At 52.8% G+C, this 141,553-nt stretch overlaps 3 protein-coding genes across 3 annotated transcripts; 2 read left to right on the top strand and 1 right to left on the bottom strand.

Annotated features, from left to right (window-relative positions):
- Positions 1-2,479: 2,479 nt before the first annotated feature.
- LOC135893055 (zinc finger protein ZFP2-like) lies at positions 2,480-20,201 on the bottom strand. The gene is made up of 6 exons (XM_065420845.1): positions 20,119-20,201; positions 19,504-19,630; positions 16,366-17,232; positions 12,075-12,266; positions 7,884-8,000; positions 2,480-3,312 (listed from the first exon to the last, which is right to left on the bottom strand). The coding sequence occupies exons 2-6, from the start codon at positions 19,601-19,603 to the stop codon at positions 2,480-2,482; spliced, it is 2,109 nt and encodes a 702-aa protein (XP_065276917.1). The 5' UTR covers positions 19,604-19,630; positions 20,119-20,201.
- Positions 20,202-36,596: 16,395 nt separating this feature from the next.
- On the top strand, positions 36,597-37,262 carry LOC135893054 (endothelial zinc finger protein induced by tumor necrosis factor alpha-like). Its single transcript, XM_065420843.1, has one exon. The coding sequence runs from the start codon at positions 36,597-36,599 to the stop codon at positions 37,260-37,262; it is 666 nt and encodes a 221-aa protein (XP_065276915.1).
- Positions 37,263-79,391: 42,129 nt separating this feature from the next.
- On the top strand, positions 79,392-135,202 carry TRIM28 (tripartite motif containing 28). The gene is made up of 18 exons (XM_065420928.1): positions 79,392-79,614; positions 112,861-112,973; positions 115,401-115,533; positions 116,336-116,471; positions 117,776-117,892; positions 118,436-118,550; positions 119,097-119,243; positions 121,230-121,344; positions 122,230-122,357; positions 122,758-122,904; positions 131,426-131,462; positions 131,933-131,966; positions 132,161-132,374; positions 132,556-132,857; positions 133,121-133,241; positions 133,562-133,636; positions 133,954-134,088; positions 134,981-135,202. Exons 1-18 carry the CDS (start codon positions 79,392-79,394, stop codon positions 135,200-135,202), a joined length of 2,514 nt encoding a protein of 837 aa, XP_065277000.1.
- Positions 135,203-141,553: the final 6,351 nt, after the last annotated feature.

The following is a 141,553-nucleotide window of genomic DNA, read 5'->3' as shown; positions in this document are numbered from 1 at the left end:
GGCTTAAGATGACCAGTGCATCACGGGCTCTTGGCAGAGACCTCACGCGCCACCCTTTGGCACACTATTAGGTAGACGATAGACCCAGGGGATCCCTGGAAACCCCACGCGCCCCCTTATGTCCTCTGGCTGTTTGCCTCAAGGGATCTCTGGGTCACACCTCTCTTCTCTGGGTCACACCTCTCTTCTTACAGTAAGGGCAGCCACTGGCTGTTAATAAGCGTCCATTCAGAGCCTTTTTGCCTGGACAGTGTATCAGAGCCCGCATTTGCTTTGCCCATAATATGTACAATTTCCATAGGGGATTCTTGAAGTGCGATGCACCAGCCTTCCCGTTCTTCGCTCTGCTGGTGCAGTATCCCCCACGCCCACCCCCCGGTGCCTGTCCTGTCTGTTCAGATGATCAGCTGTCCGGGGCAGTTCTTCTGCTGCTCAGTGTCTGTGTGGCACACCGGGGCCCCATTCTCAGCTGGCCAGTGGGCACTACCTTAATAAACTAATTAATTAATGTTAAAAAAAGGCCTATCCTCCATGTAAATCCGGCTTAAGCTTTCAGAGTCAGACTCGGGCAGGGCGACGGCATTAGGCTACTGCCTCTCAGCAGGCAGGTGGGATTTTGCCCGCTGCCATCAGCACTGTCTCGGAGCCAGCGGTGCAGGGATGGACTTTCCTAGGGTCGCAGATCCCAAGGCCCGAAGGGACCATGGGGATCATCTAGTCTGACTTGCTGCGTAGCACAGGGCAGAGAACTGCCCCCAAGGAATCCCTGTTTGAAGTAGCGTGGATCTTTTGGGGGGCGGGGGGGAGGGGAACCATCCATCTAAAAAAGGCCAGTAATGGAGAATCCACCATCAGCCTTGCTCCCATCGTTCATCACCCTCACGGTTAAAATGTTATTTCTAGTCTGAACTGGTCTGGCTTCAACTTCCAGCCGTTGGATTGGGCTGGACCTTAGAGCCCATTATCAAATATTTGTTCCCTATAGACTGTGACCAAGTCGTCCCTCAACCTTCTCCGTGTTAAGCTCAACAGACTGAGCTCCTGGGGTCTCTCGCTATGAGGCAGGTTTTAGGATCCTTTAATCATTGTGGAGATTAAGATTTTGTCACCGTTATTTTTAGTAAAAGTCCCAGACAGGTCGCGGGCAAGAAACACAAATTCATGGAAGCCTGAAACCTGTCTGAGACTTTTACTAAAGATAACTGTGGGGGGGAGGGGTTGACTGCTGGGGGGGAGGGATTGGCAGCCTGAGTCCCACCGTGTGTGTGTGTGTGTGGGGGGGGGGGGGGGGGGGGGGGGGGGGGGGGAGAGAGAAGACAGCTCCCTCCAGGACCAGCTACAGCCATTGGGAGAATGGGGGAGGGACAGCTCCGGCCCCGGCTGCTGAGGGGGGGGAAGGAAGGGACGGCCCTGTCCCCAGTTCGTGGCGAGGTGGGACAGCCATGACCGCTGTGGGGGGACAGAGGGGGGACAGCTCCAGGCCCATCCGCTGACTGCTCTGGCTACAGCCGCTAACCACCCCAGCCGCTGACCACCTTGGCTGTGGGGCGGCAGGCAGCTCCAGCCCCCACCACTACCGCAGGGTGGGGTTGAAGCCAAAGAAGTCACAGACGTCCATTAAAATATCACGGAATCTGTGACCTCCGTGACTAAATCGTATCCTTGAATCATTCTTGTGGCTCTTCTCTGAGCCCTCTCCAATTCACCAACATCCTTCTTGAATGGTGGGCATCAGAACTGGACGTACTGGCGAGCGACGGGTGAAGAAGTCGAATTTCTTGGGTTTATTTTTCCTCTAGTTTAGTGATTTCTCCCCGAGCAGAGTCTCTGCCAGGTGTAACCACACACCCCCTCCTCCCCCCTCATACACTTTTCTCCCGTGGTTTCCACTCTGTAGGCAGCTAAGGTACCAATGAGCGCAACACAGATCCACAGCAGATACGTCCACTATGATTAAACTCCCTGCTCCGGGTTTCTCTTTGCTGGGACACGTGGAATACGTTGTGAATTCAAAAGGAATCTTTCCCCCAGGTGGACAGAATGTCTCTTTCCCCTCCCCTGCCCCTCAGGGACTCTCCGAGGTGTTACAAGCGCTGAGCTCCCCCATGTCCACGGTCACCATCCCACATGGACTCTCCAAGGTGTCACAAGCGCTGAGCTCCCCCGTATCCACGGTCACCATCCCACGTTTACTCTCCGAGGTGTCACAAGCGCTGAGCTCCCCTATCTCCGCGGTCACCATCCCACGTGGATCCTCCAAGATCTAATAAGCATTGATCTCCCACAGAAGCCCTTTGTCCACGTGTCCCCTGTGGATTCTCCCAGGTGTAATAAGCCCTGAGCTCACCTGTGTCCGAGGCGTAATAAGCGCTGCATTCCCACGGGAACCGTTTGCCCACGTGCCCGGCATGTCCTTACTCCCAGTGTGGGTCTCTAATAAGGCACGAGCAGTGCGCCAAACCCTCCCTCGGCAGGCTGCTCATAGCGGGTTGGCCGCGTGGGTCCCGTGGTGTAGGATGAGCGCCGAGCTCTGGCTGAAGCTTTTCCCGCACTGGGTGCACTTGTAGGGGCGCTCGCCGGTGTGGATGCGCTGGTGGCGGATGAGGTGGGAGCTGCGGCTGAAGCTCTTAGCGCACTGCGGGCAGCGGTAGGGCTTCTCGCCGGTGTGGATGCGCTGGTGCTCCAGCAGGCGGGAGCTCTCGCAGAAGCGCTTGCCGCACTGGGCGCACTGGAAGGGCTTCTGGCCGGTGTGGAGGCGCTGGTGCTGGATGAGGTTGGAGCTCCAGGAGAAGCGCTTGCCGCACTGCGGGCAGTGGTAGGGCTTCTCGCCCGTGTGCATGCGCTGGTGCTGCAGCAGGTTGGAGTTCTGGGTGAAGCTCTTGGCGCAGGCCCCGCACTTGTAGGGCTTCTCCCCCGTGTGGGTGCCCAAGTGGCGCATCAGGTGGGAGCTCTGGCTGAAGCCCTTGCCGCACTCCGTGCACTTGTAGGGCTTCCCCGGCGACGGGCGGGGGGCCGAGGCGCCAGCATAGGGAGGGGCCTGGCCCGGCTGGTCCTCTGCCTCGCTGCCCCAGGCCTGGCCGAGCCGCTCCACCGGGGAGTTTCCCTCCTGGCCCCCGGCCTCAGCCTCATCCCTCCAGGCTGGGCCCAGACACTCCACTTCAGAGTCCCCCTGCTGCCCCCCGGCCTCGGCCCCCCAGACTAGTTCTGGGTCCGGGCCCCGGGGATCGTTCCTGGCAGAGCCTCTCGTGGACATCCTGTGTGGCTGTGCTGCCTCTTGCCAGAGATCTCCCACCTCAGGCTCACTCCCGCCACCTGTGGAGACAAGAGAGGGGTGAGTCACTCCCCGGGCCGAGGGAGACGCCAGGGGCTGCTCATTGCAGCCGGCTGGGAATTTCTCAGGGGGACGATATTTCGACGGGCAACGCGCTTTCCTCCTGTGAGGAAGGGGGAATTTTCTGTAACAGTCCAACAGTTCTGATGCCTCGGTGCTTTGCATGGCCACCCCTGGGTGCCCCCGGGTTAAAGATCCGCTCTTGGGGCAGAGCCGGAGAAAGGCTGAAATTAACCCATATCAATGAAGGCTCTGCAAAGACCGTGGGAACCCCAGGGGCAGAGCAACTGATGCTTCTCCTCGGGAATCTCCGGCAGGCGGCATGTGGGTCCGCAGGAGCTGGATACGGAGAGGAGACTAAAAGAGCTTGGCTTGTTTACCTCAGCGAAAGAAGGCTGAGGGGAGATATGATCGCTCTTTAGCAGTACAGGAGAACCCCGTTTATCTGGTCTAATTGGGGTCAGGGCCAGATCAGATCATCAAAACTCTGGATAAACCGGAGAAAGAGAAAATATGATGCTGCAGCACCATCTAGTGGTCATAGGAGATATCACCTACTTCTGGCCCTGCAGTCTTGGTTGGTCAGTAAATGCGGCAAGTCAGTTAGGGAGGGTTGGATAAACAGAGTTCTACTGTACATCAGAGGGATAAACACCAGGGAGGGAGAGGAGTTACTTAAGTTAAGCACCAATGTGGACACAAGAACAAATGGATATAAACCGGCCATCAACAAGTTTAGGCTAGAAATTAGATGAAGCTTTCTAGCCATCGGAGTGAAGTTCTGGAGGAGTGGGGGCCAAAAATCCTAACTGGCTTCCAGACTGAGCTTGATAAGTTTATGGAGGGGATGATATGGTGACACTGCCTACAATGGCATATAGCCGATCTGTGACGGCTCGCAGCAAATATCTCCACCGGCCGGTGATGGGACACTGCATGGGGAGGGCTCTGAGTTACTACAGCAAATTTTTTCCCAAGTGTCTGGCTGGTGGGTGTTCCCCACATGCTCAGGGTCCAACTGATCACCATATTTGGGGGAGGGAAGGAATTTTTCCCTGGGTCAGATCAGCAGAGACCATGGGATGTTTTTGTCTTTCTCTGCAGCATGGGCCATGGGTCACTTGCAGGTTTAAATTAGTGTTAATGGTGGAGTCTCTGTAACTTGAAGTCGTCATGATTTGAGGACTTCCATAACTCAGAGAGAGGTTAGGGGTCTGTTACAGGAGTGGGTGGGTGAGGTTCTGTGGCCTGCAACGTGCAGGAGGGCAGACTAGATGATCATGATGATCCCTTCTGGCCTTATGGTCTATGAAAGGCATCAGGTGGCTGGAATAAGGGTGGCTTTGGGAGAGAGCCAGCAGCTCTGGGACTACCAGGGAGATGGAGAGAGATCGAGAAAGGGAATCCACAGCAGGTTGGCTGGGAGGACCACTGGCTTAGCCAGAAAGGACTACGGCTTAACCTTTAGTTCTCTATCCTACGACTTCCCGATGCTGGGTTCCAGCTGACTAATAAACCCTGCTCTGCTTTGCAAACGCTGCCAGGCGTCACTGCAAATACTCGCTGAGGTGGATGGGTCCCTGAAGGGTGTACAAGTCTCTGACCAGGAGTCTAGCTCAGCTGGACTCGTTGGGCAAAGCTCAGTGTGAAGCAGGAATGCTGGAGCTCAAAAGCTCAGTCTCAGAGGCATTGACGCCGTGTGGCCTACGTGAAGGAAGAGTGGGACCCCTGGAGGGTCCACCACACAGATGGGGTTCTTCCCAGGGGCTGTTCAAAAGCTGGGGCGTAGCACGGATCCTGCAGATCCGTCAGCCCACCCCAAATCACATTCAAAATTTTCCAGGTGGAAATTTTAATTTTGCCGACTCTTTTCAATTTTCCATTGGGAAACAGAAACAGAAGATTTTGTTCCAGGTCAGTTTGATCCAAATTGAAATATTTTGGATTGCTCAACTGGCCTGAAACAGTTAGTTGTAAATCAGTTCAGCTTTAAACAGCATTTCATGTTAAATGCATCTGTACAACAGGGCTAATAGCTCTTCCCTCCCTCACAGGATAAAAACATTAAGGACTGTGAAGCGCTTGGAGATCTACTGATGAAAAACAGCTAGGTATTATTATTATTTCCATATTGTGGTGCATTGCCTCATGGGAGTTGTGTTCCAGGTCCCCATTCTCTCATACGGGCTGGGCTCCCTGGCTGGACTACATCTCCCATTATGCAACATACTCTTCCCTCTCAGTGAGGCATGTGGTGCATCATGGGAGATGCAGTCCAGCCAGGCACCCCGGCCCATAGGCAAGAAGAGGGGCATGAGGCACATGAACTACAATTCCCATGGTGCACCATGATGAAAGTTTAATACTGAACTAACTCAAAACTAGGCTTGGCAGAATTCAATTTTTAATACGTATAATTTTAATGGATTATATCAATGATTATTTTTTAGCATTTTTTCTGATTTTTATCAATTTAAATTTTCACAGTTGTGGGAAATTGGATCAGACAATGGGGGAGGGTCAGACAATAATTATTTTATGACAGTAGATGTTGATATTCAAAAAGTTAAAGCTTGATAATCATTAAAACACAAATGGTTAATGTCCGGTCAAAATGAGCAAAGTAAATATCTTTAAATCAAACTCTGATGAGCAGCATTTTTCTTACTTTGCCTATCTGTAAATTACCATTTTTAGCAATGGAAACATTGTTTTGTGGGTTTGTGTGTGTGCACAGTGAAATCAACGTTTACCGAGAAAAACCCTTCAAAGCCGACTGAAAACAAAGCATTTTGGGGTCACCTCACTGCTCCCCAATGAAGCATTTCCATTCAGGGATAGCAAAATGTTCCACATCAAGCAAAACAGACAAACCTGAAAAATAAACATCTCACCGGTTCCTAATTGAAACTTTTTGTTCCACAGAAAAAAAAAATAAGCAACATTTCGACTTTTCACCCCGATTCAGGACTAAAACAAACGTTGAAATGTCACAATTTCCAACCAGATAGACGTTCCGATTGTCGCTCATTTTGTAACTATCGTTCTATTCTATTCAGGTCTGCATACCGTGCCTATCCCAGAATATTGGAGTCTCTTCCAGTCATGCAGTCAGCAAGGTGGCTAACATCTGTCACGTGGTCTTTGTTCTCTCCCCAGGAGGAGAAGTGTGTAGTGGCCTGGTTTGGTCTGGATACCCACCGACCCAAACATGTTGCTATGCAGTTTGAGAAGGGAGGCTTTGCACTCAGAGCGGAAGGTGGTGAGGTTTGAGATGCTTCAGTGGAGAATCATACCACTTTCATTTTGGTCTGGAGCAGAGTAGAACCCATGTGCCCTGCCGCAAGGCCCCTTTAAAAGGAGGCGGGGTCAATCCCACCTGGGCCTTTTATCTCTCTGCAGACCTGGCTGTCAGTCACGAGCTCTGGGATGTAAATCAGGCTCGGTCCATTTCCCCTTAAAGGGGCCGCTCACCCTGTGCCAGACCCAACAGCATCAAATATCACAGTGGGGTACTCTTCACAGCAGTGTGGCCTAGTGGATAAAGCACAGGACACAGGCCAGCTGGGCTCTCTCTCCAGGTCTGCACTGGGTGACCTTGTGCATGTCACTTCCACTGTCTGTGCAAAATGAGGACAATGGTACCGCCCATCTTTTGACGTGTTGCGAAAAGGGCCAATTGACTTGTTCAAGGGACCAATGGGATGAAGTGGGAATGTTCTGTGATATTTGCGTGACACCTATGCCCGCCTCCATTTCTACTTTGCATTGGTACCCAGTGGGCGTGCAAGGGTGAGCGCTGCTCTTGGTAGGTGAACTTCGCCTGGCCTCGCCTGAGGACAACGAACTGAGAGGTGAGAAAAGTCGGCTTTTGGGGGAGGCTCAATTGCCCTCACTTGGGATTGTGAAGCAGCCAGAGGAAGAGAGCCTGAAACGGAGTCCACAGGAGCGTGGCTGGCGGATTGCGCTGGCGTGGCCAGGTCGCACAATTTCTTGACCAGCATTTCTCAAACTGGGGGTCCTGACCCAAAAGGTGGTCACAAGCCTTTTGTAAGGGGGTTTGCGGTATTGCCAACCTTGCTTCTCCGCTCTCCAGCCAACCAGCTCTGAAGGCAGCAGTGGCGGCTGGCCAGGTGCCCAGCTCTGAAGGCAGCACCGCCGCCAGCAGCAGCACAGAAGTAAGGGTGGCCTGGTATGGGTGGGGTCGATAGTCATTTTTTGGGGGGGTTGTCACAGCCTGAAATATTTTCAAAGGGGGTTCCAGCAAAAAAAAAAGTTTGAGAACCCCTGGTCTTGACCTTTATGGCTCTGTGCTAACCTAAGGATTTCCCCGTGGTGGGTTGCAGGTGACCAATACACCCTGCTCTGGTGTGAAAGGCTGCCTGGTGTCGATGCAAATACTGGACAATCAAAAGAAAGCAATTCAGCTGCCCAACACTAAGCCGTGTCTGGGATTTTGTTTAGCCACTTTCAAAACCTATGGGCTTTTTAGGATCGATTCAGGATGCAACTCTTCCTTCTAAAGCCCAAACTGATTTCCCGCATTCCTCACCTGTACGGGTTCCCCTCAGGACCACCCTTTCCGTGGAGTCCTGGAGATGCGGGACACAGGGCCCTTCCCTTCGCCTCATCTGGAACAGCACGTCGTGGGGGCAGGGGGCTGGGAATCCTGTTTATGGGGGAAGGAAACAGGATCAAAGGTCAAACGAGCGCAACGAAGCCTGCTGCGTGATCTTGACTCGCCTCCTCTTTATACTGGGTGTGGGCCAACTGGGTCGGGGGGGGGGAATCCTTCCTGACACTTGCAGGTGCCTGGCTGAAGCCCTGAAGCATGAGGTTGGATTAAAGTCACTGTCTTAAGGCACAGTTGGGGGTGGTCTGAGCAGGTTGAGGGGAGGTCATGGGGGGGATCCCCGCACAGAATCCCCATTGCTGGATGGGTCAGTGGGGGAAAGGTATGGGGAGGCCACCAGGGAAGCAATATTGCTTTCCCCAGAAAGAAAGGGATGAAGAGGGGGATTCCAGGGCTAGAAGGGACCATCATGATGCCCAGCTGGAGATGAGATGAGAATATCAGAGACATCCAGCTCCTAATACCCCAGGGAAATGGGGCCTTCCCCAGGTCCACCAGGGCCTGCCCATGATCCTGTACGTCTCCCTCTCCCCAAACAGACCCTACTATGCCCGTAACATGCACGGCACCACAGTGGGTTCACTCGCCCCCAGACCCACAATATTATCACCGAGTGCTCCCCAGCCACAGTGCTCACTCAGTCTGTGTGTGTAGGCGGAGATGCTAGCCCCCTTCTACAGAGAGGGAAACTGAGGCACAGAGGGGCACAGTGGCCCCTTGCCCATGGCCACATGGCAGAGCCAGGAACGGAACCAGGAATCCTGCTCTAGCAACTAGGCCAGCTGCCCTCGGTATCTCATTGGCGCCAAGCCCGGCACTCGGGCCCTGGCAGAGCGGGGGAGGGGGGAGAGCTTGGGCAGTACAGCGGGCTCAGAGGGCTGCTTTACTTTAGGGCTGCTTATTAACTTTGACGAGAGGGAAATCAGAACTCAGGTGGGGAGGGGGGATGATGTGGTCAGTGGCAGGGAAAGCGCTGCACAGACTCCCCGGGGCTGGCTGGGTCAGTGTGTGTGTGTGGGGGGGGATGGGGGGATCCCTGCACAGACTCCCCGGGGCTGGCTGGGTCAGTGGGGAGAGGGAGTGGGGGGATCCCCGCACAGACTCCCCGGGAGGGGGGGCGATGGGGCAGTGGGAGGGAGGGGGGATCCCCGCACAGACTCCCCGGGGGCGATGGGGCAGTGGGGGGGGGATGGGGGATCCCTGCACAGACTCCCGGGGGGGGGGGGGGGATCCCAGCACAGACTCCCCGGGGCTGGCTGGGTCAGTGGGGGGGGGGGGATGGGGGGATCCCCGCACAGACTCCCCGGGAGGGGGGGCGATGGGGCAGTGGGAGGGAGGGGGGATCCCCGCACAGACTCCCCGGGAGGGGGGGCGATGGGGCAGTGGGAGGGAGGGGGGATCCCCGCACAGACTCCCGGGGGGGGAGGGGGGGATCCCCGCACAGACTCCCCGGGAGGGGGGCCGATGGGGCAGTGGGAGGGAGGGGGGGATCCCCGCACAGACTCCCCGGGAGGGGGGGCGATAGGACAGTGGGAGCGATGGGGGGATCCCCGCACAGACTCCCCGGGAGGGGGGGCGATAGGACAGTGGGAGCGATGGGGGGATCCCCGCACAGACTCCCCGGGAGGGGGGGCGATGGGACAGTGGGAGGGATGGGGGGATCCCCGCACAGACTCCCCGGGAGGGGGGGCGATGGGGCAGTGGGAGGGATGGGGGGATCCCCGCACAGACTCCCCGGGAGGGGGGGCGATGGGGCAGTGGGAGGGAGGGGGGATCCCCGCACAGACTCCCGGGGGCCGATGGGGCGGGGGGGGAATGGGGAGACTCCTGCCCACCCCCCCCCCCGCCATGCCGGGCTGCCCTCTCACCCCCCCGGGCGCTGCTCCGCGCCGCCGCCCCGGGCCCCACGCAGCCGGATGGGAGCCGTCCTGGCCCGGCTGCAGCACCAGGAAGCTCCGGTCTCAGTTGCAGCCTCTGCCCCCACCCCATGCACCGCTCTGCCCCACGGCTGCCGGCTCGCTGGTTTTAACCCGCCCCTCGCCGGGGTGCTGCGCTTGCCAACCCTCCGGGATCGGCCGGGAGGCTCCCGGCGGCTCTTGCCAGCGATCCGGGAGTCGCGGTTACGGCGGGATTTGATGCTATAAGTATCTACTGTACATGGGAAACTAATATTTATAATGAGCGTTTCAAGCTGGCAGACAAAGTACTGACACCGCCCAGCGGCTGGACCGAGACCAGGGGCTCTCAAACTTTAGTCCTGGTGACCCCACCAGACAGCAGGCCTCTGAGCGCCCCCCTTGTACATTAAAAACACTTTTGTGTCTATTTAACACCATTATACATGCTGGGGGCAAAGCGGGGTTTGGGGGGGAGGCTGACAGCTCACGACCCCCCCATGTAATAACCTCGCAACCCCCTGAGGGGTCCCGACCCCCAGTTTGAGAACCCCTGAGCTACTAGACAAATTCAGACCGGAAAGCAGGTGGAAATGTTTACCAGTGAGAGTCATGAACCATCAGAACAATTTGCCCAGGGTGGTGGTGGATTCTCCATCCCTGACAGTATTTAAATCAAGATGGGATGTTTGTTCTGAAAGATCAGCTCTAGCAAGTATCCCGGGGCAGTTCTCTGGCCTGTGGTACCCCGGAGAGCCAATGGTCCCTTCAGACCTTGGGATCTATGAAAAAAAACCAAAGTGCATCAAGCAGCCACTTGTAGCTGAGACCTTAAGGCCTCATTGCCATCTGGGGAGACACATCAGTACAACTAGCTTTTGTGGCCAGCCACTGGACTAACGATCATTTTGCGGACATTATTACTAAACAAGTGTCCAAGAGTGGTCCCAACAGTGTAGCACTTTGTGTGGAATAAAGTGTGTTTTACACAAAGAACTGATGCAAAGCCAGGTGGTATTGCTCAGGGCTTTCTCTTTAAGGGGTGCAATTCTGCTCCAAAGGTCAGAGGTCAGTCTGGATGGAAAGAAGCTTTCCCATCCCAGGAGCGTGTTAGGGATCAGAACAAAAAAGTCGAAATCTCGAGAATTTTTCCGAACTACTCATCTGAACAAATATTGGCTCTATTAGGAAGGAAACGTTTTGATTTTTTATCTCAAAACGAATGTTTTGTTTTGAAAGTTGCATTAGTTTATATTTTAAAAAATAAATAAATAAAATGAAACTGACGCAAGACAAATCATTTGTCAGAATTTGGCTTTGTGAAAAAGTTCAACATTTTTGGCACTTGTCCCAATGTGGGAGGATTTTTTTTTGGGGGGGGGGGGTAATTTCTCATTTCAAAATGACTTTCTTTAAAAAAAAAAATTTTTTATTTATTTGAAAAATGAAAAAAGGGTGAAAACGAAGCATTTCTATTGACCCGACACAAATTATTTTTGGGGGATTCTGCTTCACCCAAACTTTTAGCGCGACTTTTTTTTTTTTTTCAAAAATGTCAAAATTTTTCACAGGACAGAAACACTGTCCTCCAATCAAGCCTAGGAGGCATCCCCGATTACCCTGCACTGCCATCTGGTGCATTGTTTTGTGGGGCATTTTGCAATATATTGCGGTGTGGCTGCCATATATTGTAGGACTGGGACACCATTTCCACCAATCCCTCTGTTCCATCCCATAATCTCCTCTTTTTCATGCCATTTTTCTATCTCACTGCCAAATATGTGGCTGCCTCACAGACCAACCTTGTCCATTTTAAGGACAGGTCAAATGATCCTTTGGTATTTGCAGAAACACAGCACCTGCACAAATAGCAGGGATCTGGGTATGTTTACGCAGGGATAAAAGGCCCGCAGCATGGCCGCAACTGGCCCGGGTCAGCTGACCTGGGCTCACAGGACTCAGGCTGTGGGGCTAAAAATTGCCATATAGATAGGGTGACCAGATGTCCCGATTTTATAGGGACAGTCCAGTTTTTTGGGTCTTTTTCTTATATAGGCTCCTAGTACCCCCCACCCCCTGTCCTGATTGTTCACATTTGCTGTCTGGTCACCCTACGTATAGACAATCCAGCTGGAGCCCGAGCCTGAATGTCTACATAGCAATTTTTCAGCTGCCCTGGGCCAGCAGCAGGTTTTTTATCCCTGTGTAGATGTACCCAAGAGGACGAGCAGGTGGTAGAGAGGGTGCATGAAGCTGGCCAACTGCTGCAAGAAATCACAGACCAAGCAACTGCACTCGCTGGAGCAGGGGTTCTGTGCCTGAACACGGAGAGGCGGGATCGGCTCACGATGCACAATGGGAATAACCGGCAGCAGATCCAGTCCTTTCAGATGCTCTCTCCCCAGCCCTGCAGCGCACAGACACAGAGAGTGCATCCACACTAGGGGGGGTATGGCTGTAAGATGTAGACACACCTGAGCTAGCTTTGATTTAGCTAGCTGCGGCAGCAACCGCTTAGCCTACCTAGGACCCCAGATGGCCAGTCCTCGCTGCAGTCTGTGCTGCCACAGCATTGCTACTCCTGGTATCCGAGCCAGCAAGACCAAAGCCCACTTAGGTATGTCTACACCAGCTGCAATGTAGACACATACCCTAGGATGAGGGCTGCCCTAACTGCATAGAAATAGGTGGTGATGTCTGCCCTAGAAAGGATTGGCCAGCATGGCTATATACCAGCTAGCGGAGATGCAGCATATACCAGCTAAAGAGTGCTTTCGCCGGCTTCCTTTATATTTAAACTTGGAAGGATTCGATTCTTGTCAGTGAATGTCGATTTCACCTTGGACACAACAAAATATTTCCATCGACAACAACCAAAAACGACAGCGAGGCAAAGTAAGAAGAATGTTGCTGGAAAACTTTGTAGATTTTGGTTTAAGGTTATTTGCTTTGGACATTTTGACAGGGCATGTTGACAACTCGCCTTTTGACAGTTCTAAAGCGGCAACTTTTTGAAATCAACATCTACAGTCATTAAATCATTATAATTTTCTGCAATTGTGAACACTGAAAATCGACACAACAAAACCTTAAAACCCATCATTTTGCACAACTGTGAGAATTTAAATGGATACAAAATAAAGAAAACACTTAAAAATAAGCATTGATGTTATCTTTTGAAATGATAGATAGAAAGACAGATAAAAGAATTCTGATTAGATAACAGAATTCTGCCAAGTCAATTTACACCAGTTCCCTGAATGAAATAAGCGAAAGAACTTGCTTGCCAGTATTACTGCATCTATACTGGGGCTTTTCCTAGCATGGCAATGTCACGGGTGTGGTTTTTTCACACTCCGAATTGACATAGATATGCTGGTAAAACTTTGAAGTGTAGACCAAGCCTGAGTGACTTTGGACCCTAAGTCTGAGGCTCCTAAATCAGCTAGGCACTTGTGGAAAAACATTACGTTTATGCATGTGCTTTTCCTGACGCCTTGAGATCAGTGTGACAGATTGATCAAAGACCTGGGAAAACTTGTATGCCGAGAGATTGAAAGGATCATGATTGTTTCCCTTGGGGAACCCCCTGCTTAACGCTCTCTTTTGCTGTGCTGCCCACAGAAAATTTGACAATGGTTGGGTGGCTGGTGTGTTATGACCACTACCCAATGCTACCCAATGTTGTCTCCTTGTTCTCCCCCATCTGTCTGTCTCTATGGAGTGTCTCTTGTCTTATCCTCCCAAGTGTCACTTTTTTTTCCTGTGGTTGTACCAGCCATAGCCCAGGACTCCATTACGCTAGACACTGTACGTTATTTATTAGGTGTAGTACAGTAGCACTAGGAGGTCCAGGCATAAACTCCACTGCACCAGGCGCTGTACAAACACAGAACCAAAAGCCGACTCCAAAGAGCTTACAGGAATAGAAATAATGGCAAAGAGCCATTTTGCTTTTGAATGTCAAGTGGTTTAATGTTTCTGCAGTTATTGTTTCTGTGCATAATAAAGGTTTGAAACCATCTTTATCATAGGGTCGCTATGGCACAAGCAGGCCAGAGACACTCAACACAGCCTCTGGAATATGATAAAAGGGCTTAATGTTGCAAAGCCAAAGTTCTTAAAAACATTTGAATTGGAGCTGGGCACAGAATGGATTTTTTTGGTTCGCTGATAATGCTGGGGAAAAAAAATAAACCTAATGAATTGCAGGGTGACGCTAAAAGGAAATTTTTTGAAATTTGGATTGCAAAGTCAAAGCAAAAGTCGTTTCAGATCAACACTTCATCTGACCCGAAATTAAACATTTTATTTCAACTCTAAGCATTTTATAAAACTAAAACGGAAGGAAATTATGAGACAAAAAGTCACTTTGAAATAAAAACAAACAAATCAAAATGTTTCACTTTGCAAGTGTCAAAAGAAAATATATATTTTTTGGAAACCAGCAGAAAGTCACCAAATGTTTTGGTGCCAGCGAATCTATATTTGTCACCAATAATAATCCAGCAGAATAATTTTGCCCAGCTCCAGTCTTAACACCTTCAAGCCTCTCCAACACAAAACTTTTCCCTCTGTTGTTCCATCTGCATGAAAAGAAGTGAAAAAAGATGCAATCAAATCCCAGCCTAATGACCCTTTGTCAAACAGGGAGCCCTTTCACTGTTGCAGGGATATGACATGATCGTCGATGGGAGGAAATCATCCATAAGGCAGACTGTCCATTAAAATATGGTTATGAAAATAGTTCCACATGAAAGGCTATTTGTCTATTGTTTTTCTTTTTGAAATTTTGTTTTGTTTTGTTTTTTAAGAAAAGAACTAGAAAATACTATACTAAGGCGCTAGGTTGAAAGAGCAGAGGAACATGATGTGGTTCACAGATAATAATGGCAGTGTAGTTGGAGACTCTTGTGATTCTTACACACAAAAGGGCAGAGTTAAGGTTATCCAGAAAGCCATAACTAGCATTTCCTGCTTCAATAGGCCATTGATCTGCTCGGGAATTGGCAAAGTACAACCCTAAATTGTCATTTTAGCATTTCACGACTTGAAAGAACACTGGTAGAAAGGAGAGGTGGTGTTTCTGGTCAGCCTCAGGCAGGACATTTATATGCAGAGCTGGTGGGGAAAATGAGGGGTTTTTTGCCACAGAAAATTTAGACAAAAATGGGAGGGGAAGGGGAGAGTTTTTCCTGAAATTTTCCACAGGAAATGTCAAGCTTTTGGCAAAAAAACAAAAAACCCAAAATACAAACTCTCTTGCCTGAAAACGTAAACATTTCCCCCAAAACTTGACATATTTTTGGCCAAATCACAAAATATTTAAATTCTGAAATGCCACAATGGTACCTCACACTCATATTCTCCTCAGTCAGACTACATCTCCCATGATGCATAACAGTCTCCCCTCTTTCTAAACCACTGCAGTGCCTTATAGGAATCGCAGTTCAGGAGCCTCATTTTCCATTCTTCTCTATATGCCAGCCTCCTTGGTTCGACTACATCTCCCATGATGCATTCAGGTCACCCTGTAGATGACCTATCATGATGCCGCATGGCAGTCACATGCCCACATTGCATCATGGGAGATGTAGTCTTGATGGTTAGCCTGGCCTACAGCATGAGGCAACCAAAGCGCAACTCCCATGATTCACTGAAGTGACTCAGGAACAGGGGAGATCAGGGAGAAGTGGGGTTTTTACCCATGAAAGCTTATGCCCAAATAAATCTGTTAGTCTTTAAGGTGCCACCGAACTCCTCGTTATGTTTTTAAGGGAGATCATGGTGCATCATGGGAGATGCAGACCAACCAAGAAGCTCAGCCTAGAGTGGAGAATGAGGGCATGCAGCAATTGCACTACAACTCCCATGAGGCAGTTCAGCAGTATTTCAGAATAGAAAAATTTCAGTTTTTGGCTGATGTTTTTCCGACAAAAAAATGTAAACTTTCTGGAGGAACCAGACACATTTTATTGGATCAAAACCCCAATTTTCCAGCCGAAAAACAATTCATTAATAATGATACCTAGCACTTTTCATCAACAGATCTCAAAGCACTTTAGTATTACCTCCACTTTGCAGATGGGGAAAAAGAGGCACAGAAAGGGAAAGTGACTTGCAGCAGGGGAGAGCTAGGAATAGAACCCAGTCTCCTGAGTGCCAGTCCAGGCCAGTGCCCGCTCCTTGAGGCCAGACTGCTCTAAAGAGAGCCCACCGTGTGATATTTGGCAACACTGGGTCTGGGACAGGGTGGGCATGTCTTCATTGGAGCCCCCAGAGCGTTTGACGGACAACCAGGTCGGCGCAGCTGATGCTGGCCCCGCCTCCTCTTAAAGGGGCCAGCACGCCCTTTATTTGTATGGTCTCTATGCCGCATGTGACTGGGTCTGTCACCGGGTGAGTGGCCCCTTTAAAAGGCAACGGGCATGGCATGCGACGGACAACCAGGCTGGCACAGCTGATGCTGGCCCTTCCTCCTCTTAAAGGGACCAGCACCCCCCTTTATTTGTAGGGTCTCTGTGCTGCGTGGCTTCTCTGGTGGGTGATGAGCCCTGATCGCTGGCGGAAGCTCTTGCCGCACTCGCCGCACCGGTAGGGCTTTTCCCCCGTGTGGATCCGCCGGTGAATGGTCAGGTGGGAGCTGACGGAGAAGCCCCGGCCGCACTCGGCGCAGCGGTATGGCCGCTCCCCGGTGTGGGTCCGCTGGTGGAGGTTGAGGGTGGAGCTCTGGCTGAACCGCTTCCCGCAGTGGTGGCACTGGTAGGGCTTCTCCCCCGTGTGGGTGCGCTGGTGCTTGGCCAGGTGGGAGCTGACGGCGAAGCTCCGCCCGCACTCGGTGCACTTGTAGGGCTTCTCCCCGGTGTGGGTGCGCCGGTGCAGCACCAGGGTGGAGCTTTGGCTGAAGCTCTTCCCGCACTCGCCGCACCGGTACGGCTTCTCCCCCGTGTGGATCCGCCGGTGGATGGTCAGGTGCGAGCTGACCGAGAAGCTCTTCCCGCAGTCGGGGCACTGGTAGAATCTCTCTGCTGCCGGGACCCGTGGCTGCGGCGGCAGCTGGGCAGGGCGCACACTTTGGCCGAAACTGCCCCCACACTGGGTGCACACGGTCTGGCTCCCCCCAGGCTGGGGGAGATGCAGAGCCTGGACCCGTTGCAGGGCAGCGCTGCCCTCTTTGAGTTTCTTCAGGCCCTCGCTGTCGGCAGCTGTTTTGCTCCATGGCTTTCCCGCTGGCCTGGCTTGGCTCTGGCAGGTGGCTGCGTGGCCTGGGGCCTGGTAAACGTTCCCTTCGGATCTCATCCCTGGTAACGTCCCGTGGGACTGTGCTGTCTCTGGGCCTCCCTGCTGCAGGGCTGCGTTAATAATTCCACTATCTGCGAGGATAAAGAAAGAATCCGAACATGATTTTCCGGGCTGTTATCTCATCAGCACCTCTCCCTTCTGCTTCCTTGTTCCCCAGAATCTTAACTATAATTAAAAAAAAAAGTCTCTAGCTGCTATGGTTGCGAAGAAAACCAGGAAAATGCAAATTGAGGGCATAACCGACGCTGCCTGAGTCTGCTGAGAGCCTGAGCCTGTTGCTCTGTGAAGTGTGAATTCTCTGAACAATGGTTCTGAGAAGTGCGGGCAGAGTTTATTTTACATGTGGGGCTTGGAAGGGTAGCACCAGCTTCCCCCCATCCCACCCAATTTGCTGCCAGAGCTGGGGAGGAAAGAAGAACAACTGAGGGCATGGAAATGAACTCATTAGAATGCCGAAAAATAAACCCAGCTGCCTTAATAACCCGTCCTCAGTTGTTCTTCCATCTCGTACATGGACAGGCAGTGATGAGGGGAGGGAGCTACCGCCCAATGTGGGGTGGGATGGGTGGAAAGCCATGAGTGGCGCATCCGCCACTCCTGATTCTATGCCCCTAGGGACCATCTTTCTGTTCTGGGTTTGTACAGCGCCTAGCACAATGGGGTCCAGGGGCATTACCGGAGCTCCTAGGCGCTACCGTAATACACCTAATACATAATTTATGGCGCCTAGCACAATGGGGTCCTGAACCATGACCAGGGCTCCCAGTGTTACCGTAATACACCCAGTAAATAACAATGATAATAGTAGTTGTAATCCTCTCCTATATGCAGTACAATTGAGAGAATTCACGAGTAGAACTGGGCAAATAATGGCTTTTTCGATTCACTGGCAATTCGGAAAAATAAAAAAAAAATCAATTTCAGCTACAACCGAAAATAATTTTTTTCAAAATTTTCAGGTATTCAAAAAGTCAAATATATACACATCTATATATTGATTTGGGTGGAAGGGAATGTTTCATTTTGAGAAAATCAGAACGTGTTTTTATTTTGACCCTTTTAAACCATTTTCTCGGGGGGCGGGAAGGTAGGTTATTATATATAAAAATAAAGGAAATTTTGAAACCAACAGTCATTTCACACTGAAAAATTGAAATGCTTCGTCCAATACTCTGACTTTGGGGGGAATTTAATTTAATTTAATTTAATTTAATTTTCCGGGGAAGATGAAAGAATGTGGCAGAACTGACATGATTTGACCGAGGTCACCCAGCCGGAGAGAGCGCAATAGGTCTGCTGAGTTCCAGCCCAGTGCTCTATCCACTAGGCCACGCTGCCTAGCATTTTCTTTCTCCTGCCCCGTGAGTCTTGGCTACTTAGGCTGTGAGCTCTTGGAGGCAGAGAGCGTCTCTCAATATGTTGACGACCTCTTGAGGGTCCGTTCAGCCCTGGCCTGGTCCTGGCACCATGGGGTGCTGCGGAGTCTGTGAGTGCTAAGGTAACAATGCTATAATTTAGTTCTGGCAAAGCTGAAGAGATTGGATAGCGGACAAGTGTGTAAGTCTGCGTGGAGGAGAAGAGACGGGGTGGGAAGCAGTATGGGCTAGTGGCTAAAGCAGTGGACTGGGGTTCAGGACCCAGCTTTGCCACCGGCCTGAGGGGTGAACTTGGTAAATCATTTCATCTCTCCGTACCTCAGTGTCCCCATTTATAGCACGGGGATAAGGATACAGCTCTCCTGAGGGAAAGCGCAATACGACAGACAGATATTATGAGCAACGCCACAGCAAAATTCTTCAGACAAACCCCTTTTTTCAGCAAAAAACACAGGCCCAGGTCGCCTGAACGCCGTGTGAATTAGAGTCGAGTTTGGCAAATTGTTTCAGTCGCTCAAGAAAAAAGGGGGGGACAAATCCAAACGTTTGGATCGTTTGGATCAAAATGACTTTTCATTTCCAAATTTCCTTTGCTTTTATAAAATAGTAATTTTAAAAACAGTAAAAAATGCCTGAAATCTAAAGGAAACGTCTCGGTTTACATCAAACACAACGTTTTGTCTGACCCAAAATTTTTGTTGCAGGACGACCCCTAAGGGCTTTTTCCCCCCATTTTCCAGATCTGCCTCGTAACCAAAAACATCAGTTATTAGCTCAGCTCTAGCCGCGGCATTTCTGACCCTTCTTTCTCATCGCAGATGTGGAGGCGATTGTCTCCTTCCCTCTCGCTTGGATTCAGGGGATGGGGGAACTGACACCCCAAATCTAAGGGGGAGAACCCAGAGTTAGAGCCAATCTGGGCACATCAGAGCCTGCCCAGCCCTGAATGTCAAGGGGGATCCTTACCCCGAGAGAGGAGCGTCCCGTAGTTCTCCGGAACCATGTCCCTGTAGACGGGCCTCGGAGCGGGGTCCAGCAGAGCCCACTGGATCTCAGCAAAATACATTGGACCCGCCTCTAATGTCCCAGCGCCCTGGAACGAGAAGGGTCTGAGCTCGGGGCAACCCAGCATCCAGCCCCATGCTTCCCAGCACAGCCCTATCCCCCTCAGTCCAGCCCCACATCCTCCGGCTCAGCCCTGCCCCCTTCAGTCCAGCCCCACAACCTCCAGCTCAGCCCTGCCCCCCTCAGTCCAGCCCCAAATCTCCCCCAGCTCAGCCCTGCCCCTAACTCCAGCCCCACATCCCTACAGCTCAGCCCTGCCCCTCTAACCCCAGCCCCACATCCCTGCAGCTCTGCCCCACTCACCCCAGCTCAGCCCTGCCCCCTCACTATGTGTTGTGTCTCTACAGCGCCTAGCACACTGGGGTCCTGGGCCATCACTGGGGTACCTAGTGCTACCGTAATACCCCTAGTAAACAATGTACAGCACCCAGCACAATGGGGTCTTGGCCTGTGCCGGGGACCCGTCTCCGAGCCACGACTGCGATCGCAAACAAGAAGGCGGAGCTCTCATCTTACCTAGCGCTTTGCTTTACAGAGGGCGGCGGAGCGCCTTAGCCCGCTTGCGCAGAGGGGTAAACTGAGGCACGGAGAGGGCGGGGACCCGCGAGTCGCCGAGCTGGGGAGCAGAACCCAGGCGTCCTGCGCTAGCCGCGCCCCCCGGTGAGAATCCAGCCTGGCTGCCGGGGGGGACCTGCCCCGCCCAGCCGCCACCGCCTACCTGGGCCCGGTCCGGCAGCCCCAGCCGGCGCGGCGGAGGCCGGGTACCGGGGCGGGACGCTGCGCTGCGCTGCGCACGCCGCTGACCCGGGAAGTTCAGCCCCCGCCGGGGTGAGCGGGGAGGACGGAGCCGCGGGGCGGGCGCAGGGAGCCGGGAGCGGGGCCGGGGCAGAGGCAGAGCCGAGCGGCGCTGGGAGCCCCGGAGCTCCCGGCACAGCGCCCCCGCCCCAGCGGCCCCCAGCCCCGCACCCAGAGCCTGGATGGGCCCCACGGACCCCGAACTTCCCTCCCGCCCCACAGCCGGTCCCCCAACCCCCCACAGAGACCCCGAGCCCCACAGCCGGTCCCCCAACCCCCCTCCCGGACCCCCCACAGAGACCCCGAGCCCCACAGCCGGACCCCCAACCCCCCTCCCGGACTCCCCACAGAGACCCCGAGCCCCACAGCCGGTCCCCCAACCCCTCTCCCGGACCCCCCACAGAGACCCCGAGCCCCACACCCGGACCCCCAACACCCCTCCCGGACTCCCCTCCCGCCTCACACCCGGACCCCCAACACCCCTCCCACCCCACAGAGACTCAAACCTCCCTCCTGCCCCACACCTGGACCTCCACAGGGATCCTGAGCCCCTCTCCCACCCCACAGAGACCCCGAGACCCCTCCTGCCCCAGAGCCAGACCCCACAGAGACCCTGAACCCCCTTCCTGACCCAGACCCGGACCCCCAATGACCCTCCTGCCCCCCACATGGACCCCGAACCCCCCTCCTGCCCCACACCCAAACCCCACAGAGACCCAAACCCCCTTCCTGCCCCACACCCGGACCCCGAACCCCCCTCCCGCCCCACACCCAGACCACCACAGGGACCCTGAGCCCCCCTCCCACCTGACACCTGGACCCCCAACGCCCCTCCCACACCCCACACAGACCCCGAACCCCCCTCCTGCCCCATACCCAGGTCCAACAGAGACCCCTCCCGCCCTCCCTTCCCACACCTGGACCCCACAGAGACCCCGAACACCCTTCCCACCCCAGACACAGACCCCCACACACAGACCCCCAATGCCCCTCTCACCCCACACCCGGACCCCCCACACCCAGCCCCCCAACACACGGCCTGCCCCACACCTGGACCCCCAACAGTCCTGCTCCACACACACACCCCCACACACAGACCCCCCAACACCCCTCCCTCCCGACACCTGGACTCCCAACACCTCTCCCACCCCGCACACAGACCCCTAATGCCCCTCCTGCCCCACACCCAGACCCCAACGCCCCTCCCGCCCCACATCCAGACCCCCAGTGCTCCTCCCACCCCAACCCCGCAAACAGACCCCAAACACCTCTTCAGTCCCGCCCCACACACAAACCCCAAACACCCCTCCCGCCCCGACCGACACACACAGATCCTCAAAGCCCCTCCAGTCCCACCCTGCACACAAATCCCCAACGCCCCTCCTGTCCCACCCCACACACGGACCCCAAATGCCCCTCCAGTCCTGCCCCACACACAGACCCCCAGCACCCCTCCAGTCCTGCCCCACACACAGACTCCTGCAAGCCCCTCAAACCCCAGCCTACACATACCCCATCTACAGTTATACCAGTGGCCATGTCTACACTACAAGGCCTTTACTGGCGCAGCTACAGGCAGCATGGACCCATGGAGAGAGCGCTGGTTTGGGATGCAGAACACCTGGTTTCTCTTCCCATCTCTGGGTGACCTTAAGCAAACCGGGGGGCGGGGAGATGTCACTCTGTGCCTCAGTTTCCCCATCTATGAAATGCTAAAGATACTGCCCTCCTTGGTCAATTGTTTGGAGATCTACCCAGGAGCAGCTCAAGATAAGAACTGGGGGATTGTAAAACCATCCCATGAGCAGAACAGGCTATATTAGTAAAGCACAGGTTTGCTGGTGTCACTGCGTCTACACGAGAGCCTTTTTTGGCACAGGTCTCTCGGTCAGCGATTGTACCCCTCCTGACACAGCTGTGCTGGCAGAAATCTGTAGCGTAACCATAGCCTGTGGCTACATCAGGGATTTTCCTAGTATTGCCATGTCAGCAGAAAACACCCCCATGTCAGTAAAACGTTGACGTGTAATATAATGGCTCTTATCTAGGACTTTCCGTCACAGGCTTTAATACATTTAGCCTCACAACAGCCCTGGGAGGTGGGGAAGTGCCATTAGCCCTGTTGTACAAATGGGAAACTGAGGCACGGCGGATAGGTCAACTGACTTCGGCTCTTGGGGCTACAGTTAGCGGTGAGGACGTTCCCACTCAGTCAGGAGCCCGGGGACTGAAACCCAGCAAGGGGGATGGTCCTCAGAGCTTGGATGAGAAAGTCAAGCACAAGCCTGAGTTAGTCGACCCAGGCTCTGAGACTTGTTTTTTTGGGGTTTTTTTGCTGTGTAGATGCACCCAGAGAGGCTAAGAGTTCATCTGTGCCACAATAAAACACCCTCAGCTGGGCTGGGACAGCTGGCTGAGGCCCGCGGGGCTGTTAAATTGCAGTATAGACATCCAGGCTTGGGCCCAGGCTCTGGGACCCACCTCGCCTCGCGGGGGTCTCGGAGCCCAAATGTCTACACTGCAATTTCCCAGCCCCAAGAGCCTAAGTCAGCTGACCCCAGCGTTTGATTGCAGTGTAGATGTACCCACGGTCACGCTGGAAGTTTGTGGCATAGCAGGAAATTGAACTCACGGTTCTCTAACCAGGTTTCAGAGTAGCAGCCGTGTTAGTCTGTATCCGCAAAAAGAACAGGAGTACTTGTGGCACCTTAGAGACTAACAAATTTATCTGAGCATAAGCTTTCATGGGCGCTTCCTTTATTCTTCTGCCTTTAGGCTTGGTCTATGCTAGAAAGGGTTTGCCAATATAGCAATTCCAGCAGAGCTAACCTGGCAACTGCTCCTAGATAAGATGCAGATTCTGCAGAAATAGCTTTGTTCCCAGGAGCGGCGCCAGGGTTTTTGGCGCCCTAGGCGGGGGTCCTTCTGCGCTCCCGGTCGTCGTCGTCAATTCTGCGGGGGTGTGTGTGTGTGTGTGTCCTTCCATGCTCCCGGTCTTCGGGGCACTTCGGCGGCGGGTCCCGGAGCGAGTGAAGGACCCGCCACAGAATTGCTGCCGAAGACCCGGAGCGCGGAAGGACCCCCCGCCGCCGAATTGCCGCCAAGGGTGGCAAAATGCCGCCCCCCCAAATCCTGGTGCCCTAGGCGACCGCCTAGGTTGCCTAAATGGAAGCGCCAGCCCTGTTTGTTCCCTGAACCAAATAAGCTCTGCCAGCAAAAGGACTTTTTTACTACTACAACTGCATCTCCACTGGGGTTTTCGCTGGCAGAGCTCTTTGGGCAGGGCTAGAGCTGGGAGAATAATCGATTTTTCTGGTTTGAAAAGGGGAAAAAAATCATTTTGGGTCAGACCGAAGGTGAACATTTTTGAGATTTGGGGCAAATTCATTTAAAAAAAAAGTTCATGTCTGATTGAATTATCATTTTGCTTGACCCGAATCAAAAAGTTTCCTTTTGGGTTCCACCATTTTTCAATGTTTTTGAATTTTTGAAAGATGAAAGTAAAGGCAATTTCAAAGCAAAAAGTTGTTTTGATCTGAAATGTCAGCATGTTTTGGTTAGAAAATGTCGAAACAAAAGGTTTTATTTTTTCAATTTTTGTTGTATTTATTTTTTATTTCTTCTTATTATTTTATTATTATTCCTTAACAATTATTTATTTTATTTTAGGTATTTGTTTTAGGTATAATTAATTAGGTATTTATTTGTATTTCTTATTATCATTTTATTAATATTCTTTTATTATTATTTATTATTATTAACAGCAATTATTTATTTTAGTTTAGATATTTGTTTTAGGAATTTTTTGATGTTTTGAAAATTGTTTTTAGGGTTTTTTTTCTTTCTGATCATTTTATTATTATTACTTTTTTATTACTTTATTATTAACATTTATTTTATTGCAGGTATTTGTTTTAGATACTTCTTGATTTTTTTTAATAAATATTTTTAGTTATTTATTTTTTATTTCTTATTACCATTTTATTTTTATTACTTGATTATTTATTGTAATGCTTAACAATTATGTATTATAATTGTGATTAGGTATTTGTTTTAGATATTTGGGAGAATTCCTTTTAATTTTTGTAGGTATTTATTTTGTATTTCTTATAATTTTATTAGTATTCCTTTATTGTTTTTTAGTTATGTTATGTTAGGTATGTGTTTTAGGGTGGGTTATTTTTAATTTGTTTTTCTTTTTAGGTATTTCTTTTTTAAACGAGCAATTCGGCAACTTGAATACGAATTAGTAAAATATTTCGGAGTTGCTAAATCTGCCTTTTTCGCTGGCAAAAAACTGTCGGTCAAAAAGTTTTGACCAGCTTTATCTAGGGATCTGATTCGTTTCATACTCCTAGCCAATATAGCTGTGCTGGCAGAATGCCTAAGGGCAGGCCAGGCCTACAGCATTGGGCATATGCTGGTCCACTAGATGCATAGATTCCAGCCCAATTTACGTCAGCCATGTGAGAAGAGGGGAGATCTTGTGGACACAGGCCGGAACAACTGTGTTTTTTCCCCACCTCTACTGCAATCTTCTGGAGAGAGGTTGGGCAACTAGGTTGTTCTCCTCGTATCCAATATGTGAATTATTTTTATTTGTTATCTGTACTAATGTAGCTCTGTACATTATTTATTAGGTGTATTACGGTAGCACCTAGGAGCCAAAGTCAGTGCCCAGAACCCCGTTGTGCAAGACCACTCCTGTCCCCAAGGAGTTTATAATCCACGTGTAAGACAAGAGTACAGCTGACTGGAAAAAATTTGTCTAAACAGTTTTCCATTGGAAAATGCTGTTTTGACAAAACCAATTTTTATTTATTTATACATTTATTTGGAGAAATAGTGACAAGATTTTATTTAAAAAAATGTTGGGGGGGGGGGAACGTTTCGACAATGTGGAACCATCCTGTGTCGACATTTTGCAGGACCAAAAGATTTGATTTTTCTTGCCTCAAAAGCTACCTTTTTGTTCTGAAATTTACTTTATTTTATGTAAGAGCCTTTAAAAAAATTAAAAAGGGTCAAAATGCAAAAGAAACATTTTGACAGACCTGATTTTTTTTTTTTTTTTTTTTTTTGATTTGGGGGGAATTTAGTTGTGTGCAAAAATTGAAGTTGTTCCAATCAGGATGATCTTTCTTTCTTTCTTTCGGAAAAATTAGAATTTTTTTATGGGATGGCAAATCCATTTCTCAACCAGCTGGAGACAAGAGATGAAGAGAGACAGACAGACGGGTGAGTTCACGGAAACAACAAGATAATATTGGTCAGTGTGACAGACAGGGTCTCAACACATCAGTGGCCAAACTCTCATCAATTTTTTTAGAGGCACCATGGCAAAGCAGAGTTTTCAGGAGGGATTTGAAAGTGACTAATGAGGCAGCTTTGTGGCCTCCTCCCAAGGGGCAGGAGCCAAGGATTCTTCCTAAAAATGGGGGGAGGGGTCCATGAGGCCCCTCCTCTTCCCTCCGAGGCCCTGCCCCCCAGCCACGCCAGAAGCTGGAGCCATGGAGCAGGGAGCCCAGGCCCCTCTGCCTGCTCCCTGGACCCCCCACCCAAGGCAGGTGGAGGGTCCATGGTTCTCCACAGCTCTGGATTTTGGCCTGGCCGGGGGGCGGGGCCTTGGGGGCCGAAGAGCCACAGCCAGGCCATGGTAAGAGCCACCTGGGTAGGGACACAGGCTGGGGGCTGCTCTCGGGCCCCCCTACCTGGGCAGGTGGAGGGTCTGCAGTTCCCCACAGCTGCCCGGGCTCCCCAGGCTACTCTTATCCGGGCCAGGCTCCAACTTCCAGCCTGGCGGGGGGCAGAGCCTTTGGGAGAAGGGGGCTGGGCCCGTGGCGAAAAGTGGGAGGTCCATGGCCCGTTGGACCCCCCTGTTCCGGCGCCCCTGCCAAGGGGCAAGATGGGAGAAAGCAGGAGGGTACTTGTTCAAAAGTTTGACACTATAAAGCATCTGTCACTGTGTTTTCCAAACCTTTCATCATTCTTCTGGCTCCTTGCTGATCCCGCTCCAATTTATCCACATCCAGGGCCGAAGGACGGATGTTTCGCGTCCTAGGTGAAACTTCCACCTTGCGCGCCCCCCCCCGTCCCCGAGCCCCCGCCCTGTGGCAGCTCCCCACCCCCCACCCTGAGGCACCCCCCCCGCCCCAGCTCACCCCTGCCCCGCCTCCTCCCCGAGCACGCTGTCGCTGCTTCACTTCTCCCGCCTCCCAGGCTTGCGGCGCCTAAGCTGATTGGCGCCGCAAGCCTGGGAGGCGGGAGAAGTGAAGCAGCCACGGCGTGCTCGGGGAGGAGGCGGGGCAGGGGTGAGCTGGGGCGGGGAGTTCCCCTGCGTGCCGCCCCCCCCTTGCTGCAGGCGGCCCTGCCCGCGCTCCACTGCCCCAGCTCCCTCCGCCTAAATGCCGGCAGCGACCGGGGCGGCCGAAGATCCGGCTGCTGCGGTCGCTGCCGAAGAAAATGGCGCCCCCCAAATCCAGCGGTCGCCTAAATGGTTGCACCGGCCCTGTCCACATCCTTCCTGAACGATGGGCCCCAGAACTGGACACAGGATTCCAGCAGTGGTCACCCCAGTGCCAAATCCAGAGGGAAAAGAACCTCCTGACTCCTACTGAAATTGGCCATGTTTGTGCATCCCAGGATCGCATTAGCCCTTTGGCCACAGCGTCACACTGGGAGCTCGTGTTCAACCGATTATCCATCCCCACATGTTTCTCAGAGTCACTGCTTCCCAGGATAGAGTCCCCCATCCTGTAGGTATGGCCCGCGTTCTTTGTTCCTGGCTGTACGACTTTACGTTGGTATATTGCTGGCTTGTGTCCACCTCTCCAAGCAATCCACATTGCTGGGTATCAGTGACCTGTCCTCTCCAGTCACCCGAAATACTGCATGCAGTGCTGGTTGCCCCATTGCAGAAAAGCTCCCTTAGAGTCAGAAGAAGTGCAAAGAAGAGCAATGAAAAAATTTAGAGGGATGGAACAGCTGCCGCATGAGGAGAGATTAAAAAGATGGGGTCTGTTCAGCTTGGAAAAGAGATGACTAAGTGGGGGACACGGAGGTCTATAAAATCATGACTGGTGTGGAGAAAGGGGATAGGGAAATGTTATTTACCCCTTCACGTGACACAAGAACTGGGGGGGGGGTCACCTGATTAAATTAATAGCGGGTTTTAAACAAACAAGGAAATATTCACACAACAGTCAGTCAACCTGTGGAACTCATTGTCACATGATGTTGTGAAGCCCAAAAGTTGGGTTCAAGAAAGAATTAGATAAGTTCATGGAGGATAGGTCCATCAGTGGCTAGTAGCCAAGATGGCCAGGCTCCATCTTGTTAGGGACACCTGTGTCCCTAAACCTCCAACTGCCGAAAGCTGGGACTAGATGACAGGGCCATGGATCATTTGCATTTGCCCTGGTCTGTTCATTCCCTCTGAAGCATCTAGAACTGGCCACTGTCAAAGACAAGATACGGGGCTAGGTGGGCCATTGGTCTGACCCAATATGGCCATTCATTCCTATGTTCTTATCTTGAAACCCTGCAAGCATGCCAATCGTGTAGAGGCATCATGACAGATTCCACTTCTTGCGACCCCCCCACCACAACCCCCAAATCTTTTTTCCCAGTCACTGCTTCCCAGGAGAGAGCATCTCTAAGTATGGTCGACATTCTTTGCTCCTAAATGGATACATTTACATTTAGCCGCATTAAAACGCCTCTTGTTTGCTTGCGCCCAGTTTATCCAATTGCTCTGAGTCAGTGACCTGTCCTTTGCGTTATTTACCACTCCCCCGATTTTTGTGTCATCTGCAGACGTTACCCAGGATGATTTTATGTCTTCGCCCAGGTCACTGACAAACATGTTTAACAGCACAGGGCCGAGAACCGATCCCTGCGGGACCCCACTCACTGGAAATGCAGCCTCTTGATTCCCTGTTTACAGTTACATTTCGAGACCTAGCCGCTGTTTTTTAATTCATTCGACGTGGGTCATGTTCATTTTATAGCGTTCTAGATTGTTTATGCAGAATGTCGTGCGGGACCAAGCCAAACGCCTTGCCGAAGTCTACGTCTATTACGTCACGGTTATCCCCCAAACCCGTAATCTCATCAAACAAAGAGATCAAGTTCGTCTCTCCCAGAGGCAGATTATGGGGGACGCGTTTCTAGTTTTCGGTTCCAAACGGCGTTTTGTTTCGAAATTTTTATTTTTAAATGTTTGAAAATGCTCAGGAGCGAAACGACTTGACCCCACAGGACATTTCTCCACCTGAAGTCAAAAGGAAAAATGAATTTTTTTCCTCCCGACTTTTTGAGTCACTAAAAATGTCATATTTTTAACTTGAAATGACCCCCCTCCCTAATCGCCCCCCACACACACACTTTTGGGAATCAGCCAGGGACCGGAAACTCCATGCTGGGCCCAGCTCTGCTCGGCCCCCAGGGGGATCCGGGCGCTGCCCTTCGGCGCCTCCAGGGGCGCCCCGCGGAACCCAGGCGTCCGGGGGCTGGGGGGTGGTCTGCCTGCCGTCTGGCGGGGGAAGGGTTAACAACCATCGAGCTGGCAGGCCACTGCGGTGCAGAGCGGAGCCGGGGCTGGGGGAGGAGAGACCGAGAGATGGGCCCGGGCACCTTCCTGCGCCCAGCCCAGCGTGTGCACCGGCGGTGAGAGCGGGCGGGGGCGGCTGGGCTGCAGCTGGGGGCGGGGGGGGAGTCTGGGGGTTACAGCAGCTGGAGGGGGGCAGGGAGCTGGGATCTGCAGGAGGGGAGGGGGCTGAGGGTGAGAGCTGCAGCTGGGGAGGATGGGGGGCAGGGAGCTGGGATCTGCAGGAGGGGAGGGGGCAGGGGTGAGAGCTGCGGATGGGGGGCAGGGAGCTGGGATTTGCAGGAGGGGAGGGGGCTGGGGTGAGAGCTGCAGCTGGGGAGGATGGGGGGCAGGGAGCTGGGATCTGCAGGAGGGGAGGGGGCTGGGGTGAGAGCTACGGATGGGGGGCAGGGAGCTGGGATTTGCAGGAGGGGAGGGGGCTGGGGGGGAGAGCTGCAGCTGGGGAGGATGGGGGGCAGGGAGCTGGGATTTGCAGGAGGGGAGGGGGCTGGGGGGGAGAGCTGCAGCTGGGGAGGATGGGGGGCAGGGAGCTGGGATTTGCAGGAGGGGAGGGGGCTGAGGGTGAGAGCTGCAACTGGGGAGGATGGGGGAAGAGGGGCTGCAGAGATGGGGATGAAACTGGTGCTGGGGAGAGGAGGGGGGCCGGCGGCTGGGGCTGAGAAGGGGCAGGGAGCTGCTGCCAGGGAGGGACACTGAGGGGCTGGGATCTGGGGGAGACGGAGGTGGGAGCTGGTAGCTGGTGGTGGAGAGGCTGGGATCTGGGGATGGGGGATCTGGGGATGGAAAAGGGGCTGCAGGGAGGGGGCTGGGAACTGGGGTGGAGGGAAGGGGGGAGCTGGGTTTGGGAACTGGAGGTGGCGGGGGGCTGGGATCTGGGGGTGGGGAGGGGAGGAGAGGAGGATGGAGAAAAGGAGTCTGAGGGTGGAGGTGAGAGGGGACTGGGAGAAGGAGAGGGGCCAGCCAGCAGCTCTCAAAGCTCTTTACTGAGGAGCTCAGTATCATTATCCCCATTTTACAGATGGGGAAACTGACGCACAGAGTGGGGCTGTGACTGGCCCCGGTCACCCAGCAGGCCAGTAGCAAAGAACCCAAAGATCTCCTGAGTTCCAGCCCAGTGCTCTATCCATTAGCGCCCCCCCCCCCCTCGCAGTTCCCTCAAACAAGCAAAACACACAAATGGGAGCTGAGATTTTTTTTTTAAGTGTTTAAAATAAACTAATGAAAGCCGAGCTTCTCCCATAATCTCCAGCAGAGCTAGGGAAGTGGTATTGCCGTTCTACAAGGCACTGGTGAGCCCTCAGCAGGAATTCTGTGCGCGGTTTTGGTCTCTCATGTTTAAGAAGGATGAATTCAGGCTGGAACAGGTGCAGAGAAGGGCTACTAGGATGATCCGAGGAATGGAAAACGCACCTTACAAGGGGAGATTTTATGAGCTTGGCTTGTTTAGCCTGGCCAAAAGAAGGCTGAGGGGAGATATGATTGCTCTCTGTAAATACATCAGAGGGATAAACACCAGGGAAGGAGAGGAGTAGTTTAAATCAAGCACCAATGTGGACACAAGACCAAATGGATGTAAACTGGCCATGAACAGGTTTAGGCTTGAAATTAGATGAAGGTTTCTAGCCATCGGAGGAGTGAAGTTCTGGAACAACCTCCCAAGGGGGGAGCAGTGGGGGCAAAAAACCCAACTGGCTTCAAGACTGAACTTGATAAGTTTATAGAGGGGTGGTATGATGGGACTGCCTACAATGGCACGTAGCTGATCTGTGACTGCTAGTAGCAAGTATCTCCAGCGCCCGATGATGGGGCACTAGATGGGTCGGGCTCTGACTTACTACAGAGAATCCGTTCCCAGGTGTCTTGCCCACATGCTCAGGGTCTAACTGATCGGCGTATTTGGGGGCAGGAAGGAAGTTTCCCCAGGGTCAGATTGGCAGAGACCCTGGGGGGAGGGGGTTCGCCTTCCTCTGCAGCATGGGGCACAGGTCACTTGCAGGTTTAAACTAGTGTAAATTGTGGAGTCTCTGTAACGTGAAGTCTTTAAATCATGATTTGAGGACTTCAGTAACTCAGCCAGAGGTTAGGGGTCTGTTACAGGAGTGGCTGGGTGAGGTTCTGTGACCTGCGTTGTGCAGGAGGTCAGACTAGATGATCATGATGGTCCCTTCTGACCTTAAAGTCTGTGAGACTCTGGGAGCTGTCAAACTAACATGCTATTTTTTTTTAAGGGATTAAAAGTTTGGTTGATAAAGGTAATAGTGTTGACGTAATAGACTTAGACTTCTGCAAAGCGTTTGGCTTGGTGCTGCAGGACATTTTGATTAAAGAACTAGAACGATATAAATTTCATGTGGCCCACATTAAATGGATTAAAAACTGGCTAACTGATAGGTCTCAAAAATGTAACTGTAAATGGAGAATCATCATTTGGGGGGATGCATGTCCAGGGGGTCCTGCAGGGATCGGTTCTTGGCCCTACGCTATTTAAGATCTTTATCAATGACCTGGAACAAAACATAAAATCATCATGGATAAAGTTTGTAGATGACCCCAAAATTGGAGGAGTGGTAAATAATGAAGAGGACAGGTCACTGACAGTGTTCTCTCTAATTTTTCCCACCCCTGTGTGGAATGAATTTTGTTATGTGCACCAATATGGAGGTGAGGTGTGACACATCACCTCCATATCGGTGCGCATAACAAAATTCATGTGGCGGGGGTGGGGCTGAGGGGTTCGGAGTGTGGGAGGGGGCTCAGGGCTGGGGCAGAGGGTTTGGGGTGCAGGGGAGGTGAGAGCTCCGGCTAGGGATACGGGCTCTGGGGTGGGGCTGGAGATGAAGGGTTTGGGGTGCAGGAGGGGGCTGGGGGGTGAGGCCAAGGAGTTCGGATTGTGGGAGGGGGCTCTGGGGTGGGGCAGAGGGTTAGGGTGTGGGAGGTGGAGGGGATGATGGCTCTGGGGTGGGGCCAGGGCTTTGGGGTGCAGGCTACTCTGGGGCTACGGGCAGCTCTCTCTCCCTGCAGCAACATCTGGGCTGGGCGGGAGAGGCGCCTCTCCCTGCTGCGGCAGGTCCGGGCTGGGGCTGGGTTGGGGCCGGGGGGAGGGGCAGGTCCGGGGCTGGGTTGGGGTGGGGGAGAGGGAACTTAGGTCACTGATATAGAGCAATCTGGATTGCTTGGGAAACTGGTCTCAAGCAAACAATATGCATTTTAGTACAGCTAAATTTAAAGTGTATCTGTCTAGGAACACAGACTGCAGGCCATACTTACAGGGTAGGGGACTCAACCCGGGGGAGCAGGAACTCCGAAAAAGATTTGGGGGTTGTGGTGGTTAATCAGCTGAACATGCGTTCCCAGTGCGACGCGGTGGCCAAAAGAGCTAATGTGATCCCGGTCAACGGGGGAATCTCAGAGGTTATTTCACCTCTGTATTTGGCACTGGTGGGACCGCTGCTGGGATCCTGTGTCCAGTTCTGGTGCCCACAGTGAAGAAGGATGTTGATAAATTGGAGAGGGGTCTGAGAAGACTGAAGGATGAGAAAACCTGCCTCATTGTGATAGACTCAAAGAACTCAATCTAGTTAGCTTAACAAAGTGAAGATTAAGGGGTGACTTCATCCCAGTCTATAAGTACCTACAGGGCAGAGTAAGCTGGTATGCCCCGGTACGGCGTACCGGCAAGAGCCAGTGCGCCGTATCGGGGTGGATCGGCTTCCCCTGGCGGCAATTTAAAGGGCCTGGGGCTCCCAGCAGCGGCTGGAGCCCTGGGCCCTTTAAATTGCCGCCAGAGTCCTGCTGCCGGAGCCCTGGGGAAGCGGCGGCGGGGCTCGGGCGGCGATTTAAAGGGCCCGGGGTGCCTGCCGCAGCTACCACCCCGGGCCCTTTAAATCGTCCCCGGAGCCCTGGAGTAGCGGCGGCAGGGCTCCGGAGGCTATTTAAAGGATCTGGGGCTGCGGCAGCCGCTACCGCTTGGGCCCTTAAAATAGCCGCTGGAGACCTGCCGCCACCTCCCCAGGGCTCCGGCAACAGGGCTCCGGGGACAATTTAAAGGGCCCGGGGTGGTAGTGGCAGCCGGAGCCCCGGGCCTTTTAAATCACTGCCCAAGCCCCCAGCTGCTGCTGCTACCCTGGGGCTCCTGCAGCGTGGCTCGGGGCTCCCACTGCCACTACTCTCCAGGGCCTTTTAAATCGCCACCCGAGCCCCGCTGCTGGAGCCCTGGGGTAGCGGCGGCGGGGCTCTGGCGGTGATTTAAAGGACCAGGGGCTTCCGGCTGCCGCTACTGCAGCGGAGCCCCGGGCCCTTTAAAGCTCTGCCAGAGGCCGGGGCCCCTTCCGATGGTGATTTAATGGGCCCGGGGCTCCGCTGCGGTAGCAGCAGCTGGAGCCCTGGGCCCTTTAAATCACACCTGGGGCTCCCAGCCGCCTCTGCAGCTGGTAGCTCCGGGGGTGATTTAAAGGGCCCGGGGCTCCCAGCTGCTGCTACCACAGCCCCAGCTCCGGGCCCTTTAAATCCTGATGTAAAGCGCCCAGGGATGTAAAGGTCCCGCCTCTTCAGGTAGAGGCCACGCCCCTCCTAAGGACTCCGGAGTATGGTAAGTCCTTTAAGTTACTTTCACCCCTGCTACAGGGGGAACAAATATTTAAGGATGAGCTCTTCAGTCTAGCAGAGAAAGGTCTAACATGACCCAATGGCTGGGAGTTGAAGCTACACAAATCCAGACTGTAAATAACATGCAAAATTTTAACACCGATGGAAATTGGAATGACTTACTGAGGGTCCTGGTGGATTTTCCATCACTGACCATTTTTAAATCAAGAGCGGATGTTTTTCTAAAAGCTCTGCTCTAGTTCAAAGAGGAATTAATTCAGGGAAGTGCTGTGGCCTGTCCAAGCTAGAGCAGGGCAGAAGTTTTAGCACAAAACCTTTTTTCCGGAAAAAAAAGTCAATTCACTGACAGATTTTGCAAATTAGCTCGGGTTCCCCAAATTGTTCATTTTGGGGGAAATCAAAACCTTAAAAAAATCCAGAGAAAATCAAAGCATTTACAATTGTTTTGGTTCAAAGTGGCTTTTTGTCTAAAAATTTCCTTCCCTTTTAGTTTTTCTTAATTCAAAATTATTTGAAAAGGGTCAAAATCGTCTCCTCTGACTCATAGTTCATAGAATCGTAGGCCTGGCAGGGACCTCGAGAGGTCATCTAGTCCAATCCCCTGCACTCACGGCAGGACTAAGTATTATCTAGAGCATCCCTGACAGGGGTTTGTCTAACCTGCTCTTAAAAATCCCCAATGATGGAGATTCCGCCACCTCCCTACACAAGTTATTCCAGTGCTTAACCACCCTGACAGTTAGGAAGTTTTTCCTAATGGCCAACCTAAACACCCCTTGCTGCAGTTTAAGCCCATTGCTTCTTGTCCTATCATCAGAGGTTAAGAACAAATTTTCTCCCTCCTCCTTGTAACATGCTTTTATGTACTTGAAAACTGTTATCATGTCCCCGCTCAGTCTTCTCTTTTCCAGACTAAACAAACCCAATTTTTTCAGTCTTCCTCACAGGTCATGTTTTCTAGACCTCTAATCATTTTTGTTGCTCTTCTCTGGACTTTCTCCAATTTGTCCACATCTTTCCTGAAATGTGGTGCCCAGAACTGGACACAATACTCCAGTTGAGGCCTAATCTACGCGAAGTAGAGCGGAAGTATTACTTCTCGTGTCTTGCTCACAACACTCCTGCTAATAATAAGACTCAACGCGAAACTTTTTGTCCAACTTTACGATTTTACAAACTTTCATTTTTGCACTGACCAGAAACTCTCTTTTTCCCACCCAACTTTTCAAAATTGCCAGTTAATCAAAAACTCCATTATTTGCCCCTGTTCTAGTCCCATCCCATCCCTAGATAGCTCTAGATTGGCTGGATCCCTGAAGCAGAGAGTGTAGAACCGTCCCAGGAGCTGTCACGGAACACCTGACCTTACCCTAATGCTTTCCCTCAGTAGGATTTTCTGTTGTGAGCTCCTGGGGATGTGACCACAATCGGGCCTGGAGGAAAGGACAACACCAGAGAGGAATCAGGTGAGCGGGGAGTTAGACAGGCTGGGAACCCTGCAGGAGAGCACGGGAGTCCCAGCAAAGCCGCCCAGAGCCCCTCTAGCAGGTAACTAGACTTCGGTGACATTTTTTGAGTGGAATGTTTTTTTCAGCAAAAACTGCAGATTCAGTGAGGCCAAAAATGCTTCCTGAATTCATGTCTGATTCACCAAATTGTTGGTCGCGGGGGGGAGAATAAACAACAAAAATTCCCCCAAAGTCCAAAGTTTCCTTATGACATTTTCTATATGAATTGCCGGCTGAAACGACTTTCCGGTTAGGATCGGCCTTCGATTTTATTTTTAAAAGGCAAATGCATTTTTTTTTTTAAATCTTGAAATCGACTCAAAATGTTTTGGGTCGACTGAAAGATTTCCCTTGACCCAAAACAATTATTGTTTCAACTTTAAGATTCACCAACATTTAAAAAAAAATCATTTTGGGGTTGATGTGTTTTTCTCCAGTTTTTTTGGAATTGCCAGTCAACCGAAGAGTCGCCTATTCACACAGCTGATTGTCACGGTGGGAATGTGGGGGGTGCTGGTTCCCGTGCTGTCACCCACCCGAGCATTCCTCCCCCGTGGGGATCCATGTCTTACCAACCCCACTGCCCCTGGTCCTTAACCCCACCGGGCCTTTCCCTGGAGGAGTTGATGCCAAAGCAGGCCTGGGCCCCTCCACTAGAGGAAGGCTGGGGGTGTCTCCTTCTGAGCCCCATTGCTGTCTTGGGGGCCTGCCTCTCAGTTTCACCAATGGCAGCACTATATGGCCTGGGCATAAATGAGAATCCGTGTCTACAGCCTGGGTGTGGATGGTCATGCCTAGTGGTCGGAGCTGGAGTCAGGAACCCGGGGTCAAGCCCAGGGCCGGAGACAGAGACAGAAACCGGGCAAGGAGCAGACCAGAGCAGGACAGGAAGAAGGCTGGGGCAGGAGCACCCATAGTGGCGAGCATAAGCGTTAAGCTGCCTCCCCCTCAGCCAGTCAGGCCGGCCGGCTACCGAGCAGTTCTGCTGGCACTCGGATGTACTCATGAGTCAGTACTCGTGATTCCAGGCTCAGCTGCCGGCGCTTGGTTCTATATTAATAATAATGCCCAGTGCTTTCCATCCATAGAGCTCACAGCCCTTGACGATGGAGCTCGGTAGTGTAACCCCATTGCACAAGTGGGGAAACTGAGGCACGGGGCGGGATGGTCGCCCAAGAGGCCAGAGCCGGGAATAGAAGCCAAGTGCCCTGAGTTCTGGTGCTCTATCCGCTAGGCCACGCTGCCTCTCACCAGAAATGGGGAGGCTTGGGGAGCATGCCCCTCCCCCCATAGAGCAACTCACGACTGGATTCTCTGTCCTCACAGGGAGCAGGGAAGAAGGAGGGGGATCCCCGGAGCTGCCTGGGAGGAGCCAAAGGGAACAGTCCTGGTAGCGAAGCCGGGCTGCAGGCAGGCTTGTTGAAGGATTGGCTGCACACATAACCCCAGGCTGCTGGAGCACCCCGTCGGCCACGCCCATGGGTGAGAAGGCCAACACGTGCCCGTACTGCGGGAAGGGCTTCCGGCGCAGCTCCCACCTGACCCGGCACCTGGGCACCCACTCAGGCGGAGAGCAGCGCCCCTATGCCTGCAGCCACCGCGGCAAGGGCCCGGCCCTGACTCCGCCGCCGGCGGGCGAGCGCCCCTACGCCTGCACCCACTGCGGGAAAGCCTTTGGGCGCAGCGCCCACCTGGCCCGGCACCAGGAGACCCACTCCGGCGAACGCCCCTACAAGTGCACCTACTGCGGGAAAGCCTTCGGGCGCAACGCCCACTTGACCCGGCACCACGGCACCCACACCGGCGAGCGCCCCTACCAGTGCGGTATCTGTGGCAGGGCCTTCACCCGCGACGCCCACCTGACCCGGCACCAGCTCGTCCACACCGGCGAGAAGCCCTTCCAGTGCGGCGTCTGCGGCAAAGCCTTCACCCGCAGCGCCCACCTGGCCCGGCACCAGGGCATCCACACGGGCGAGAAGCCCTTCGAGTGTGGGGTCTGCGGCAAAGGCTTCACCCGCGATGCCCACCTGGCCCGGCACCGGGCCACTCACACCGGCGAGCGCCCCTACAAGTGCGCCGACTGTGGGAAGGGCTTCGGAGCCACCTCCCACCTCCTCCGCCACCAGAGGACCCACCAGGAGTAGCTGCCCTGGCGTGGAGCGTGGGAACCAAGGGGCAGTGGTTCCCACACCCCTGGCGCCCTCCTCCATCATGGGAGGAGAGGGCATGGGAATCGGGGCACCAGTTCCCGCGCTGCCACCCTCTGGGGCGTCCCTCCCACATGGGAATCAGGGTGGCAACAGTTCCCGCGCTGCCACCCTCTGGGGCGTCCCTCCCACATGGGGAACTGAGGGGGTGCCAGCTGTCATGCCCACTCCTTTCCCATGGGAGGGTGTGGGACTCAGGGGGGTGCCAGCTCCTATGCCACTTCTGCCCAGAGTGCACCATCCTCTGGGGAGGGTGTGGGAACCAAGGGGGCACCACTTCCCGTGCTGCCACCCACTGGGGTGCTCGTCCCCCAGAGGGAGAGCTGGTGCCCCTGCTTACACACACTGACATGCTCCTACTCCCCTGGGCTGGGCGTGGGAATCGAGGGGGGCAGCTGCAACGACCGTACAGGAGGATCTGGCCCAGAGTTGGGCTCCAGGCATCCTTGGGGCGTGGATGTTAACGCGGGCTGCCTGGGGAGCGCACGGAATCACCGGCCCCGTGGCCAGTCTGCCCTGCGAAGGGACGACGATCCAGCCGTATCTAAAACCTCGTCCAGACAGGGAGATTGACTGAAACAGCAGCCGCAGGTGGACGTGCTTTTCCGAGGGAAAAAGAACTCTATCCCGGGACAATCGCTCTGCCCCCAAAGCGACGCCCTTGCCCAGCCCCGGCGACAGGCCCAGATGCCTTCTGCTCTGCCAGGCTGGTCACAGGCGCTAGCCCCCTCAGCCCTTGCCAGGCTTGGCCTCATCCCTTCCCAGCAGGCCCCAGGGCACTGGTCCTCAAAGGGGCAGGCCAGCCTGGTCCAGGGAGTCCAGAATAGCTCTGTTAGACGGCACTAGCCAGTGTGGAGTAGTTAGTCTGGAACAGCCAGGCCGGGCCACTTCCTTCAGTGTAGACATGGTGTGAGAGCGCACAGGCAGCGTGCCAAGACAAGAGCAGCGGGGGGGGTCTGTCCGTGGGTGGGTGTGAGAAACCTCCGTGTGTGTGTGTGTGTGTGTGTGTGAGAGAGAGAGAGAAACCCTGTGTGTGTGAGAAGCCTCCTCGTGTGTGTGTGTGAGAAACCTTGTGTGTCCCTGTGTGTGTGAGAAGCCTCCTCGTGTGTGTGTGTGTGTGTGTGTGTGAGAAACCTCTCGCATGTCAGAAACCTCCTTGTGTGTCTGTGTGTGTGAGAAACCTCTGCTCGTGTGTGTGTGTGTGTGTGTGTGTGTGTGTGTGTGTGTGTGTGAGAAACCTCCTCGTGTGTGTGAATGTGAGAAAAACCTGTGTCCGTGTGTGTGTGTGTGAGAGAGAGAGAGAGAGACAGAAACCTCCTGTGTCCGTGTTTGTGTGAGAAACCTCTTCTCATATGTGTTTGTGAGAAACCTCCTTGCATATCCGTGTGGGTGTGAAAACTTGTATGTGTGTGAGAAACCTCCTTGTATGTCCGTGTGTATGTGAAACCTCGTGTGGATGTCCATCCATCCATGTGTGTGAAATGTCATGTGTGAAACTTCCTCCCACGTGTCCATGGGAGTGTGTGTGTGATAACCCTCCTTATGTGTGTCTATCCTTGTGTGTGTGGAACTCTTTCCAGAGGATGTTGTAAAGGCCAAGACTATAACAGGGTTAAAAAAAGAACTAGATAAATTCATGGAGGACAGGTCCATCAATAGCTATTATTAGCCAGGATGGGCAGGGATGGTGTCCCTAGCCTCTCTTTGCCTGAAGCCGGGGATGAGCGACAGGGGATGGATCACTTGATGATTGCCTGTTCTGTTCATTCCCTCTGGGGCACCCAGCACTGGCCACTCTCGGAAGACAGGATACTGGGCTAGATGGACCTTTGGTCTGACCCAGTCTGGCCGTTCTTATGTGTGTGTAACACCTCCTTGTGTGTGTCTGAGAAACTTCCTACCGTGTGTGCAGGTGTGGGAGTGCGAGCCTCCATGTGTGTGCATGTGTATGTGAAGCCGCCTCTTGTGTGTGTGTGAAACTTCTTCCTATGTGCATGTGTCTGAATGAAACCTTGTGCGTGCGTGAAACCTCCTCCCGTGAGTGTGTGTATCTGAAACTTCCTCATGTGTGTGAAACCTGTAACTGTGTGAGTGTGTGTGTGAGAGAAATAGGGTTGCCAATTTTGGCTGGACATTCCTGGAGGTTTCATCACATGACATAATCTTTAATTAAAGATTGATCTTTAATTTCTGGCGACTCCAGGACAGTCCTGGAGGGTTGGCAACCCTAGTGTGAAACGTGTGTGAGAGAGAGAGAGAAACCTCCTCCGATGTTTCTGTCTGTCTGTGAAACCTGTGTGTGTGACAGAGAATAAAGCCTCATTGTATGTGTCCACGAGAGAGACCTTCCATGTGTGTGTATGAGAGAGAAGCCTCCTCGTGCACGCACATGTGAGAGAACCCTCCTGCATGTGTGTGAGAGAACCCTCGTGCACTTGTATGTGTGAGAGAACCCTCCTCGTGTGCACGCATGTATGAGAACCCTCCTCATGTGCGTGTGTGTGTGTGTGTGTGTGTATGTGAGAGAGACAGATAAAAACACAGACACATGCGCACGTGAGGGAGGTGGTTTTGTTCCCACACCTCGGGGGAGGGGTGTGCTTGCTGTGGGACCCAGCAAGTCTCTGTGGGGTTGTCAGAGGAGCACTGAGGCTGCTGGAGGATATTTCTGGCCTCTGCCCCATGTCGCATGGAGGCTGTCTGCACACTGCACTGTAAACCCGGGTCTGGGGAAGCCAGGCCTGTGCACTGGGTGTGTCCAAGCCTGCGCTGGAGCATCCGCGTTGTGTTGTAAACCTGAGTTTGCAAATGCTGGCCCCGGTCTCCCAGCCAGGCTAGTGCGTCCACACTGCACCGCGTGGCCCTTCTGCCTCTGGGCTGTGGCTTGAGCTGTGTCCACACTGCACAACGCCAGGGCTTGGACCCACCCCCCGTAGCAGGGCCCTGGGCCCGGTGCGCTTGCTGAGCCAAGTCAGACCGATGTGTGTGGACGGCAGGGGAGGCCTGGTGCTCAAACCTGAGTCAAAGCCAGGCTTAGTGTGCAGTGTAGACACACCCTGAGGGAGCTGGCCATTTCCCCTCAGTCAAAATGGCCGCTCTCTCCCGTTTATTTGGGGGGCTGGGAGGGGGGGATGAAGCCAGCCTGTGCTGTAGAGTTAGCCCCCACCCTGCAATGACCCATTCAGGGAGTCTGGGTCAGGAAACTAGGGCAGGGGGATGTGTGGGGATGGGGGGCAGAAAGGTTGAAGGGTCACAGGGATGTGGGGTTTAGAGGGCAGGAGGGGGTTGCAGGGAAATGTGGGGAGCTGAGAGGTCACAGGGACAGGTGGGGGAGGCTGGGGGCAGCCTGAAGGACAGGAGGGAGATCACAGGGGCAGGAGGAGGAGGGGGGCTGGAGGAGGGGGTAGGAGGAAAGGCTGGGGCAGGGCGTGAGGGGAGATGGGGCAGGAGGGGGACATGGGGATGAGGGGGGCAGGAGGAAGGCTGAGGCAGGGCTAGGGGGATATGGGGGTGGGGCGGGCGGTTGTGGGGGGCAGGGAGAGGCTGAGGGAGGGGATGGGGGCAGGAGAAAGGCTAAGGGAGGGCTCAGGAGGACATGGGGGCAGTAGGATGGGGGGAGGGGAGCACCAGGGGGTGCAGGAAGGAACGGGGGGAGGGCTGCAAAGGAAAAGGCAGGGAAACCGGGGGGCAGGCAGGGGGCGGAGAGACCGGGCGGGGTGGGGAGACAGGCAGCCCCCAGCTCTAGGGGGCGGGATGCATTGCAGGCTGAGCCCCAGATGCTCTCACACCCATTGGGAGCCAGCGCTTTCCCCAGCCAAGCTCAGAACCACAAGGTGGGTCCCGTCCTCCCCCCAACCCTACCCCCTAATTATTATTGTTTGACAAATCTGATTTTTCAGCCAGGCACTGGAGCTTGGCCCCTCGGGTCTGACAGCGTCTCCAGCCACGGGTCACCTTCCAGCAGCTCCCAGACGCCTCTTCCTGGGGGCGTGATTGTGGCCAGTCCCCGGCGTGTGGCTCAGCAAGGGGGCAGCTGGCATGCCCACGGGGCCACGCTGTGGGGTAGAACTGGCATCCCGAGTGGCTTGGCCATGACCTCGCGGGACTGTCCCAGGCCACGCCGGGCCCCATTACATCTGCTGCGTCTCGGGCCTGCCATGGTCTCCTCTCTGATGGAGGCCGCACGGGAGATACTGGGGTTCGTGCCTGGTCACCATCCCCTTGCTCCTTACAACACGGCACCCGCTGCACCAGGCACAGAGAGGAAGGAGGGGCCGATTGCTGAGGACGGGATCCGTCACGCTGCCATGGGCGGGGACATGCTGGGGCAGGGTGGGGGGGACGTGCAGTGCTGGGTACTTTACCATGTTCGTCTTCAGTAGATTGTATTGTTAGTGGCCCCACACCAGTGCCAGGGGTACGGCGGGCGACTGGCTGAAATGGAGTGGCCTCCCAGGGCTCCCTCCCTTTCCCACACCCGCCCCCCGTTTTCCTGGTGCTGTGTTTTTCGGGGGTTGTCCTCTATTTTCTAATCGTGCTAACGATGTCTGTCTCGATCTGAAATAAATGCTCTTTGCCCTACCTGCCTCGTAGCCCCATCGTCTTTCCCACAGTCCCCAGGCCAGATGCCCTATGGGCATCACTCAACGTAGCTCCTCCAGCAGAGCTGTCGGCTGAAACCTCCCAATGCTACAGCACCAGAGCTGCTGAGAAATTCAGCAGGCCGCCCGGGGAACGGGGGATTTCCCGCAGGAGGAGGCGAGGTGCCGCAAATGCCGATGGATGGTGGCGTCTCCAGTCCAGTTTGGTGGCCATGGATTAGGGGTGGGGGGATGAACATGCACTAGCCCGGCTGGCTCTACTTACCCCTCCCCACTCCACAACTAGCCCGTCTTGAAAGCAACACTCCACTGGCTTGAGAGGGTTTGCACGTGGATGGGGGCTGTCCAGGACTGGAGCAGGAGCAGCCTGGAAGAGCTACCAGGGTACAGGGAACATTTCCCCCACACCCTTGCTATGTGACCCTGGGTTGATGATGGAGCCCATCTGAGAAGGACGGGCAGGGCTGGTATAAAGCCAGGAAGCTGCCAGCAGAAACAGGCTGCAGGGGAAGCAGGCTGCAGTCACCCCGTGGGAGCTTGAGTTGGACCCCAGGGCTGGGCCAGAATACCGAGAAAGAGAAAAAGAAGGACATAGGAAGGAGCACGGGAAAATAGCAACGGGGTCTGGGAGTGAGCAGACCGGGGTTGCTGGGCTGGACTCGAGTCATGTGTGGGCCCGGGTTCCCCTGCCCGCTGCTGGGAAAGGGGCATAGTCTTAGGTTAGAGAGCAGCCTGGAAAGGCAGCCGGATAGTTGGAGAGATTTTGCTACTCTGGAAGGGGGAAAACACATAGTAGCCCGGAGGGCCAAGCCAGGATGAGGGAGCGGCCAAGCCCTGATGAGGCCAAGCTCCCAAATCTCAGCACGACACAGGGCCCAGCAAGGCTGGGGCAAAGTCTGCAGGGCCCGGCTTCCCCCCCATGGGCAGGAGCGACCCCCAGCACGGCTAATCCCCCCACAGCCTCAGCCCTATGACCCGGATACAGAGCAGTTCACAGGGCTCTTGGCAGACTCGGGCAGCGTTGCTGCATCAGTTACACTTGATGCAGCTCCCCCCCTCCCAGCGATGGGGCTCAGACTCGCTGCAGACTTAGGCAGTGTTGCTGCATCGCTTACATGCAGGGCAGCTCCCCCTGCTCCCAGCGACAGGCTCTGGCTCTTGGCAGACTCAGGCAGCATCGCTGGATCGCCCACACCCAGAGCAACTCCCGCTCTCCCAGCAACAGACTCAGGCTCTCGGCAGACCCAGGCAGCATCGCTGTGTTGGTCAAACTTGGGAAGATTCCCCCCACCCACCCACCCACCCACCCACCCACACACACACACACAATGATGGACTCAGGCTCTCTGCAGACCCAGGCAGTGCCGCTGCATCGGCTCACTTTTTGTAAGTTTCCTACCCAGCCTTAACAAGAGGTAAAGACTGACACCCCCCCTCCGACTCAAAGAAAGCTGAGCCTCTGGAGAGCAATGGGGAGCCCTGTCCAACCTGCTCACCCGCCCCCTCCCGTGGCTTTGGGAAACCCTGAGATTATGTGTGTCAAGAGGCCTTGGGGATCAGCCGTCCGCAGGCCCGTCCGCAGGCATACGCAGCTGCGTAGGGCACCATGACATTTGGGCAATTGGCCCAAATGTCATGGTGCCCTAGGCCAGCTGCGTGCTGCATACGCGGCAGCGGCAGCCCCGGCGACCAGCCCTATCCCTCGGCCGGCCCCCCCTGCAATGGGCAGGGCCGTCCCTAGGGGGGTGTGGGGCCCCAGACAACTCCCTCTGCCCTGCCTCTTACCCTTCCCCCCTGCTCCACCCCCGGCCCACCCCCATTCCACCTCTTCCCCCAGTGACCCCACACTCACCGGCAGCTGCGGGAAGCGGAGCAACCCGGCCCCAGCCCGCTCTACTCTGCCAGCTCCCAACCGCGGCGCTCCGCTTCCCACTGCCGGTGAGTGCGGGGAAAGGATCGCCCCCCGCACTCACCGGCAGTGGGAAGCAGAGAGACGCGGCCGCAGCCCGCTCCGCTTCCATTGCCCCGGCCCCAGCCATGTTGCTAGGGTTGGGGAAAGGACCGCTCCCAGCTCTCACTGGCAGCGGGACGCGGAGCCGCAGCTGGGAGGTGGCGGAGTAGAGCGGGCTGGGGCCGGGCTGCTCTGCTTCCCGCCGCTGCCGGTGAGTGTGTGTGTGTGGGGGGGTCCGTTCCCCCAAGTCCCCTCCCCCGAGCGACACAGCTGGGGCCTGCGTGAGGGAAGTGGAGCGGGCTGCTCCCGGCCCCCCACGAATCCCCTGGGCCACTCTGGGCATGTGGGGCCCCCAAAAGTGGCCCCCCACAGCGCCTGCCTTCCAGACCCTGGGGGAGGGGGAGGCCTGGCGCCCCACACAATGGCTTGGGACGGCCCTGGCTGTCGGGGAGGGACGGTTTAGCAGGATCTGGGGTGGGGATCTCTGGCAGAGGAGGGAAATCACCCTGACCCCCTCCCCCACCCCGGCAGCTGGGGACAGAATTATAACCCACCTCCCATCCCATCAATTCAACGCCACACCCTTCCCTGGAAGCTTTTGTGGGCTGGGCTTCACTCAGCTGCCCCATTTGGCACCAGCTCCTGGCGCCCGGCTAGGGTCTCCCCAGGACCAGATGGAGGGCCCCTCCCCCACCTCACTGCCCCGGGAGGGGTTCTGCAGCACCCCCGCCCCCCTGCCCAGCCTGGCCCTGGCTTATCTGCCACCAGCTGCCATTGCAAGCTCCTGGCTGAGGTTCCTGGGCGCCGGATATTTCCCCAAAGTCCTTTGCCCTGGGGAGCTCCTGCCCCGGTTCGAAGCCAGGAGCTGGGGGGGAGTCGTCTTTTTAGATACCCCGAGATGAATCCCGGCGCTCGGTTACCTGTAGGACCCAGCCCAGCAGCTTGGAATCGGGCCCCTCCTCTCCAGCCGGCCTAGGCCAGGACCCATCTCGTAGGTCTGAGTCCCAGAACCCTGCTGGCCCCCAGTGACAAGATAGGGCCTCTGGGCTTTCTCAGCCTGGCCTCTAATGGCCAGGTGATCACCCCAACTATATCAGGCCCAGGTGGGGGGGATGGGGAGGGGCGCAGGAGAGAACGGACAGGTCAGCCAGTGGGGGGGGGGGCGATTTGGAGGGTGTGTGCCATCAATTGGAGCTGGGGAGTGGGTGGGTTTGAGGCTGGGTGGGTTTGGAGAGAGGGGGGCAGCTGAGCTGGGACCTGGGTGGGCAGGGGCAGAGCTGGTCATACTCAGCGTGAAGTCTGGGGGGGCAGCACAAGTGATCTCAGCCCCATCCTCCCCAGCACTATAGGCAATCCACCCCCCCAGCTTGGAGCAGTACAGGGGCCATGACACACAGCTCAGCAGTGCTGACTCTGTGCTTGTGCGGGGCCACACGCCCCCTTCACCCACCCTGGCTTGCCTGGGGGGAGCCGTGGGGGGAGGCCACAGACACTCATGTGATGGAAGGGGGGGGGCAAGGGCAGAGATGGACAGGGAGGAGTCGTAGATTGATGGAGCTGGGAGTAATTTATGCCTGGGGAGGAAGTAAAATGGGGCCTCCCCCCACATCCATCACCAGGGCGGGGGAGGGGGGCAGCATCGCTTTGGGGCATTTACCTCCAGGCCTTCTGCCAGTGCCTGTTCATGCCCCATCCCCCAAGGGCCTCAGAGCTGAAACAAGAGCTTCCGAGTCCCAGCCCCCGCTCTAACCACTAGATCCCATTCCTTTCCCAGAGCCAGGGAGAGAACCCAGGAGTCCTGGCTCCCAGCCTGCCTGCTCTAACCACTAGACCACATTCCACTTCCAGAGCCAGGGAGAGAACCCAGGAGTCCTGGCTTCCAGCCCCTTCCCCGTTCAAACCACTAGATCAGCACCCGCCCAGCCCTGCGCCGAGTGTGTCAGGGCTCTGTGCTTGGCCAGGTCACCCCTCCATCTATCCAACCCCATATACCCCATCTATCTATCTATCTATCTATCTATCTATCTATCTATCTATCTGCACTCTGTTTCAGAATCAAAGCCAACTCCCTCCCCACTGGTCTCCAGTTCACCTGGCTCCGGCAGCTCCGGCCTCCAGGTCCTTGTCTCTGGAGAAGGGAGGGAATTTCTGGGGTTAGAGAGACGCCCTCAGGAAGGAGACTCCCCATCCCCCCAGCCTGCAGGAGAAGGGATCCCTCCAATCCCCTGAGACCTGGCGGGGCCCTCGGGCTGGGGGCACAGGGGATCCCTATGGGGGGCAGTTACTGCCTGTTGCAGACCTTCCCCCCAATTTCCCCGTGTCTCCAAGTGAGGTGAAACTTGGGGGTACGCAAGACAAATCAGACTCCTGAGAGGGATACAGTAGCCTGGAAAGGTTGAGAGCCACTGTCCTAGAGCAAGGCGCTCAGAGGGCAGACATCCAGCCGGGCCAGGTCTCAGCAGGGGCTTTCCCGGACAGTGGCAGGAAGCCCAGCCTGACAGGAACGGGACTGATATCCACGGACTCCAGGGCAGGATTCTACCCTGGCAGCAGCCAGAGACCTGACCCCAAGAGTCGAGAGAACCTCGGGGAAGAGTCTGGACGCAGGCGAGCCGTGGACGCAGAGTGGGGGCAGCGGATGGAATGGGACTGGCTTGCTCTCCCAGCTAGGATGCTGGGAGGCAGCTTTCACTGATATTTTATGTTGGCCTTTTCTGTTAATAAACGAGCCCCTCCACAGCGGGGTGCTCTTTAATACCGGAAAGTCTGCTTGTATCTGTATATATGCCAGGTGAGGGGGAAATCGAGGCAGGGCTCACCTGCGGCACCATGCCTGCCCACAAGGGGGCGCATGAAAGGGTGAGAGACACAGAGACAAGGTTTCTGTGGTTCATTGCAGGCTTTCTATCCAGAGCCAAGGAAGATATTAGCTGTTACAAACAAGCCTCAACTATCTGCAGTCACTGTGGCTAGTTCTCTAAAAACATCCTCTCAATGTGTAGCTGCAGTCAAAAAACCTAACAGAGTGTTAGGAACCATTAGGAAAGGGATAGATGATAAGACAGAAAAGGTCATAATGCCACTATATAACTCCATGGTACGACTACATCATGAATACTGCGTGCAGATCTGGTCACTCCATCTCAAAAAAGATATATTGGAATTGGAAAAGGTACGGAGAAGGGCAACAAAAATGATTAGGGGTATGGAACGGCTTCTGTATGAGGAGAGATTTATATGACAGACTGTTCAACTTGGAAAAGAGATGGCTCAGAGGGGTTATGATCAAGGTCTATAAAATCATGACTGGTGTGAAGAAAGTGAATAAGGAAGTGTTATTTACTCCTTGTCATAACACAAGAACTAAAAAGTAACAGAGGGTCCTGTGGCACCTTTAAGACTAACAGAAGTATTGGGAGCATAAGCTTTCGTGGGTAAGAACCTCACTTCTCTTGCATCTGAAGAAGTGAGGTTCTTACCCACGAAAGCTTATGCTCCCAATACTTCTGTTAGTCTTAAAGGTGCCACAGGACCCTCTGTTACTTTTTACAGATTCAGACTAACACGGCTACCCCTCTGATACAAGAACTAAGGATCATCTGATGAAATTAACAGGCAGCAGGTTTAAAACAGACACAAGGAATTATTTCTTCACCCAACACACAGTCAACCTTTGGAACTCCTTGCCAGGGGATGTTGTGATGGTCAAAACTATGATGGGGTTCAAAAAAAAAAATTAGATAAATTCCTAGAGGCTAAGTCCATCAATGGCTATTAGCCAAGCTGGTCAGGGATGCAACCCCATGCTCTGAGAGTCCATAGCCTCTGATTGCCAGAAGCAAGGTGTGGACAACAGGGGAAGGATCACTCAATAATCACCCTATTCTGTTCAGCCACTGTCAGAAGGCAGGATACTGGGCTGGAAGGATCACTGCTCTTACCCAGTCTGGCTGCTCTTATATACTTTTGTAGCAGACACCAAGCAAAGGATTTTCACAAGGAACTTCAACACGTCAACCAAACAGGATTCCTTTCTTAGAGTCATAGATTCCCAGGCCAAAAGGGACCGTTGTGATTATCTAGTTCGGGGTCTTCCAGGGGGTACATCAACCCATCTAGATATTTGCCTAGTTTTACAATAGGCCACATAAAAAGCCCTAGCGAAGTCAGGACAAACTAACATTTCATACAGACACTCTGTCAGGACTAGTGGGCTGTGACACGATTGTATTTTTATGTCTGATTTTGGAAGCAAGGAGTTTTTAAGGGAGGTGAAACTTGAGGGTACACAAGACACAAATCAGCCTCCTGAAAGGGGTCCAGTAGCCAGGAAAGGTTGAGTGCCACTGATCTAGTTCGATCCCCTGTATAAGACAGGCCTTAGAACCTCCCCAATGTGGTATTCATCCAGAGCAAGGACTTGTGGTTGAAAGACATCCAGTCTTGAGTTAAAGTTTTCAAGGGCTGGCGAATCCACCCCCTGCCTTTGTGTGACAGATAAATGGCTTTTGCAGATAGACACATGAACCAAATGGACACTTGTAGGTGCTAGACCTTAGTATTGATGCAGAAATGGCTGTTCATACAATTATTATAATTTATTCTGATGTTAGGCCATTCCAAACATGCTGGAGCCTTAATTTTAAGAGATACCTACAATTATTTTTATACCAACAATGCTTCGAGGATATAAGTGTCATAGACTCACAGGTCGTGCCCATTCTTGGCCTGTACGGTCCCTGGGGGAACCCCCTTCAGTGTGACAACCCTTCTCGGAGGTTCACTCTCTCTCGGGGGTTAAGCCCCTCTGCCTCCTGGAACTGCACCTCTCTGAGCCTTAGCACACCTGTCTCTCGCTGTGGGCCCCCTCAGGGAGTCCACTTGCTCTGGACCCCCGGGGCCTCCACTCCCAGAGAGAATAATGCAACCCCGTTCTCTAGACCGGAGCGACTCTCAGCCAGCTTAAAACAGGAGGGTTTATTGAGCATCTGAACACAGCACAGGAAACTCTCAGGGCCTCAGGCCTGGCCTCCCTCAGTCCAGCACATCTAAGTCTCCCCTGCATCCAGGTGGGCTCTGCCTGCTCTCTCTCCCCAGTCCCAAGACCCCCCACTTTCCAGCTGGGCATCTGATATCACCTGCCCCCAAGCCCCGCCTCTGTCCTCTGTCTTCTATCCAGGTAAACAGGGTCGCCTGGTCCTCCTCTCCTCTCAGCCGTCCTTTGTACTCCTCTGGATGGAACCGGCTGGTCAGGTCACCGGGGTCCTCTCTTCACAGCACATTGTCCTCCCACTGGCCAGAACCAGTTGTGACTCCCGAGCTGGGCCTCCCGGTCACCAGGTCACCAGTTGCTGGGGTATCAATTCTCCAGGCCATTGGCTGGGGGTCCGGTCCTCTGTAACAACAAACTCCCTCTCCCATCACCTCGTTAAACCAGTAACACCCAGGGAAACTGCATCCCACCCCCTCTGCATGCAAACCATTGAAAAAAACAAGAAAACCCCCCACTTCGTCACAATAACCACACGGGTTTTCAGTTGCTTACTTAATTATATGAAATGTTCAAGCTAAGGTGATTCTTAAGAAATCTGCCTTCTTTCAACCTTCCTGAGCCGTAAAACCTCAGAGCATTAAATGCAGTCTTTATAACTTCTCCCTTGATCCAACTTTTCTATACTGTTTTCTTTTATGCCAGGGATTCTCAAACTGGGGGTTGGGACCCCTCAAGGAGTCGCGAGGTTATTACATGGGGGGTCGCGAGCTGTCAGTCTCCCACCCCAAACCCTGCTTTGCATCCAGCATTTATAATGGTATTAAATATATTTAAAAGCGTTTTTAATTTATAAGGGGAGTCACACTCGGAGGTTTGCTATGTGAAAGGGGTCACCAGTACAAAAGTTTGAGAACTACTGTTTTACGCTGTGTGGTTTGAAAACTGTATAAATACATCGGTTATTGCAATCTGCACTTTGTATAACATATTTAACGGATGATGTTGTAATTGCAAGTTGTAAGGTTTGTAATCTAGGGCAGAATGGTTAAAAAAAAAAGAAGAAGAAAAGACCAACAAGTTGGTTTTATCAAAACCCACACCACAGTTGCCTGTGATAAGCTATCAAGGTTTTATCTCAAGCAACAGCCTTTGCAAAATGTTTGTTTTAGAAAAGTCCTACCTTTAGAAGAATGTAAATATGCAGTAAGGAGTGATGCGGATGAATGCTACCAGAGCCATAAACTCGGTTGTAAAATAGTTTCATTTTACCCTCTTTGCACGAAAAAGCCTCTGGTTTAAACCTGTCCAGTTTAGTCTCCTGAGCAGGGCAGTGCTTTAGACTGACTCAGATGGTACGGACAGAGACGGAGGGCAGGGTCATGTACCCATAGAGGATCACCAAGGTAGAAATACAAGGCCAACTCTGTCTCGGCAGCTGAAAGGCCACCAAAGAGCAGGTGTCCTCAAGGGAAGATCCAAATACACAGATGCCAGGGCCAGCAAGGACTACTGTGATCAGCTAGTCTGATCCCCTGTATAACCCAGGCTTCCCCAAAGTACTGGGTCTGTTGCATAGAGACCATCCATCGGGTCAAGCCAGAGCAATCCACCAGTCCAGCTGGGATGGATTCCGTCTTTGGCTCTATCTCAGCCACGCTTCTGAAAAGTGGGGGGAGGACCCGCCCCGTCTCTCCTCTTCCCCTAGAAGCCCCACCCCCAGCCAAGCCAGAGCAGGGCCGGGGAGCCCAGCCCACCCGGGAGGGGCCAAAAGCAGCCCCCTGCCCATGTCCCCGCCCCCCGGGGCCTCCCGCCCAGAGCAGGTGGAGGGACCCAGGCTCCCCACAGCTGCCTGCGTGGCTCTTACCCCGACCTGGCTCCGGCGGTGGCGGGGGGCCTCGGAGCCACAGCTTGGCCATGGTAAGAGTTGGGCAGGCAGCTGTGGGGAGCCACGGACCCTCCACGTGCCTGCGGTGGGGGCGGGGCCCGAACAGCCCCCGGCCCATGTCCCCATCCCCTGGGCCCCCCGCCCAGGGCAGGTGGAGGATCTGCGCCGCGGCTCCCCACAGCTGCCCACATGGCTCTTACCACGGCTGGGCTGCAGCTCTGAGCTCCCCCCACTGGCCGGAGCCGGCACGGCCAGGGGCTGCTCTCAGCACGCCCGGGCAGGAGGAGGGAAGGGTGCGAGGTCCGCCACAGCAAAATGTGGATGGGCCAGCCCCCCCCCACACTTTCAAAAAGTAGGAGGGTTATGGCCCCCCCCTGGTTCCGGCGCCTCTGCTCTATCTCCTTCTGACCTCTTAGCCAGGGGCGTGTGGCCAGCTTCAGACACCCACGTTTTACCCCCTGCCAGTCACCCCTCAGGCCTTTTTTCTCCAGCCAGGGCCCTGCAGAGACCATAACGTCCCTGGCTGGGGCTTCCCACTGTTCAGTGTTGGTTGTTGTCCTTGGAGCTTGCCTTGTCTCTCTGGCCCCGTTGTTGATCTGGGTCTGGTTTCCACCCGTTCCTTAATGACCCTGTCCATGGCGGCCCAGAAACACCCCTCCTGTCCTCCGCTGCACCCAAGAACAGACTGAACCCTTCCCCTCCCCCCGTGGGGTAGCAATGCAAAGTACAGAGGGAAACTGAGGCGCACAGGGCATCAAAAATATTACAAAAAAATTCCCACTTTATCACAATACATCTACACTGCAGTGTAAACCCAGGTCTGCCTGCGGACTGGGAATTTCCCGGCCCCTGCCCGCAGGGCACTGAGAATACGTCTACACTGCACTATAAACCCGGGTCTGTGGGACCCGAGCTTTTGGACTTGGTGTTTCCAAGCCCACACTTACCCCGGGTTTACAATTGTTGGACCCGGGTCTCACAGCTGTGCTAACACATCCACACTGCACTTCACAGACCTTCTGACTCGAGTCTGTGGCTTGAGCCACGTCCACACTGCAAAATGACAGACAGGGCTTGGACCCGAATCACAGCAGAACTCGGGCTCTGATCCGCCCCTCCCCAGCATGGTCCTAGAACCTGGATCCTGAAGGCTTGCCGATCTGTGTCAGGATGATTCGTGTGTGGACGGCAGGGGGGCTCAAACCTGAGTCAGCGCTGGGGCTTAGTGTGTAGTGTAAACGTTCCCGAAGAGTCCAGCCAGAGCTTACGGTCGAAAAGGGACCCTGGTGACTCCGGTGAGCACCGCTGACTGGGCCGTTAACAGTCCCGTTGGTGGTGCTGCAGCGCTAAGGCAGGCTAGTCCCTACCTGTCCTGGCACCGCGCTGCACCCTGAAAGCGGCCAGCAGGTTCGGCTCCTAGGCGGGGGGGCCACGGGGCTCCGTGCGCTGCCCCCCACCCCAAGCACCGGCTCTACACTCCCATTGGCCAGGAACTGCGGCCAATGGGAGCTGCAGGGGTGATGCCTGCGGGCGAGAGCAGCGCGCAGAGCCACCTGCTACAGCACCGCCTAGGAGCCAGACCTGCCGGCCACTTCTGGGGTGCAGCGCGGAGCCAGGACAGGCAGGGAGCCTGCTTTAGCCCCGCTGCGACGCTGACCGGGAGCTGCCCGAGGTAAGCCCGCGCCCCAAACCCGAGCCCCAAACCCCAGCCCCGAGCCCCATCAAACCCAGAGCCCCCTCCTGCACCCCAAACCCCTCATCCCTGGCCCCACCCGAGCCTGCACCCCCAGACAGAGCCCTTACCCCGTCCCACACCTCAACCCCCTGCCTCAGCCCAGTGTAAGTGAGTGAGGGTGGGGGAGAGCGACCACCAAGGGAGGGGGAATGTAGTGAGTGGGGGGCAGAGCCTCGGGGAAGGGGTGAGGCAGGGGGCATGGCCTCAGGAAAGGGGCATGGCTAGGGTGTTCTATTTTGTGTGATTAGAAAATTAGAATGTGGGGCACACCTCCCTCTGCCCCACATTCCCTGACCCATATGGCCCCCCATAGCTCCCATTCCCCTCCCCCACCCCTCTATATACTCCTGCCCCCCCATTCCCAGCCCCCCAATACCCTTTCCTCCCCCCATTTCTCTGCTCCCCACACTTTGCTATGTAGCCCCCCCCACCCTCAGTGGGTCTGAGCTGTGGGGGGGGGGGGCAGGATTGTTTCCTACCCCTGCTGAGCTGGGCAGGGGGAGGGAGAGAGTACGGGGGTGCCCCAAGTTGCCATAGGGCGGGTTCAGCCTGAAACACACATGGGGGGACCCCACTGACCCCAAATCCCCCTCCCCCGCCCCTGTCACTGTCCTGCCCCCAGACCCTCCTCAGCTCCTGCCCCCTCAGTCCCTCAGACAGATGCCCAGCTGGGAAGCAGGGGGGCTCAGGACTGGAGAGGGGGAGCAGGCAGAGCCCACCTGGATGCAGGGGAGACTTGGATGTGCTGTGCTGAGGGAGACCAGGCCTGAGGCCCTGAGAGTTTCCTGTGCTGTGTTCAAACGCTCAGTAAACCCTCCTGTTTTACTCTGGCTGAGTGTCACTCCAGTCTAGACAACAGGGTTGCATTATTCCCTTTGGGAGTGGAGGCCCTGAGGGTCCAGAGTAAGTGGACTCCCTGAGGGAGCCCACAGCAAGAAACAGACGTGCTAAGGCTCAGAGAGGTGCGGCTCCAGGAGGTGGAGGGGCTTAATCCCTGAGAGAGAGTGGACCCCCGAGAAGGGCTGTCTCACTGAAAGGGGTTCCCCCCACGGATCGCATGGGGCCAAGAGTGGGCCCGACCTGTGAGTCCATGACAGACCCCACTCCCCTCCCAGAACCAGGGACAGAACCAAGGGGTCCTGTCTCCAAACTCTCCCAGCAGAGAAGCCAGGGAGTGAATGGACCCTGGAGACTGAACTGCCCTGTCATCGCTAGGGAGCAGAGCTCTGGCCCCCAGGGGCTGGGGTTGCTCCGTGACTCATGCTGTTAGCTAGGGTTACCATTCGTCCGGATTCCCCCGGACATGTCCGGCTTTTAGAGTTAAAAATAGCGTCCGGGGGGAATTTGTAAATGTCCGGACTTCCCCCCCATGCAGAGCGCGCGCGGCTGACAGGGCAGCCGGCCGGATGGTGCCACTTACATGGGGCTCCGACAGCCAGAGAGAGCCCCTCCTCCACTTCCCCCTCCTCTCCCCTGCAGCTGAGAGCACTCCCTCCCTCCCTCGCAGATCACCAGCTGGTCGTTTGCACCGGCAGTCTGGAGCTCCTCCCCCTGCTCCTCCTCCCCGGCATGCTGGTCTGAGCGGCAGGGGGGGGGGGGGGGTCGGGAGTTCGGGGGGGTGTGGATAAGGTTTTGGGCAGTCAGGGTACAGGTAGGGGGTAGGGTCCGGGGGGCAGTTAGGGTGGGGGGGTCTCAGGAGGGGGCAGTTAGGGGACAAGGAACAGGGAGGCTTAGGTAGGGGGTGGGGTTCTGGAAGGCAGTTAAGAGCAGGGGTCCCAGGAGGGGTGGTCAGGGAGTTCTGGGGTGGGGCTGTCAGGGGGCAGGGGTGGGGAGAGGGATCGGAGCAGTCAGGGGACGGAGCAGAGGGGTTTAGATGGGTCGGGAGTTCTGGGGGGGGCTGTCAGGGGGTGGGGAGTGGTTGGATGGGGCGTGGGAGTCCCAGGGGTCTGTCTGGGGGTGTGGATAAGGGTTGGGGCAGTCAAGGGACAGGTAGGGGGTAGGGTCCTAGGGGGCCAGTTAGGATGGGGGGAGGGTCTCAGGAGGGGTCAGTCAGGGGACAAGGAGCGGGGGGAGGGTTGGGGGTTCTGAGGGAGGTGGGAAGTGGGAGGGGCTAGGGCGGGGCTCCTCCCGTCCTCTTTTTTGCTTGCTGAAATATGGTAACCCTATGTTAGCCCAGGGCTCAGAGGAAACTCTGGCCCCTGTGGAGAGGCATCCAGAACCCCTCCCAAGGCTGCCGGTCTGACCCGCCACTGAGGCCGCGTGGTGAGGATCGGCCCCAGGGCTGAGTGACGGGGCCTGTGTCTCACGGCCTGTCTGCTTCCCACTGCAGAGCCCAGCTACCCCAAACCCAACATCTCCCTGCTGAGCCACAGTGGGGGGGTCTCCCTGTGGGGAGCCGTGACCATCCGGTGTCGGGGGCAGCGCCGGGGTGTGCGGTTCATGCTGAATAAAGAGGGACACCATTTTCCATCTGTGGATTCGGACGGGTTTGGGGCTGTGTTTCCCATCAGCAACGTGATCCGGGAGCACGGCGGGAGCTACAGCTGCTACTATCACAGCAGATCGGAGCCGTTCGCTGTGTCCTACCCCAGCGACCCCGTGGAGCTGGTGGTGAGAGGTGAGGGGCCCGGCTCTGTGTCCCCGCTCCCAGCCCTGCACCCAGCTGAACCCTCGGGGGGGGGGGGGCTCGGTGCCAATGGGATGCTCAGAGCCAGGCTCCGCCCTGAGCCCAGCAGAGGGGATGCCTGCCGGGGAGCGGGGACGAGTCACTTGAGGGTTCGCCAGCCAGGGGGGAGCAGCAGCTGCTGCTGGAGGTTCAGGGCTGAGGGAGGGGGAGAACAGGGCTGAGGGAGCTGCAGAACAGGGGTGATTTCCCAGGGGGATGCTCCCCAGGCTGCCCCCGCTCTGGGGACGCACAGAGGAGTCGGAGCCCAAGGGCTGCTGAGCTGGCACCGTCCCCCAGCCATGAAATCCCCTCCCCCGAGAATAGCAACAAAGGGTCCTGTGGCACCTTTAAGACTAACAGAAGTATTGGGAGCATAAGCTTTCGTGGGTAAGAACCTCACTTCTTCAGATGCAAGTAATGGAAATCTCCAGAGGCAGGTATAAATCAGTGTGGAGATAACGAGGTTAGTTCAATCAGGGAGGGTGAGGATGACAGTGATGATCGACGTGGAGGTGGGAATCACTGAGTCGCTCTTTCAGCCCTGCCCCCAACGGACGCTGGTTCTATTCCCGCAGGGGGAACTGACTCGACCCTGCCGGCTCCCACCTGCTCGGGCAGCGCGTGGCCAGGTACCGAGGCCGGGGGTGGGGGAATCTATTGAGTCACAGGTACAGGGCAGCTTTCCCCAGTGGTTGTCCAGGGGGAGGGACGGAGGCTGTTCTCAGGGGCAGTGACCCCCGTACCGAGGGATTTGGGAGGGGAGCAAAGCCTCCTGCTTCAGACACGAACCCACCTCTAGATGCAGCCGGAGGTTTCCTCAAGGGGCAGCTGGGCCCATCAGTGGCCATCGGGGGCCCTGGGCATCCCCATGAAGCAGCCAGGAGCAGCCAGCATGGGAGGCGGGATACCAGGCTAGATGGGCCCATTGGCCTGAAGTGGTGTGGCCAGGCCTGGCTGGTGCCATGGCACTGAGTGTGGGGGTGGAGGGGGCGGGGGCTGGAAATGCCTTAGACAGACAGACAGATGCTGGAGGAGCCTGGGACCAGTCAGCTTGGATCAGAGCCAGTGTCCATATAGAGCAGTCGCCGGTCACTGTGGATGGATGGATGGATGGATGGATATAGAGGTGTATGAGTGGCGCAATAGATAGATTAGATAAGAGGTGGTGGATGGGTATATGGGTCTGTGGTGGTTTTCTGCTCTGGGGGGCAGAAAAGGGGGTGGGTGTCCCTGTGGATCTAGCTGGACGGTGACTCCTTGCCCCACCCTCTGAGATCAGCTGCTGATGCCCCCCTCCCTCTTTGTCACCCCCAGATTACATCCGGGGCAACATCGCCCGTCTGGCCCTGGGCGCCTGGGTCCTGCTGGCTCTGGCGCTGATCCTGGCTGAGGCTGCCCACGGAGGGAGGAGGGGCAGATGCTAGGTGAGGTGACCCCCCCCCCAAGTATCCTCCCCCCACTCTAGCCTGGTGGCCCCAGTGTGAGGGAAGCGACATGACGCTGCGTCATCAGGATGGAGCCGGAAGGACCAGTGCAGCCGAACCCATCTGAGCCGGCCCTGCTGAGCGGCCCCCAGGGCGTCTGGATGGGCCCGGCTCGGCGTGGGGCTGGAGGAGGGGCTGTGCCGAGGCCTCTGTCTGGGGGTGGTGGAAATGGCTAATGACAACGGGATGGGGAGCCCGCACCACGGGGCGCCCTTGGGGAGAGCTCAGGGCCCTACAAGGCAGCTGGAGCCGTGGGGGACACGGGGTGTCCTATAGGAGAGCTCTGGGCCCTACAAGGCGGCTGGGGCCATGGGGACACGGGGCGCCCTAGGGGCCATGGTTTGTGGCCAGCACCCCCTGTGTCCGTGGCCTCTGGGACACGCTCCGACACAGCCATGCCTGAGAGGACATTGGCTCGACCCCCAAGCCTGAGCCGCCTGGGGGTCGTTCGCACTGTTGTGGCTGCTGAGTCTGCGAAGCGGCCCGGCTGCGAGCTCACATGTAAAACCCACGGGCAAGTTCCCCAGCTGGGCCAAGGCCCGAGAACCAGGGGAAATTGGGGATGATGCTGAACGTTGTAACCCGGGCGAGAGAACCAGCCACAGACGCTGGGTTGGTCTGAGCTGAAAAGCCCCCTGGCTACAGCCCCAGGACTGCCGACATCGCGCTGGGGGAAGACAGAAGCTGGAACCAGCAGTCAATAGCCCCAAATTGGCAGGAGGGACTTTGGGCCTAACTGGGGGTAAAATAATGATGGGGGAGGACTAGGCTGCCCACTTGCCCCTCGCTGGGTTCCTTAAAAGGGGGAGGGGAGCCCGGCCGAGGTCGGAGCAGGGGGAGGGACAGAGGATTGAGGGGAGACCAGATGGGAACAGAGGAGTAGGGGTTTGAGGGGAGACAGGCTGAGTTTGGCATACGGGGGAGTTGAGGGGAGACGGACTGAGATCAGAGCATTGTGGGTGGGGGGGGAGACAGGGTGTTGAGGGGAGACAGGAGGGTGCGGGGGGTGATGGTGGTTGAAGGGGAGATGGGACTGGGGTGGGTGGGGATGGGCTCCCCTTTCACAGAGTCAGGGTCAGCGGATGAGGTGTGGGTGGGGATTTGTTTTCCCACCAAATTTCCAGCTGAGCTGGGGCACCTCTGCCCAGCTTGGGGTTGGGGTGGAGCGAGGGGCAGGTGACACTCCCCAGCCCCCCATGGCCAAGGGGCAGATTCACCCTGAAATGCTCACGAGGGGGGAACCCAGGTGCCCCCCAAACACTGGGGGAAGCTTCCATTGTCCCCCCTCCCCCACCACTTCCCCTGACCCCCAGCTCCTGCCCCCTCAGCCCCCCAATGCTCCCCTCACGTTCTCCCACCCCCCATATTCCCCTGCTCCTAGGGTTACCATATTAAAACATTTAAAAAAGAGGACACTCCACGGGCCCCGGCCCCACCCCTTCCCCGGCCCCGGCCCCGCCCCAACTCCGTCCCCATTCCAACCCCTTCCCCAAAGTCCCCGCCCCCTCCCCTGAGCGCCCCGCATTCCCCTTCCTCCTCCCTCCCAGCCACGCGAAACAGCTGCCCGAGCGCTACCGGCTTCACGGTTTGCCGGGCAGCCCCCAGACCTCCAGACCCTGCGCCCCCGGCTGGGCGCTTCCCCTCTCAGGCTCCGGCTGCGCTGGGGAAGCGCCCAGCCGGGGGCGCAGGGTCTGGAGGTCTGGGGGCTGCCCGGCAAACCGTGAAGCCGGTAGCGCTCGGGCAGCTCAGCTTTTCAGCTACACAGAGCTGAGGTGTCTGGGGGGAGCAGCAGCAGCCGCCGCCGGCGGAACCGCTCTAAGGTAAGCAGGGACAGGGATGCCGGCAAAGCATTTTCCCGGACATGTTCGGCTTTTTGGCAATTCCCCCCGAACGGGGATTTGAGGACCAAAAAGCCGGACATGTCCGGGAAAATCCGGACGTATGGTAACCCTACCTGCCCCCCGTACTGCCCCCCTCCGCACCCAGATAGCTGCCATTGCCCAGAGGGCAGCCTGGCGCCAAGCCCACTGGGGACACAGGGAGATGGCAGCTGTGGTTAGATGTTTAACTTGGTTCATTTTTTATTCTTTTATTTTTAAGTTATTTTTTATTCACTCCCCTGCGATTGAGTCTAGGTCCCGATTTAGGTTTTACCAGAACCCAGCTATTCTTATATGGTGGTGGTTGCAATGCAGTGGACCCCATTTTATCTTTTAATTTTGCTAGGGTCAAAATTCGTCAGAGGTCACCAATGTGGTTAGATGTTTGGCTGCATGTGTGTGTTCGTCCTGTGTGCTGCCCCAGCTCTGCGCAGACAGCCGGCACAGCAGACCTCAAGCAATCCGCCCAATGACCACAAGCTTTGTTACGGAACGAAGGCACCAGGCCAGGTTTATTGTCAATGAAGCATGGTAATAGCACCTGGCAGACTCTATGAGGATATTAAGACATGGATGCCCCTGACAATGGACACAGCTCAGTTAGTGGCGAGACTTTCTATTCCTCCCTCGGCTGGACAAAGATACTTCATCTGCGATACATCTTTATACCCTGATGCAAACAAGTTAGTACAGCCCCCTGACGTGGCTAGTTATTACCCATTACCTTGTACATGTCAGTTTGATTAAAACATCTTTATTACGTACTGTCATTCTGACCTTAATTTTTTAGGAGGGGTCAGTGTGTTCCTGTTATCCTTGGAGAATGTTTTTGCACCATCCTTAATATTGGGATGTTCTGGTACCACTTGATATTGGGATCTTTTTGCATGAGCACTCTGTGACTAGCACTTCTTAGGAATGTGTATTTCTGCATTATTAGCCCCGTTCTTGCCAGATTCTGTGAGCAGAGCTCCCTGACTCTCCATGTCCATTAGCCCCAGCGGGGTGATCGCCCTGGGGGGAGGTGTCACCCTCCGCTGTATAAAGATGGAATCCAAATCCGGGAGCTGGATGCTGCTGGGGCGGGGCTGAATTCACCATCCCCAGGGCCAGACGGGCAGACGGAGGGGTCTATAGCTGCCGATCTCACTCCAGATCCGAGCCGCGCAACTGGTCGGATCCCAGTGACATTGGGCAAATCGTTGTAGCAGGTGAGGGGCCTGGCTCAGTGTCCCCGCTCCCAGCCCCACCCCCAGCCAGACCCTCGGGTGGTCCCTGTGCTGATGGGATGTTCAGAGCCAGGCTCTGCCCTGAGCCCTGGGGCCCAGCAGAGGGGATGCCTGGCTGGGGCGTGGGGATAGTCAGTGGGAAGTTTCCCAGCGGGGGGGTAGGGGGAGAAGTGGCTGGAGCTTTTGGGGTCAAGGGATGGGGGATCTCTACCCCCAGGGGGAACTGCAGAGCAGGGGGCCTTTCCCAGGGGATGCTGCCCCCGCTCTGGGGACATCCCCACCTTTTCCCGGCGGGATGCTCTGGGGATGCACAGAGGAGTTGGGACAGGTGTGTGTGGGGGGAAGCTGCTGAAGGGTGGAAATCGCAGCCCCCTCCTGGGGGGCATTGTCTGCCCCTTCCCTCTCAGACTCTCCAACAATCCTGTCACCCCAGCCCAACCCCAGCTCTGACTTTCTGTGGAGGAGCCTGTCTGCCTTCAAATTCCTGTCCCGCATCCTGGCCCCTATCCCTTCTGCCCCCCTCCCGACACCCCAACCTATTTCCCTCAAACTCCCAGTTCCCCTAAATCCCTCTGCGCCCTGTTGTGTTCATGGAGATGCAATAAAGGGCCCAAGGTGCGAACATGCCCCAGCCCCTGCCCCACACTGAACAGGGTTAAACATGGGTCAGGCGGGGTCCAGAGCCCGCAGCCTGCTCAGCCCCACGGCAAACCCCCCAGTGACCCCTTGGACCGGCTGTTACAGACCCAGCAGAGCAGGAACCAGGGGAGCTGTGGCAGGCGCTGTGTGAAACGAGGGGTTTGTTCCAGCTCCGGCCCTGGCCCCGTTCGCCGGAATGAGTCTCTAGCCGGAAGATTCCCCGGTGTCTCCCCGCTGGCCCTGGAGACGCTAGTGACTGTCCTGGGGGGGCAGAGGAGCCAGCGGAGCTGGGCTGGAGCTGGCGTCGCCGCGGCTGCTGTTAAAGTCCGACCCCGTTTCCTCCCAGGTTGGGGGTTCAGCCGGGGGAGGGGTGATGGCGTCGGGATCCCTCTCTCCGGCCGCTCTGCTCAGGACGTCTCAACGGAGCAGGGTCCAGATGGCCCGGGAGGGCCAGGAGACGGGGGATGGCAGCCAGGATGGTGAAGCCAATTTCTCTCCCCCCTTGTGGCAGGCGGCACCTGGCTGGGCGTTGGGGCTAATCAGCTCTGAATTGATGCTGCTGCCGGGCTGGGCGAGGGGCAGGCTGAGCTTCTGTAAAAGCGGGAGCTAGACCGGGGCCCTCACATGCCCTCTGCACCCCAACCCCCTACCCCAGCCCAGAACCTCCTCCCACACGCTGAACCCCTCATCCCGAGCCCCATCCCAGAGCCCACCCCCCCCAGCCGGAGCCCTCACCCCCCTGCCGCACCACAATCCCCTTCCCCAGCCTGAACCCCCCCCCACTCCAAACCCCTCAGCCCCACCCCAGAGCTCGCACCCCCAGCAGGAGCCCTCACCCCCTTCTGCACCCCAACCCACTGTCCCAGCCCAGTGAAAATGAGCGAGGGAGCGAGGGTGGGGGAGAGCGAGTGAGGGGGGTGGAGTGAGCAAGGGAGGGGCCTCGGAGAAGTGGCGGGGTTTCAGGGCAGGGGTAGGGGGCGGGGCAAGGGTGTTTGGTTTTCTGCAATCAGAAAGTTGGCAACCCTAGCTGTCCTCAAGTGCAAACTTCCCCACCCAGCTTCAGAGAGCCACAGACCCATCGCTGTGAAGGGGCAGTTTCCCAGTTATCATTAGCGAGTCTGACCTCCTGTATAACACAGGCCAGCCACCCTCCTGAAGCTGGGCGGGAAGCCCAGCACTTCTGGTTGAGCTAAAGTATAACTTTATAGAAAGACCTTTGGTCTCTATTTAAAGACGCCAGATGATGGAGAACACCCCACACCCCCCGGTGATGCTTCATAGAATCGTAGGACTGGAAGGGACCTCGAGAGGTCATCTAGTCCAGTCCCCTGCACTCATGGCAGGATTAAGTATTATCTAGACCATCCCTGACAGGTGTTTGTCTAACGTGCTCTTAAAAAACTCCAATGATGGAGATTCCACAACCTCCCTAGGCAATTTATTCCACTGCTTAACAATCCTGACAGTTAGGAAGTTTTTCCTAATGGCCAACCTAAACTTCCCTTGCTGCAATTTAAGCCCATTGCTTCTTGCCCTATCCTCAGAGGTTAAGGAGAACAATTTTTCTCCCTCCTCCTTGTAACAACCTTTTATGTACTTGAAAACTGTTGTCATGTCCCCTCTCAGTCGTCTCTTCTCCAGACTAGACATACCCATTTTTTTCAATCTTTCCTCACAGGTTTTCTAGACCTCTAATCATTTTTGTTGCTCTTCTCTGGACTTTCTCCAATTTGTCCACATCTTTCCTGAAATGTGGCGCCCAGAACTGGACACAATATTCCAGTTGAGGCCTAATCAGCGCGGAGTATTATTATTATTATTTATTAGAAAGAAGTTAATTTAGGGCCCTTCTGTGCTTGGGAATTTACCAAAACAGCTATTTCAAAATAGTTATTTCGGTACAAGCCCCCTGTATGATCGCTCTTATTCCGAGGCATATAACTATTCTGGAAGAACTATTTGGGTAAATTTCCAAGCGTAGACAAGCCCTTACTACAATAACAACACTTCTCTCGCTCTTCCGTAGCACTTGTCATCCGTAGATTGAAAGCGCTTTACAAAGAAGATCAGTTTCATTACCCCTGTTATATGGAAGGGGAAACTGAGGCACAGAGTGGCATTGACTGGATTCTGGGATTCTGGATTCCAGCCCTACTCTCCTACTGGGAGAGAGATTCTGCAAGAGTCCTGTGTCCACTTTAAGGGGCGGGAGAACGTTTGAAAGCACCTGAGATACGTGACTTCCACGAAGCTCGAGGCCTGATTCCTTAGGGTTGCCAGTTTTGGTTGGACGTACTCCTGGAGGTTTCATCACATGATATAGTCTTGAATTAAAGATTCATCTTTAATTCCCAGAGACTCCAGGACAATCCTGGAGGGTGGGCAACCCTATGATTCTTGTGGGTACCTTTTGACAGTCCCAACCCCACAGCTCGGCCTCGCCACCACAATGTGGAAGCAGTCCTGGCCTGAACATGAGCAGCAATGCCAGATGCTGAGAATGGGCAGTGGCAGGGGCGCTCCAAAGCCTTGCCTGTCAGACAGAGGGGTGATCAGTGGGAGACAAGAATGTCTGGGGCTGCTCCATGCACGAACCATAGGCAGCCTGGCCTGGAACAACCCTCCCCCTGCCCTGTTAAGGGATCAAAACCTGCACCCTGCCAGCTTCTCTCTCTCTCCCCAAACCCAGAGAGCAGGGCATGCTGGGAGTTGTAGTCCAGCATGATGAGCAACCCCATGGGCTTGGAAACCAGTTCTGAAAGAAACCCACAAGATGGGCCCATAAAAACCGCATGCGATTTTTTCCTAATAAACGCTGGGTTCTTTGCCTTCTGCTTTCTGAGCCTTTAGGGTTATAACCGGATCACCTAATAAGCTATTCTCTGCAGACCTGAGGGCTAGACATTTCTTTTTCTTTTTAAATGAAAGCGCATTCTCTCATGATTGCAGCAGCTGGAGGTTGAAGGACAATGCTAAATCTGGCAAGACTCGTGATAAAGTCACAGGAGTTGGCAACAATGAAAAGGCAGAGAATGTCTAGGTTTTTTTTGGGGGGGAGGTGCGTTGGTGTAAAATTTCAGCAGAAAATGTTGACTTTCTGTTGAAAAACTACAATCAACAAGTTCACACCCAGGATCGGGGACTGTGGTACTCCCAACTCAACTGGGCTTCCACTCCTGCCTCTGATGGGGGCAGGGAAATCACTGTCATCCCACCCAGCTCTACCTGCCCCTTTGCCACTGCTGGCAGAGAAAAACCGCATTTCTTCTGACAGAGAAGATGGTTTGCTTACATCAAAGGCATGGGCAGCGGGTGAACCCCCTCTTTGGGGAGGCTAGCCTGCTGGCCTCGCCCCTTCCGCCCCAGGGCCCCCCATGCTATTGGCAGGGTTCAAAACTTCCTCTCAAGTGGAGGATTAAAGCTGATTTCTTTAGGCTTCCTCCCCAAACCACACTGGGGTGAGTGTCTCTTGGGGTGCTCTCAACCGGTTGGCTACGGACAATGCTTCACTCGTCCATCTGGCCTCCGTCCCTAATCTGGCTTCCTCTGGGATGAGATGGGGAGCTGAGGTGCTGGCATGGCATGGAAACTGGCATTTTGGGAAGTGAAAATGGAATGCCCCCGGGCACTGGCAATGGGTCGTGCGTCTCGGGCTGATGCTGCTGGTGACTTTTGTCCCTCTGAGACATGGTGAGTAAGACTGAATGAGGAGATTGCATATCTAGGCCAAGTCTAGACGCTGGGTCCTTTCCTTCAGCAGTGAGATGGGTTAAAACCCAGCTTCAGCCTGATGCCACTTTAGCTGGGAGTTTGCACACTTACATAGTTACATTAGTGCAGACGTCCTCAACGTAGTTAGGACAACGGTCCCCAAACTTTTTCCCGGCATGACCTCATTTCCTGTGACTCCAGACAGCACGGAGGATGCTCTGCACAGCGCGACCTCGCGGCCGAGGTCATGCTGTGTGGAGGATGCTGTTTTGCCATGACCCACCATTTGGGAGCTGCTGAGTTAGGACCTTAGACTGCGGAGACCCTCTTGCATCTGTCCCACCCTGAACGGAGGATCACTGGCCTGGCAAAAGCACTGCTGAGAAGGATCTGGGAGTTGTGGTGGATCACAACCTCCACATGAGTCAACAATGCGATGCTGTTGCCAACTCTCATGATTTTGTCGTGAATCTCATGATAATAATTGTTTTCCTTAAAGCCCCAGCTCCTGGAGTCAAGTGGATATGTGCTGATTTCAGCCTTCCTTCTTAAAGAAAAATGAAGTTTCTAGTCTTTGTTGCTGTGGGGAAAGCTTTAAAATGAGACCCCAGTGCATCCAAAAGGCTCAAAAAGCAGAAGGCAAATAAAAAGAACACCACATCTATTATTTTTACATAATCTCATGATTTTAAAGCCAATCGCATGATTTCTGGGGAGCCTGACTCATGATTTTTGAACCTTTGGGGTTGGCAGTACCACAAAAGCAAATGCAGTTTTGGGTTGCGTTAACAGAGGCATAGCATGTAAGTCATGGGAGGTGATAGTACCCCTCTACTCGGCTCTGGGTAGGCCTCAGCTGGAGGACTGTGTCCAATTTTGGTCCCCAGTGTACAGAAAGGATGTAGCGAAACTGGGAAGGATCCAGAGGCGAGCGACAAAGATGATCAAAGGGATGGAATGTCAGCCATAGAGCAAAGGAACTGGGTATGTTTAATTTGGAATAGAGGTGACTGAGGGGGGACACAAGAACCGTCTTCAAATACTTGACAGGCTGCCACAAAAAAGATGGAGAAAAGTTAGTCTCTCTTACCACAGAGGGCAGGACAAGAGGCACTGGGTTCAAACTAGAGCACAGCAGATTTAGATTAAATCTCAGGAAAAACCTCCTAACCATAAGAATAGTAGGACAATGGAACAGACGCCTAGGGAGGTCCTGAAAGCTCCTTCACTGGAGGTTTTCCAAAGGAAGCTGGAGCCAGCTGTCTTGGATGCTTTAGACCCAACAAATCCTGCCTCTTGGCAGGGGGTTAGACTAGATGACCCTTGTGGTCCCTTCTCACTCCATGGTCCTATGAATCTAAGATGGGGACATTTCCACCCCTAAGCATACTGTGTTCATAACTTCCCACTGAGTTCTGGAGATCTTGGCTGTCCCTGCTCAAAAGCCCCACAGCCCCAGCACATTTACAGGGGACAGGTAATAAAAGCCACTTTCTCCCCTTACAAAATAGTGTGGGCCTGTCTCTTCTTTATGTCTGCTCCTCCCCTGGAGTGCAGGGGTCGTCCTGTGAAAGGTGCTTGTTGAAAACACAAGCCAGGCCCAGCCCTGGCATTGTGCAAACACTGGGATGGAGGGGGGGGGGGGTTGAACTTGTATATCCCAGGCTGTGCAGGAGCATAACTGATATGGGGGTGATAGCTTATTTCTGCTGGGCCCGGCTCAGCGGAGACCTTCCCCCGCCCCTCAGTGACCCCTCTTTTATAGAGCAGAAGCTGCTCTCCTGCTCAAATTGCTGCCGAGAGATGGATCACCCTGGGGCGTGGTGTCCCTCTGTCCCTCGCACTCACGAGATGGAGCCATGTCCCCAAAGCTCGACACAGCCTTCAGCTCTGGTCTTAGTGTAGACGGGGAATTGGACAGCAGCTCCCCTGAACCTCACGTTCGACAAGGGGCCTGAATCCCAGGGGCTTCACTCCGGGCAGCGCCTGGATTACTAGCCTCCGCCAGGAACGGCTTTCCGTGTGCCCACCTCACTGCACGCCAGCCGGGCTCAAGCACATCAGGGCCAGGACAGAATCCTCCCAGCCAGCTGGGTGTTTCCTGGCCGGCTCCTGCGCGAATACGCCCATCACTTGCTGGATGAACTGAATTCTCATTACCAGACTGCTGCATGGGGGGAGATGGCTCCACTTGGGGGTTTCTTCCCCTCCTCTCCATGGGCATGGGGGCGTGCAGCCCACTCCATGAGTCCGACTTGCCCCGAACGAGCCGTGCTTCACTGGAGCTGCGCGTTGTGCTCCCAACGGAGCCTCCTCTGTCTGTCTCTTTGGGATGGGGTGTCCACCCCTCACAAGGCCGAGCGGGTTAAGTTAGGTCAGTTAACCCTGTAGGCTGCACCGGGGGGAGAGCCAGGGCTCCGTAAAGCCTAATGGAAGATGACAATAGATAATGGGTTATGCGGGGTGGCCTTTTACTCCAGGTCTGGAGGTTATCCGGACCCTGGTCAGGGATTCATGGTCGGCAGGATGCTGGAGGGTCAGGCCCAAGCTGCCGGGACAGTAAGCCAGTGACTTTGCAGGTCCACAGGCAATTAGCCAAGGTTCTTCCTCAGCTCTGCCATTTGTCAGGGTGAAGCTGTACTCTTCAAGGCAGCCTTTTTCTTGGCTTTCTTCTGGGTCAGTGAGCTGGTGCCTTTAGCCCCGGGAGGGCTCTTTGGGGCAGGCTCTCGAACTACAGGATGTGCTCTGCTCCGGTGAGATGGGCCCGTGTCCTGAACGGGCACTGCGGACGTACGTTCCTGCCCGGGGACTGTTCCTTCCTAACCAAATTCCAGTTTCTGGCAGTGCTTAGGAAGGGGCTGTCACTCGGGCTAGCCACGAGGAGAACATGGCTCCTGTTCACGGCCACCCAGCTGGCCTGGGGACGTCAGAGGTCCAGGCAACAGTAGGGTTACCATTCGTCCGGATTCCCCCGGACATGTCCGGCTTTTTGAGCTAAAAATAGCGTCCGGGGGGAATTTGTAAATGTCCGGACCTCCCCCCCCCCCATGCAGAGCGTGCGCGGCTAACAGGGCAGCCGGCCGGATGGTGCCACTTACATGGGGCTCCGACAGCCAGAGAGAGCCCTCCTCCTCTCCCCTGCAGCAGAGATCACTCCCTCCCTGCCTCCCTCCCTGCATTCACAGATCGCCTCCGGCAGTCTGGAGCTCCTCCCCCGCTCCCCAGCGTGCTGGGACGAACGGCTCAGGCCGTTCCTGAGCAAGCTCACAGAGACATTAGGCGAAGGCCAACAACAAGGGGGCCAGGGGGTCGGAGAAGGGGCAGGGAGGTTCTGGAGGGAGCAGTCAAGAGACGGGGGGGGGGGGGCTTTCTGGGGGTGGGGGTGTGGATAAGGTTTTGGGCAGTCAGGGTACAGGTAGGGGATAGGGTGCTGGGGGGCATTTGGGGGGGGTCTTAGGAGGGGGCAGTTAGGGGACGAGGAACAGGGAGGCTTAGGTAGGGGGTGGGGTTCTGGAGGGCAGTTAGGAGCAGGGGTCCCAGGAGGGGGCAGTCAGGGGACAAGGAGCGGGGTGGGGTGTTTGGGAGTTCTGGGGGGGGGGGGGCTGTCAGGTGGCAGGGGTGGGGAGAGGGATCGGAGCAGTCAGGGGACGGAGCAGAGGGGTTTAAATGGGTCGGGAGTGGGGTGGGGAGTGGTTGGATGGGACGTGGGAGTCCCAGGGGTCTGTCTGGGGGTGGGGGTGGGGCTGTGGATAAGGGTTGGGGCAGTCAGGGGACAAGAGGCAGGGAGGCTTAGGTAGGGGGTGGAGTCCTGGGGGGCAGTTAGGGGCAGGGGTCCCAGGAGGGGGCAGTCAGGGGACAAGGAGCGGGGGGAGGGTTGGGGGTTCTGAGGGGTGGAAGTGGGAAGGGCAGGGGGGGGGGCTAGGGCAGGATGGGGCGGGACTAGGGCAGGGCAGGGGCGGGGCTAGGGCGGGGCTCCTCCCATCCTCTTTTTTGCTTGCTGAAATATGGTAACCCTAGGCGACAGGACACAGGCGATTGAGGGCCTATAAGTGGTATGTGGAGCCACCTGAGGGGAGGCGTCGCAGGTGGTGGGCCGTAAGCACTGCAGGTTTTAACCATGTCTGCTTCTATCTCCATGTCGATACGGAATGCATCAGAACATGCCCGCAGCTAGGGATGTGGATTTGCAGGCTCAGCATCCTGCATTGGGCTTGCAAGACAGCGTCTACTTCAGCCGGGGGCTTGCAGCTGGGCCCAGGGCGGAATGTGATTTTGCCTCGGCACAGCAGATGGGGAGGGCACTGGGGGCAGCTCATGCCCTGCTTTAGCCCGGGCTGGCACCTCAAGAGCACACACCGGGTATGGTTGTTATCCACCTAGCGGGGCAACGACCTGGGGACGCACGCCAGGCTCGAGCTGATTTGGAAGGCTGAACTTTATCAAGAGGATGGACTGCAGCTCTCTGATCTAGGGGTCACTTTGGTATCTCGGTAGGGGGCTGGCCGAACTCCTAGATAGCCCATGCAGGGTGGGTTGGAGGCAGCTGGGCTGATGTTGACCCATCCTTGTGGCAGATGCCTAGAGCAGGAACTCACTGATTTAGGCTCCAGACCCAAAAAAGGTAACGTCGCTGGGCTTCCCCTTAAGAGATGGGGCAACATGTCTAACCCCCCTGGAGGCAAATGGGACAGGACAGTATCACAGAGGTAGAGCCCTGCATGGATACAAAATGTATATTGTGTACAAGTGGCTCGCACACTCCCGGACAGTATGCATAGTGCTTCATGGAAGGGACTCCTGTCTGGGAGGGTGAGAGCTGCTTGCACACAGTAGTGCAACCAGGGACAGCTACTGGTGAGCCCACTGGCGGGGGGGGAGGGGGAGCGCTGGGGGTGGTACAGCCACGCTGGAGGAGCTGCCTGCGCCGGGCACTGGCTTCTGCAAGCGGAGGCCTGCTGCCTTCACAGCTGGAGCTCCCAGTAGAGCCCTGCGGCTCTGTGGATATCCCCTTTCTATCTGCAGAGATCTGCATCCGTGGATATCAGTTTTGTATCAATGTAGGGTTCTATCTAGGGGGACTGCTCTGCCAATGCATCTGATAGCAGTGCTGGCTGGGGGGTTGAGGCCCGCTCTCACCTCAACCCCCGGAAGGCAGGTGGGGAGAGGCGCCTGGAGAACCTCCCAATGTGGTGATTGGCTCCCCCCTGCTGTGGGAGCCCCCCAAGAACAGGCAAAGGATCAGTGGGGTGCGAGTGACTGCACTGGGCTGTCCCGCGACGCAGCCCCTGGGATGTCCTTTGAGTAACAAAATCGCGGCCTGGTTAAAACGCATCCCACGGGTCCTTGCCTTCTTCCATGCGGTGAGCACACCCAGTGGCTGAGTTGGGGCAGAGAGCTGCCAGCAGCACAGAGGTCCTGGGTCAAGGGGAGAGCTGCAGGAAGCAGGGTCACTCCAGGGCTCGTGGCCTGTAGCAGGGGGATCTGTAGAGAACAGAAGACTCGAGATTGAGGGGAAGAGGGGGTTGACACGCTGATTTTGTGCCAGATGGAGGAAATAAAGCTGAAGCCCCGAGAAAAAGGGTACGACCCAACCTCAAGATGAGATGTCAGACTTGCCTGGTCTGGGGGGACAGGCCGCTTACAGCTGGAACTCAGCGGAGCTGGGTAACAGGCTCAATTCCTACCACTGGCCAAGAGGCTGCCTTTCCCTGTGCCTCAGTTTCCCCATCTGACCCCCACTTTGGAAAGTGCTTTGGGATTTACGAGGAAAAGTTCTACCTGTTGTTATTAAATAGAGGGTAGATGACTGACTCCAGTTTCTCAATGACTCAGTCAAAGCAACGCCTCGCATTTGTATGGGGGCAGGTTGCCTTGCAAACTGGTACTGCACAACAAGGGCTGGGCAGAGTTTGTGATTTCAATTTGGGGTCACTGGATCAAGGGGTTCTCACTACGTAGCCTGCTGTGTTATGAGCAATCCTGAAAATCTAGGGGCCTAGTGGGATTCTCTTGAACGTTGGCATGCCACAAGAGGGGTTGCGGGAGACTTCTCGGGGCTACCGTGAAGTTAGTTGGTCAAGGGCTCCTCAGATCCTGCTACGGAGCTGATTTTAATTTTCAAATTGCTCTAAACCCCAGAGTCTCAGGGAGACTGTCATGAAATCTAGTGGGCCGCCCGAGGTGTGGGGTAGAGATTAGGGGAGGAGAGCACTCACAGAGAGGAATGGAGCAGTTCACACCCCTCCAAGCTCTTTTGTCAGGCTGTATATGGGGTGTTGTCATCCAGTTGAGAACACCACATTTTGCTGAATGGGCCACTTCACAGCTCTGCCTTCCTCCTAAGAAGCAGAGTCCCTTCCCCCTACGCTAATTTCGCCTTCCAGATGTGCTGCTCACAGCCCTTTGGTTACCGCCTCTATTCTAGCAACGTTGCCTCGTGGATAGAGGATCAGCTCAACCTGGGGCACGGAGGAGCGAAGAGGAGGGCACAGATGGTAGCTTAGTGGTGATGAGATATTCCCAGGAACCCTCCTTGCGCCTCCCCCCACTGCCAACTGCTTCCTCCAAAAACAATGGAAATTCTCTGCCCCAAAACTTTGTTAATGCAATTAAGTGCTATCAGCAGGGGCCCTGTGTCCTTCCAGAATGGCGAGTGCACCTTGATTCCTGGGCTTAATATAGGGGTATCTGGGGTCAAGTTTAATGGCCTGTGAGGTGCTGGAGCTCAGACTAGATCATCATCTAGTCCCTTCTGACCTTAAACTCTATGGCCCAGATCCTCAGAGGCTGAAATCAATAGAAATTAGCAGCCTACAATACCACTGAGGGTCTGGGCCTGTGAAACCACGGAGTCCAGGACAGGCAGAGCTACGGTAAAACGCATTGAAGGCTAGGAACTGCACAGCTAAGACGTCTGCCGGCCCTGCCCCACAGCCTGATCTCTGCGCTCTTTGAATGGTATTCCAGCCTGCCCTCGACAGACATCACAGCCCTCTATCCCCCTTCCAGGTGACATGGGAAGCTGTGGGGGGCTGGGGGGGGGGTACAGCACATGGGATGTGACACTGGGTGGTCCCCTGAGAGTCCTTTCCAACCTCAGTAACTGATCACACCCACTCTACACCCTGCTTTATCAGACGTTATATTTACAGTCTGTAGCCAGTTTCCCAGCCCAGCTGGCATCTGGGGAAGGCTGCAGCAGGCCCTGCCTGCAGCTACCCTCCTTCTGGCTCCCTACTCTTCCCCCAACCCCCCAGGACTTCCTTCCTGTTTGCTTACACAATCCTAGCGGCTGGGGATAACCCCCCCCCCCCTGTATCTCCCCTCCGTTAACTGGCCTCCTCTGCCAACTGCCTGACCAATGTGGTCCCAGTGAATAGATACTGGTGGAGAGGGTGCTGAGTTAGCCCGACAGGAGACAATGTCAGACCATGTCCTCACTAAAATGCAGTGGCTTCTAGAATTGGCTTAGGGAACCCCAGCTGGCTATGCCTGGCCTACATTTGACCCACCTCACCATCAAGTTGACCGATGTTCCCACCCTTACCCTAAAGCTTCCCAGTAGTGCACCCTGGTGTGCTGGCACGGCTGCAGATCCCTGCAGCAAGACTAGAGCGCTGACTAGAGAAGTGTTGCCTAGCGAATAGAGGACAGGACTCAGGAGGCTGGAGTTCTCATCCTGGATCTGCTGCTGTGTGCCCTTGGGTGAGTCCGATCCCGTCTGTGTGCCTCAGTTTCTCCAGCTGCGCAATGGCGATCATGAGACTGAGCTGCTTTGTGAAGTGCTTTGAGATCTACAGATGATGAGAGCTAGGAGTTATTATTTGCAGTGTGTTGCTGTAGCCGTGTCAGTCCCAGGGTATGTGAGAGACAAGGCGGGTGAGGTAATATAATTTTATTAGACCAACTTCTGTGGGTGAGAGAGACAAGCTTTCAAGCTTACACAGAACTTGTCTTCAAGTCCGGGAAAGGTTCTCAGAGTGTCAGCTTGTCTCCTTCACCCACAGAAGCCGGTCCAACAAAAGGGATTATTGCATCAGTTTAAATTCACTCTCAGGTTATACCAAAAAACACTTTCCCATGTAGAGCAGGCCTGAATGGAAGCTGAGCCATTAGGAAAATGAGACCCATGGAGTCTGGCTTTCAAGTGCTCAGCACCTTTGAGGCTGGATGCTCCATGAAGTCAACTAGGCATTTTGCTGTTGCTAGCGATTTTTACATGGGAGATGCTCAGATGTTACAGTGATGAGTGGGAGGAGATGATGCTAAGGTAAGGAGGTAAACAGATGTGTGTGGGGGGATGGGGGCATGGATGGAGGTGTGGAGAGGTGGTAGGTAGGTAAGTAGGGATGGGTAAATGGAAGGAATGGTGCGTGTGGACAGGGATATCTGAATGGATGTTTGGTGGATAGATATGTGTGGGAGTGGATGACAGGTAGGTAGATAGATATGCATGGGGATTGAGGGGGTGGATGGAGGGGGTGGAGATAAGAGAGTGGATGAAGCAGGGTGAGGATGGAGGGAGGGAGGGAAGGAAGGAGGGAGGGCGTGGGGACAGGGGGTGGACGAAGGAGGGGATGGGAATTGGGGGATGGATGGACAAGGTGGGAGTGGATATGGGAGGGGGTGGACAGAGACTCTGAGATGGATGGGCTAGATTGCTCCGCACTCAGCATTCTGGGCCACTTGTGCAAATCTGGCCCCTCAGCAGGTGCTGAGCCCTTTGGAACATTCCAGCTGGGCTGTTGCGGGCTGCAGCACAAACATAAAAATGGCCACACTGGGTCAGACCAATGGTCCGTCTAGCTCAGTATCCTGTTTTCTGACAGTGGCCAGTGCCAGGTGCTTCAGAGGGAATGAGCAGAACAGGGCAATTATCCAGTGATCCATCCCCTGTTGTCCAGTCCTGGCTTCTGGCCATCAGAACTTTAGGGACACCCGGAGCACGGGGTTGTACCCTGTCCATCTTGGCTAATAGCTATCGATGGAGCTATCCTCCATTTTGTGAACCCCGTTGCTCTCCGTTATAGTTTTGGTCTTCAAAACATCCCCTGGCAATGAGTTCCACAGGTTGACTGTGCGTTATATGAAGTATTTCCTTTTGTTTGTTTTAAACCTGCTGCCTATTAATTTTATTGGGTGACCCCTGGTTCTTGTGTTATGAGAAGGAGTAAATAACACTTCCTTATTCACTTTCTCCACACCAGTCATAATTTTATAGACCTCCATAATATGCCCTCTTATTCATCTCTTTTCCAAGCTGAAAAGTTCCAGTCTTATTAATCTCTCCTTATAAACATGTTGTTCCAAACCCCTAATCATTTTTGCTGCCCTTCTCTGTACCTTTTCCAATTCTAATATATCTTTTTTGAGATGAGGCAACCAGATCTTCACTCATTATTCACGATGTGAGCATACCATAGATTAATATAGTGGCATTATCCTATTTTCTGTTATATTATCTATCCCTTTCCTAATGGTTCCTAACATTTTGTTAGCTTTTTTGATTGTCACTGCAGATTGAATGGATGTTTTCAGAGAACTATCCACAATGATTCCAAGATCTCCTTCTTGTGTGGTAACAGCTAATTTAGACCCCATCATTTTGTATGTACAGTTGGGATTATGTTTTCCAATGTGCAGTGCTTTGCAATTATCAACATTGAATTTCATCGGCCCTTTTGTTGCCCAGTCACCCAGTTTTGTGAGATCCCTTTGTAACTCTTTGGAGTCTGCTTTGGACTTAGCTGTCTTGACACTAATTTTGTATTATCTGGAAACTTTGCCATCTCACTATTTACCCCTTTCCCCAGATCGTGGATGAATATGTTGAACAGCACTGGTCCCCCCAGTACAGATCCCTGGGGGACTCTGCTATTTACCCCCCTCCCCTGTGAAAAATGACCATTTATTCATACCCTTTGCTTCCTGTCTTTTAACCAGTTACTGATCCATGAAAGGACCTTCCCTCTTATCTCTGACTGTTTATAATGGCAAACATCACTTCTGATTGCTCTCCTCCCTTCCTAAGAGGAGAGTTTACACAGGCTAGAGAAGAGAGGCTGACAGGGAGGGGTGCAGGAGCAGAGGGATGCCAGGCCAGGGACCCTGGGGCCATGACACAGCGGAGAGGAAAGGGGGGTTGGGGTGGAGACAGATGAATGCCTTTGTCTGGGATTGCTCCACTTAATTGCGTTAGCATCCAAATGGGCTGTGCCCTTAGCATTTCTCTCAGCTGGATGGGGCCCATTGTTCCTTATAGGGCTGGGATGATCCAACCCCACCCCAGAAGTCAATGGGAGTCTGGGAATCAATGGGGAATCTCCCATTGACTTTAATGAGTTTTGGATGTTCTGCACCTTGAGTTGGCAAGGCCAAGGGCTAGGAAGCCAGGGGAGTCACATACACCAGGAGTCACATGCTTCAAGCTTGTGCAGGCCAAGCTCCTTGCAGCCCCAGTGGCTTCTTGCATCCTTCCATCCTCCCCCCACCCCCACACCAGCTCTTTCGGTGCCACTCCCCCCGCCCGCATGCGTCTGACGAAGTGGGTATTCACCCACGAAAGCTTATGCTCCAATACATCTGTTAGTCTATAAGGTGCCACAGGACTCTTTGTTGCTTTTTAAAGGCTCCCAGGATTTCAGGGACTCTCTGCATCCCCCCTACCCCTTGCCAGTAGCTCTGTGTGCTCCCCATTCCCACCTTTCCCTCACCACCCCGGGGCTCTATGTGCCGCCTCATTCCTCCCATACCAGGGTCCCCCATTCTCCCCCAATGGCAGGGGCCATGTGTGTCCCCTAGTCCCCACATACCAGCATTCCCCATTGTCCCTACCCCTCAGGGGCTCTGTGTGCCCCCCATTTCCCTTATCTGCAGCAGTCTCCCCCATTCTTCTCCCATGGCAGGGGCTGTGTGTGCCCCCAAGCCCCCATACCAGCATCCCCCATTGTCCCCACCCACCAGGCTCTGTGTGCCCCTCATTTCCCTTATCTGCAGCAGTCTCCCACATTCTCCTCCCATGGCAGGGGTTGCGTTTGCACCCTTATTCTCCCATATCAGCGTCCCCCCATTCTCCCCACCCTCCAATGGCTATGTATGCCCCCCATTTCCCTTGTCTCCCCTACCAGGGTCACCCATTCTTCCCCCATGGCAGTAGCTGTGTGTGCCCGTCATTCCCCCATTACCGGGGTCCCCCATTTCTACCTTCCATGCCAGAACATTAAAAACAAAGCACAAGGCCCCTAATCCTGGAGAAATATGCTTAATTTTACTACTCTCTGTGTGTATGTGAAAGAGAGAGCCTGAATTAAGCATGTGCATAAGAGACCCTCACCCTGGATATTTTTCTGAAAGCTTCAGCACCTGGAGTCCTGGGATTCAGTCAGACTCTCAACTTGAATTTTTTTAGAAAGTAATTTTTTTACCCCTTAGAGTTGCAGAGAAAGGCTTAAAAATGTGACCCAAACTGCCCACTAAGGGCTCAGACCAGGAAGCAAATAAAATGAGCCCCAAACTGATTGTTGTTGTTGGTGGTGGTTTTTTTTAAATCATGAGTTTAAGCCTGTCCCATGACTTCTTTGAGGCCTGACTCCTGATTTTTCAATGTTTGGCATTTGTGGCACTACTAGTGTTAGCAGGTGGGACGCCTTTGTTTGGATTTAACCATCCCCTAAGAGCCTGGATGCTGGCGGTACGTCTACACTGCAATAAAAAGACCTGAGTCCAGGTCAGCTGATTCAGGCTTGCATCTCGGACTGCAGATGTAAAATTGCAATGTAAACGTTCAGAGTGAGGAACCCGTACCCCAGCCCAAGCCCCACTGTCTACAGTTACACAGCAATTTTATAGCCCTGCATGCCGAGTCAGCTGACCTGGGCCAGCTCTGTGTCTTTTATTGCAGTGATGTACCCTGGGAATCAGGGAGTGAAACAGGTTAAACTGACTTATCTTTTTGTGTTGCACAGAAATCAAAGGGCAGAAATGAGGGGTGTGTGTGTGTGTGAGGGGGGAGATCACCAAGATTTTAAAAAGCCCCATTAGCTTTAATAATTGCAGAGGCTGTAGGGAACCCAGGGACAGAGTTTTGTTTTGGAAAATATGATTGCTCCTAGATTTCAAGGCCAGAGGGGACCATTCTGATCATCTAGTCTGACTTCCAGTGTAGCAAATCAGTGGTGCCTGCATCCAGCACATGCTTTCTGGCTGAGCTAGGGCAGATCTGTTAGAAAGAGACACCCGGTCTGGGTTTAAAGACTCCAAGTGATGGAGACCCCATCTCTCAAGGGACATCTCTCACCTCCTCGTGAGACGTTTCTGTGGTTAATGACACTCCCTGTTAGAAACCCAAGCATTATTTCTTGTCTCAGTTTATCTAGCTTTCTCTTCCAGTTGTTGGATCTTGTTAAACTTTTGTGGGTGAGACTGAAGAGCCAGAAATCTCCCGGGTAGACCGTATTGCCAATCCAAAATGTTCAAAAATCATGAGTCAGGCTCATGAGATTGGCTTTAAAATCATGAGATTATGTACAAATAATAAATATTGGTGTTCTTTTAATTTGCCTTCTGCTTTTTGAGTCTTTAGGGTGCACTGGGGTCACATTTTGAAGCTTTCTCCACAACCACGAGTGCTAGAAACTTAATTTTTCTTTAAGAAGGAAGGCTGAAATCATCACGTATCCACTTGACTCTAGGAGCTGGGGCTTTAAGGAAAACAATCATTATCATGTATCAGAGGGGTAGCCGTGTTAGTCTGAATCTGTAAAAAGTAACAGAGGGTCCTGTGGCACCTTTAAGACTAACAGAAGTATTGGGAGCATAAGCTTTCGTGGGTAAGAACCTCACTTCTTCAGATGCAACCAAAGTGAGGTTCTTACCCACGAAAGCTTATGCTCCCAATACTTCTGTTAGTCTTAAAGGTGCCACAGGACCCTCTGTTAATCATTATCATGAGACTCATGACAAAATCATGAGAGTTGGCAACACTGGTAGGTACTTATAGGCCATGATCAAGTCACCCTCACCTGGTACCCTTCCCTAAAGTTAGTTAAATAGATCAAACATCTTTAATCTCTCACAGTGAGACAGGTTTTAAAGACCTAGAATTGTTCTTGTGGCTTTCTTTGAATGATCACTGATGCTCTGTTTCACAGCCACCCTTTCATTATTTGCTACCGACTAGGGCTAGGCAGCAGTTCTGTAGACAAGGACCTAGGAGTTACAGTGGACGAGAAGCTGGATATGAGTCGACAGTGTGCCCTTGTTGCCAAGAAGGCTAATGGCATTTTGGGCTGTATAAGTAGGGGCATTGCCAGCAAATCGAGGGATGTGATAATTCCCCTCTATTCAACATTGGTGAGGCCTCATCTGGAGTACTGTGTCCAGTTTTGGGCCTCACACTACAAGAAGGATATGGAAAAATTGGAAAGAGTCCAGCGGAGGACAACAAAAATGATTAGGGGGCTGGAGCACATGATTTATGAGGAGAGGCTGAGGGAACTGGGATTATTTAGTCTGTGGAAGAGAAGAATGAGGGGGGATTTGATAGCTGCTTTCAACTACCTGAAAAGGGGTTCCAAAGAGGATAGATCTAGACTGTTCTCAGTGGTACCTGATGACAGAACAAGGAGTAATGGTCTCAAGTTGCAGTGGGGGAGGTTTAGGTTGGATATGAGGAAAAACTTTTTCACTAGGAGGGTGGTGAAGCACTGGAATGGGTTACCTAGGGAGGTGGTGGAATCTCCTTCCTTAGAGGTTTTTAAGGTCAGGCTTGACAAAGCCCTGGATGGGATGATTTAGTTGGCGATTGGTCCTGCTTTGAGCCGGGGGTTGGACTAGATGACCTCCTGAGGTCCCTTCTAACCCTGATATTCTATGATTCTATGAAATCAAAGTTCTGTTTTTGGGGAGAGTGTTGAATTCAAGGGGGCCTAGACTTTAGTCTGGGTGAATCTGGAGTGAATCAGGAGTGACTCCAGTGAGCTCAACAGGGCCAGACCCTGCTCTGAGTCAAACCAGAGTGAACCCAGAGTGACTCCACTGAGCTCAGTGGGGTGGGACTCTGTGTTGAGTCAGACTGGAGTGATTCCAGAGTGACTCCACTGACCTCAGTGGGCAGGACCCTGCGCTGGGTCAGTCTGGAGTGATTCCAGAGTGACTCCACTGACCTCAGCAGATTCATTGGAGTGACTCTGGAGTCACTCCGGATTGACTCATTATTTGTCTCCACCTCCCCGTGAGGGAACTGGGTTTCGCTTTCTGTTACAGCCAGCCAGCAAGGGAGACCTCAAGTTTTTTTTGGGGGGGGGATGGAGCCACTCCCCCCTCCGGGAGGCGAGAGGAGCAGGGCAGCGGGAATTTAGGAGAAGGTAATTGGCCTCATCTCCTGCCAGTCATTGAGTAGCTGCTAAGGTAATTCATAAGCTGATTGGTTCTCTCTCCTGTCTGTCCCAGGATTCCTCCCGCCTCCTCTCGAAGCTTGGAAACCTACAGGGCCTACCCTATGTTAATCAACTAAGTTCCCGCCCTCAGGGATGGCTTCGGTGGATGATTGGCCTCCAGATCCGTCAATCACTGACTGTTGCCGTTTGCATGCGGAGGGGCGGAACCTTATTAACGGATCATTCTCAAGCGCCCTTCATGCTCTACCCAGGCGGGCAGGCCTCGCCGAAAGCGGATTCGCTCCCATCTCCTGTCAGTCTCTGCCTATCCCGCCGCCATCGGGCAAACGAGGGAGCGGATTGGCCTGTCTTCCTGTCATTTCCACGCCTCCCCTCTCCGTCCCACCGGCGCTCCGAGTCCCGCGATTGGTGCAACCCCCAGTCGATCGTCCTTTCTCCCGCCCAACGCAGAAACTTAAGGTGACGTCCTCCGCTCGCCTCCCAAAGGCGGGTGGATTGGTCGGTTTGTGCGTCCCTCACCGTCCCAGAACCGCCCACGGGGATTATTTGAGCGCTGATTGGTTCGGCTGCCGCAACCGTTTTTCCCCCCAGTAGGAGGAGCGACGGCGAAGGACGCGCAGGCGGCGGGGGCCTTATCCCTCTCTAACTCTCTCTCTCTCTCGCAGCGTGCGTGTGCGCGCGCAGCTCCCCTTGTCTCCCAGGCTTTGTGCAGCGGGGCCCCGAACGCTCCATCGCCGTTAGCAGCAGCAGCGGCGCGCGCGCGCGGCCCTCCCGGCGAACGTTCCGTCCTCAGCGGCGCGCGCGGCCCTCCCGGCGAACGTTACACCAGCGGCGCGCGGGCCCCGCGTGCAGCTGGAGCCGGGAGAAGCGGGAAGCGGGAAAGGGGGAGCGGCCGCCATGTCGGGCTCGGCGGCCTCGGCCGAGGCGGGCGGCCCCGGCGGGGAGAAGCGGCCCGAGGCGCTGGAGCTGCTGGAGAAGTGCGGCGTGTGCCGCGAGCGGCTGCGGGCCGAGCGGGAGCCCCGCCTGCTGCCCTGCCTCCACTCCGTCTGCCGGGAGTGCCTGCGGGCCGAGCCGGCCCCCGCCGCCGACGGGGAGGCCGCCAACAACAAAGAGGGACAAGGTGAGCGGGGCGAGCGGGGGCGTGTATGGGATGCCTTGGTCACTGGGGGGAGGCCACGGGGGGAGGGGTGCCGGGCCGGCGGGAGCGGGCATGGGGGGGGGGCTGTGCAATGGGGGGAGGGGTGTCGGGCCGGCGGGAGCGGGCATGGGGGGGGGGCTGTGCAATGGGGGGAGGGGTGCCGGGCCGGCGGGAGCGGGCATGGGGGGGCTGTGCAATGGGGGGAGGGGTGTCGGGCCGGCGGGAGCGGGCATGGGGGGGGGGCTGTGCAATGGGGGGAGGGGTGTCGGGCCGGCGGGAGCGGGCATGGGGGGGGCTGTGCAATGGGGGGAGGGGTGTCGGGCCGGCGGGAGCGGGCATGGGGGGGGACTGTGCAATGGGGGGAGGGGTGTCGGGCCGGCGGGAGCGGGCATGGGGGGGGCTGTGCAATGGGGGGAGGGGTGTCGGGCCGGCGGGAGCGGGCATGGGGGGGACTGTGCAATGGGGGGAGGGGTGTCGGGCCGGCGGGAGCGGGCATGGGGGGGGCTGTGCAATGGAGGGGAGGGGTGCCGGGCCGGCGGGAGCGGGCATGGGGGGGCTGTGCAATGGGGGGAGGGGTGCCGGGCCGGCGGGAGCGGGCATGGGGGGGCTGTGCAATGGGGGGAGGGGTGTCGGGCCGGCGGGAGCGGGCATGGGGGGGGCTGTGCAATGGAGGGGAGGGGTGCCGGACCGGCGGGAGCGGGCATGGGGGGACTGTGCAATGGGGGGAGGGGTGTCTGGCCGGCGGGAGCGGGCATGGGGGGGCTGTGCAATGGGGGGAGGGGCAGCGGGAGCGGGCATGGGGGGGGCTGTGCAATGGGGGGGAGGGATGCAGGGCGAGGCAGGAGGCGGACCCGCGGGGGTAGGCGCAGTGGGGAGCAAAACCAGTTTTGTACACGAGGTGGCCAGGCTGGATGTGTAGTTGGGGGGGGGGGGGGCGCTGGCGCTGCTTATCCATAGGGAGGGGGAGGGGCTGTGCATTGGGGTCAAGGCCTAGGCTGTATGGAGCCCATGCAAGAGGAGGTGGGAGTGTGAATGGAGGGGTGGAGTGAGTCCAGGAGACCTGTGTAGTGGGTGGGGGTGTGGCCTTTTCCTCCAGCCTAGGAAGGCCCCTGGAGTGAGCTGGGTGGAGATGGGAGGCCTGCCAGAGGGACCCTGCCTGTGGCAGCCCCACCCAGCCACTCTTTCGTTTCCCTCCCCAGGATAGTGTCTTTCCTCAACCCACTGCTTGAGCAGACCCCCAGAACGCCTGCCCCGCCCCCAGCACCCCCCTCATTCTCGCCCCCAAACTGCTCTCAGTGCCCCCACCCTGACCACAGCCAGCCCCCATAGTGCCTTAGAACAGCACCCCCAGTCAGTCCCCTCAGTGCCAGAGGAGTGCCCCTGAACCTGTTCCCTCAGTGACCCCACACTGACTCCCAGTCCCCCTCAGTGCCCTTGAGCTGTGGCCCCACCCCAAATCACCCCCTCAGTGCCTCCACACTGGCCCTCAGCTCCGCCACCCCTACCCTATGCCTCTTTGAGCTGCTTCTACTGTTGCTTCTGGACCTCCCAAGCCCTGTTCCCCTCTCATGCCCCACTTGTGTCCCTTATCCCAGTGCTTACAGGATTCAGACTAGACACAGTGTGGGGCAAGGACATGGGGGACGGTCAGTGTGAAGTGGCTGGGCCTTACCTGAGGGCCCCTGTGCCCAAATGCTAAGTGCTGGGTGAAAAAAGCAGAGCACCAGAGGGGTTCACACTTGTCTGCTCTTGGGGAGGGAGCCAGGGCTTGCCCTGCCCCTTGTGCTCTGAGAACTTCTTCCAGCAGCACACAGTGACTCAAGTAGATTTCCATGAAGGAGGGAGATGTTTTCCAAAATGCCAAAAAGATTTAGAAGCTCAAATCCCATAGGTTTTCAGGCCTAGTCTACATTGGGAAGGGTTGGCTAGTATAGCTATACAGTAGAACCTCAGTTATGAACACCTGGGGAATGGAGATTGTTCCTAACTCTGAACAAAACGTTCTGGTTCTTTCAAAAGTTTACAACTGAACATTGACTTAATACAGCTTTGAAACTTTACTATGCATTAGAAAGATGCTGACTTTAGCCATCTTACTTTAAATGAAACAAGCACAGAAACAGTTTCCTTACCTTGTCAAATCTTTTTTTTAAAACTTCATTTTTTGGGAAGTTTACATTTAACACAGTACTGTACTGTATTTGATTTTTTTTTTTGGTCTGCTGCCTGATTGTGTACTTCTGGTTCTGAATGAGGTGTGTGGTTGACCGGTGTTTGTAACTCTGAGGTTCTGTTGTACTGGCAAACCCTCCTAATATAGATGTAATTGATACCCATTATAACTATAACTGCACCAGGGGTTTTGCCAGTACAGAAATCATACTCCCTAACCAACATTACTATACTGGTAAAGGTTTCTAGTGTGGATGTGGGACTGGAGATTGCACCCAAAATTTGCTAGCCACTCTGCTGTAGATAGTGGAAAGGAAAAGATTCTTTGAATCTGTTCTCCAAGGAGATTGCCTGTATTTATGAGAAGAGGTGATTTAGGCCTGATGTATGCACATGTTTTGTATCAGAGTAACTTGGGGTGGCGATTATTCTGAAATAAATAACACTGGCACGATTCCCTGGTCTAGATCCAGTTATACAAGTATAATGGTGTCTTATCCTGCCACAGTGAATTCACTTTCATGAATGGGAATAAGCTGTGCTGGTAAAGCATATTCACACTGGGTATAACTGCATCCACATCATGGGGGGATTATATTGCTTTGTAGTGGCATGATGTTGTGGTTACATCTCTGGCCCCTTTTTGGCATCTGAGTGCACCTGTTCCATTAATTCGGACAGAATAAATGGACCCAGTCTGTTAAAGGTATTAAAATGATCATATCACTGTCCCAACAGTAAACATGGTTTGGGGGTTTGTCTACAAAGACCTTGGCACAGCTTATTCCTATGGCAAACACTCCATTAAATTCTTTTTAAGCAGGAGGAGGAAAAACTACTAAAGCATTTGAAATGTAAAGTATTAAGTCTGTACTAACAAAATTCCTTGTTCCTTAAGCTGTAGAGTTTTTATAATGAAAACCCTCTGTTTGACCATCTTTTAGATGGTATTAAAGATGGTAACTGTCCTTGGGGGCAATTGTTTGCTAGGTTGGAGCTGTTGGTAAAGTCTGATCCTGTTTCCTTTAATACAAGATAAACCCATGGGAGAGAAGAACAGCAAAGATTGAAAATGCAGCTTCTCTTTGGGGCTGACTTTTATTTGCAACCTCACTGCTGGAGAAACACAGGCCTGCTCTGCTGTCTAATCAGCCGCTTTGAGAACTGGCAAACTTGTATCAGCATCAGGCTAGTTAGTTAGGACATGGCATTGCTTTTGACTGCTTCTCTGGTCACAGGCCTACAGCACTGTTGCAAAATATGTAGCTTTGGCTAAGCCAGATTTACTAAACAGAAGGCAAAAGGAAAGAGGAAAAAATAAGGTGGGGAAGGAAAAGGACACATGAGTGGGAAGGGGGACAGCAATAACCAAAGTCTTACAACTCAAATGGTGCTTGGGTTGAAATAGTTGGAGGTGGGGATGTCATTTTGGTGTCACTCTCTGGCCTGGTCTGGTGAGGGCATTGAAGGCCCAATGGTATCAGAGTGGGTCCTGGGGCCCAGGAGACAGTGTGGGAGTAGCAGCTATGATGATAAAGTTTGCCCATTCCATTCCATCTCTCTCAGCTAGCTAGCTGACTTCTCCCTCCCCAAAGTCTTTTTTAAGGATCCCAAAATGGAGTGATGAATGTAATATCCTATCTTCTCTCCGTTTTGTCACTAGTTAAGCCTGAGTTCCAACATGCCAATTTTGGTCTGATTTCCAGTCCATACTACTTGTTTATCAAAGGTGATCTTTAACACAGTCCTTGAGTTACAGCAGTAGACATCTCACTTTAGTACCTTTTCCCATCAACATTTGTTGCAAGTTTATAAATTGTTCCAATCCGCTATTTCTACTTTCCACTGTCAGGCTCACACTTAGGGGTAGGTCTGTGAGACCCCGATTATTACAACACCCCCTTTCAGGTTACTTATCTTGGGATGGAATTTTGCAGTGCTCCCCTCCTGGATCGGGCCCTGGGCTGCAGTAACCCTGTGTGTCTACCATTCTTACCCTTAGTAGGATTCAGTTATTTTATTGGTACGATAGGTAGTCCAGGCTCAATTCGTTTATTGATCAGAGATCAGCACAATACAGAAAGGCCAGTACATTACCAACAAGCCTGGAAGACAGTCATATAAGCATTCATGCAGTGTTGTAGTCGTGTTGGTCCCTGGATATTGGAGAGACAAAGTGAGGTATTAGCTTTTCTCTGTCACCAACAGAAGCTGGTCCAATAAAAGATCTAGTTTATACTCGTGTGACAGCTCAAAAGTTTCTCTCTCAACAGAGGTTGGTCCAATAAAAGATATTACCTCACCTATCATGTCTCTCACCTAAGTGTTCAGTGTGTCCCAAAATGTGAGCACAAAATCTGTGTATATGTATGTAGACTGTGTCTCATACTGGTAGAACACTCCATCCAGAGTACCCAAGGTTCCAGTTCTTACCAGTTTCTTCTTTTAACATAGTATACCTCTACCCCGATATAACGCGACCCAATATAACATGAATTCGGATATAATGCAGTAAAGCAGCGCTCCAGAGGGGCGGGGCTGCGCACTCCGGCGGATCAAAGCAAGTTCGATATAACGCGGTTTCACCTATAACCAGTAAGATTTTTTTGGCTCCTGAGGACAGCGTTATATCTGGGTAGAGGTGTATACCAGGAGTCAGCAAAGCTTAGGTGGCCTTTTTGAAACCAGTTTTGTAGGTTGGCTGGAGGCAAAATCATCAAAGCTAATTGTTCTGGCATTGTCCCATAACAACTCTGAAGCATTTGCTAAGAGGTGGCTTATCTTGAGCAGTTCTTTTCTTTCCTGCTTGTTTTTCCAGACAGACTCCTGTTGAGTTAAACTAATGTAGTCATTCAGAAAGTGTCCCAGTAACCAGTCTAGCATACACTGCACATAAATAATTTCAGAGCAGCTCCATGTCCATCAAATAGCTAAAGCAGCACCACTCTTGTGTGCAGATGAAGCCTTGATCTTAGATATCCCTAGGCATCCATTTTTGACCATAGATTAGCCTCCAAAGTCTGTATTTGGGTGCCTAAGGCCTAGGCTTTCAGAAGCAAAATAGTGATTTAGATGTTTTAAAATCTTGAGTGCCTAACTTGATGACACATTTCTGAAGGTGCATGGTTTCCAGAGGGTGGGTGAGGGCTTTCTGAAAAAATAGGCCTCCTTTAAAGTGTCCAAAGGAGCTCACAGGCATCATGAATCAGCTAGTTGCTTTTGAAAATGCAGTAAGTGGCCTTTCTAAAGTACAAATCATTCTTTTACTGAATCATTTTGGGGTCATTTACCCGTTTCTTCCCTCTATTTAACACAAGTGAGCAGTGCATATGTACATGCCAATACTCCTGCATATCTGGATGCTGAGTGGAGTACTCAGTGGAGTACTTATCCTCTTCTATGGCTGTTTTTAGTTGGTTTCCTTTGCAAGTTTCAAGTCCTAGGTATTCAGGGATTGAGTGTTTACTGTTAACAGGTCTGGATGGAGTCCTTTGAATTGATTTGTGGATATTGTTGCAAAGCCCCCAAGCTGTTAGGTCAAAACCAACAATATTAGGGCTTCTTTCTCTGTACTGTGTAAAGAATGAGGCTATCTTAACTCTCCCTTATATCTGATGTCATGTATCCTTCTTGATCAGCGCTTGGGTGGTGAGTAGGGATGTAAAATATTAACCGGTTAACTGATAAGTATTAGTCTTAGCGTTTAATATATTGCAGTTAATGTTTAAAACAGATTGGCGGCAGCCCCGACCAGGACCCCCGTCATGTTAACGATTAAACGGTTAACCAATATAATTTTAATAGTTTAAACAGGTTCTTTTTTTAAACTCTATTTACAGCCCACTGGTGAGTGGGTGTTGTCAAAGGACATATGCTGAATAGCAAGTGGAGTTTCCAACTATGCATTCATTCAACAAAAGGCCCTCTTAGGCACTGGTGCAAAGGCAAGGTGTTAGTTTAGTTGAGGTGGGGGGCTAGTGCTTCTGAGAAATAGCTGGTGTGGGTCCCGTGATTGGTGTTGACTGATTCATGCCTAAACGTCCCATTCACGTCTGGTACAGCTTTTTTTTGTATGGGGAAGCTTCATTGGTGCAACTTTCACCCTGCCTGTAGTATTCACGTGCTGCTGTGCAGACCAGGTAAGCTACTGGTAGCGTCCCATTGGCAGGGTTTGAAGCATTTGTGTACTGGTCTGGCAAGATTCTCCCCTTGAAATGTGGTGAACAAAATGCAAATTGGTGAATTGTTTACTTGTGCTTCCTGCACAAGTTACGAGGCTTCAAAATGGGATTTCCGGCACACAGGAAAATGCTACCTTAAAGCGGCTGTAAAGGAAGGATTGCTTGGGGGGAAGAAGCAGCTATGTAATGTAATGGTGAGCTATTTGAGTCCTCCATTCTCTACTGAAGGCAGGTGGGGATAGTGTGACCAGATGTCCCAATTTTATAGGGACAGTCCTGAAATGTGGGGCTTTGTCTTATATAGGTGCCTATAACCCCCCCCCCCCCCCCAATGTCCTGATTTTTCACCCTTGCTATCTGGTGACCCTAGGTGGGGATGATGATGGGCCATTCTTTCTTACCGCACAGAGGTCATGCTTTATGTGGAGAAAAGTCTCAAGGTTAATACTGGGAGGGTGTCAGTCTGAGCAGGGCATGTTCAGGGATGTCCTGTAATAGTCAAGGGTTGGTCCGTATTTCTTCCTTCTTCCATCCAGTGGTCAGATGGAGTAGCAGTCTCCTTCCTAAGAAAAGGCCAGTAGGGTGTAATCATATCAAGTCTAATCCAAGATTTAAGTCAGTTATGGTGAAAATCCAAACCTTGGGTTAACAGGAAAGAATAGCGATCATGTTTAGGAAGTGGGTAAGTGACTGAAGGGCAGGCTTACATTTTTGCTTTGTTTCGGAGATCATAGCTATGAGAGTAGCAAAAGAAGCTTGGAGAAAGGAGATAAGGTAACAGGATATTGCTTTGGTTCACAGGGAAATTGTGCAGACTCAGGGAGTCTTTCTCTATTCCTGGCAGCTCTCTGAAGCTGTACTGCTACTGAAATACTGTTTCTGATTACATTCCTGCAGTTGTCCAGCATGTTACCATGTTTTTTTTGAAACTTTTAAACATGGTTAAAGCTATCTGAGATGAGAATTTTTGTGTGTGCCTTCAAACTTTCCAAAAGGAAATGCTTTTTGGTGGGGTAAAGATCGTGTTGAAATCTTGAGGGAGATAAGGCAGAAAGAATGGCTTGAGGAGAAGTTAGAGAAATGTGGCTTTAGTGCATGGAGTGGCTTTTGCAACATAAACTGTAGAACTCGGGGGTGAGAGTGAAGGTTGAAGGGGAGGAGGGATGGTGGCATATGGGCACATGGAGTTAAATACATTGGCACCATTTTTTAAATCTGATATGCCAAGAAAGCTGGGATGGCTGCGCTCTGTGTTGCTTATTAAAATACCCTTGAATGCATTTTAAAAAAAACACCCTACAATTCAGGTATCTTGTCTACTTTTGTCTCTCACTATTTAGATCCAGTAAAGACCTGATCTTTCCTGTTGTTCAAGGCCAGCACCAGTATAACTAAAGCTGTTCTCAAACTTCTGTATTGGTGACCCCTTTCACACAGCAAGCCTCTGAGTGTGACCCCCCATATAAATTAAAAACACATTTTAAAATATTTAACACTATTATAAATGCTGGAGGCAGAGCAGGGTTTGGAGGTGGAGGCTGAGAGCTTGTGACCCCCATGTAATAACCTCATGAGCTCCTGAGGGGTCACAACCCCCAGTTTGAGAACCCCTGAACTAAAGGCATGTTTAAATCAATGTAGTTAAACCTATGTAACTATGCGGACACTTAAATCTATTCAAACCTGGTTTAGCTTGTTTTGGTAAACTACAACCAACAATCAATACAGTTATCCTCACAGCAGGTGGCACTGTTTTAACTGAGTCAGGATTTAAACCTGTTTAACCATAACCAATAGGACTTCTGTGTGAATAAAGCCCTTAAACTTCCCAACTCTTAGTTTTTTGCCTTTTTAATGTAAACAATAAGCAAATGGGTCATAGAAACTCTCAGCTCAGGGCTGAGGAGCGCCATATCAGACCTTATTCCTGATGCCCAACATTTTTTCAAAATGTGAATTTGATGTTTTTAAACCATATTCTTGCAGCTAGATAGAAGTGGCCTGTTTTGTCTGACCCCTTTCCCTGAGGTGCTGAGCATCTTCAGCTTTCTGCTTCCGGGGGAGGTATGGTCTCTTGAATTTCAGATTTCTTGTGTTTTAGGAGCCTAACTTGAGGAATCCATGAGTGGGGAAGCTTGGCTATTTCTAACAGAACAAGTAGACTAAACACTCAAAATAGAACACCACATCTTGAGGCCTTTGTGCATCATAAAACCATTTTTGTCACCTTTTAAAGTGTTGGGGTGGGGGGGCTTGTGGAGGAGGGGGATTTGAGAGGGTCTGGAAGAGCAAAGGGAGTAGTAGTAAACTGTTGCTGGGTTACAACTACTTTTATTTACAATGCCCTGCTGTCTTTGTTCCCTGTGAGGGGATGTGTAGTGCTCAACTGGACAGGAAAAACGGAACTTGACCAAGTCCCAGTGACTTGATTGTGCTCACATTCAGCAGTTCCTGGCAGTGCTGCATGTGCTTCTTGGGTACAGATAAGAGGGATTCAAGCATATTTTGGTTATACAGAGGAGATTGCCTCTCCTGGGCTGTAATGCAATTCCTCCAAGGTCCCCAAACCAACTCTTCTGATATCCTGTGGCCTCCATGCCTTTCATTCCTCACTTGGGAGCAGATGTCTCCTGCTAATTACTCCTCTGTTTTTGGAGATGTAGAGGGGAGGAGATAGTAGCTGATTGATGTATGTGGCAGAGTGGAATGGGCTAAGATAAGAGGAAGAATTAACAATCCTCTTTTGAAGTGTTTAGCAACCTTGTACACCCTCCCTCAAAAGGGCGCTTTAGATTGAAACTGTCAGTTTCCCACTCTGAGCTGGAAAATAGCTAGAGATTGTAAAGCTTGATTCCAGCAAGGGCCCTGGCTGGTGGGCAGTCCTTCAAACTCCACCAGTAGTTTTTATGTTTACAAGTCCATAAAGTGTGAACTCTTTTGCTCAGCACAAGAATCTCCCATGAATCTGAGAGCTGCTCCTTATGCTGCTTGGGCCTTTTGATCTTGAGAGTAGGTAATTTGTAGACACAGGTTTCCATGGAGTGAAAAGATCAGGCCTGGAGGTGGGAATTGGCATTCCCTTCCCAAGTATTTCCTGGGAAACCTACTCAACAGTATATTGTTTTAGATGATTGTTTCAAGGAGTCCTATGAAGCTCAACGCTTTCCCATGGTTTACATTAGTCATGTCTCCTAGACCAGTTGCATACAGTCCCACAATAACACACAAACATCTGCGTTAATACAGTGGGCTCCTAAATTACTTCGCCCTGATCTACACTACAGAATTACTTCACTGAATTTGCCTTTGAGTGATACAGTTGTACCGACAAGTGCTTCTCCCACCGATAGCTACTGCTTCTGACAAAGATGTATTAACTAAGCGGACAGGAGAGCTCTCTCTCATTGGCTTAGAGCAGTGATACTCAGACTGCATCTCATGGCAAGTAGCTCTTTACTGTGTCTCCTGCAGCTCTTTGCAGCACATTAAAATACTAATTATTAACCAATCAGGATGCTTGAGCTGTTAATCATTTAAGTTATTAATTTATTTACTGAGAATAATATCTAAATAAAAACTAAATATTTCCCCTGTCATACTGTTTAAATAATTAGTACTATAGTAAATGAAACTGAATTCATACTATTGGGACTCTTTTGGGTAATGTTGATCGCTAATTTGACTCCTGAGTATCCCTGGCTTAGAGAGTCTTCATTAAAGTGCTTCAGTGACTGTGTCGATGCAGTGTTTTAAGTATAGACGTGCCCGTAAACTGAATTCAGTAACGTATGTCCAGGAAATTACCATATCTATCTCTCAACTATCCTAAAGTGAATGCAGTTATAACAGCATAAAGGCACAGTATTCTGGTATAGCTACACATTTAAGGAAAGAGAATAAGCTCTACAGGGGATAAGGCACCCTTATACAGATACACCTGCATCCACACTAAGGGCTATACAGATTTAACTGGTAAGAAAATCACACCCCCTAACAGTTAAACTGGGGAGAAAAATTATGTAGACAAGGCCTTAGTTAAAACAATGCAAATCCCTAATTTGACTTAAACCTGGTTTTCCGTTGGTTTAGCCCTGAGTTGAGAGAAATCAATGTGAGCCAAGTTTAAATTGATTTAGGAGGTATTTTGGTCCCATTTTCATTGGTTTAATTAGATGTTTAACTTTGAATACAAAATAGATAAGGCCTCTGAGCCCCCTTGGTGATTTTTTTTTGTGACCCTGGAATCACACTTGCCTATTAAAAAATGTTTTTTGTTCCCTTTGTTGCTGTTTGACAGTCCCACACAAATGGGAAACTCTGAAAGTTTCTACACAGTGATGTCAAATGAACAAAGTCTACACACGGGGAAAAATAGGAAAGTATTGCATTTTTCCAACTTTCCAGTCCTGGTAAATGTTTCTTGTAACAACAAGTAGTGAAAAATGTTCAGAATCTGGTGATCAAGTTGTAGAGGAAATACCCTGATTTGTATTTTGTGGCAGGTAGGGGAGGAGGGAAAAACAAGGTCCCCTGCATGAAGTGGAACGTGGAAGGGCTAGACTTGGTGGAAAGTCATTTAGTCCAGTTTTGTGACATGTAAACCTCTCCCGCAAGTCTGTAGCAGTTGTGGAATAAGTTTTGAAGATCTTGTATGTTGGCATGTAATTGCTTGTCTGGCTGCAAGTGTCAATGTGTATTCTGGTCACTCCTAGATCCAGAATTAGGATTGTGACTTGCTTTGTAACTGTGTAGATTAGCTGTTCTGGTGACTACCCTAGAGCAGGGTTTCTTAACTGTGGCCTGTAAGGGGGCACTGGCTGTGTTGTATCCCATGGGTTTAGGGGAAGAAATGCAGTTGTACTGAGCTGGGAAAGGAGCAATATGTTTTCGCAAGTTCTACCTGCCCGCAGAACTCGGGGGGACTGTGTCTGTGCTGTAGAGCTTGTTTTGGTGTCCTCATGCACTGCTGCCCTAGAGCCTGAACTGTGATAGGCTATGAGACAAGATGGGTGTGTTAAGGGAAGCTACCCTGTATATGGGCAGTGCCAAACTCAGAACACCATCATCCAGAAATTACCTGTGATGCCCTACCATGACGACAAACCTTTGCACCCTTGAAGTATTATGGGATTAGGGTGAATTGCCATTAGGAAACCAGAGGGTTTTTTCAGTTCCTGGTGGGGAAAATTCTAAACACTGATCTAGACGTATAGAGCCCTGCGCGGATACAAAAATCTGTATCTGCATCCGATCCGCATTTGCAGGGCTGTACACTGGGGCTGGGCTGAGGCTCCGAGGCGCACTCCTCTGCCCCTTCCTCCGCCGGCGCCTGGTCAGGTGGATGGTCTGCCGCGGCTCCCTGGCTGGGCTCCATGCTGGCCTGGGCAGGGGGGTGACCTCTGGGGCTGCTCAGGCTCTCTGCCCAGGACAGGTAGCAGGTCCCCCAAGGCTCCCCACAGCTGCCTGCCTGGCTCTTATATCTACATCCGCGCTATCCACAAGATGCGGATATCCGCAGATATAAAGCAGATACCTGCAGATTTGCAGGGTTCTATACATCTATTTTTTTAAATTAGTGTTGCAGTGGCACAGTTTTTGTCTTCAAACTATTTGTGTGTAAAGTCATCCTTGGTGCTGAAGCGCGGAGCAGACTTAGAACAGACTGACTTGGTTTTACATTGTCAGAGCATGAATAGGCAAAGGATTTTGATGCTTTTAAAAAAATGTCAGGTATCTCTCTCCACATTTCCTCCTGCCCATCCTAAGAGCTTTTTTTAAAAAAGCTCACCCTGTGGATATGTATAACCTTTAATGAGGAAGGTGCACTTTGCTGAGGTTGGGAAGAAAATCTAGGCATTAGTCTAGTTTGAAAACTTGCTACGATCATAGGAAGTGCCGGATTGGATCAGATCCATGGTCCATTTTGTCAAGTTCCTGTCTCTGACAGTGGCTGGCAGAAGATGTTTCAGAGGAAGGTGTGAAGCTTCCTAATCCCTGATAGTTAGAGATGAGCTTAAACCTTGAAGCATGAGGCTTAATATCTCTTCACAAATGTGTTAAATTAATCATATAGATGTCCACTCCCTCCTGAATCTTGCCTAAGTTTTTGGCCTCAACGAGAGCTCTAGGATTCTGCATTGCAACTACTGATGGTGTCTAGTCTTGCTTTCCTGTAGTTACTGCTGCAATATATATGTGGAAGGTCCCTGATTGGAAGTAGTTAAAAATTATAACTTGTATAGGCCCAGTGCGTTTGGCATTGGCGAGAGGTCATTGGCCCCATGCATGCGGTCACCCAGATACACTATAATGGAGGTCTTCCTTTGTCATTGAACAGACTTCAGATACATGGACTGGGCAATTAATTCTATACTAAAAAAACCATAGTAAATATCTGCTTATTACAGTAGTGCAGTCTCAGCTCTGCACCTATATCATCTTCCACTGAAATAGATACATGTGATATGATCTCAGCAGTGTGCAATTGGATTCCTCCCTTAAATACTTAGGCAAAAATGTTAAACTTGCAAACTTACTGTTGCATTAAGGGCAGAAGGCCTGAAAATTCCAACTTTCATGTTTGGACAGACAAGTCGAGTGAGGTAATATCTCTATTGGATCAACTTCTGCTGGTGAAAGATGTTTTCGAGCTTACACAGAATTCAAGTCTGGGAAAGGTACTCAAAAGGTATGTCTACACTGCAATTGGCATGTGCCAGCTGACTTGGGCAAAGGGGCTGTTGTGTAGATATTCGGGCTTGGCTTGGAGCCAGGCTCTAGGACCTGGCGAGGTAGGAGGGTCCCAGAGCTCTTGAGCCCAAACATCTACACTGCAATTAAAGAGCCCCGTAGCCTGGGTCAGCTGGCACTGGCCAGCTGTGGGTGTCTTATAGCAGTGTAAACATACCTGTGGCAAGGCACCTGTTTTCTCTTGCCAGACTGTTTCCCCCTCTGGCAATGGGGGGCCTGGGGTAATCAGCCCCACTCAGGCAGGGTTTGCCTTCCCCCTTCTGTCCCCTTTGGTCATATTTTCAGGGTAGGTCTGAGGGTCGGTCTAAGGCGTGATCCTCCACCAAACAAAAAGGAAACAGTCTCATAAACCCAGGGGGTACCTTTCGCTGCCCCCCTCACTGGAGCAAGGTGTCATCCAGTTGGTTGTCCTGGAGTGTCAGTCCTTCCCCTAGCAGGCACTCAGGTTTGGCTGTTGCCCTTATGGGAAGGAACAGCCTATTTCCCTTCTGCCACTAGCCTGGCAGCAGCTTGTCTGTCTGTCCCCCCTTTGCTCTCCCCAGGGGAGGGGTTTGTAAAGGCCTCAGGCAGCCCTTAATTGGATGCAGGTGTCCCTAATTGACCTGAGGTAACCTCTTCTCAGCTTGTAGGAAAAAGGGCCTTTAACATTCTAGGGCTAATATATTGGCCTCCCAGGACCCTCTTGCAGCTATCAGGCCTGATTTTGTCACACATCCTTGCTTCCTGCTCAACACCGTGGGGTTGGGCTACTTAGGTTGAAAAACAGTGCACCCTTGACAGGCCATCAGTATTGCCATGCCTGGTCCCTGACCTGTTGCACTCTGAAGTGGAAGGGTTTTAATGACAGGAACCATCTCGTTACCCTTGCATTTCTTTTTGTTTGGTGCATCTGTTTCAGGGGGGCATGATCAGTGATGAGGGTAAACATCTGTCGGAGAAGGTTGTAACAGAGGGTTTCGGTTTCCATGGCCCACTTTACCGCAAGGCATTCTTTCTCTACCACAGCATACTTTTGTTCTATGGGCAGGAGTTTCCTACTAAGGAACAGGATTATGGGTGTTCTTCCTCTCCTACCATTTGAGAAAGCACAGCTCCCAACCCAACCTCAGAGGCATTGGTTTGCAGTATAAACTCCTTCTCAAAGTCTGGGGCTACTAGCACCGGGTTACTGTAGAGGGTGGTTCTCAGGTCTGTAAAAGCTGCTTCAGCTGCACCGGTGCATTTCACTATGTTTGGGCCGTGGGCTTTCATCAGATCCATCAACGAGTACGCTCTGGTAGCAAAGTAGGGAATGAATCGCCTATAGTACCCAACTATTCCCAGGTATGCTCTGAGCTGTTTCTTCCAGATCGGTTAGGGCCAACTTTGTATCGCCTCTAACTTGTTCAGTTGGGGCTTTACTATGCCCCTCCCCATGATGTACCTGATGTATTTGGCTTCTGCTAGCCCTATTGCACATTTGGAGGGATTCAAGTGAGACTTGCCTTCCCCAGGGTATCCAATACTGCTTCTACCTTTTCTAGGTGCATCTCCCAGTCTGGGCTATGGATGATATCATCCAGGTAAGCAGCTGCATACTTGCCATGTGGACGCAACAGATGTTCCATGAGCTGCTGGAAGGTTGCGGGAGCCCCATGTAATCCAAAAGGGAGGAGGACCTTGTACTGGTACAATCCTTCTGGTGTAGAAAATGCAGTCTTCTCTTTGGCTTTGTTGGCCAGGGGGATTTGCCAATAACCTTTGGTCAGGTCAAGGGTGGAAAAAATCTGGCTTTTCCCAATTGGTCGATTAGCTTGTCTGTACGAGGTATGGGGTAAGCATCGAACTGGGACACCTTGTTTAATTTTCGGAAGTCATTGCAGAACCTCATGCTGCCATCTGGTTTAGGTATGAGGATGATTGGACTGGACCATTGACTATGGGATTCCTCAATGACTCCTAGCTCTAGCATTCTCCTAACTTTAGTCCTGATCTCCTTTTTGCCTCAGGGATCTGGTAGAGCTTAATGTTCACCTTTACTCCAGCATCTGTCATGATATAATCAACTTCTGTGATCCTGCTTGGCTTCTCTGAGAACACATCCATTCATATTGTTTACTTCTTGTTGTTCAGGGGTCAATTCAGAGGATATTCCCACCTGTCCCTGATGTTTATTTTCTTGGGGTGGCATCTCCAGGTTGAACAGATGAACCTACCTGTCTTGCCAGGGCTTCAATAGGTTCATGGCTGTCCTCTCAAATGGGACTTCAATAATTGGCAGTGGTACTATAGGGGCCCTTAAGTGTGGTCGGGGCCGTGTAATTGGCACTCTGGGCAGGAGGCACAATATCGTCTGACCTCCATAGGATTTAATGGAGGGTCTTATCTATCCCTAGGTGTACTCCAAACAGATGACTGTGATCTAGGTCCAACGCTGCCCTTTGATGCCTTCGTGGTACCAAGAGTTGCTCCATTTCTTGCTCTTGCATTTGAACTACTCTATATATTAGGTCCCTTTTTATCATGGAGTATAGCCCTAGGCCTTCGGTTTTCCCCTCCACCGGGACCCCATTCACCTCAACGACCTCCTTTCTAATATCATATAGTAGATCATTGGCCTGATCCTGCCCAAAATTCTCAAATGATGGTCCAATGTGCCCAAACTCAAAGGGGCCTACTTTTGTTTCCCCCCTCAGGGTTGGTCTCTGGAACTGGGTACAGCTTCTGGCTCATCCACCCTCTGCATCATTCCCCTGCCAGCTGGACATGATTTCTTCCCTACAAGTGCAGCCTTTTGGTTCTGGGCCAGAATCCTGGTTCCCAACCTCTTGTCTGCCCTCCTTTCTCACCTAGTCTTCCATGGCTAGAGAACAAGTCCTGGGCTAATTCACAGAAGACCAGGAGAGGGCTAGTTCCTGGGGTTATTGTATCAATAATCCCAGGGTTACTACCCTCTTCTGACTCATCTCTGGGGAGTAGGCCTTCAAACCCTGGGAAGTCTTGTCTTAGAAGGACTGGATATGGGAGTTCTGGAACCACCCCCCACTGTCACCCTTGTGGTATTATTCCCCTGGACCTCAATTTGTACAGGGATGGTTGGATAATAATTGACAGCACCACGTACACAGGTTATTCCGGTGTGCTACAGCTGGACCCACCCCACTAGTTTCCTTGAGACCAGCGAGACAGCACTTCCGGAGTCCACTAATGCAATGGTCTGTATGTCATTCATCCTAACTGGCCACGTGTATCTGTGGGGCCATCACCACTCCCACAAGGTTTATCAAGCCCCGAAGATCTTCATGATCCCGCAGATCGCACTACATGGGTTCCTCCACATTAGGGCACTGGGCAGCTATATGCCCTACTTCCCCACAAGCATAACATCTATATCCTGCTCAAAGGAAAACCCTGCACACCACCTTCAGAAGACCAACCTGGGAGCTTAAATTCGTAACTTTTAGACAATCATGAACTCAGACTCTGGATTTATGGCTCAGTACAACAATCTATAGCCCACTAATCCAGTGGCTCTCAACCCTTCCAGACTACAGTACCCCTTTCAGGAGTCTGATTAGTCTTGCGGACACCCAAGTTTCATTCACTGAAAAACTATTTGCTTACAATATCAGAAATAAAAATGTCACAGCGTACTATTACTGAAAAATTGATGCCTTTAAATATTATATTTACATGTCCGTGTGTAGTATATAGACATATAAACAAGACGTGAAATTTTAGTTTGTGCTGACTTCGCGAGTGCATTTTATGTAGACTGTTATAAAACTATACATGTATCTAGATGAGTTGATGTATCCCCAGGGGTACATGTACCCCTGGTTGAGAGCCACTGACCCTCCCTGTGTCCTACAACTGCAGGGGTGTAACAATCTGTTCAACTTTGTGTTTAGCTGTGGCACTCCCAAGTACCATTCCCAGACCTGAAGAAGAGTTCTGTGTAAGGTCTAAAACTTCTCTCACCAACAGAGGTTCGTCCAATAAAAGATGTTACCTCTCCCACCTTTTCTCTCTCATTTCATGGGACTGACACTACAAACTGTTGTCAAGCTGTTGAAAATCTGCCCTTTTCACTTTGATGTCTGCTCAACTCTCTGCAAACACCATAAATGCAGCTCTAAAACACTTCATTTATAGAGCCTTGCCTGGGGACTATTTTTTAATCCTGTTCCTATCCCACCCTGCAATACCTACTCCTACATTTTTTCTTGCATTTTTATCCTGCTCCCACCCACAAAAACTTTAGATCCCGCAACAGATTCCCCCGTGCTACTAAAAAACAAAGGTCGGTTAGTACATTTTATATATAAACTTAATTCAGGCACAATTTTTACCACTAAAAATAAAAAATCTTACTTAAACCATGTAATAAATAAATAGCAGTTTCCCTGATAGGCTCATCTTGATAAACTGATGAGAGATTTTGTTTTCCCACAAGTACCGCAGTCTGGGTTTTTTTTTTGGTCCACCCAATCCGTACCACCACAAAGTGAGTTTTACCTGCTCCCGCTAGTATGGCAGCCAGTCCTATGGGACCTGCGGGATCCCAGTCCTGTATTGCTCTATGCCAGGGGTGGGCAAACTTTCTGGCCCAAGGGCCACAATGGGGAATAGAAATTGTATGGCGAGCTATGAATTGTCACAAAGTTAGGGTGGGGGAGGGGGTGTGGGCTCTGGGGTGTGGCTGGGGATGAGGAGTGTAGGAGGGTCCTCTGGGCTAGGACTGAGGGGTTCGGAGGGTGGGGTGCAGGAAGGGGTGCAGGTTCCAGCTGGAGGTGCAGGCTCTGGAGTGGGGCTGGGAATGAGGTTTGGGGTGCAGAGGGGTGTTCCAGGCTGGGATTGAGGGGTTTGGAGAGCGGGGGGGGGGAATCAGGGCTGGTGTAGGGGGTTGGGGTGTAGGAAGAGGCTCAGGGGATGCAGGCTCCTAGCAGTGCTTTACCTCTAGCGGCTCCCGGAAGCAGTGGCATGTCCATTCTCCGGCTGTTATGCGGAGGTGTGGCCAGGCAGGTCTGCATGGTGCCCCATCCGCAGGCACCGCCCCTGCAGCTCACATTGGGGTGTGTAGGAGCAGGGCCATGCGGCAGCTTCCGGGAGCCGCCTGGTGAGGCCCCGACCCTGCGCCCCATCTGGCGCGCCAGAGCAGGGCCGAGCCACGTGGTCCGGCCCCCGACTCAGTGTCCTGGCCGGAGCAGGGGCTAGCTTAAACCCACTGACGAGCCGTAGTTTGCCCACCCCTGCTCTATGCACTTATGATAAGTTGATGGGTGATTCATAAATTCAAAATTAAATTACTTTATCAAAATTTTCACAGCTAAAGTCACGTGAACATAGATTTTTGTGATTTTTTTTTTGTTTATATGTAGCTATGAAATGCCTGCATGCGGTTATGATCACCAGTAGTGTTGAACAAAATTATTGGTTGCAGTTGGATTTTAGGATGAAATCTGGACTGAACAGCTGTGTCCCCATAGTTCTCCAACCTGGGGTGCCTTTTACACTGCTTTGCTGTGAGAATAGCAATTTAGTCTGCTCTCTCAACCTCCAGCATGTAAAGGATTCCCAGCTGTACTTTGAGTGCTGTGGCCAGCCATTCTTGAATTACACCAGCAAATTCCCAGTCCCAGACTTTCCCCCAGTAATGTCTATCTTGTATTGCCCAGCCCTCTCCTGGACAACACAAGCTCATATAAAGTCTGTCATTTTCTTAATAGAAAATGATATGCACAAATCCTGTTATCCCAAATGGAGTTTCCCAAACACTTCAGTCCAAGAACACTGGTTTAGATAAAACAATTAAACAAGTTTAACTACAGAAAATAGAATTGGTGATTACAAGTAATAAGGTATAAAAGTCAGAATTAGCTGCATTTTACCTTTTAGATGTTGGTTACAAAGAAATAACTTAACAAGCTAAGTGATTTCAAAGCAAAAGTCTTTCACCACATGTTTTAGCAGACTTACTGGATGAATTCCTTTCTGCCAGGATCCCTCCAGAGTCCAGTATACTTTTGTCCTTCAGGTGTTGCCTTAGTGCCGTGAGTAGAAATGAAGGGAGAGATCTTTTGGTGTCTGTTCCCTTTTCTTAGTTTTTTCTTTGAAAATCATTTCCAGCTGAGGTTCTGGAGACAGCAAGGGTGGGGGTGGGGGATGGGAACCTCCACTGTTTCTTTGCCAAAATGTAGGTTTCTCGCTCACACCCTTTTTTCTGCCAAAGAATGACTGCTTAACCAGGTGATAATCCATTTGATTTTGTTTACACCTACCTGAGGCATTTGTTTGCCTTTTGTCTCTGAGGAACTGGTTTGTGCCTGCTGGAACATCTCAGCAATGTAACTTTACAGTGTTGCCACACTATCAGGACAATCAGCAAATTTGAGTTTTTCAAATTATACCTCTCAAGGCATCCTTTGTACAAAATTTCAGTCTTGTAACACGGGTGACTTAGGTTTAGGCACCAAATGAGTCACATAGAGCAGGGCACCGCTAGATTTTAAATATGGGTGCAAAAAGGCAATGTCAAAGCCAGAAAGGAAGGACCACTGTCATTTAGGGCAAGTCTACACTTAAGCGCTACAGCACCCAATGCAGTGTTTTAAGTGAATATGCTCCTGTGTTATTGGGGGAGAGCTCCTTAATCAATCCTCCTGCCCCCTGAGAGGTGGTAGGTTTGTTGACATACTGACACAGGTCTGTAGTACAGAATTGGCCTTAGCCTGATCTCTTGCATAACAGGCTGGAGAAGCTCTCAGTGGTTTTGAGCCCAGTAACCGGTGATTGGCTAGATTGAATCTCTTAGAACTTGTGTGTAATAGGAAGTGTGTGTGCGCGTTTACTTAATTGAAGATCCCGTTAGTATCAGTATGGGCACAGTAACCTTTGCATCTATTTTGGATGGTTAAATTATAGCCTAGATCAGCTGATACTCAGACCTCAGTGGTTCAGGAGCCACATTAGCATTACACAAAAGAGCCACGGTCGTGTGAATTCATTGTTTCATTTACACTGTTACTATTTTATCACATTGGTTAATAATTAAATCAGTGTTTTCATATCGTGCTGCAGAGAGTTGCAGGAGACCCATTAAAGAGCTGCTTGTGAGTCTTAGTCTGAGTATCACTGGCCTAGGTCCTTCCCTACGCTTTAACTCCACAAATGTAGCCTGGACACTGTTTCTTTGCTTGGACTACTTGGGGCATGCGTATACTCAGGGAAAGTTTAGTGCTCTTCAGGATGGGGTAAAGAACTGCCAAGTCGTGTGACTCCCTGAAGTCAGCTGATGAGCATGTCAGCAGCCAGCTAATGTCTGCTTTAGCTGCTGGGTGAAGGATAAGGTGGGGGTTGCTGGTGGAGTTGAATAGGTTGAGTGAGCGGCACCAACATCTGCAGTTGTTGATTAATCTGTATAAATGAGTTTGCAGATGGGGTGCAGCCCTCCAGCTTTGGACAGCCAGACTGAACACCACATGGATGCATGCCTCTTCCTCCATTCAGTGTGGGTTGCCCCAGGTTTCCTACAGCGACTTAAATATAAGGGCTTGTTGCACTGGGTTTATTTTTGCACTATTGTAGCTGTACTAGTGGAAACCATTCATTTAGACATGGTGCATCAGTGTAAAAGGCTTGCACCCATGCAGCTTACAGTGGCTTGAGTCACTAGTTGCACTGGTGCTGCACATGTACGGGGGGGGGTGTTCCAGTGCAGTTACACCAATGCCCTGAGCCATACTCTGCTGTTACTTGGATGCATTTCCTTGGGGGGAAGTCTGGAAGCCAAATGTGCTACATGGGTTTTCAGCCTGTCTTAGGCCTTGGCTACACTTGCAGCTGTACAGCGCTGTGAGTTAAACCTGACTTCGTGCAGCTGAGTAGGGAAAGCGCTGCAGTCTGTCCACACTGACAGCTGCCAGCACACTGTCGTGGCCACATTTGCGGCAATTGCAGCGCTATTGGGAGCGGTGCATTATGGGCAGCTATCTCACAGAGCACCTCTTCCCATTCTGGCGCTGCGGGTTGTGAGAAGGGGGCATAGGTGCGGGGCATTCTGGGTCCTGTCCCAATGCCCCGTGATGCATCACTTCGCATCCCAGAAATCTCTTTGTTTCCGTCCACCTTTGGCGCCATCTTTCAACGGTTTCTGTGTAGCGCGATCTGTCTGCGGGAAATGGAGCCCGAACTGCTGAGGCATATGCTGACTTATCTCGCCAGCACGTCACATTTGGCTGTTGAACTATTCCAAAGTGAGAGTGAGGAGTCCGACGATGCTATTGAGCCACGTAACGCGTACGACACGAAATTGCTTGTAGCATTCACGGACATGCTCAGCACCGTGGAACGCCGCATTTGGGCTCGGGAAACAAGCACCGAGTGGTGGGATCACATCGTCATGGGAGTCTGGGATGATGAGCAGTGGCTGCAGAACTTTCGGATGAGAAAAGCCACCTTCATGGGACTGTGTGAGGAGCTTGCCCCCACCCTGCAGCGCAAGGACACGAGATTGAGAGCTGCCCTGCCAGTGGAGAAGCGGGTGGCTATTGCAATCTGGAAGCTGGCAACTCCAGACAGCTACTGGTCGGTCGCAAACCAGTTTGGAGTGGGAAAGTCGACTGTTGGAATCGTGTTGATGCAAGTTTGCAAGGCCATTAATCGCATCCTACTCAGAAGAACCGTGACTCTGCGTAACGTGCAGGAAATAGTGGATGGCTTTGCACAAATGGGGTTCCCTAACTGTGGAGGGGCGATAGATGGGACGCACATTCCTATTCTGGCACCACCCCACCTAGGATCCGAGTACGTTAATCGGAAGGGGTATTTCTCTATGGTTCTCCAGGCGCTTGTGGATCACCGTGGGCGTTTCATTGACATTAACACAGGCTGGCCCGGAAAGGTGCATGACGTACGCATCTTTCGGAACACTTGGCTGTTCAGGAAGATGCAGGCCGGGACTTTTTTTCCCAGAGCGGAAGATCACGGTAGGGGAAGTTGAAATGCCCATTGTGATCCTTGGCGCTCCCGTTAATGCCGTGGCTCATGAAACCCTACACAGGGAGCCTTGACAGCAGCAAGGAACAGTTCAACTACAGGCTGAGCCGGTGCCAAATGACTGTGGAGTGTGCCTTTGGCTGTTTAAAGGCCCGCTGGCGATCTCTGTATGGGAAGCTGGACTTGGCCAAAAACAGCATCCCCGCGGTTATATCCATGTGCTGTGCCCTCCATAATATTTGTGAAGGGAAGGTTGAAAGCTTCACTCAGGCATGGACCTCTGAGGTTCAACAGCTGGAGGCTGAATTTGCACAGCCAGAGAGCAGGGCTATTACAGGGGCCCAGTACGGGGCTGCAAGGATTAGGGATGCCTTGAGGGAGCAATTTGAGGCTGAAAACCAGCAGTGATATCTGGTGCCCTGCACGGGAGTGAAGTGCAGTAGTTCCAATCTTTAGGAATCAGTGTTTGCTAAGCAGACTTGCAGTGCCTGTTTATTTCCTGGGCTAAGGAGTCTTTTACTTTATGCAATAATAAAGAATGTTTTCAAAGCCAAAAAATCCATTTATTGAAAAGAAACAAGGGGGTGGAGTGGGGAACGGTACAATCACAGATTCGCGTATGTCCTGTCCAGTGTGCTGTGCAGTGAGTGCTGCACTTCAGGATAGCTATACTGCATGGTGATGGGGGTTGAGTGCAGAGGGTAAGGGTCGTGGTTTTCAGGGCTGGGTGGTGAAGATACTGGTGTTGGAGGCAGCGGGTGGCGTGAAGAACACGGAAGTTGGGGAAAGTGGGTTGGAGGTGACAGTGGGGCACAACGGAAAGAGTTTTGGGAGCAGGGCTGTGGGGGGAGTGGCGTTTGCGGTACTGCTCCTCTTTCTGCATGGCTACGAACTCCTGGATAGCGTCTGCTTGGCGCTCCAGGATGCTTATGAGCCGATCCGTGCTTTGCTGCCGGTGCTCGGTGCTTTGCCGCCGGTGCGCTGCATTTTCCTGGCGGATCCTGCTTTCTCTATCCCTCCAGTTCTGTGCTTTCTCATTCTTTTTAATAGATTGCCGCATCACTTCTTGCAGCATGTCTTTGCTTTTTCGCGGTCTCTTCCTGAGTCTTTGCAGTCTCTGAGCAGGCGATAAGAGGGACGGCTGAGGTCTCAAGATTGATGCAGCTGTTTAGGCAAAATGCAACATTTAACAGAGGCAGCATTGTTTATACCAGATAGAGTAATGATTCCCCCCGCACTTAAGGAGTAGAAAACACACTGGGTCTACACAATAGCATAATTTTCCCGTCCAAAACAGAGCACACATCCCACGGGAGCCTCAAAATCATAGAATATCAGGGTTGGAAGGGACCTCAGGAGGTCATCTAGTCCAACCCCCTGCTCAAAGCAGGACCAATTCCCAACTAAATCATCCCAGCCAGGGCTTTGTCAAGCCGGGCCTTAAAAACCTCCAAAGAAGGAGACTCCACCACCTCTCTAGGTAACGCATTCCAGTGCTTCACCACCCTCCTAGTGAAAAAGTTTTTCCTAATATCCAACCTAGACCTCCCCCACTGCAACTTGAGACCATTGCTCCTTGTTCTGTCATCTGCCACCACTGAGAACAGCCGAGCTCCATCCTCTTTGGAACCCCCCCCCCCTCAGGTAGTTGAAAGCAGCTATCGAATCCCCCCTCATTCTTCTCTTCTGGAGACTAAACAATCCCAGTACCCTCAGCCTCTCCTCATAAGTCATGTGCTCCAGCCCCCTAATCATTTTTGTTGCCCTCCGCTGGACTCTTTCCAATTTTTCCACATCCTTCTTGTAGTGTGGGGCCCAAAACTGGACACAGTATTCCAGATGAGGCCTCACCAATGTCGAATAAAGAGGAAGTAATGGTGAGTAAGGGGGACTGATTGTTTCAGGGCTGCACTGTCCTCTGGGTTTCTGTGCCTTGGGGAGAGCCAACAGCTTCAGGGGGCACCTACACTGAACACTGTCCCAACATTTTCCACAGGAGTTCGTCCTGGACGATATCTTGCTGCTGAGGGTGACCTGGGAAGCAAGGGAGGGTCTTCTACTGCAATGTGGCTTCCGCCCTGGCCCATATGCAGCTTGCCTGTGTGCAGCATTGGTCCCCCCGCCCCTCGCTGCACTGTGGCGCAGACACGTTAGCCTGGCTGGGACAAGGACTACGGTGGGTCTCCCGATAAACCTGCGCAAGCGCATTGCACATGTTCTGGATGAGACATTCGAGGAGATTACCGAGGCCGATTACCGCGATGTGATAAACCACATCAATGCACTATTCCGCATCCAGGCATGCATGCCTAACTCTCCTCTCCCAAAGAGCCCGCACTGAAAAAATTCCTTCCCGAAAAAAAAAAAACGCTTACCAGGAACCTGCTCTTCTGTTTGTCCTCCACGAAGTACCGGCCGCTGCAACTGGCTACCTTCCTCCTGGCTCGAGAAGAGCTCCTGGTTGCATGGCTCCAGGGATTCCGGGGTGTCTCCATCCGGCCCACCATCACTCCCGTTTTCTTCCTCCTCCCTCCTCCTCCCCCCACACCAGCTCTGAAGTGTCCATGGTGGTGCTCGGAGTGGAGGTGGGGTTAACCCCAAGTATCGCATCCAGCTCTTTGTAGAATCGGCAGGTTGCGGGGGGAGCACCCGAGCGGCGGTTTGTGTCACGGGCTTTGCGGTAGGCACTCCGCAGCTCCTTCACTTTAATCCTGCACTGTAGGGCATCCCGGTCATGGCCCCTTTCCATCATGTCCTTTGATACCTTCCCGAAGGTATTGTAATTTCTACGGCTGGAGCGCAGCTGGGACTGTACAGCTTCCTCCCCCCAAACACTGATGAGGTCCAGCAACTCGCCATTGCTCCATGCTGGGGCTCGCTTGGCGCGTGGAGGCATGGTCACCTGGAAAGATTCGCTGATAGCACTCCACGCCACGCTGGGCTGCGCAAACAGGAAGGGGATTTTTAAAATTCCCAGGGAATGTAAAGGATGGGTCACATGGTTGGTTACCTGAGGCCAGGGCAGTAGAGTTTGAACTGATGACCAGAGTGGCTAGAACAGGCATTGTGGGATACTGCCGAATACTTCTGGAGGCCATTCACAGTGCATTGGGCGGCCATACTGGCGCCGCAGCGCTGCAGCGGCAGCGCAATACTCTGGGGGGAGGGATAGCTCAGTGGTTTGAGCATTGACCTGCTAAACCCAGGGTTGTGAGTTCAGTCCTTGAGGGGGCCACTTAGGGATCTGGGGCAAAATCAGTACTTGGTCCTGCTGGTGAAGGCAGGGGGCTGGCCTCGATGACCTTTCAAGGTCCCTTCCAGTTCTAGGAGATAGGATATCTCCATTAATTATTATTTATTATTAATACTCGCTATTCCTCTTGGGGAGGTGGAGTACATGCAGCGCTGCAACCACGGAGATACAGCGCTGCAAATGCTTGCCAGTGTGGACGGGGAGTGAGTTACAGCGCTGGGGGCGGTTTTACAGCGCTGGGGGCGGCTTTACAGCGCTGTAACTCGCAAGTGTAGCCAAGGCCCAAATGTTCCTTTTTTCAGGCTGGAGTGGGTAATAGGTGCTCATCTGGCTACCCATAGGGATGGAAATAGTTTTGTGGTGTTGAAACTGGAAGAGTCTGGGGACATACTGAATTCTTGCTGAGAGGTGGGAGGCTGTTTTAAGGTGCTTTGTGCACTAAAGATCTGTTAAATGCACTGACTCTAGCACTCAACCACCTCTTCTTCTGGCCGGCTTTTGTGACTGCTTCCTTGTGTTGGGTTTTGGAATGAATTTGTATACTTGGGGTAAATAGAAGGCCGGCCTAAGGCCTTATCTTCATTCACAGTTCTACTGGTTAGACTAAAGGGGTGATTCTAAACCAATTTAGTTAAACTGGTGCAAAGCACTGTAGGGACTCTTAATCTGATTTAAACCTATTTATATTGACTTAGCTTCAGGATCTACTTAAACTAACTCAATACAGGCCTGGTTGAAATCAGATTAAGTGTCTACACTGTGCTCTGTGCTGGCGTGAGTAAATCTGTTTAAAACCACCACTGTCATCAAACAGATGCAGCACTGATTATAGATGAGGCTTAAGGCCTGAGGAGGGGGGAGTGCATTTCAAGCCAGCTCTTTCCCATTTGCTGCTGGGCCTCAAGACCTTCTCTTCAGTGAGGGGGACTTCCAGATACAAGCAGAGTCTGGAGGTCTAACTCAATGCAGGGGGCTGCAATGGCAGCCCGGCATCTGGCTTAACCATCCCATTGAACAGCCTTGCTAATGGGCTAGAACAGGATCCTCTTCTGAGGGGGATTTAGGAGGGACAGGTCTTCTGGAGGAAAAGTCCAGACACCTGTAGCTGAGTGTATCCTGTAACTTGTATATCTTTTTATAATTTGCATATTTTTTTGGCAGCTCTCCCCAGGAGTGTTGCTGATAGCTCCTAGGCTGCATATTGTAGTTTGGGGGGGAAAGGAGGGGGGGAGAGCGTGGGGGGGGGGGGAAAGGCGGGGGGGGGGAGGGGAGAGAGCGCGCAGAGGTAACTGCCATTTTAAGTACAACCGTAAACCTTTCTCCCCCATCCCCCTTCTCCGTAGAAAGCATCCACTCTTCTCTCTGAACCTAGAGCGGGAATTCCGGCAGAGCTGTAAGTGTGCAGGGATCAGTCTCCAGTAGCTAGCTTCCCTATTCCTCTAGTCCAGCCTGCACTCTCAAATCTGTTCGCTCACTGAGCCACCTGCTAGCCTGGGCGGCTGGCCTGCTTCGTCCTTATCACTCGTTTGCTGGGGCTGAGCAGCCTTCCCGCATGGCTGCAGGCAGGAAGTTGGCCATACCCCGCGGTCTCTTCCGTTCAACCCTCTCCATCTACACTAATTCCAAAGTAGGCAACTTGATGTGTTCAATTCCCAATCCCACTTTCCCAGTAAAACAGTCTGTCTGGCTCCTTCCTTCCCCAAAATCTTGCTTCCTTGCAAGTCTAAAATGAGGGGTGGGGGAGGAAGGGAAAGGGGGATTGAGGCAGTACAGAGTCTACTGTCCAAGCTTGACTGGCTACCAGTGGATGCTGTGATCGGGATGAGAGCAGTGTCTGGCATGTCAGTGTCTGGGAAGTTCAGGGTAACTCCTCCCTAGAGTGCAGAGCACTTCTTACATGGTGGCTGGCTCAGTGCCACAGTCCCCGTGCTCCCTTTCTGTCCTCTGGCTCTCTATTGTCTGCCGTAACCATGCTCCCTTTGCATTGAGAAGCTGTGTGGCAGGCAGTTCTGCTGTGACACCATGTATTTCCTCTGGGGGCCTTGGTCATGCTGCAGCTGATCTTGGGATCACAGGGAGCTGCTGATACACACCCAGGCCGCATCTTCCCCTCCCTGTTTACAGCAGGGTAACACCTGTTAGCGGTCTCTGTAAAAATCATAGTGGAGAGACAGCACTGTAGTGCTTAATGCCCCTGCCTGTTGTTAAACTTGCAGTGTTACTAGTAGCACATAGGAGCCCCTGTCATGGACCAGGGCCCCACTGCGCTGGGCACTGTACAAACCTAGAACAAAGAGCTGGTATAGTGTTGTCAGCTAGCTGTGGCGCTTGTCTCCACTAGGACTACACAGCGAGATGGCTCATGGGAATTAATTATCCTGCTGTAAACACACCTTTTTATGGCAGTGAAGAGACAGCCGCAGATGAACAGGCTGTAGGCTGTTTGCAAGTTGGTGATGACCCCTGAGAGGAGATGCAAGTGAAAGTGGAGCAATGTGGGGAAGCTGGGGTGGAGGTGAGTCAGCGGTCTGGAGAACACTGGTGAGGCAGACGCTGGCCTAGATCCTAATGGCGGAAGGCTTAATTCTGAGTGGGAGATTTTCAGTGAGCCCCTGGCTTGTCCTAAAGGGGTAAAATGTAAAAACTTCCCACCTGTCAATGCCAAAGCTGATCTGGGAGGGGGACACCAATATCCATATTTTGCAGAGGGGTAGTTGTGGCAGGGTCTCCTGATTCCCAATTCTTGAACCGCAGTGCTTCCCCCACCCTTATCACCACACTGACCCGAGGACAAGAATGTGAACCTAATCTGGGCCACAGCCACAGGTGTTGCTTAGCAGTGGGAGTTGCAATGAGGCACACCTGGTTACCTTGATCACCTACTTGTCAGTCCCATTGTACTCCCAGGGTAGTGCCCTTAAACAAGCAAATGCCTTGGGGCCCTTTTTGTCAAGATCTTAACATCTGCCTTTGGGCTCGCAGCAGGAAATGCTCCTTAAACGCTGGTGGGCGTGTTGCAGAGGAAACAGCACAAATTCCTAGGGCACTAGTGATGCTGGGGCTTCCTGCCTGCATGACCGTCTTTTTTTTTTCTAATGGAGAACTGGATTTGTTCAAATACTTGAGCTTTCAAGCCTATTTTAATGCTAAAACCAAGCAGACTTGGTGTGTTGCTGTCCTCTGAGCCTGTCTGCTACCTTATATTGAAGGAAGTGATTTATTTTCTTCCCTTGCTTTGTAAGGGTGGTTCAAGTTTCTGCTTGTTTTTTATTCCCAGCGCCTTTAGTGTCTGAACTAAAATAACTTTCTCCTCCTGTAACCAATGTGTGAGGATGCTTAGCATGTGTGTGTCAATGAAACCTGTTCGTTAAGGGATATGATGGATTCTGTCCCTTGAAACCAGAAGTCTTAATAATAATAATAATAATAATAATAATAAAGCCTCTGATTCAACCATGTGAATGAGCTCAATTTAGTGAACACTGGGAGAAATACACTGTTACACAAAGGCTCAGACTAGATGATCCATTTTAGCCTTGAGACCTGTGAAGGCAGACAAGGTTCCTCCCAAACATTTAAGAATTTTTCAGACTGGGCCATCTTAATTAACTAAAAAACCCAAAAGCCCCATACTCTTATACATCAAGGAAACAAGAGGGCACAAATCCATCTGGTCATCTCTTCTACGGACCACATCTTACTATAGCTAAAGTGGCTCTTAATTTCACTGTTTTTAAAGAACGTAGAGATCTTTGGATGAAAAGGCGAAATGTAGTTGAGATGCGAGGCGCTGGTGCTGAAGAACTGCTCCGGTGTTTTCATCCTACATGTTTCAGTAACACATACGTATCCAAACTTCATACAACGATAGCACATACAATCGAACAAGATATTCATGTCTAGCAGATCAAGACTTTTAGAATACTTCAAAGCATACTTTGTACAAAACATCCTAGTTACAGGACCATGGGGACTATTGGAGTGCCAGGGTGTCTCAGGTTCCTTCTGGTCTTGGAATCTATGAATGAATGAAAGGGGATAGGGTGCAGCTGGCCTCGCAACTGTGGTACTGGCAGCTGACTCTCAGGTGATTATTAGAGACCCAAGGTGGGTGAGGGTAAGAGCTCTTGGACCAACTTCTGTTGGTGAGATGAGCTTACACAGCTCTTCAGTAAACTCCAAAGCTTGTCTCACTCATAGAAGTTGGTCCAATAAAAGATGTTACCTCACCCACCTTGTCTCTCAACATCCTGGGACCCACATGGCTACAACAACATTGTGTCAAACTTGGTTAGTGGATAAACACTCTCATGTAGCATTGTACAAGTTTGAGGATTCAGATTTTAAAAAGTGGTTGAATTCCTCTTAGGCCATTATCTTTAGCAAGTTAATGAGTTTGCTTTGCGCACACAGACCCCATGTGATCCTAAGCTCTAATGATCTGGGGGGAAACTCAATAGTAGGGGCAGCTCCTTGTATGAGCAGGGGATAAAACTTCAACTGGTTTTGACATGCATGAAAAATCGAACTAAAATCATGGAAAAGCTGAATGGCATTCGCTTTGGTTCCATGCGCCGCAATCTAAAACAAGTTGAATGCTGTGTTTCAGAATGGGAGTTGGGCATGTTATCACTGGCAGCTCCCAGACTTGGAAATGGGATGCTGTCAAATTGCTTTGTCGGAAGTCTCGTGTATAGACTTTCTGCTCTAGTTTAATACTTAGTTAGAAGTGTCTTGAAATGGGAATTTCAGGTCTATAGTGGGGGAGATGTTTCAGCTTTAACACCTGCCCACACTTTTGAATGTAACTTTGTAAGGAAAAGGAAGCTTTTTGGGTTGCGCTGCTTACAAAGGACCCTGTACAAATTGCCACATTCAGTCTGTTTTTATGACTATTGTGGGACAAGATGATGACCACTTTGCTTTGGCTGCTCTGAAGGGTTTGTCTTGTTCCTGGTTGGCATTACTGCTGTTGTATAGTTCTCAGCAGCAATCATTCCCTTCAGAATCTAGAGACTGAATTTAAGGCTGCCTTCCCACCTGAATTTCTCTGGAGCTGCGTCTCCATGGCTGCCACATCCACAGCTCATGCCCAGGTGGCTACAGCATCATTTGTTTTGCTGAGCTGCGCAGGTCTCCTGGAAGTTTCCCATCCCACCCAGGATGTGCCAAGCTGAAATTATCCTTCTGCTGTGGTAGCTAGATAAAATGGGGGAAGGATTAGCCAGGATACCTTATTATATACTCCAATTGCTGTGTCTGGGTTACACAGCACCTGTAGCCTTCACGGTTTTAACATAAATGCACTGAGGAATTCTGCCTCTCGGAATCTCTTTATTTGGTGACTCTTCCTCACAGTGTCCTTTCCCATCAGGGGCACTTTCCTAGATAAACTAGGAACTGAGTGTTCTGGATGGGTACTTCCCAAGCCATAGGATTCATGCCAGATACTGAGTTGATTGTGGCAGACGAGCTGTTCCTTCTGCATCCAATTCAGCCACCCACGCCGGGCTGGCTATGCAGCCGGGCTGGCTATGCAGCAGAGCCAAACAGGATAATGCACAGGCTGGAAAATAGTTGTAATGGACGTGCCACTGCTGTTGGGTAATTCTCACCTCTCCTTAATCTTGGCACTGCCTTCCTGTCGTCTCCCCAAAGGGGGGAAGTTATGCTGCTCAGTGGAGGAGCTCCCATTATAGGACAAGGTGTGATGTTGAGAAGTTGAGGCTTGGTGCCTTTTCAGTTGGTGCAGGCTTAGCATGTGTTAAATGTGTAGACCGGGGTAGGCAATCTATGGCATGTGCGCCGAAGGCGGCACGCGAGCTGATTTTCAGTGGCACTCACACTGCCCGGGTCCTGGCCACCGGTCTGGGGGGTTCTGCATTTTAATTTAATTTTAAATGAAGCTTCATAAACACTTTAAAAACCTTATTTACTTTACATACAACAATAGTTTAGTTATATATTATAGACTTGTAGAAAGAGACCTTCTAAAAACATTAAAATGTATTAGTGGCACACAAAACCTTAAATGGGAGTGAATAAATGAAGCACACCACTTCTGAAAGGTTGTCGACCCCTGGTGTAGACTCTAGACTCTTCAGGTATGTTAACACCTGCTTCTAGCTAACATGTTCTAATGTTCACCTGTAAATCCTGCTGTGGATGGGCTTCAAAGGGCATGCTGAGGTATGCTTAGGAAGCTTTGGAGCCTTTACTGGGCAAAGTAGCAGAACTGCTGCTTGTGGGGTTGGCTGTGTAGCAGGTTGGGGTTGGTTGTGGAGTGGCCCATAGTAGATCCAGGCACAAGAGCAGTTTAGGCTGTCTGCCTGTTCTCATGGAAACCTGCCTGGGGCACTTGGCTTGCTGTGTGGATGCAGTCAATGGAGATGGCTGAGATTAGAATCTTGTAGCCGATTGTAACTATGCAAAGAGCATGGCTCTTAAATACTTTGTTAGGCAGAGGGGTCTGGCCAGGTGCCCCATTGCAGTGTGGTGGAGGTTTTGAGAGCTGGGTTTTCAGCCCACACATGACAGATGCAGGATTTCTTAGCTAAAAGGGATTAGCATCTGCTTAGACTGGAAACCTGTAGAGTTTGAGAGTTTATCTATTCGCTGTATTGTGGGAAATCTGTTTGCATAAATCTGGGAGTATGGTTTGGCTAATGTGTTCCTGCTTGTTTTTCCTGATAAACCCCCATTACATTAAACATCTTTGTACCATAAACATTCCAATAAGCAGGTCAACGCTGTTCATAACCCACTATAGGTGCTTAGATGCTGTGACGATGGGTGCTGTGGAAAACAGTGGCATAGTGTAGACACGTTTTTTGTGCCTCTGCAGTTTTGAAAATGGGCATATCCATGCATCTCAATTGCCGATAATGCTTTGTACTCATGCTAAATGTTGTGGAAACTTTACTAGTATAATTATGTTGCTGTAACCTGTTTTGTACATGCAGAATATATCAGATGTATATTCTGGTGAGGTTTGCCAAACGTATTGTGCACTAAATAGATGTCTCTGGTCTACTAATATCTGGAATGTTTCTGCAGAGATAGGTGTGTAAGGGCTGTGGAATTTAATGTGCTGTAAGGAGGGGGAATATAAATATGAGCAACAGTGAGGATATAACAGCTGCAAGACTTTCCCAGATTGGTAATGTAGTCAGCTTTCTGTGCTGTGCTGATTTATCTTCAGTTAATAAACTGAGCCTGGTTATCTGACATCAGCTCGATAAAGGAGCTGAGCCCTCAATAGAAGCACCTCAATGTTCCATGAGCCCAAACTCACTCCAGGCAGAACCAAAAGTACCAGCTTGCCAGTTCCTCACGAGTAACCCTATAACCTCTCAATTTTAATGGCTGCTCCCCCGTGGGGAGGTGGAGACTCATGTGGGGTTGTCTTGCTCACTGGGGGCAAATTCTGCTGAGGCATTTGAAAGGAGGCTGGCCTGCCTCTACCAGTCACATTGTGCTTCCCCCGCTGTCTTCTGCTCAGGTGCTGTGGGCAGAGACTGTGCCCTCTGACATGACAGTTGGGAGACTCTTTCTGGGGAAGTGAAATGGCTCCATCTCCACGTACATCCCACATCCATGGCTGCAGTGGCCATTCAGAGATGGTGCTAAGTTTTGGTATCTTAGCCCTGGTCTACTGTACAGACCTGTGTTGGTATATAACTAGGTCGCTCAAGGGTGTGGATTTTCAGGGGTGACTGACAGTTGTATCAACCAAACTCCCTGTGTTGACAGGAGGGCTTCTCTCCCCTCGACATAGCTACCACCTCTCAGGGAGGAGGATTAACTACACCAGGAGTGGCACCCCTACGATTAGCTACATATCTGCTGCCACTTCCTGAGTGCGTGATGCTTTCTTCTGCTCCCCTTACCTTGCAGTGGTGGACTGCCCTGTGTGCAAACACCAGTGTTACCTCAAGGACATCGTGGAGAACTACTTCCTGAGAGACAGCGGGGCGGAGGCAGCCACAGACAGCAAGGATGCAAACCAGGTAGGAGTGCAACCTTCCTACCCCTTCCTCCCCAGAAGGGCTCTGACTGACCCCCTCAGCAGAACACAGCTCTGCTCCCCACCCTCTTATTCCCAACTTGCCATGCAGACCAGGCAGTGGTGGGGGTAGCTTGCAGTCCCTCTGGCCATAGATCAGCTCAGTTCTCCTGGTAAAAGGAAGCAGTGCAGAGCACCTGGCCCTTCCTTTCCTGACACTGTGCTCCACGCTGCTCCTGGCTGCTGGGGTGGGACGGGGCTGTCTCGTCGGGGATGTTGAGGTATCTCCAGTGTACACCCTGCCCAGGGCAGGCAGTGCGCTCATCGGTGCTTTGTCCGGCCCCTTTTGGAGGTGGCAATTTGTTACAGTAGCACCTATAGACTCTGCTGGGCTGGGGGCTGGGCTGGGTGCTGTGCAGACACAAGCTCGGCCCTCAGCGTTTCCTTATAAATAGACCAGATGGGTAGGGAGGGGACAGGACAGGACGGGAGTAGACTTTTGATGTCACAGCAGGACTTGGCTGTGAGCAGAGCCCTTGGTCCTGGGCCTTGATTTTTTGACACTCCCTCCCTCTGAGATGACCCATGATCACTGTTAGCTGTCTAGCTGCCCCTGGATCCCCTCTCTGAGAGCACCCCCTCGGGCATCCAGCCTCAGGATTTATCTCCCTGACTTCCCCACTCCTAGATGGTCTCCCTGTGTACCAGCCGTGCTTACCCAGCAGGTCCAAACAGACCAGTGCCTGCGGTTCTTCAGTTTGCGTGGTGAATAGTGACCCGAAGCAAACAGCTGCTTTAGAACAAAGTGCATCAGTGGGAACATGGCAAAGCATGAGAGAGGCTGTTTAAGTGCATGTCTGTCTTAAATAAAAGCTCAGGCCAGGCCTGTCTTACCCTGACCTCTGCTCTCTGAGGGCTTGTCTGCCCCTGTCATTGAGGGCCTGTCTTTTTATCCAGCCGAAGGCTGTTCAGCTTGGCCAGCTCCTCAGGTGGCGGAAACCAGAACTTCAAAGTAAATAGCCTAGGCGTTACCTGGAGCAGTCGTCAGGCCATTACCCAGGGTTTTCAGAACTCAAAACTGTGGCAACTTAATTGGTTTTCTCCAGGCGGTGTCAGGATTAAATTGATGGGGACACAGCTCCTCTGTCTGCTGAATGATTGGTACAAACGAGTGCTTTCATCCAAAGCTCCCTTTTTGTGTCTCAGGCACTCACGCATATGCCATAGCAGTAGTTTTAGAGCACACCAAGTAGTTTACCCAAAGTCTGAGATGGTTTTGAGTGATCAGTAGCCGGGGTTCTGGGGGCCCTCCTTCCATCCAGCTTAGGGTTGCCAGTTTTGGTTGGACATATTCCTGGAGGTTTCATTACCTGACATAATCTTTAATTCTTGGAGACTCCAGGACAATCCTGAAGGGTTGGCAACCCTAGTCCAGCTGCTTGGGGAGAAGATGTCAGTCACTGCTCAAAGAAAAGCTCCTTCGAACTGCTCCAAAGTGTGTTCTCTTATAACCTTTTATAGCTGCTAACTTAAACAAAGCACAAACTCAGTGACTCCTAATGGGTCACCATTGTAACCCCCTAGTGGGTCACCAATTCTTCTAGCTTCAGTAAATTGCTCATTATCCCTTATCAGCAAAGCATTTCTAGTCATAATAAAACTTATGTCAGGGGCACTCAGAACTGAGGTCGGTTATTCCTTCCCTTCTCATAGTCCATTAACTCCGTCCCATCCTCCCATTCTGATGAGCAAAACTGCAAACGTGCAGCTGTTTGGCCTTGCCTCGGAGTCCTATCTATGTGGTGTATTTGCTTTTCAACTAACGGTGGCTAGCCACACACAATAGCTGCAGTTAGGTCAAGTTCCATTCTCTCATTATAAGGGCTGCCTGCTTGACTGAAGCCCTTGTGTTCATACAATCATCCTCTTAAACTATGTCCACACTACAAATGTCCACATCCCCGAGTGGCGTCAGTTATCCCAACCTAAGGGCCAGTGTAGACAGTGCTATCTCAGCCCTTTGCAGATGGGAGAGCCGCTCTCCTGTCAGCTTACAACATCTTCACCAGAAGCACTACAGTGGCACAGCTGCCTTGGTGCAGCTGTGCCTCTATAAATGATGTAGTGTAGAAAGGTTTGGCGCTAGCCTTGACTATAACTTATTCTCTGCCTTAAGAATTGCACATCTGCAGCCCATCTCCTTCCATTCAGTCTGAGCTGGAGGACTCCAGAGCTGTGCTCCCAGGGTCATCTGCTCCATGCAGTACCACGGGTGCCCCTAACTGCACTGGGAGCCAGGGATGCAGAACACCCTTGGAAACGAGCCCCAGTGTCTATCTTGCCCTGTGCCTAGGCTTGTCTCTCCAAGGTTGTGGTGTAATTTGTGGGGCTGGTGTGTTCCTTGGTGCTCACCCTTCCTCCTGTCCCCCAGTGCTGCACCAGCTGTGATGACAACGCCCCTGCTACCAGCTACTGTGTGGAGTGCTCAGAGCCGCTGTGCGAGACGTGTGTGGAAGCCCACCAGAGGGTGAAGTATACCAAGGACCACACGGTCAGATCCACAGGTCAGTACCCTGCCCCACTCCTGGCAGGAATGCTGCGCTAGCCTGGTACTGCCTGCCCTTTGACGAGGGATAGGGTGGGGATTGGGGTCATGGAGTGTAACCACTTCTCCTTTCCCACCCAGAGTGCCGCATTTGGGTGTCTATACGAGAGCTGGTTTAAACTGGTTTGAAACTGATTTGGCTAAATCTGTGCAAACCCTTGTTTATGCTATCTATGTTCTGTTCAACTTAACCTGTTCTTGGGTGCTACTGTCCACTCTTCAGATGGAATGAGAGCATCCATCTGGGATTGTACTGCTTTAACTGAATCAGTTTGAATTCTCCCCTTTGGGAAGTGTGCAACTTCCTCATGTAGACAAGGCTCCAGAGGCAGAAAGCTAGGTTCCCACTGGTGAGGGAGAGGACTTTAATCTGATAGGCTCCATGCAGTGCCCACCCCCTGGCAGCATGGGCTCTGCTGCCCATGGCCAGCACTGGAAGCCTTGAAGAGGGGATCTGGGAAATAGGAGAGATCTGGACATGCAGGCTATAGTTGGGCATGTTGCACGTGATGGCTGAGCAGGCTTCCCCTTCAGCTCTGCCCCTTAACCCAGACCTGCAGCCCCCCTGGATCCACTCCAATGCACAGCTCTGCCATTATCCCTCAGTCCCCCCCGTCCGCCGCCCCCCCCCCCCCCCACTGTCCCGCTCTGCTGGTGCCCCTCACTCCCGACCTGCAGGCCACTCTAGGCTGGCTGCTGTGGTTGGGGTGCCCCTGGGGTCCTGGCTGGAGGAGAAGGGTAATGCTCGCGTTCTGTTCTAGGCCCGTCAAAGTCAAAGGAGGGTGAGCGCACAGTCTACTGCTCCGTGCACAAGCATGAGCCCCTGGTGCTGTTCTGTGATACCTGTGACACTCTGACCTGTCGGGACTGCCAGCTCAACGCCCACAAGGATCACCAGTAAGCATGCACGCCCGCTGGCTGTACTCTGCCGTGAGCGAGTAGGCCGCTCTCCGCTACCCCTTCCCCGTCCGCTCTGGGGCAGGGTTGTGCTGCCCATACCTCTGCCTGGGATACTAATGGTGTGGCCTGGGCCAGGCTCTCTCCCCAGCTGGGCTGGAGATGTGGGCACCCACTGCCAGTCTGTGCCGTGCTTTCTTCCAGATGGGACAGCTGGAGCAGACCTCTCTGCCAGCCTGTGCATCCTTTCTCCTGGATGGGATGGCTGTGCCAGACCTCTCCGCTAGGCACTGCTGACCTCTGCCACGTTTCCTGGCTGCTGCTGGGGTTGAGGCAGCTTAGACCAGCCCTTTGTGCTGTGGGTAGGTTGGGTTCTGGTGTTCCTTGACCTGTTCTCACCTGGGCCCCTGTGATGGTTCTCAGAGTAGCCAGAACGGAGTCATTTTACACCCCTGCCTCATCTGTTACCATCAGCCTGTCAGCCACCCAAGCAATCTCCTCTGGGCTGTACCCTCCTGCACTTAGTGCAGTAGGGGTACCCTGGCTTGTGTGATTCAACTCAGGATCAGTGCCTTACATAGTTCTGCAGCCCTGAGATGTTTCTAGTGAAAACAAATTTATTATCCGAGTCAGGAGATAATGAGGAAATGAACACACAAGGCTACACACCCAGCAAAATACAAACACGCTTCCTAGAGACTCAACTTAACAGGGTAACTTCCTGTCTTAAAGTTCATCTTGCCCCAGACATCTGTTCCAACCGAGGTGGGCTGGGCGTCCGTTTTCATGAAAGTGAACACAGTGCCCGCTTACTTCCTGTGAAAGACAAGATTGGGGGGGAGGTCTTCTGTTTCCCAAATGTAGCCCATCAAACCTTTGATGTGTATCTCAAGATGAGGTTCTCTTCCCCTGCTGTTTTCTTCCCTGTTGACTGCCTATGTAAGCATGCCTGTGTTTTTTAGCTTAGTGATTAATTTACTTGCTGGTCAAAAGACAGCCAATTAAGGTCCCTTGTCTAGCAGGAAACCTGCTTCTCTGCTGTTGCTGTGATACAGAATATAAGAACATATTTTAAGTGTGTGTATGTACATTTCACAACAACATTAATAACCAGTCAGTGTGGCCCTGGCTTTCGTTTGAGACTTCACTTAAGTACATCACAGGAGCCAAAATGTGCACACCAGAACCAGGAGATTGTTGCAACCCCTTGGCCGCTGGCATTGAGGGGTTCATGGGTCACAGCCCCTGCACCTGTTCTCTGCCCGGCCAGCTATGAGCATCACTCTCCACTTCCATCCCCACAGATACCAGTTCTTGGAGGATGCTGTCAGGAATCAGCGTAAGATGCTGGCCGCACTGGTGAAGCGCCTGGGGGACAAGCATGCCAACCTGCAGAAATCCACCAAGGAAGTGCGCACCTCGTATGTAGCCCTACTGAGCGTCCCGACCTTGGGGAGGGGTCCCTGCCCATGCTGCTGAGCCCCAAGGAGAGATTTCTCCCACCCCCAAAGATGTGCAGGGAAACCCTTTCTTGTGACGGGGGGAGGAGGGGATTGAGAGATCTTTTCTGAGTGCTGGTCCCTATGTGTATGCATGTGCCTAGGACCAGAGTATCTTTGCCAGCAATGTCCATGCCTGTGTCGCCGAACAGACTCCTGTTGACTTCCTGCATTCCCTGTGAGCCAAAGAGGGGGTCATAACTGGCAGGCAAGGTCAAGACAGAGGCCTCCAGGGCTGCTGTTAAGCTGGGGAGGAAGCAGTTGGGATTGACAGAAGGGTGCCCATTTCCAGAGGGCAGTTTGGGCCCAGGCCTGTGTCAGAGGCACTCCAAAGGATGGGATGGGAAGCTGTGCTATTGCAGAACCTCTCCTGGCCTTGGCTGGCTGAGATGCAGAAAGCCCTGGGGAGGGGACCGGGTGTGGGTGTATGGTATACTCAGCGTGTGGCTCTGGCTGGCTACGCAGGATCCGGCAGGTGACGGATGTGCAGAAGCGGGTGCAGGTGGATGTGAAGATGGCCATCCTGCAAATCATGAAGGAGCTCAACAAGCGGGGCAAGGTGCTCGTCAATGACGCACAGGTGAGTGCATATTGTGGAAGGCCCTCCCAACCCACCTCTGGAGCAGACCCCTGACTCACCCTCCTGCTGCCCTTGCAGGGGCCTTGAACACAGGTATGCAAGGAGTTCCTCTGAGCGCATGTGGATCTTAGCACTGAAACCTGCTCACTCCCTAGGAGTAGGGAGTAAGGGAGTTGTCCCCCTTGGCTCCCCCCCATTTTTGTGGATCAATAGGATCTGTGCTCCATCTCCGCTTTTAAACAGTCCTTTGGAGGAACCCTTCCATTGTGCCAGCCCCCAAAGGGTCCGACTCTCACCCTCTGGCCCACCCCATGAGCTGTGCCCAGCGCATCCAGCTGAGAAGTTTCCGAGCAGGAGTCTGTCCCGCATTGGCACCAATCCCTACTCAGTTCACAACCATGCATATCATTCATTAAAATATCAGGCAGTTCCCACTTCTCCACACAGGCTGCACTGCAGCCCGGGGCATGTGGCAGCATCCTGCGGGGGGGTGGGCAGGTCTCTGTGCTGTTGCTGATGGAGTGCTGGCACCTGGCTGTGTTGCAGAAAGTGACTGAGGGGCAGCAGGAGAAGCTGGAGCGCCAGCACTGGGCCATGACCAAGCTGCAGCGCCATCAGGAGCACATCCTGCGTTTCGCCTCCTGGGCCCTGGAGAGTGACAACAACACTGCCCTGCTGCTTTCCAAGAAACTGGTGAGTGACTAGACGGGCAGGGGGATGGGGTGCAGCACAACGGGGCCCTATCTAGTGCCAGGTCAGACCCTGATCTCTGGCTCCGCTGTACTCGCTGCAGGGTGCTCTCCAGGCTCGGTTCCAGTGGAGATCTTCTCTCCACTTGGCTTTCTGAAAGGGGTAAGGCTCCTGCAGGTGTCGGGCAACATGTCACAGCTTAGGTGTTGCACCTGCATTCCTCCTCCGTGGTCCAGCAAGGACACCCACTTCAGGCTCCACAGCTGTCTGCTCTTTTGGGTGGAGATCCACATCTCTCCCTCCTGCCTGGGGTATTGCCAGGCTGCACAATTCCCTGCCTACACTGTAAATCCCCCTGGCAAGTCATAGAATCCTAGAATATCAGGGCTGGAAGGGACCTCAGGAGGTTATCTAGTCCAACCCCCTGCTCATAGCAGGACCAATTCCCAACTAAATCATTCCAAATGCCCTAAGCAGGCCAATGCCTGCACTTTATCCTCAGTGTGGTTGTCCCTGGTTAGTTACCACTCAGCTCTGAGGAAGCACACTTATTCCTAAGGTGAAAGCATTGTAGAAAACCTATGAAAGCAATACAAAAACCTGCATGTGTGCTGATAAGCTTAGTAGAGATCATCCGGGAAGGGTTCTTGCTGATGATCAGTCCTTCAAACCCCAGCAAGGTTTTTTTTTTCCCCCTTGGGTTACAAGTTCATAACTGCTGCTGCTGAGAACAGGCACCCCTATGAATAACTTGCTGTCCTTTATATAGCTATGGTCTTTGACTGAGATTCCATGAGCAGACAATCAGTAGACTTGTACTTTCCTCAGGGCATAGCTAGATAAGTTGTCAGGGTGATTAAGCACTGGAATAAATTGCCCAGGGAGGTTGTGGAATCTCCATCATTGGAGATTTTTAAGAGCAGGTTAGACAAACCCATGTCAGGGATGGTCTAGATAATACCTAGTCCTGCCATGAGTGCAGGGGACTGGACTAGATGACCTCTTGCCCTTTCCAGCCCTATGATTCTAAGTTCATGTAGAACAGGTCCATCAATGACTATTAGCCAAGATGGTCAGGGGCGCAACCCCATGCACTGGGTATCCCTAGCCTCTGATTGCCGGAAACTGGGACTGAATGATAGTAGATGATCACTCATTAATTGCCTGTTCTGTTCATTCTGAAGCACCTGGCATTGACCACTGGCAGAAGGCAGGCTACTGGGCTAGACGGACCGTTGGTCTGACCCATCTGGCCCCCCCTTATGTTCAGAAGGCTGGGTATTTGCATAACTACAGGAGCTCATGACAAGGCTAAGATTGTGTCTCAGAGGTCATGGAAACTGGGACTTACAGAAACCTCTGACATTTTCTGCTTCAGCCACTGGGGCGGTGGCCCTGGAGCTCCGAGCTGCTGTGGGAGGGTGGGTGCAGGCTTGGGGGGTGGCTGTTTTAGGTGCTTCTGTTTAAATGCACCCTGGCCTGTCAGTCTTCTGTCAGTTCTTGGATTGAGTGGGTAACCCTCTCCCCAGCACAGAATTGATAGCTGAGCAGTTCTGAGCCAGGTCAGACCAAGCAGAGGGTTACCTGCATTGTTGCAGGGGTGGGAGTGGCATTAATTACCCTTGTTGACTCCTCCTACAGGAGGAAACATCCCTATCTGACCCATTCACCCAGAACCATTGAAGCTTCCCTGTTTCCATAGCATTGTCTCACTGGTGAACGAACCTGTGACGATTAGTAGGAGGCTGCGACCAGCATGGGCCCGCGTGCCCCCTCTTCCCCCCCCCCCCCAAGCTTCCGAGAGTGGGATCTCCTGGACACTGCATGGAGATCCAGAGTCCAATCGCTTTGAGATGTCTGGGTTTCCTGGCCACACCAGGGTTACACAGGAGGAGAGGACAGGAGGAGTGGACCCAGGTTCCTGGGTTTCAGCAGCATCGTTACCCTGGGTGTGACCATCTGTTCCCCTCCCTCTCCCCCCCACCCCAGATCTACTTCCAGCTGCATCGTGCCCTCAAGATGATCGTAGACCCCGTGGAGCCCCAGGGGGACATGAAGTTCCAGTGGGATCTTAATGCCTGGACCAAGAGTGCGGAGACCTTCGGTGAGCCGTGGGGCTGGGGGTGTCTGGGAGACTGACCGGCTTTGAGAAGGTGCGGGCATGTGTCGTGGAGGGAAGGGGATTGCAGAGATCCCAGACCCTGTTGGCCTCTGTATTCTCTCCTCCCCCCTCCCCCAAAGTCATGCGCTGTTTGTGCTGGGAGCCCAGTGCCCCGGCTGTTCCTCCTCCCTGGGGGCTGGGTCTTGGCCGGTGAGTGGCTTGTGGCAGGACAGCAGGGGACCACTGTGTATGCAGGTCCCAAGCCCAATGACATGAGCCCTCCTGTCCCATAATGTAAGAGCCAGGGATGGTGCAGAAGTGGCTGATTGTGTGTGTGGGGGGGTTGCCACTGCACCTGGGGAGCCTGGCATCAGGGTTCAGCCAACACCCAGGTACTACCCCTGCCCCGTTGGGCACAGCTGAGTGGATCCAGTGTGGAGGGGAGTCAGGCAGAGCAGCTCTTGACCACGCTCCTTGTAGCTGAGCTGTGGGGCCCAGTCCTGCAGCTGCTTTCTGAGCATTGGGATCCACCTGAAATCTTTCCCCCCCCCCCCCCCCTCCCGGGCACAGCAGGGCCAGCGAAGGGTGGGGAGTGCTGTGGTGCGGTGTGGGCATTAAACCAACCCACGGGGCGCCCCGCTGTGCCACGGGAGCAGATCCCAAATGGCCAGCTTGCCTCAATGGCTCCTTATGCCATCAGTATTTCCAGGAGCTGTCATGGGACACACCCTGCTTGTTGTAGCTTAGACATGTGTGGCTGGTGGCTGGGACTGGGTATGCAAAGGGCTGTGGAAACCCAGAGGTGGACCGAACTCAGGCCTGGGTGCCCTGTTCCCTTATCGTGTGCTTCTGTTTAAATGCACCCTAACATGCCCATCCTCTCTCCAGGAACAATAGTCTCAGAGCGGAGCGGCACCCTGCAGGCCGCAGCCCCCAACGCGCAGATCCAGCGTGCCAATGCCACCGGCCCGGCGGCGGCAGGAGGAGGGGTGAAACAGGTCTCCGGCACTCCCCAGGTACTGGCTCCTCTTACGAATGTCCCTCTCATGGTCCCGAACCGGCCCGAGGCTGCTGTCTCCCAGAGCCAGCCTCCGCCTCTGCAGCCACCAGTGCAGCCCGCCCGGATCCTCACGGCCCCCGTGGTTAAGAGTGGTGCCGGCACCACCTACGTACAGCCCATGCAGCTCCAGTTGGTGCAGCCCCGCGGCCTCCTACAGATGAACGGCCAGCAGCAAGTCATGGGCCAGCTGGTACTTCTGCCCCAGGTCAATGGGACTCAGGTGGGTGCCACGCTCCAGCAGCTACCTGGCAGATGGTGGGGGAGCCTCTCTCCAATGGTAGCGGCAGTGGGGTGGCCCATGAACCAGGCTCCGCCCTTCCCATGGGGGTAACAGGCACTTCTCCCTCTCCCTGCAGGGTGTGCAGCAAGTCTCGATGCAGTCCACCATCATCAGCAAGGGACAGCTGGCCCCAGGAGCCCTACTGCAGCCCATCATCTCTTCCAACAGCCAGGCAGACTGCTTCATCAGTGAGGGTAGCGCCCTGGCATCCTCTGCTGTGCAGGTGAGCAGGGCCAGGAGAAGCCAGACGGGCACGGCAAGGGGTGTGCCGAGGCCTGTGCCTACGCTGCCTCCACCGTCACTCTGCAGGCTTGTGCTAAGCACATTACGACCCCCCAAGGTTCTTGGAGGGTGTCTAGACAGTAAAGTAAACCCCGCAGCTGGCCCATGCCAGCCAGCTTGGGCTGTTGCATTGCTATGTGGACTTCCAGGTTTGGGCTGGAGCCTGTGTTGGGAGGGTCCCAAAGCTCAGGCTCCAGTCCAAGCCTGCACATCTACACTGCAATGAAAGAGCCCTGTGAGCCCAAGTCTGCTGGCCCTGGCCAGCTGTGGGTTTTTCTTGTCTGTGTAGACAGACCTACCCTGAGGGTCCCCCTTCGGTGTCCTGCCCCTGGTCCATTGGACACTCACAGAATTCCTGGAGCCTCTATTCCCAAAGGCACAGTACACCACAACTTCGAAGGCAGCTCCGCTTAACCCACAGCAACTAAATTTGTGTTTGGAGAAAGCAAGTACCAGTTCATTTAACACAAGTGATTCAAATGCTAGAGAACTATGGGAAACGAAGGGTTACATATGAAGTAGAAATCACACCACACATTCTAGGGCCTAAACTTAACAAGATGAAGTTTATTAGACAGGAGGGTCTCACCCAAGTTCTTCTCCCAGCATTTAACAGCTTGATGCTGTGATCTTTGTTTTCCCAGAAGCTGGCAGTGGGCTTCCTTACTTCCTAGGTGAAGGATGCAAAGTGAGTCTTACAGTGCAAAAATCCATTGTCATCCCTTGCAAATAGGGTAACCCCAGCTGCTTGTATTTTCCTGTCTAAAATCTCCCCCCAAGTTTGCAATTAACATTTTGTTCAGATGGTAAATGAGCATTCATTGTGAAGTGTGCAACAAACCAGTTAACTTATGTGTAGGGAGATGGAGACAAACATTTTCAGCTTGTTTATCAACTTCTGATGACAAGCCCCCACTCAGACCTTAAGACCATAATTTTACTCCTGGGGAAAATCTGCGCACAATCTTTGAAAAGTCTGCAAAATTCTGCATATTTTATTTGTCAAAATAACACAATATAATCATGCCAGTTACAATTATTTTGGTAATTTATTTCAAAATATCTGTGAGCAAGTATGTCTGTAATACAGACAAAAAAAGATTCAGGAAATTTGTTTTTTGACAAATAGATTCCTTACTAGGCGCATTAATACAGAATTTTGTGTAATTCATTTAAATTACAATACAGAAGTATTTTTTTCTTCAAGCAGTGTCCCTGTGGATGCTCCACTTTAGGTGTTTGTGCACCCCTGCGCTTCTAGTCGGAGATTTGTAGGGGACTATTCCCATTCCTTCTTTGTGAACAGCCTCTCTGACATGCCTGGTTCTCCAGGTTTTAAATGCGGTCTGATCTGTAGATTGTCAGTACCAGTCTCGGATGGTCACTCAGTGTATCTGTTGTCTGGGAGAGGCCCAGAAGTGCCACCACTGCAGAAAGCTGACAGCAAGAACTAGAAAAGCTAGGGATCTCCAATTAAAACTTATGATGCTGGAGAAATCCCTTCGACCTGCTTCTGATCCTGAGCACAGGACCCCTCCCCGCCAACACTCACCCGTGGTGGCATTGGACATGGGATCCTCTTCCAAAACAGCTGCTAAGGATCCAGTTCCGCAGAAAGCCACAAAATAGCGGTCTCACTCCTTGCCTCAGCAAGAATCGCCTCAGAAAAGGCAATCTCCGACCACCAAATCTGGGTACCATTGGCACCCAGAGCTATGGAGCAGCACGATGGCGCCACCTGCTGCACCAATACATTTCAGCAAGTCTACAGCACTGGCAGCAATCACAATGATTTCTAATCAAAGCCTGCCTCCTCCGTCGACACCAAGCTTGCCTGTGCTGCAGAAGTTTGTTAGCCAGGCAGACCTCTTCACATCACGTCCACTCCAGGAGCGCCTCTTTGGTACCCCCCAAAAGCCCTTGAGGAGGAAGCAGAAGCAATTGAAGAGCCACCACAGGGTGGCACCATCCCATCCACCCACATCTCTTCTTCTCCTGACAATAATGCCTCCTCCTCCTCCATCAGGCGATGACTTTAAATCCTTCCAGGAATGATTTAAACGAGTGGCTGACTCCCTCAATATTTCCTTGTCAGAGCTGCTGGAGAGACTGCATGAGCTGACAGATATTCTCCATACATCTCCTCCTGCTAAGATTGCACTACCCATCAATGCTGCCATCATGGACCCGGCCAAAACTGTCTGGCAGATGCCAGCTATAGCGCCACCTTCTTGTAAAAGATCAGACAAGAAGTACTATGTCCCAGCTAAGGGAGCCAAGTTTTTGTTCACTCCTCCTCCCCCCACCCCTAATTCATTGGTGGTGGTGGAGGCAGTTAATCAAAGGGGAGAGCAACATCTGACTAGGACCACCCCTTATGATAAAGATTGGAAGTGCCTAGACCTCTTTGGCAGAAAGGCCTATTCCTTGGCAACCCTCCAGTTTCGCATAGCAAACTATTCTGCATTACAGGCAAAGTACACACAAATTTTTGCACAAATGTCAACTTTTATTGAACATCTTCCAACAGGTAAAGAACAATATAAAGCGAACATAACAGAAGGCTCCCTCATTGCCAGAATGGCCTTACAGGCTTCCTTGGACTCCACTGACATAGTGGCCCGCTCCATCGCCACCTCCATAGTCATGCGGCGGGCATCCTGGCTCCACCTTTCAGGCTGCCCCAAGGAAGTTGAGGTGACAGTAGAGGACTTACCTTTCAAAGGTCAAAAACTGGTCGCAGAAGGCACAGATGCAACCTTACACACACACACAAGAATTCCTGTGACACATTGAAAACCCTAGGAATATCTGCCCCTGTGAACAAAAAGAAACACGGCAGATTTTAGGGTAGTGCAGAAGCATTGGGTATATCTGCCCAACCTCAGAGATGACATGACCAGCGCCACAAACAACATCAGACGAGACACCGACAAGCCCCAAAGCAGTCAGCAGTGTCTCAACCATCCACTTCCAGACAAGCATTTTGAACTATTGGTCGAGGGCACGAGAGCCCCCCATACTCCACTGCCAAAGTCCCTCATCTCTTGCCCATTTGGGGACTACCCAACACCTTTCTACCCGGTCTGGGCAACCATTACATCAGACAAGTGGGTTCTGGAAATTATACGCAAGGGCTATTCTATCCCTTTTCCTCTATCCCGCCTACCCACCCCCCATCCCTCTTCAGGGACCCATCTCATGAGCACCTGTTAAAGCAGGAAGTAAACCACCTCCTACAACTAGGTGCTGTAGAACCTGTACTTGCCAAGCACAGGGGGAACAGGTTTTATTCACACTACTCTCACTCAGAAGAAAACAGGTGGATGGAGGCCCATCTTGGACTTGCGCAAGCTAAACCATTTGTCAGAACACAGCACTTCAAGATGATAACCCTAGCAACCATAATTCCAGCATTGGAGAAAGGAGATGGGCTGTTGGCCCTCGACCTACAAGATGCCTATTTTCACATCCCTATTCATCCGGCACCCAGAAGGTTCTTTCAATTCACGCTTGGGAACCTCCACTACCAGTACAGAGTGCTCCCATTCGGATTATCCACAGGTATTCTCCAAAGTCCTCGCTGTCGTGCAGCATGCCTTCGCAGACAAGGTGTGATATTTCGCTACTTAGACGACTGCCTCCTAAAAGCTTCCATGTACCAGGCTGCAGTCAATGTCCTTCACATCACAATAACCTTGTTTACAAAATTTAGACTTACAAATCAACATTCAGAAACCTACCCCACTTGCCTCCAGCATTTATAATAGTGTTAAATTAAACACACTTTTTTATATATTTATTAGGGGGGTTGCACTCAGAGGCTTGCTATGTGAAATGGGTCACCAGTAAAAAGTTTGAGACCCACTGTCCTAGGGCATATGCTGAGCCACCATGTTTGTTGTGAAGCATGCCAGGCTTCATCTGAGGGGTCTACAAACCTGGCTTCATACTGTCTATACTCCCCCACAAGCACTCCATCCACAGACTGACAATGCCCAGTGGGGTGTAAGACTCACTCACATGGTGGACAAAAAAACATTTGTACAGGTGTTCCATTCTAATGACACACCCCATCGGTAATGATCACCAAGGACGCCTCCCTCGTGGGATGGAGGAGCACACTTGTCCAAGAATACCATCCAAGGCTGGTGGTCCCTTGCGGAATCCACCCTCTACATAAATCTATTGGAACTCGGGGCGTTTCAAAATGCATGCTGCCACTGATACGCAACAAGACTGTCCAGATCCTCATGGACAACTTCGCCACTATGTTCTACATAAATCGCCAGGGTGGGGCCCCATCTTACCTGCTCTGCGCACAAGCAGTTCACCTTTGGGAATGGTGCATCTCCAACAACATAGCTCTCATTGCAGTCTACTTACCGGGAAGCCAGAATGTCACAGCAGACAACCTAAGCAGACACTTCTCGCAAATGCACGAATGGGAACTGGCCCCAGGAATCCTGAAAACTGTATTCCTCCAATGGGGTTTTCCCTCAATAGACCTTTTTGCAACATATCACAATGCCAAATGGCCCCAATACTGCTCCCAGGCAGGGCTTGGACCCAATTCCCTGGGGGATGCCTTCCTCGTGAAATGGGAAGCCCCCTTGATGTATGCCTTCCCCCCCCAACTCCGCTATTGAGCCGCGTACTTCTCAAGATAAGATTACTCTGGATTTGTCTTTTTAAGTGCATCAACCTGGCCCCAGACAAACATGGTTCCTATACCTGAATCAGATGGCCACAAGACCGCCATGGACCCTTCCCCTTGTGCATTACCTGCTGACACAGGACATGGGACGCCTCCGCCACCCCAATATTCTGATTCTCCGTCTCAAGGCATGACTAATCCATGGATGACAAACCAGGGAAGTACAGGATATCTTACTGAACAGCTGGCGACTGACACGGAAAACATAGGCGCACAAGTGGAAATGTTTTTCCATATCGTGCAGGGACATAAGTTTCCCCACAATGAGCACCACTACTCACAATACTCGAATATATGCTGATGCTCAAAAAATCTGGTCTTTCCATTAGTTTACTCAGGCCTTGTCTACGTTAAAGGGAAAAGTCTATCTAAGCTATGCAGTTTGAGTTATTTGAATAGCATAACTCAAATTAACGTAGTTTAGAGCTACTTACCACGGGGTCCACACTATGCTCTCCTGTCAACTCCCCTTACTCTTCTCAATCCGGTGGAATACAGGAGTCGACAGGAGAGCGATTGGTGGTTGTAGTGGGTCTTCACTAGACCTGCTAAATCGACCATCAGTGCATCTGATCACCGCTCCAGTAAGTATAGACAAGGCCTCAAAGTGCACTTATCTGCCATTACCACTTACCACTCTAAGGTAGATGAACTCACTGTCTTCGCCCACCCTCTAAACGCTTTCTCAAAGACATACAGAATACTTAACCCACACTAAGACTCCCCCAACCCCTATGGGGGACCTCAACCATGTTCTCTGTACTCTCCTGGGCAAACCCTTCAAGCCACTAGCTACCTGCTCGCCGTTACACTTATCCATGAACGTCGCCTTCCTAGTGGTGATCATGTCGGCAAGGAGGGTGGGAGAGCTGGGTGCCCTAAGGGTAAACCCACCCTATACCATATTCCTCACGGACAAGGTAATCTTACATCCACATCCATAATTTATACCCAAGGTTGCTGCCTTCTTTCATCTCAACCAACCCATTTACTTACCTGTATTCTTCCCAAAGCCGCACGCCGACAGCAGGGAAGCATTCCTTCACACGCTGGATGTTGGTAGAGCGCTTGCGTTCTATATAGAAAGAAAAAAGACATTCAGAAAATCATCCCAATTTATATCCACAACAGAACGTTCCCAAGGCCAAACCATTTCCAGACAGCGACTCTTTAAATAGGATAATCTGATCAAGTCAGATCTATCAAAAACATGATCTGGAACCTCCTTCCGGACTTAGCACGCACTCTACCAGAGCTATATCCACGAGTAGCTTTTCTCAAAGTCATTGACCTTTGTAAAGCAGCTACTTGGGCATCAGTCCATACATTTACCGAACGTTATGCTTTAGAGCAACATTCAGCCGCTGATGCGTGCTTCAGCATTCAGGAACTCCGAAGCCCCTCCTCTCCAAAGAGGGGCACTGCTCTAGTCACCTGACGTGGAGCACTCACAGGGGCACTCCTCGAAGAAAAGGTTACTCACCTTGTGCAGTAACTGAGGTTCTTCGAGATGGTTGTTCCTGTGGGTGCTCCACCACCCCTCTCCTCCCCTGTGCTTTGGGGTTTCTCTTCGATCCTCTCGGGTAGAGAAGGAACTGGGGGGCGGTTTGCTGTGTGAGCTGCGTAGCCGCTCAGAGTGGCGTGAGATGGCTGCTGCGTGTGCATGGCCAACCGGGGCACTGCTACTACAAATCTGACTAGAAGTGCAGGGGTGCACAAACACCTAAAGTGGAGCACCCGTAGGGACAGCCATCTCAAAGAACCTCAGTTACTGCACAAGGTGGGTAACCTTCTCTTTCTGTTCCTGTCAGAAGCAGTGTAAGGGCTTGGGGGAGTCAGGGGTAACAGAGGAGCTGAGAGGGAAGCAGCCTAGGAGTGAACCTGGAAGGCTTTGGGTGTGGGTGGGAGTCTTTTTTTTCTTGGGGGATGAGGGGGGATTGTTAGGGTGTTGGGAGGCCTCCCCCAGGCAGTCCCTGGTTGACCCCAAGCCTTTCCCATTGTCAGGCACGACTGCCCCTGTCCCATACCCCTCATCCCCATAGGTCTCTGCAGCCCCTGTCCCCAGGCTCAATGCTGTCACCCCACTAGCTCCTGAGACCATGCTCCAGTCTATCCCTCCCACTAGCCATTCTGAACCCCAGTCTGTGACACCCCCCAAGCAGCCCTGTGTTCCCCACTCTGTCCCAAACTGGCTCCGTTGGCAGGGTGCTGTGAGGAACTTCTACTCCTGGGGAATTCTGTGGCACTGGGCATAGAATTTTGTATTTTCCTGCATAAAAAACATTTTGCCTAAGGGCTGCAATTCTGCCTTTTGCCCACCAGAGGACACTGTTGTGCTAGAACAGCTGGCATGAATGCAGCTGGCTGTTCTGGCGCCACATCGGCCTCTGGTGGGCAACAGGCGGAACTGCAGTACTTAGGCAAAAAATTTCAGGCAGGAAAATACAAATTCTGTACGTCCTCAGATGTGCAGAATTTCCCCCAGGGAGTAGTAATTTTCAGTCTACAGACAACTCTTAGTGTGTGTGTGTGTGTGTGTGTGTGTGTGTACAGACACACACACACCTCATGACAATTAAGATGAGACAAGATGGTAGAGGTAATGACCTCACCCAGCTTGAGTCTCTGATATCCTGGGACACCAACACTGCTACAGCAGCACTGCATACGACAAGTTGAGCAGTGGGAGACAGGCTTCCAGTATTAACCTGACATGACTCTGGCAAGCTAGTGTATAGGTACCAGACCCAGGAGATTCCTGTAACTTGTCCATTCCTCATGGGGTGCTGAGGATGGATATATGCCGTTACCCAGGGTTGTGTGGCCCCTCAGCACTGCTTGCTGAGGGCATGAGGGAGTTTTGTCTGTGATTGCTATGGATCATCCCCCTGAAACAACAAGCCTTTGGCAACCTACTGCTGTCCAGACAGATAGCGATGGGCTCACATCAATCCCCAGACACTGGGCATGTTCAGCTCCTTATCCACTGAACACTCATCAAATCACCAGGCCTGCTAGTACCATCCACCAGCTTGTAGGATGCAGCTCTCTGGGCCAGCCCTTCGCTTACCACCACGGCATGTAGGTCAGGTCTACACTACAGACCTGTATCAGTATAACTACATCACTTGGGGGTGTGAAAAATACACATAACTGAGTGATGTAGTTATACCAACCTAGCCCCTCCGTGTAGACAGGGCGCTGTGGGAGGGCTTCTCCTGCTGATGTAGCTACCCGCCTCTTGGGGAAGTGTCTTCTCTGCCTCCCAGAGATCACAAACTTTTGATGTTCGCCTGCAGACATGGGAAACCCCGGCAGCTGCTTCCTTCCTGTTTAGTTTCTCTTTGAAATTCTCACAAGCCTTCACTTGCATCCAGTCCAGACTGTTGTGAAATACACAATACTTAATTTACGTTTAAACAGACGGCTAGATATGCTACTTGACTGAGACAACCGGTTTGTCACTTTTTGCTGCTGACTAAGACCTCAGTACAGACTTCAGGACTATATTTTTAGCAGGCATTCATAGCACTTGTGCATTCGTTCACTGAGATATTGAGCATCAGTGCTGACACCAGTTGTCATTTGAGACCTCAGATGCATGTACCAGAATCACACCACCCCTCTGCACCCCTTTGTCAGTTGGCATTAAGAGGTTCTTGGGTAGAGGTGTGCTGACAGCTGGGAATGGGGGGCGATCTGGTTGAGTTCTCCTTGACGTGTTCTCCTTTTCATTCCTTTGCAGCCCATGGACACCCAGGAGGAAGGCATTGGAGACCTGGGTAAGAGACTGTGGGGAGCCCCCCGGGGGGGGGGGGAGAAGTGGAGAGCAGAGGATCACCCTGTCCTTGGAGCTCCTGGCTGGCCCCAGAGCGAGGTGTTGGGGGCTTGTCAGAGGGTATGGCATGGCACCGTGTGGGAGTAGCTTCCCCCCCAGGCAGCCATCCGTCCTATTGCCCTTCCAGCGGCCCACACCCTCTGCAGGGATGTAGTTAGTGTCTCATCAGGGCTGAGCATTAATGCCCCACTGAGATTAATTGGGGAGACCCACCAGCCATCATTCCCTGCAGACTCAGGCGGGCGGCAGGCTGCTGGCAGGCTGCCTTCCTGCCCATGCCAGGGTTAGAAACTCTTCTGGCTCCTTTGGGATTTCCCGTGGCAGCATGGCTGGAGATGGGGGGGCAACCAGGCTGGGGGGGTGGGGTGGGAGAAAGGCTGCCTGACTAGTGTCTGGCTTCTCTCTCCCCAACAGACAGTACCGAGGCCCACGTATCGGAAATGAAGAGGTAAGTCAGCTGAATCCTTGCCGTGGGGTCCTTGTCATGGTGGGGGGAGTGGGGCTGTATTTGTCAGCCTGCTGCATGCTGTCCCCCTTCCTCCTGTGGATCCCCTGTTGCTGTGGCCTCCTCCACCCGGGTGTGGGGCAGGGGTCATGCCTTGATGACGACAACCCCCACCCCCCCCCGGTGCTGCATTGCAGGCCCAGACCCTCGGACGGCAATGTCATGCGCAAGGTGCCGCGGGTGAGCCTGGAGCGGCTGGACCTGGACCTGACAGCCGACAGCCAGCCGCCTGTCTTCAAGGTCTTCCCTGGCAACAGTAACGAGGACTACAACCTGATAGTCATTGAGCGTGGGGCCCAGCAGGCTGCCGCCCAACCCCCCAGCAGCATCTTGCCCGGAGCCGTAGTCAAGGTTGGTGCTGCTTTGGGGTACCTGGTTGGCCTGCTCTAGGGGGCCAGTGCGGGACTATGTCCTGGTGGGTGGTGCTGGGCTCCTGGCCATGTGGAAACCAGCCCTGGGGGTGTCCCTGTCCCACTGGGAGTGCGTTGCTGGGCTGCTGGGAGCCAACACTAACCCTGTGCTGCCCCCCCAGGAGGAGCAGATGGAGGCAGCAATCGATTATCCGACAGAGGATCCCAGAGACACCAAGCCCGTTGTCCTGCCCCAGGACGTCCTGGCGGCCGAGGGCTCCGTGTCTCGCCTCATCTCCCCCAGCGGCAGCATCGGCTCCAGTCTGGACGTGACACCAGGCCAGAGCCAGGAGGGGGCCATGGAGACAGCCAATGCTGCCCACTGCAAAGTGTGCCGGAAGGCAGGCTCCGTTGTGATGTGTAACCAGTGTGAGCAGTGCTACCATTTGGACTGCCACCTCCCGGTGCTGCAGGAGATCCCCAGGTACCTAGCCCCTTCCCCAGCCCTGGAATGGGAGTGAGGTCTAGTGGTTGGGGAAGGGAGGGGCTGGGAACCAGCACTCCGGGGTTCTATCCCCAGGTCTGGGAGGGGAGGGGGGGGGTCTGGTGGGGTGCTGGGAGCCACGTTGTATCCCTGGCTTTACTATTGATGTACTGAGAGAGCAGATGTCCTCTCGGAACTGGAGTCCCCTGCTGTCTGGCTGGGAGCGTGGGGGGCAATGCTCACTCCTCTCGTTTGCCCCCCAGTCAGGAGTGGAAGTGCCTGCTGTGCCAGGAACTGCCAGCGCCTGTTGAGGAGGACGGCACCAACTTCTCCGCCTCGGAAGATGACGAGGGCCCCAATAAACTCTCCCCCTTGGAGCAGAGGGTTCGTGTGTCGGGCTGGGGTCCAAGTGACCGGGATCTGTTTGGAGAGCAAGTCTCTCTGCCTCAGAGCACCACGCAGGGGGTGGGCGTATGGGCAGTGCGCTCATCCTTTGCTCTCTGGGCGGGCCAGCCTCGTGCTATCTGTGGGGGCACATGACTGGGCCTGGCCTGGTGCCCCGGGGCCTGGCCTTGCTCTTGTGTGATTCCATGGAGCCACAGCCGGGGTTGGGGTGCTGGGTGGCGTCTGGCCTGGCCCTGAGTGGGAGGGGAGGTCGTGGGCTCCCTGCTCCTAACCCTGCTGTGTTCCCCTTGACCTGGCAGAAGTGTGAGCGTGTCCTGCTGGAGCTGTTGTGCCATGAGCCTTGCCGGCCTCTCCACCGGCTTTCGACCGCCACGGTGAGTTGGGGAGGAGGGCTGTGCTTGATTCACTGGGGGTTGGGGGGGGTACTTGATGCTGTGTGTGGCGGGTGCTCACTTCATGGGGCATGAGGGGGTGCTGAAGGTGGGGGGCTATCCTTGATGCATGGGTTGTGGAGAGCCCCAGGCATGAGGCAGTCTCACTAGTACTTGAATGCTGGGACCCTATTCTGGGGAGAAGGTTTCTGGCATGTGGGTTGGCGGGGAGAGGGGCCATAGGAGACAGGGTGGGGCTCAGGGAGGGCAGGGGCCTCTGGACAGTGTGGCCAGGCCTGACCCCTGCCGTTTTCCCCCAGGAGGGTCAGGACACCATCGACCTGACCCTGATCCGAGCCAGGCTGCAGGAGAAGCTCTCCCCACCCTATGGCTCCTCCGAGGAGTTTGCCCAGGATGTCTGGCGGATGATCAAGCAGTTCAACAAGCTGACGGAGGTGAGGGGTGACCTGGGACCCTCCTTCCCCTGTTGGCGGTGGGGAGAGAGGCATGTCCCTTCTGGGGCTGGGCCAGGGGGCAGGCGGGGTATGTCCTGATTGTAATGAATCAGGCAGGGTGGGTACGGGGCACACCCCGGGGGTGGCCAGAGCTGAGGCACCTTGCTACCACCTGTGCTTAGTGTGTACCTGAGTGAGGCTCAGCTCCCCAACTCCACAGGCCACCCCAGCCCTCCTCTCTCTGCCTACGTGGGCCCTGCTGACTCTCTTCAGGCCAATGTCCCCTTGGGTACCCACGGTTCTCAGATCTGCTGCTCGCACCTTTTTCCCTGAAACGGCCTCCCTTCCTCCTGTTTTGTTTCTTCCTGTAACTTTCCCTAGCTCTTCATCCGCTTTCAGCCCAGATGGTAGCTGGGCCTCAGCTGTGAAGCACATGGCCAGCCGGTGGGCGGGGGAGAAGTAGCATCTCTCCTCTCCTCCTCCCTGAGAGGAGCATGTTCACCCCCTTCTGGTGACCTGCCTTCACCCCCAAACCTTGAGCGCAGAGTTTCCACCATAGACACAACTCCCTACACACATCTCACTGTGACCAGCGGACTGTTGGGGCTACTGCCTCCTGGTAGAGACCCCACCCTTGGGTGAATTGTGTGTGTGCCCCAGGGGATCCTGTCAAATGCTGCTCTCTGCCGGTTAGCACTAGCAGGTTCCTGGGTCACAGTGGAGGAGTGTCCTGGTTCTGGGGGACACAGTAGGGGTGGGGAGACTCTGGCCGCTATGGGAGCAGGCCACAGGCCATTTTGGATGATGGGGGGCATATCCCAGATTTGGAGATTGTGGGTGTCTCTCAGCTGTGGCTCCTGACCCCCGGCCTCTCTGTGCTCCCCTCCTCCAGGACAAGGAGGATGTCCAGTCCATCATTGGGCTGCAGCGCTTCTTCGAGGCCAAGTGGAGCGCCTCCTTCGGCGACCGGAAGTTCTCCTCGGTGCTGGTGGAGCCCATCCCGCTTGATGAGCAGCGGAGCGAGAGCGGCAGCAGCTTCACCCACCGCAGCTCCCCTGCTGGCTCCCTGGGCGAGGCCCCCGCTGCCCTGGCAGGCGCTGGGGAGGAGGAGTGAGGTGCTGGCCTGCATCGACTGGAGCAGCCCCCCGGCGTCCCGCAGGCCATGACCAAAAGCGCCTGGGACTCGCCTCTTGCCCCGGGTCGCATGGCGGCAGCGGGACGTCCTGCCCCCCACTCCAGTTGAAATTGTTTTGTTGATGGGGAGCCCTCTCCTCCCCATGCCCGTTCCTTTGCCATGAAGTCTTCACACACGGTTTGCGTTGAGGGTCACACACCCACCTCCCCCTCCGGTGCTGCTCTTTGCCTTGACTGCAAGTGGGCGGCGCACACAGGGTCCCCCCATCTTTCCTCTGGGATTTCAGTGCAGGGTGGTTGGGGGGAGCTATCTGCAGGCAGGGTCAGGCCAGAGGGTCGTGGCTGGGTTTAGTGGAGCGCTAGGCATTGGGCCCTCATCCCTGCCCGCGCTGGGGACCTAGCCCAGCGCCTGGGCTCACCTGCCCTGATTGTGGGGTCCTGGGCTGATAGTGCTGCTCTCTGCTGCCATGTGCATGGGATCTTGGGGTGGTTGTAGGGGGCTCTGTGGGGGCAGGTGGCTCAGTGAGCAAAAAGGCTGGCGGGGTTGGTTCCCAACAGCTTGTCCTGCTCGGAAGCTCCCTGGGTTTGCTCCATGTTCATCTCAACATCCCTGGCACAAGCGCTCCCCTTCGAAGCTATTCCAAGCCACTGTCAGCTCTCTAGCTGTGTCCTTCTCTCCCCTCCCCCTGCTTGCGATGCCGGTGTGCTCCCTCCCCTCGCCCACGCCAGGGGAAGCTGCGGTTCAGTGGTTTTGTAACTGACGCCCGAGGCAGGGCCATTCCGACTCCTGTACCTGTCCCGGCAGGGCAGCCGCTTTCTGGCCTGGTTCTTTTTTGCCTCTCCAGCGTGCAACGGGATCCCAGGCTGGGCTTTGCTTGTATATTTTAGATGGCTTCTTTCATGTCCCCGATAACTGTTTGCGACCTGTGCGATGGAAACATGTTTCTCTGAGAACGGAATAAATCTTGGGTTTTATGTACTGCTCTGCCTGGTGCCTCGTCCTTCCTGGGGCTGGGCCAGCCCCCACAGGAGGGTGGGGAGGGAGCCTCATCCAGCCCTCCTCTGGCCCCACCTCCTGGCTGTGGCTCCACTTCTGGTCCTTGGGCCCCAACTGTGGCTCCGCTCCCAGTCCCACCCATGGCCACAGCTCTGCTCTCTGCCTCAACTATGGCTGTGGCTCCCAACCATGGCTGGGGGGTCGGGGGGGGGCACAGACAGGATTAAGGGGGACCGCTGATCTAGTGGGTAGAATGCTGGGGTCTCCTTTACCTGCTGGGTGTCCAGCCCCCTGCCTCAGTTTCCCCAGCTGTGCAGTGAGGACCTTGGTGAAGTGCTCAGAGTGGCTGCAAAGAACTAGTAATTGGTGCTCTGGGGCTGGAGTTGAGGCACCCAAATACCATTTTTAAACCCACTCCTCCTCTGACCTCCCCCCCCCCCCCCAAAGTTGTGCAGCAGCTGAAACTGGTCCACAATGTTCTGTTGAAGTCCAGAACTTCAGTCACCTCAGAACAGAAATGTAGTGGAAAATGCCAACTGATCTACAACTCCCTTCTGGCTCTGTGGGGGCGAGTGTCCCGGACTCCCTAGTGGGTTTACATCTACCATCATGCACCATGGTCCCTCTCCGAGGGGGGTTGGAGACTGGGGCATCATGGGAGTTATAGTCCAGTCTTCTGCTGAAACAAGTTGCTTCCATGGGAAATTTAGACACTGACAGAAATGGAGGGGAGGATTTTTTAATTTTGCAGCCAGCTCTACCACAACACAGTGTGAAGGGCTGAAATCCCTCCTAAGCGGGGTTGGCGTGCACACCAGTCATGGCCAAAGCGCTGCTGTGCAAACCAGCCATGGTGCTGGGAAAGCATGCTGGCTCTAGTCTGTGTTTCAAACTGACCTGCTGTGGGATGGACCCTCCCAAAACAAGTAATTCTGTAGTGGGGGAAGAGTGAAACTGACTTAAGACTAGGCTGGCATAGAAATAAGTAACTCGGGGATTTTAGTTTTAGGAGTTACAGGTAGCAGAAAGGACAAACACTTGCAGACAGGATTTTGAAGAGGATTTAAACCGGCTCCTCCCAGGAACCTGGTCCCCTGAATTTGTATGATCCCCTCAGGCAATTTCCAAGTAGCCTCTGGAGCATCTGCCATGTTCCCATCTCCCTGGCATAGTTCTGGGTCTTGGGGCATGAGAGATCCTGCCTTGGCCCCAATTTCCCGTCCACCACCTTCCCCCTCAGAGCAGCTGTCCCTGCTTTGCCTGCATCTACCCCTACCAACTGCATGATACTCTGGTGTCAGGGTGGCTGATGGCACAACAAAGTGTGTGAATGTCTAGCTCCAGCCTGTGCAGGTTTAATGATGATTTCCTACAGCTGCCACAAGTGGGCAAATGGATGCCCCCCTGCTACTGAGGGGAAAGGCAGGCCCCCATACTCATACTTTGGGCCAGAACTTCAACTTGGGCTTTGGCGCTGTAATCAGCTGTGCTGTTGTCTGTGTAGCCAAAAGCGGGAGCCTGCTCCAGAGAGCTTACAAGGGTGCGTGTATCTCAGTTCAGGCCAGCTGCTCCTGTCCGGCTCCCTGCTCTTCACCAGACTGGAGGGTCTCTCCCTCCTGGCCAGAGTGTTTCTAGGCTGCACAGTTACCTGCCTCCAGAGTGAATTCCCCAGTACCTGCACTTTGCTTTCTCCTCAGAGGCTATAACCACGGTTAGCTACTCCCCAGCTCTTTCTAAGCAAATATATTTATTCTTAAGTGAAAGCATTGCACAGAAAACATTTTAAACCAAAGGGCCTACAACGGGACCTCTTACCAGAGATCAGCAAGGGCTCTGTCTAGGGGTCAGTCCACCAACCCCCACCAGGGAGTTTTCTGTGGTTACATGTTCATCCAGGCCTTGGCTTGGACCAAGCACCCTGCTGCATCACCCACTCCCTCTTTTATCCAGTGTGGTTCTCTGAGCCTCAGAGACGATTGTGATGGGTTCCCCCCCAGGTTGCCATTAAGAACTGGGGTACCACTGAGCTCGCCTGACCCACCAGCCTGGGATTCCTTTACACAGCTGTTGTGACAGGCTCTCAAGCCCCCTTCCAGCACACACACAGGTAGGGCCGCACCCAGCTCCAGTTTCACACACATGCTGAGATTGGCTTTATGTGGGAGAGCCCAGCTAAGCAATTGCTAATGCACCCCCCCCCCCCCAGACTGTACACCCAAAATTGTATCATCTGTGCTGCACAGAGAATTACAGCATAAGTGCATGGAATTTGCTCCCTCAGTGTGGAGGAAGAGATGCAGTTTTCTGCCCCTAGTTATGAATTCCACAACCTGGTTTGAGAGAGAACAAAAACAATTTAACTACAAAAGCTCTAGATTGTATGTTATAAGGGATAGTAAACAGATCCAAGTAGATTACTGAGCAAATAAAACACGCAAACTAAGCTTAAGGTACTAAAGAAACTGATACAAGTAGCAAATTCTCACCCTAAATACTGTTTTAGGCAGACTGCAGAGATTCTTGGAAGCAAGCTGCTTTTGCTTGCAGCTTAAAACTCCAGGTATTTCTTTCTCAGACCAGACACCCTTCCAGCCTGGGCTCACCTCTTTCTCTCTCTCTCCTTTTTCTCCCCCCATCTTTGTTTCTGATTTTTCCAGTCATGCTGGGTGGGGATTCAGTGAAGAACTATCCTGATTATATCACTCCCCAGCTTTAAATAGATTTTGCATGGGGCAGGAACCTTTTGCTTTCAAACTTAGTTCCCATACCAATCAGTGGAAAAGCACTGGTATTCCAAGATGGATTCCAGTACCAGGTGACTTGATCACATGACCCTGCAGCCATAACTCAAGTTTATTTGCAGCATCCACAGGAAGCTGAGAGATTAGCATCTTCAAAGACCTATTGTTCTTCGAGTGATTGCTCATGTGTGTTCCACAATAGGTGTACGTGCCCACCACATGCACCGGTGTCCGTTTTTCCCCTAGCAGTATCTGTAGGGGAGCGACCCGAGCGACCCCTGGAGCGGCACCTCCATGGTGCGGTATAAGGGGCGCTGTGCGCTCCCCCCACCCTCAGTTCCTTCTTGCCGCCAGTGAAGGTGCTTCGGAACTGCTCTGCTCCAGCTTTGCTGCAGCTCGTCCCCAGAACTCTTGTTCGTTCAGTGTATGGTACCTGTAGTTAGTAGTTTAGTTTAGTTTTGTTAGTGCGCCCGGGCCAGGGCATGCCCTGCGCCCTGGGTTTTAAGTTGTGTTACACTTGTAGGCAACCGATGCCAGTGAGTGATCCGCACATGGACTGTTTACGGTGTTTGGGTGAAACCCATCTCAGCGATCGCTGCAAGATTCGCAAGTCGTTCAAGCCTCAGACCGAGAGAGATGTTGGGCTCTGGGCCATCCTGATGGAGTCGGTGTTGAGCCCAACTCTGGCGCGCCGCTCCGAGTTGGCACCAGGTACCGTGGTGCCAGTGCGTGGCAACCCCCCCGGTGCCATCTACCAGTCGGCACTGCTCCCTGTCCGTGGGGCACGCCAAGAAGGCTAAGAAGAGGCCTTCACCGCGGCACTGGAGCAAGACTGGAGGGGAGAGGCTAGACCCATGTTGGGCAGTCCTCGGTCCCCATCGGCCTCTAGGCCTCCGACTCAGGTCGAGCGGAGTAGCCCGGCCCATTCTCATAGACTCATAGACTTTAAGGTCAGAAGGGACCATTATGATCATCTAGTCTGACCTCCCGCTTGATGCAGGCCACAAAATCTGACCCACCCACTCCTGGAATAATTCTCTCCCTTGACTCAGCTGTTGAAGTCCCCAAATCATGATTTAAAGACTTCAAGTCGCAGAGAATCCTCCAGCCAGCGACCCCTGCCCCATGCTGCGGAGGAAGGCGAAAAACCTCCAGGGCCTCTGCCAATCTACCCTGGAGGAAAATTCCTTCCCGACCCCAAATATGGCGATCAGCAGAACCCCGAGCATGCGGGCAAGATTCTCCAGCCAGACCCACATTGACCATTAATACTAATTACCAGCGATGTCACGTTATTGACTTATTGACTAAAATCACGTTATCCCATCAAACCATCCCCTCCATAAACTTATCAAGCTTAATCTTAAAGCCAGAGAGGTCTTTCGCCCCCACTGTTTCCCTCGGAAGGTTGTTCCAGAACTTCACCCCTCTGACGGTTAGAAACCGTCGTCTAATTTCAAGCCTAAACTTCCCGACGGCCAGTTTATATCCATTTGTTCTCGTGTCCACGTTAGTACTAAGCTGAAATAATTCCTCTCCCTCCCTGGTATTTATCCCTCTGATATATTTAAAGAGAGCAATCCTATCCCCCCTCAGCCTCCTTTTGGTTAGGGTAAACAAACCGAGCTCCTCGAGTCTCCTTTCATACGACAGGTTTTCCATTCCTCTGATCATCCTAGTGGCCCTTCTCTGTACCCATTCCAGTTTGAGTTCATCCTTTTTAAACATGGGAGACCAGAACTGCACCCAGTACTCCAAATGAGGTCTCACCAGCGCCTTGTATAACGGAAGCAGCGCCTCCTTATCCCTACCAGAAATACCTCGCCTAATGCATCCCAAGACCGCATTAGCTTTTTTCACGGCCACGTCACATTGCCGACTCATAGTCATCCTGCGATCAACCAGGACTCCGAGGTCCTTCTCCTCCTCCGTCACTTCCAACCGATGCGTCCCCAGCTTATAACTAAAATTCTTGTTAGTCATCCCTAAATGCATCACCTTACACTTCTCACTATTAAATTTCATCCTATTACTATTACTCCAGTTTACCAGGTCATCCAAGTCTCCCTGCAGGATATCCCGATCCTTCTCCGAATTGGCAATACCTCCCAACTTTGTGTCGTCCGCAAACTTTATCAGCCCACTTCTACATTCGGTTCCGAGGTCAGTAATAAATAGATTAAATAAAATCGGACCCAAAACCGAACCTTGAGGAACTCCACTGGTAACCTCCCTCCAACCTGACAATTCACCTTTCAGTACGACCCGCTGCAGTCTCCCCTTTAACCAGTTCTTTATCCACCTCTGGATTCTCATATCGATCCCCATCTTTTCCAATTTAACCAATAATTCCTCATGCGGTACCGTATCAAACGCTTTACTGAAATCAAGGTATATTAGATCCACCGCATTTCCTTTATCTAAAAAATCTGTTACTTTCTCAAAGAAGGAGTTCAGGTTGGTTTGGCACGATCTACCTTTTGTAAAACCGTGTTGTAATTTGTCCCAATTGCCATTGACCTCAAGGTCCTTAACCACTTTCTCCTTCAAAATTTTTTCCAAGACCTTGCATATTACAGATGTTAAACTAACA

The sequence above is a fragment of the Emys orbicularis genome, chromosome 21, assembly GCF_028017835.1.
Source record: "Emys orbicularis isolate rEmyOrb1 chromosome 21, rEmyOrb1.hap1, whole genome shotgun sequence".
Classification (NCBI taxonomy): domain Eukaryota; kingdom Metazoa; phylum Chordata; order Testudines; family Emydidae; genus Emys; species Emys orbicularis.
The sequence above is the reverse complement of the archived record's forward strand: the minus strand, read 5'-3'. Positions and strand labels throughout refer to the sequence as shown.

Coding starts and splice junctions, on each gene's coding strand:
- LOC135893055 (XM_065420845.1), bottom strand. CDS start 19,603: ATGTATTTTGCTGAGATCCAGTGGGCTCTGCTGGACCCCGCTCCGAGG. Junction 17,233..19,503: donor CGGGACGCTCCTCTCTCGGG/GTAAGGATCCCC, acceptor TTATCCTCGCAG/ATAGTGGAATTATTAACGCA. Junction 8,001..12,074: donor CCACCTGCTCGTCCTCTTGG/GTACATCTACAC, acceptor CCCCATAAACAG/GATTCCCAGCCCCCTGCCCC.
- LOC135893054 (XM_065420843.1), top strand. CDS start 36,597: ATGGGTGAGAAGGCCAACACGTGCCCGTACTGCGGGAAGGGCTTCCGG.
- TRIM28 (XM_065420928.1), top strand. CDS start 79,392: ATGTCGGGCTCGGCGGCCTCGGCCGAGGCGGGCGGCCCCGGCGGGGAG. Junction 133,637..133,953: donor ACCGGCTTTCGACCGCCACG/GTGAGTTGGGGA, acceptor GTTTTCCCCCAG/GAGGGTCAGGACACCATCGA. Junction 134,089..134,980: donor AGTTCAACAAGCTGACGGAG/GTGAGGGGTGAC, acceptor CCCCTCCTCCAG/GACAAGGAGGATGTCCAGTC.